This window comes from Pipistrellus kuhlii, unplaced genomic scaffold (assembly GCF_014108245.1).
Source record: "Pipistrellus kuhlii isolate mPipKuh1 unplaced genomic scaffold, mPipKuh1.p scaffold_m20_p_2, whole genome shotgun sequence".
Taxonomy (NCBI): domain Eukaryota; kingdom Metazoa; phylum Chordata; class Mammalia; order Chiroptera; family Vespertilionidae; genus Pipistrellus; species Pipistrellus kuhlii.
The window spans coordinates 78,811,925-78,956,103 of record NW_023425515.1 but is presented as its reverse complement, the minus strand read 5'-3'; the positions used below and the strand labels follow the sequence as shown (position 1 = coordinate 78,956,103).

At 37.1% G+C, this 144,179-nt stretch overlaps 1 pseudogene; it reads right to left on the bottom strand.

Moving 5' to 3' along the window:
- Nucleotides 1-99,960: 99,960 nt before the first annotated feature.
- Nucleotides 99,961-100,506, bottom strand: LOC118722985 (annotated as a pseudogene).
- Between the last annotated feature and the right edge of the window lie 43,673 nt (nt 100,507-144,179).

Genomic DNA, 144,179 nt, shown 5'->3' with positions numbered 1-144,179 from the left:
CTTCACCCTGGTAAGATTTAATGGGTAAGCTTGTTCTCTCTGTGGAATGTTTTAAAAACATCTATGCAATAATGTATTTATTTTTTGTATATTTTTATTGATTTCGGAGAGAAAGGGAGAAGAAGAAAGATAGAAACATCAATGATAAGAGAAAATCATTGATATGCTGCCTTCTGCATGCCCCACACTGGGAATCAAACCCACCAGTTGGGCATGTGCCCTGACCAGGAATTGAAACATGATTTCCTGGTTTAAAGGTCAACACTTAACCACTGAGTCATGCTAGCTAGGCACAATAATTTCTTGAGTAGTGCTTCTGTTAGAGATATTATTTGTATTCTGGTGTTACTTTTTTTCTTGAAAAAATTTATCATCTGACATATTTACTCATCTTGCAACTATTTTAGATTAGATGATGCAGTGCTAGTTAAAAGCTGAAGACCTTATTTACATACTTTGAATATGAGGTTTTATTTATTTACTAGAGACCCAGTACACAAATTTGTACACAGATAGGGTCCCTCCAGGTGGGGATTGGGCCCCAGGTCCTGTCTCCAGACTCACAGCCCCAGCACCGCCCCCTCACCTACTCCACCATCCTGCCTGCAGGGCGATTGATCTGGGCTGGGCCCCCTGCCAGGCTCCCTTAGGACCTGGGAGCCAGGCAATGGCCCCGCCCCCCAATGCTACTGCTGATCATCATCTGTGGGGTGGTTGGTGGGACAATCGGACCCCCACTCACATCTCATTGAGGCCTACTGGGGGCAGTAGCACCCCCACTGCCACTCACTGCCAGGGCCATGTCACCCCCTGATGGTCACCACACGAGTGGTTGAACTCCTGGTCAAACTCCCAGTTGAGGGAACAATTTGCATATTAGGCTTTTATTATATAGGATAATTAATAATGAGGCTGCTTTTAATCCTCACATTGGTTTGTTCAATGAAAACTGAGATTATAGCTATCCACAGTGGACCCAGGGGAGACATACAGCAAATAGCAGCCCCTGCTTTACAAATTTGCCAGGACCCTGTCTCAGTACCTCTATGCACCACTAAGCGTGTATTCCTGAGACAGCATGCTCTCAGAAGAGCTTACTTTTTTAGTTAGTAATTTTGGTTGCATCAAAGGACTTCATAGTACTCCTCACCTAATATATTTTATCGAAATTTAATAATAGGAGCATCCAAGTTGGGAAAATAAGATGAAAAGATGTCAAGGCACTTCTTAGCCTGTATTGAAAAAAAATCAGCAGAGTATGTATTTACCCACAAAAGACGATTATATGTCCTCATGGAAGATAATGACAGACCATTAGTTCAATGTGTACCTTGAATTTGTTGTTTGTTTCTTTGCTAATTTCCCTCTTAGCAATGGGAGATCTGGGCTAATATAACTACATTTTCTCTAAGGTTCTGACAAGTGGAATACATTCACATAAATTCTGGCCTATGCATGGTACAACTCTGTCCATGGAATGGAACAAGGCGAAGTAGGCCAAGGGGGATTAAGCCCTTGAACTTGGCATCATTAGCACTGTGTTCTAACCCACCGGCTAACTAGCCACAGACAAAGACCAACTGGGCTAATAAATCACAACAGCCAGAACAATCTGGTTTGAATCTATTTCTCATTTTTAACATATTAGTTTTATAAATTGATTTAAATATTTTAGGATAAATGAAGCCAAAGCCTTGTGTTGTTGTCATTCAGAAGAAAGAAAGCAGAGAAGAAAAGGCATCCCACTAACTTCCCCAACAACTAGGCACAAAGTGACATGAAGGATGTTCTCTCACTTCCTACAGAAGGTGTCAACCTGGAAGGCTGAGAATAAATCACAAATTTTACAAGTAATTTATGTATTTTAATAAGCACAAAGCTTTGTTTTTATGAAAAACTTTTTGGACCACTTTAAAGACTAATAATTTTATTTCAAAAAAAAAAAAAAAAGAAAGAAAAAAATCACTGCTAGTTTGTTCTTTGTTTTTGACAGATTTTCATGCATTTTTTTAATCCAAAAAATGAGGTACATATGTATCTTTAAAGTCTCAAAGTAATTTAGTTGCATCTCGACTGCCACTTCATTCCTATTGTGTAAATAGGTCACTGGAGAGGATGTCTTAACATTATTGTCCCTGTGGCTTTAGATGCCTAGAATATATTCAAAATGCCACCTACTTCCAAGGCCCATTACAAGTAGCATCTCTTCTGGTGAACATACCTTAACTTTTGAAAATTGACTTCCTTCATACCACCACCATTTTTATTGCCCACACCTTATATTTGGTTACTTGTTTGTATGCAATTACATATGCTCCTTGACTTACAATGGCGTTATGTCCAGATAAACCCATTTTAAATTGAAAGTATTGTAAGTAAAAAAATCAATTCAATAAACTTAACCTATCAAACAAACAACATAGCTTAGCCCAGCCTACCTTAATCATGCTTAGAACACTTTATAACCTAGAGTTGGGCAAAATCATTAGGATGCTGCCCAGCATCACAAGAGTATAGTACAGGAGTTAGTAGCCCAGGAGAAGATCAAAATTCCAAATTTGAAGTACAGTTTCTACTGAATCATATTGCTTTCACAACATCATAAAGTCAAAATATCATAAATTGAAACTTCATGAACCATTTGGATTATTATTATTGTTCTGTATGTGGCTCCAATTATTTCATCATCATCATTGCCTCCCTTATGAAAAAGTAAAAACATAAATTCCATGAGGAAAAAAGTGGAGTTGGATATTTATCCAGTGACTAAGCTGCAAAGAGATGTACAGTGTAAACTGGTGGAAGCTAATTTGAATTGAAGAACTCTCTCTGAAATCTGTGGATGTTGTGGGATTGTTAATCTATAAATGTTCTTGCCTTGGTCTCTTTAACACCAAATTGGAAGAACACAGATGTGAACTTTACACAGAATATATTCCTTCGTATTTTTAGCCTACTATTCAGTACCTTAGTGGATGAATAAAGTATGTCTTCAAATACATGTTTCTTTTCATATGATCTTTAGAATAATATCAAAATGTTGGATGTTATGATCAATATCTTTGAAAATACTTTTTTTCATTTACTAAAGATTTTAACAAGATCTTTAGTACAGCTGTAGTACATTGAAAAAAAAGAAAATCCATTGAGATTTCAAAAGATAGATCTCATCTCTAGTAAGTATAATTATAGCAGCTCATCCTTTCTCTGTTAGTGTCTAAAGAGATTGCAAAAGCAAAATCATGATGATATAGTTAGAGATAGACTTTCTAAATTAACTAACCATAACAGATACTTGGTCAGAATAAGGAAACAAAGTAGCAGAAGTAATAGTAGTAAGAATAATAACAACCATAGTTAGCCTTTGTATAGTATAGTGCTTGCTATGTGCCTGGCAGGTCTTAAACACTTCATTTACATATACATACTCATTTAATTCTCACAAGAACCACATGAGGTAAGTGTAAGCTAGTCCCATTATATAGATTCAAAAATCAAGTCATAAGGTGATGAATTGATATGCTCAATATTACCCAAGCAATCTGTTTCCACAGTCCACCTTTTAACCATGTCTTAAAGGGGGAGTTTAAAAAAGTGGATGAGTCGTTTTGACAGTTGTAGATAATTTTATCAGCTCTGTTATAGGAAGCTAAAGTCTCCTGTCTATGAAATTTTCTTAGCAGTGAACAGGCAATGCCATCCCAATGTCTGCAATGATGTTCTGTGCTCTGGATGGCAGTGGGTTTCACCGGAGGGACAGAAGCATGACAGATAACATCTTGCTCTCTACACACACCACCTCCTGGAATCTCAGTGAGCAGACAAAGTAGAATGAAAACAAACCAACTAAAATAAATCAGTACCTCTGCTTCCTTAGTACTTGCCCAGTTTTCTTACTTGTAATAGCCAAATATAAATGCTGTTCATTTAAAAAAGTAAATAACTGAAATAATGGCATACCAGCTGCCAACTTTGTGGGCTTAAATCTCATAAATTCTCAAGGACTGAAGTGTGTATACTGTCTCTGAAAGCACTTTATGTTCTTTATGGAAAATAACAAATATTAAAAAAAAAACTAAAATTAATTTGAGAGCTTTTGATAATCAGGCCATGACATCATCAACTTCAGATATGCCCGAGAATCTGAGGAGCTTTATGTCAACAGAAGGAAAGATAAAGAAATGTGGGGACTATTCTCAGGCAATGTGAAATGCAGTATCAGGTATTAATTGTTCTTGAAGCTCAGAAAATGTGCAAAAATTAGTTAACTAGAACAATGCTCCTCAAAGAGGGTCTACCCTTCAGCAGGAACACTGTCATCTGGGAGCTTGTTAGAAGTGGAAAATCTCAGGCCCCAGTCCAAACCCGCTGACCACGGATCTGAATTTCTATAAGATTTTCCAGTTGATTTCTATACATATTAAAATTTTAGAAGTACTAAACTAAGGTTTCTCTCTACACCCAGTATCAAAATGTAATGTCAAATGACTTACCTCAAATCAAGGCTAATTCTAAGATCACAGACACTTGATAGAAGGAGACTAATGGTAGTTTAATATATCTATAGCAATTTAAATATTACAAAACTGTTTCCCAAGCATTTGCCTCATTTGATATCTTCATTCTGCCCATGAGAAAGTCAGAATATGCGCGTGTTTTTCATGATAAACCTGGGTCAAAGCCATAAAGGAGGTAATCTTCTCAATCCAAATCTAGTCCTTTTTCCATTCACAAGCAAATCATGTGCAGTTGTAAGAATATTTTTAAGTTGTGTCCTTGGAAATGCAAAACAGTTGGGACACAATTTATTCCCTATGATAGAGTTCAGTCCTCCGGAAAGGAGAGAAGCTAAACTTAGTCAAGTGCTAGTAAACTTAGCTACTTCAAGATTTTCTTAACTTTTTCTGGGTACACTCAATAATTTCATATTAAACTGGGCATTTCTACCTTTTCTTCTGTCTGAGATAATATTGAACTATTGGACAGTGCCTGTGTGCCACTATGCCACCGTTGCCTCAGGTTCTTAGTGCTGACACCTCACACAGCCATTTCTACTCCTTTCCCAGGCACTGTTGACATTTTTGAGAGGCTGCTGCACTTTACCCTACTCATGACTGACTTCTGCTGTTCATCCTCTTTTTTCAGGAACTGATTCCAAAGATGAGAGTGAGGAGAGTGAACAGGACACAGGTACATGCTCTCAGATGCTCTGCACCAGTGACTAACTCTCTGGATTCTATAACTCTTCCCTATTTCCTCTAGCCCACAGAGTTCTTATCTCTTCAAAAGCAGGAAAAACTTGATCTTCAAGTATTCTTGTGTGAGTTTGTTTTTTTTAAGCTTAAAAGTCAAGAATTTGATATTTTTGTTCTCCAGTTTCCCTAGTTGCCACTCCCCCCTGAGGCACTGCCTTGCCTGAGTCTGGTGGCCTCAATGAAGGAGCCGTGACAGGGTGAAATGGAATGAGGTATGGCAAGCACCAGTTAATACTGAAAAGATCATCCTTCCTGGTGTCTGATAATTCTTATGAGACAATATGACAGACTAGAGGCATTGGACTGTCCAGAGTTTAAATCATGGGAATTTAGATTCACTCTAATTTGTTGTCCAACAATATCTGTAGTGCTATAATCAGTTCTCAGTGATACTCTTTAAATGTTATTGACAGCCTAAGGGATGGAAATAGAAAAATAATCAAAATGGTAAAGTATCTGAGAATAATTTCAAGTGAGGCCTGATTTAGCCTAGTAGAAACTGTAGACTAAAAAGGGGTTCAACAGAAAGCAATCTCACATAGAGATCTGACCATAAATTCCTTACATGGGAGATCATGGTGGGAAGTCACACCCCAGGCATAGTACTTTTTTCTTAAAAGGTTATCTTTACTTTAAGCAAGCCCTGTTCATTGCTTTGGTGCATCTAGGTGAATACACCTTTGAAATACCTTTTTTACAAAGTAACCACCTTCAAGAGAACACATAATCTTAACTATCTGTAATCTGATCCCAGCCTTGCTCTTTCACTCTCATGTAATCTTCCTTACTTTCCAAATGCATAAAATTTGCATTTGCAACCTGTCATTTTCTGGAAGCATTTGTCTAGGTCTGCTGAGATCTTATTCCCAGGTGTATCTTCAGTTTGGCTCAAACAGAATTTTATGAAAACCTTCTAAGGTTTGGATGTTCTTATATCAACATGACTAAGGGGGAAATAAATGTTGGAGTGTCTGTCATATCATGTGTAAAAGAATAAACTTTAGTTGTTGTCTTTGTCATTTGTGGTGTTTGGCTTAAAAACAATTTGAATAAATGAGTTAAGTTTAAGGAATCAAATTTTAATTCAAATTAAGTATGGTAGAAATAACAAAGCCATTTTTGTTTTATTCCTGGAAAGAGCTACATTACAGAACAGCCCCAGTTCCTTAGCCATCACTTAAAAGAGAAAGCCACTAGGAAGGTGAGTTTCCTAACTCCTACGTAATGATAACGTGAGAGAAAAATAAACTTTGTCACGTAATGACATTCACTAATATTTTGTGATTTGTATGTTACCACAGCATATTCTCTGTTAGCGTGACATTCAGTAAGAGAGAACTTCCAACAAAAGCAGTTAAGCAATGCACTAGATTGTTTATGCAGAAGTAGCTACTATCAACATAAGAAACATCCATACCTATAGAGAATTTTTCTAAGCATTTATTCGAGCCAAACTGATGACCTATGCCAGGGAGCATAACCTCAAATGCTCTGAAAAAATAATAGTTTTGCAGCTTCTTTCTATGCACTTGAAATTAAGGAGGAGAGGTAGGGAGGTTGGAGAAAGAGAAAGCAAGGCAGGGGTTGAATTACAGGATAATTAACAGGATTATGTGCTCTACTGAGTGTTAATAAATCCTTGGAGGAGTATTATTTCTGGTATTTCAAAGGTGTATTAACCTAGAGGTACAAAGATAATGGACAGGGCTGGATTAACATCTTTCACTAACAAAGTTATAAGCCTGAGGCATGGCTAGCCACTATGACTAGCCCAGTTAGGAATTTATGATCAGATCAATCTGTGAAGTTACTTGACATAGAACTCTTGTTTTGTTTTGTTTTCATCCACACTACCCTATTATGGAAATTGTCCAGCAGTAAAGATAATAAATTTATTAGTAAATGTATTCATAAATTGTTTATATATTCATTAAACTATGTGTTCAATGAGTATATACTGTGTGTCAGTTTTTCTATTATGTATTGGAGAAAAAGTTCTGAGTAAGATCAGCATGACCTCTCAGCACTAACCAATAGTTTTGATTAGATGATTCTCATGATTGCTTCCAATTCTAAGGTTTCTAGTGTCAAATCAATAGATTAATGGAAGATTGTTACCACCACAATCTACTGGATAATACTCGTGACATTTAGCCATCCTCATTTTTATACACATAAGAATATGTGTGTACATATATACATGTTTGCATTTATACAGACATGTTTTATATTTCTGATCATTTACATAATGATTGCCAGTAATTGTGAAGTGTCTGAGAGTTTATTCAACTTGGAAGTTAACAAGTTATCTTGAATGCTAGCAGAAGGCAAAAGACACCTGGACCAGAGACAGAGCACGGTTTATTATTCACAGCAAAAGTTGTAGCCAAAATATCAGCATTTGCACTGAGACCCAGTTTCTACAGAAAAGAAGAATGAGGTCCAGCTGACCCAAGCACACGCAATGCATTGCACTACAGAAAAGAAATCTCGGGTTTAGGAAATATCAGCCTTTCAGCCTGCCCACACTTTGTCACAGAGAGAGGCATTAATTTTCTATAACAGCCAATAAATCTGCTCTCCGCTCTGGAGGGAGATACTATCCCTATCTCTGTTTTCCAACATTGTTCTGTATCAAACATCCCTGAGAAGACAATCTGAACAAAGGCTGCCAGTGCTGAAACACTAGAGATTCATAGAGAACTGTCTTGCAATAATGATAACCATTAGATCATAAACCATAAACCAGAATTAGATCTTTTTCATCACCATATCTTCAATTCCTAGTGATGCCTAGGCCACAAGAACTGGATCTCACATTTATTGACATCTTATATGTCAAGACTTTTCAAGCCCTGCATGCATTAACTTACTGAATCCCAGCAAGCACTATAAGATAGTTACAAATAGCCCTGCTGATATGGCTCAGTGGTTAAGCATTGGCCCATGAATCAAGAAGTCACAGTTTGATCCCCAGTAGAGGGCATGCAGGAGGCAGCCAATGGATGATTCTCATCTCTGATGTTTCTATCTCTCTCTCCTTTTCCCTTCCTCTCCCTGAAATCAATAAAAAGATTTAAAAAAAAAAAAGATAGTTGCAAATATTATCTATACTTTACACATAAGGAAACTAAAGCCAAAATATTTTGGAAACTCATCCAAGATCATACAACAAATAAGTCGTGGAACTTAAGCAAGCATGCATTTCTTGAAGAAGTGAATTGAGTGAATGGATGGATGAATAACTTTGAAACAGAAAAGAAGCATCTGCAGTTATATGCATCAAGCTATGTACCAGGTTGCAATTTTGAGTTTGATCACAAGGCAGTTCTGTCCCAGACCTTACATACTATTAAAACCAGACAAAAATCAGAGGCTAATGCAGATTGTTATTTTATCTGTTTATTTCTGCAAGTGCAATATGCTCAGGGACTCTTCATTAAGTCTATGCTATAACACTTCTAATTGAAGCTTTACTGCCTACATTTAATTTGCTTGACTTTGCCAAACTTCATGGTAAAAAACAAATTCTCTTTGAAAAAAAATATGAGAATGTATTTCATACTTATTGTTCTTAGTAGTATGTTCATTGGCAGGACATTAAAAACAAGTAGAATTGCTCAGTTTTATTAGCTGTGGAATAAATGTACAATGGAAAAATTAGCTCATGACTGAAACAGAGAGAAGTCATTTCTGTGCTATGTGCTGTCCCTAGATGGAGACAGGACTGGAGCTGCACAAATACATACCACACTGTCTTAGTTTTTTAAAAAATGCAATCTGTGTGTTTGGTTTTAATCCCCTTTCTCATAGAATTAACCCATTTGCTCCAGTTTCAAACATAAATAAGTATGTACTTACATAGAAAGACACTGAGAAATATGCATTTCCACATTATCAATAGAAGATATATGAAGGTGGAGGAAGGGAAAGAAATCTCAGAAAAAAACAAGAAAAATAACATAGAGCCATTATCACATTAATTTGTATACTTTCTTCCAATATTTACTTTAATTGAGTCATCTATAAACTCACACAACACATTTATTGAGCACTTAACTATATCCCAGGTACCTTAAGATGCTGGGGACATAGGGTGTACAAATGAAACAAACAGGTATTTCTGTTGTGCACTCTAGAGATGGCTTTTTAGAAATTATATGCCAAATTTTGAAAACTGCATTTTTAACATGTTATAAACACTTTCACATCTTACTCTTTGATTTTTATATCCATAATTTTAAAGGTCTGAATTAAATTATCTTACCTGAATAGCTAATGCCTTAAATTACTTTTCTGTAGTTTCTATATTTCATTTTTTTAAATAAATAATCCCACAATGAACATATTGACAGATCAATTTCTTCTTATTATTTTCTATTAATATGTCTTACAGCTCATTTGTGCATATAGTCTTCGGGCACTCTGCTTCTCTTGATCTGTACAAGAGGCACATTTAAGACATTGAATTTTCTGCCAGCAGAACTGTCATTGGATTACTTCAGAGGCACCTAAGAATGATGCTCCTGAAATCTCAGCTTTCATAGATGGTAGTTGAAATTTCAAGGATAACATTCCATCTCTGTTCTCTTTTAAAATGCCTGTACCATGCCCTGCCTGGTTTGGCTCAGTGGGTAGAGGGTCGGCCTATGGACTAAAGGGTCCCAAGTTTGATTCTGGTTAAGGGCACATGCCTGGATTGTGGGTTTGATCCCCAGTAGGGGTGTGCAGGAGGCAGCCGATCATTGATTCTCTCTCATCACTGATGTTTCTCTCTCTCTCTCTCACTTCCTTTCTGAAATCAATAAAAATATATTTAAAAAACAAAATGTCTGTACCACTGCAATGCTAGTATATGGCATATCTACAATTGTCCATATTACTATAGAGGATGGGCTTTATAAGGTATAAAAAAGCAAAAGGCTGGTGGTGCTCATCATACACTGTACATACAGAGCAGGAAGCACATTTTTGTGTATAGTAATGAGGGTGTGTTTTTTTTTCTTTCTCATCATTACTGTGAAATACCTAGTATGGGATTATCTGACATGAAAGAATTCTGTCCAAGTTTAAGCATGCGTATAGTTGGCTGGGAGCAGGTGTGAATCTCATTAGTGCAAATAGTTTAGTTGTCTGGAGTCAATAATTAGGAGTGATTTTTATGCATTGCCAGGCTGTTATAATACTTAAGTGGAAGAAAAAGCTGTGGATAGAATAGGTTCATAGATTGTTATAACTGTAAGATCTAGTATAGTTATTTCACTTTCAGGTAAAGGAGCTGAGGACATTTAAATATACCTCAATATTCACTTTTTGTTAAAGATGATCTTTTATTGCTATCGATTTTTCTAGAGTATAGATGAATACCTGTATAAAGGATTTGCGATGAATAAATTATCAACTCTTCTGGTTTTCAAAGGGTTTGTGATTTAGGAAGCAAAAGAGAGAAAGTGCTACAGTGTCCTTGTAATGCACACACTATTAAGCATAAAGCAGTTGGCAATGCTCCTTATTGAAGTTGCCTAGGGAATGTTTAATGGCTAGACAGGGGGTCATAATAGAGCACCAAAAGAAAATCTATTTTAAATTCAAACAGAGCAATATTCTTCCCACCAAAATCCTACATAAAATATGAAATCAAGACAGGGAAGCCAGAATATAAAATGCAACCTCTCTGACTTTCTACAATCCTTAGAAATCAAGAAATCCTGTAGTATTATTCTGCAATCTCAGAGTCCACAAAGAGAGACTATGAATTTGGTTATCAATAATATTTTTATGTAAAAATATTCAGAGTGAATCAGACCACACGAGAATGTCTATTACAAGTGTCTAATGCATACTAGTAATAGTTCTTGATACATTTAATCCTCCATTTCCCTCCCCAAAAATACCAAAATAGGCAATTGATGTGATTTGTTCTTGTTCTGTATTAAAATACTTAGTTAAGAACCTGGGTTTTTATTTCAATTCACCAGTTATTTAATGGAATTATGTAAATAATTAAGATACTTGAGAAAGAAACAAATGTTTTAACCATATTTTGCCTATACTATCATAGCTTATGTTTTATTGTTTAGTGGGATATAAGTAGAAATAACAAAGTGATGCTTTCTCTTTTTTCCTATACTTACTATGTTATCTTGAAGTGAGAAAGAGAAAGAGAGCAAGAGAGAGAGAGAGAGAGAGAGAGAGAAGAGAGAGAGAGAGAGAGAGAGAGAAAGACTAAACTTCATTATTTTTTCTCCACTCATCTTTCTGAGCAATTATTTGTTCCTGAATAATGCATGTCAATTGAATTTGCACATGTTCACATAATTTATAAACTGTCAGAACAGTTTTATGCAACTACCAAATTAAAATATTATGCTCATTAAAATGTAGCATTCCTTATTTATATTATGCAATATTTGTTAGGGAATGTGAATGACTCAAAAGCATTTTTTAATTATTTAGTGAGGCCCACTTCTCATATAAAACACATAGGCCATAAAATCCATGATAGGCATTACATTCTGAGAGTTATTTCTTTAAAAGAAAAATAAATATTAAATTTTTAATTGTACCTATGGCCCCTCTCACAAAAAATTATTAATGTAAAGTTTAATATTTAAATTAGAGTTATAAAAAGCTAGAACTATCCATGGCCAGTGTGGCTTAATTGTTGGGTGTCATTCTGGGCAACAAAAGGTTGCTGGTTCAATTCCCGCTCAGGGCACATGCCCAGGTTGCAGGCCAGGTCTCCCAATGGAGGATGTACAGGGGGCAGACAATCAATGCTTCATTCATATATTCATGTTGATGTCCCCCTCTCTCCTTCTTACCTTCTCTCTTAAAAAAAATTATAATGATAGAATTTTAAAAAACTAGAGCTAAATTACTCACCTTCCCCAATAAAAACCTAAAACTATACATAAATGAATACTTTTTTTTTTTTTACAGAGAGGAAGGGAGAGAGATAGAGAGCTAGAAACATCGATGAGAGAGAAACATCGACCAGCTGCCTCCTGCACCCCCCCCACCAATGTACATGCCCCCAACCAAAATCAAACCCGGGACCTTTCAGTTTGCAGACCGACGCTCTACCACTGAGCCAAATACTTTGATTTGCCTCTATGTGTTTGGTTACATATTTTTAATTATCTGTTAGTTTTTAAAGGGTAATTCAATTATGAAGTGATAACTTATTAAAATAAATATGATATTCTATTAACTCATATATTGAAGCACAATTTCCCTCAATAAATTTATCAATTTAGTGTTATAGTTGTACTCAGAGGCCTGGTGCATGAAAATTCATGCACTAGAGGGAGGGTCTCTCAGCCCAGCCTCCCCCTCTCACGGTCTGGGAGCCTTTAGGGGTGGGAGGCAACATGATGATCAGGGGAAGGCAATGCCCCATCACAGCACTGCTGCTGTCACTTCCAGCAGCTCAAACCTCAGCTGGCCCTAGTTACCAGAGCTTCGGGCAACGCTGGGCATCTGGGGCTTGCCTGCACCTCAGGCCAGCCCTGTGCAGCTGGGGGACTGAGGGGACTGAAGGACTCTGGAGGCAGGTGCATGGAGCAGCCAAGCCTACCTGGGAGTCTTGCTGCATGCCTACTATCCCAGCAGGGCTGGGGGGACTGGGTGTCCCATCTTGTGGCTGTGGGCACCGCCATCTTTTAGGGTGTGACACTCAATTAGCGTATTCCCTTCTTATTGGCTGTGGATGCCACCATCTTTGAAGGTGTTGCCATCAATTAGCATGTTCCTTCTTTATTATATAGGATTATTATGTAGGATGCCTTTTGATGGACACAAAATTCCCTATTCCTACTTGTGGTCCATGCCCTCCCTCATCACCAACTTCTGGCAACCACTGTCTGTTTTCTTTTTCTACAGTCTAATCCTCTCCACAAAGTCATATAAATAAAATAATATGGTACGTAACCATTTAAATCTGGCCTCTTTCTCTTAGCATAATGTATTTGATATGCATCTGTCTGTTACATGTATTAATAGTAGGCTGCTGCTTTTTTATTACTGAGTATTATTTTGTTGTTTGGATGTGCCACAATTTGTTTTTCCAAAACAAAGTTGATACGCATCCTAATTTCTTTCAATTTTGATGATTGTGAATAAAGATGCACATTAGCATACATATTTTGTGTAGCTCTATATCTTCATTTCTTTTAAATAAATTGCTAGAAATGGGATTGCTGAGTCATAATGATAATCAATGTTTAATTTCATGTCAACATTTATTTACTGCCCCTTCCAGTTAGAAGATTATACTCTTCTCCCTTTGATATCAGAGTTCTTCTCATAATTTGCTTCATCCAGATGAAACGTGATCAAAAGCACCTGTGCAGATTCTGAGGAAAAGCTTTCAGGAACAATACATGATTTTTCCTCATGCTTTTCCCTCAGCCACAAAAACGGCATGTCCTCAATGTGGCTACTGCTGCATCCTGGATGTAAGAAAGAAGACAGGGAGTAGGATACAGGCAGCCCGCAGCCCTTATGTGACCTCAGTGAAAAATAAACATTTGCTGCTGTGTGAGATGGAGGTTTTGAGTTTGTTACCTCAGCGTAAGCTAGCAAAAGCTGGTGGATAAACCTTAAAAACTGCTTCTTTCTACCCTACTTAATTTCGTGTAGCAATTAAAATCTACTTCTTTTAACTTCTTTCTTTATTCCTTTGAACTTGCTATAAAACTGCTCTTCTTTCCCAAACTTTTCTTTGCTGCTTCATTACTATTTTCATTGGGTCCTTCTCCCGCTGCCATTCTTTCTACACCTAAGTCTTTAAATCACACCTTCATCTCCTCACACTAATTATACTAAGTAGATGTTTAAGCGGTCTTGCAGTTTTAAATTTATAACCCCTTTGTCTAAATTATGTATTTCTGACACAATATAAAAGTATTAAGAAAACAAACACACTTTCTGCTGCAGCCACTATGGAGAACAGTATGGAGTTTCCTCAAAATTAAAAAAAAAAAAAAAAAAAAAAAAAGGAACTACCATTTGACCCAGAATCTCACTTTAGGAATATATTCTAAGAATCCGGAAGTACCAATAAGAAAGTATGCATGCATCCCTATGTTCACAGCAGCACTATTTACAATAGCTAAGATCTGGAAACAGTCCAAGTGCCCATCAGCAGGTGAGTGGACAAAAAAGCTGTGGTACATTTACACAGTTGGATACTACACTTCTGTAAAAAAGAAGGCTCTCTTATCCTTTGAGACAGCATGGAGGGACCTGGGGAGTATTATGCTAAGTGAAATAATCCAGTCAGGGAAAGACAAGCATTCTAAGATCTCACTTACATTATTTGTCTATCAGTTAACTTTGTTCATTAGATTCCACTAATGCCTCCATTAGTGGAATCTAATGAACAAAGTTAACTGATAGACAAATAGTTCCAGAAACGTGGGGGCATGGGGTGGGGAATAGAAAGAGATTACAAGAGAATGTATTGCATATAGGCATAACCATAGACAGAGACAATAGTGTGGTGAAGGCCTGGGGAGGAGGAGGGAGTGGAGTGGGAGTGGGTCAAGGGGGAAAAGGGAGAACATTTGTAATCCTTTCAACCATAAAGATAAAAATACATAAAATAAAACCAATGGAACAAGAAAAAACCCACTATTATTATATGATTTCTACTAAAACCTTCAGCAACTACTCATTGTTTATGGGGCTAATCTCACTCTTGTTTATGAAGTACTTTCAATGCCTCCTGTTCCACTTCCCCCATTACTAATGTCTTCTGTTACTCATTTCAGTGAAACTCTTCCCAATCACACAGGCACACTCTTTGTTTCAGGATTTGCCACAGATATTTCAGTTTCTCATAACCCTGTTTTTCCTCATTGTTTTACTTCCTCCAGAGCATATCTGACATTTCACTCCTTTAGGAGAACCTTCTTAGTGATTCCATTCATTAACCATGGGTTCCTCTAAGTTAGGGGTGTCGAACTCAATCAGAGAAGGGGCCAAAATCTAAAATCCAGCCTAAATCTCGGGCCGAATGGTTTACTGAACAGTCATAAACTGTCATTGTGATGGAAACGCAGCGGAGTGCAGTGATGACAGCGCGGTGCGGGCCACATTGCAAGGCCTGGCGGGATGGATTTGACCCGCGGGCCTTGTGTTTGACACATGTGCTCTAAGTCATTCTCCATAAAGCAGCCAAAATTACTTTTAAAAACACATGTCCATCATCCCTTCTCTCTCCCTTGTATCTGTTATTTCACTGGGCACTTAGGATAGGGGCTAAAATCTTGAGGCCTATATGAGTTGGCGTTTGCAGCCTCTTCCTCTCATCATTCTGGCCTTGGGGGTCTTCTTTTTGTTCCATTCAACACGATGCTCCCACCCACCATGGGGCCTTTGTGCTTGCTGTTCTCTCTGCCTAGAATGGGATTTCTTTAGCTCTCTTTTCCTAGTTAACTCCTGCTTATCCTTCAGATCTTAACTTGCATTACTTCCTCAGAGAACCCTCCCCTGTCTTCTCTGAGCAGATTCAAACTTAATACATGTCTTTATAGCACCATTTACCTACCCTTCTTTCAATGTACTTATCACAGGTGTAATTTTACATTTATTTGTGTGATTTTCACATCATCTATCTGTTTGGGCTTCAGCATTATAGACCTATGTCATCCATGGAACAAAACAATATCTGGCACATTAATTGCTGGATGCTTCTCTCTGTATCTGTACCATACTGATTTGTAGTGTATTCACAATCTAGATTTCTATTACTCTGTACTGGCATTTATTCTTATTTGTCTATCTCATCACTACTAGTATACCAGCAAACATAGGCATCTAATAGGTTCTATTAGTTGAATAAATGAGTGATTTCTAGTTATTCTCAAATGTGAATACTTTTGGATTGAAGGCTAGTCACAGAGCAAAATTAATATTAAATGTATCAATATGCATTTACTCAAAATATTTCAATCTATAGTTTCCTTTACATATTCAAACAAAACTGATTAAATGAAACTAGTGAATGCCTGCTATCATCAGCACTATGATTAAAGTTGCCAAACAAAATTTTAGTCATGAATAATTTTTAGTGTATATTCTCAATATTGCATAAATATTGATTTATCTGAAATTTAAGATTATCTGGGGATACCCTCATTTTTATTTCCTGTGTCTGACAAATCTAACCATGATGCCTTTTGAAGCAATCATGACTGCTCTCCATCGAGCGCTCTCTACTGATGATTTTATTTCATCCTCCAACCAAATGAGTAGGTCTTATAAACATTCACTTTGAACACATGGGGAACTAAGGCACAGAATAAATAATTTTATTGGGGTCACATGACTAGTGAGTGACAAGTCTGATACATGTCTTGAGGTATATAAGCCTGCATTCTTGACCACTGTAATATCCCACTTCATCTGATAGTGTCTACGCTGTTGAGCATAATTAGGTGACAGAGAGACTTTTGTCCTCAAAGGCTCTGAATGTCTTGTAACTGTGGTAATCCAGAAACTCCAATGTAAAACCAGCATTGGATCTGTGAAATAGCAAACGGATTTCTAATACTCCCTAAAGAATTTTAGAGCTTCAGCCACTTAATGGCTTCTGAATTTACATGAATGTGCTACAGTATCACCAGCAGTGTAAGTTACAACATTGGGTCTCTCATTACCTATGAATTAACTGTTTAAGAACTTTCTATGGCATAGAAAAAAACTAGATACAGCTTAATGTCCTCAGATCAATGTAATTGATACCTCCCCTGGTGACAAAAACATCTCCAAGATCAAGTTCTCTTTGAGGATTTATAACGATTTGCACTATATTCATCATTTTATTTCAGTGCTAACCTTCAATATTAACAGACCACCCAGTGCTTTCCACTGTGACCATGAAAATATCATATGAATGGGTGCATTTTTTGAAATGTTACTACTTTTGAATATATTTTGTAAGTATTAATTCTAATTTCTCACTCTTTAAATTGAATTGTTAGATGACTTAAAATAGTTCCTGAATTCTATCCAAAAGGCAGCTTAGGCACAGTGATGGATTAAGTGATTCTTGTGCAGAGATTACATATCAACTTCAAAGATGGTAAGAAAGAAATTTTAAGGTGTATCATATGTCAAGAATGTTGGGCCTCCAAGGTGTTGTGCATTCAATCATTCTTTAACAACTTATTTCCAGGAAAATGAGACTCCTCAGGTTTCATGCAAAGTAAACCTCTGCTCCTTCATCATGAGATAAATTTCACCAAGCAGTGGGTCTTGGACACAGCTTTAATATATCCCAGGCTGAACCCATACATTTCTCTCCCTGGTTCATTGACCTTAGCTCCCTCCCTCTTTTTTAAAAAAAATATATATTTTTATTGGTTTTTCACAGAGAGGAAGGGAGAGAGATAGAGAGCTAGAAACGTCGATGAGAGAGAAACACCGACCAGCTGCCTCTTGCACACCCCCTACCGCGGATGTGCCCACAACTAACATACATGCCCCTGACAGGAATCGAACCTGGGACCTTTAAGTCCGCAGACTGACACTCTACCACTGAGCCAAACCGGTTTCAGCACTTCCTCCCTCTTAATCTTCCTCCTTACACTCCTCTTCTGAGATCTTGTCACTGAGCCCACCAGAGATAAGCTGGCCCCATTCTTGAAGATGGCTGCAAAATACAAAGTCAACAGTGCAGTTTCTTGAGTCAGACCAACTTGAATTCAAATCCTAGACCTATTTATTAGTTGTCTGACCCAGGGCTGAGTATTTAACCATTCTCTCCTTCAATTTATTAACTTGAAAATTCATAATAATAGCACCAACTTCTTAGAATTGTTATGAATATTAAGTGGAAAATGCATCAGGGTTATAGATAGATATTAAAGCAGTCAAAACGTTAACTAATAATTATTATCATTTCAGGTCAGAAAAAATGGCAGTAAGGCTATTAAATGTGATAATTTCACATTCCTCAAATGATACTACTCATTTTTTTAGGATATTTTTTTTTCTTTATTGATTAAGGTATTACATATAAGTCTTTATTCCCCCATTACCTTCCCACCCCTCCACTCATGCCCTCACCACCCTGGTGTCTGCATCCATTGCTAGGTTTATATGTATACATACAAGTCCTTTGGTTGATCTCTCCCCCTTACCCCTACCCCATTCCTACCTTCCCTCTGAAGTTTGATGGTCTGATCAATGTTTCTCTGTTTCTGGATCTGTTTTTTATGCATCAGTTTATATTGTTCATTATATTCCACAGATGAGTGATATTTATTTTTCTCTGACTGGCTTATTTCACTTAGCACAATGGTCTTCAGTTCCATCCATGTTGTTGCAAATGGTAAGAAACCCTTCTTCTTTTTTACTGCAACATAGTATTCCATTGTATAGATGTACCACTGTTTTTTAATCCACTCATCTGCTGATGAGCACTTAGGCTGTTTCCAAATCTTATCTATGGTAAATTGTGCTGCTATGAACATATGGGTGCATGTATCCTTTCTGACTGGTGTTTCTATATTCTTGGGATATATTCCTAGAAATGGGATTACTGGGTCAAATGGGAGATCCATTTTTAGTTTTTTTGAGGAAATTCCATACCATTCTCCACAGTGGCTGCACCAGTCTGCATCTCTACTAGCAGTTTAAGAGGGTCCCTTTTTCTCCACATCCTCACTAGCACTGATTCTACTCTTTAACTTCTAGACTGGATTTGCACTTGAGCAAGGCCTCCAAATGTATTCATTTGCATAAATCATCACACATATACTATTCTTCCAGAATAAAATCTGTCCCTGATATAGAAGAGAAAATTACAGCAAATATTTTTTTATTCTGTTAAAAGCATTATCACTGGGTTTTGCCAAGCATGTAGAATCTCAGATCTCTCCAATAAGGAATTATTTTATTTCTTCTCTCTAATAAGAAAAGTTCTTTAATGATCTTTCTTTAGTTTTAAATACCACTCTACCAGCCCTGATATATATATATTAAAACTGATGGAAATATATTCATCTATGCCTCAGTAGAAACTCCACCAGGTCTGGGATATAATCATTTAGATCAAAACGGTCTCTCTCTCTCTCCCTCCCTCCCATCTTCCCACCCCATCACTCCCCATTCCCCACACCTTCTCTTGCTCTCTATCTTTTGCTTCACACAAAAACCTATTTTCTCTTCCTAGTATTATTGTGGGTATAGGGTTATTATTTTTCATACTTAGGACATCCGTATATACCTCAAACAAAGAGACTTATAAAGGTCCATATTTTCATATGTATTAGGTAGAATTTCATGTGTCTGTTTCTTAAAAACTGTGTCAGGATTTAAATAGCAGATATTTTTCCACAAAATAATCTTTGGAAATAGTTTTGGTCTGTAAAACCAATTTTAGATCCACAAGTAGCTGCTTATGGTGATTGCAACAATATATCTATGTTGACCCAGTCTTTACTACCAACCAAAGTTGTTCTTAACAAATAATAAGTATTTGAAATATGTGTGTGTGGGTATGTGTAAACAGTATTTGAGATAGTGGCACTGCTACTGTTAAATTATATCATTTTTATCAAAATATGTAGCTTTGAGCCCTTTTATGCTAAAAATAAAATTGTACTGAATATTTGAAAAAATAGAAAAAAATAGTATGTGTATTAAGCATGCAATTCTTATATTAACTAGTGGCCCAGTGAATAAAATTCATGCATGAGGGAGGGTTCCCTCAGCCCAGCCTGCACCCTCTTCAGTTGGGGACCTCTTGGAAGTTGTCCGACCATCAGTTTAAACAGTTGTCCCCTGCTGGCCTGATCTTGCCCCCAACTGCCTCTGACTGCCTGATCACCCCTAACTGCCCTCCCCTGCTGACCTTATCTCAACCTCAACTTCCCTCTCCTGATGGCCCTATCTTGCCCCCATCTCCCCTTCCCCAATGGCCTGATCTCACCCCCATCTGCCCTTCCCTGCCAGCCTGATTGTCCCTAATTGCCTCTGCCTCAGTACCTCCCACCATGGCTTTGTCTGGAAGTAAGTCAGATGTTTGGAAGATGGCTGATCAAGCCAGTCTAATTAGCATATTATCCTTTTAGTAGTATAGATAGATTATATAGGATAAGATTGCTTAAATGTGTTGGGGGGGAGGGCTTTTCCATCAGGAGGAGATTGGCAGACAAAAATACATAATTCCTATATCTGGACTGATAGCCAGCCATATGCACTATACTGCCAAACTGGTCATTAAAAAATTTAACTGCTTTTTTACACCTTACACCAAACAGCTATTGCCCTTAAAATCCTTCCTCAGCCCCCATCTTAGGTTCTGCCTTCATAGTACACCCAGATTAGGTTCTGATTGGTTGGTTTCTATGCCAGTTAGCATAAAAAGTTTTGCCTTCTAGGTAGCCATTCGCTCCTCACATTTCACCCAGATTTGGTTCTCATTGGTTGGTTTCTATGACAGTTAGCACGTTCAAGCCTATCAACAGGCCTGATCAGAGAGGTGGAGCTGATCAGCTTCCCCAGCAGAGGCAAGAGAGATAAATAGGCCAGCTGCTGGCCAGGCCCTGAGCAAAAGAGAGAGGAAAGTGCTTATCAATAGCTTCTGTGAAGGCTATGGATCTGACCCTACTTCTCTCTCCTTAGTTCTCTCTTTGGGCCTAATCTGCAGCCCCACAGCCAAGGCAGTCAGTGCTGGGTCGCCAAGGCAACCCATAACTGACTTCAGGTTGGTTGAGCCTCCAGTCATTGTAGATATTATGGACCTTGGGTTTTTATATATTAGGATTCCTTCAATAAATATTCCTTAAGAGACTACTATGTTTCTTAAGCACTATCCTAGCATTAAGTATAGAATGTTGAATAACAAACCATACCCAAGTTCCTATTCTTATGTAGATTACATTCTAAATAGGATACATAACAAGTCAATGCCTAATCTTTTTATTTATACAGCTCTATGAAGTAGTCTTGACTGGTTCTGTAAGAGTGTCTAATGGATCTAGTGGGGAATGGGGGTGAATCAGGGAAATCTGAAGACCTAGAATGCTCACTTCAAATAAAATAAGAACTACCAGATAATCATATAGTCTGTTATTCTTTTAAATAAAAAGTAAATTCATTATGTGTGCTTATGAAGTATAAATTATACATATATAGTATATATGTAATAATATGTAATTGGAGTTATTTATATTCTATCTACAGTAAGCCAGAAAGCTCCTTGAAGAAAAAAGCTATATTCTAAAGTCTGATTGTTTTCATCAGTTTTGGGATAAGCAACTCTTTCAGGAGAATCATAGCCCCAAAACTTAAATATAAGTAAATGAACAGACAGAATTTTATATAGTGACTAGAAGCCCTTAAAGATTCATGCAACAATGGGCCTTCCTTTCTCTGGCTGCCAGCACTGCCTTTGTTCTGGCTGGAGTCCCCTTTCCAGTCTGGCCTGGAGGCACCTTTCCACTTTCCCACCCTGCCCAGAGGCCCGGAGCTGCTGGGATGGTGTGGAAAACCTGTGTCCTGCCCTGCCCCCAGCTGCTTGGCACCTATGTATGCAAATAAACCCACCATCTTTGTAATTTGCATACTCACTTCTGATTGACTGGTGGGCATCGTGAAGCTACAGTCAATTAGTATCTTACTCTTTTATTAGGACGATACTGTGTTAAATTGCACGCAATGAAGTTGTAACTATTGACTATAACATTATTTATATCAGAAAGTCAAATGTGTAATGGAAAAGGACAGTGAATCATAAGTTAGCAAAATTTATTAAGCTCCTCCTTTGAGCCAGATTCAGACTCTGGTGTTTTGTAATAATAACTATCTTTTTCTGAAGGAAATCAGAAAGGCTCTTCAGATGAAGAGGGGAGATGAGCATTCCAGGATTATGGAGGAGTTGGACTGATCCAGGGAGTTTTGAAGGATGTTGCCTGTTCAGAGGATAGTGAAAATAGAATGGATGATTGAAAGTAATAATGGCATTTTTATGCCATGCTAACAAATTCAAGTTTTAGTGTGTGTGTGTTTATCCTCACCCAAGGAGATTTATTCCATTGATTTTTAGAGACTGGAAGAGAGAAAGGAAGGAGGAAGAGAGAAAGGAGAGAGAGAGAGTGAGAGAGAGAGAGAGAGAGATTGGCTGCCTCCCGCATATGCCCTGACTTAGGCAGTTGATCAAACCTGCAACTGAAGTATGTGCCCTTGATCAGGAATTGAACCCACAACCATTCAGTCCAAGGGCCTACGCTCTAACATTTGAGCCAAACCAATGATGAAACAGCTATTTCCAAGTAGCAGAATGACAAGATAAGATTTGTTTTTTAGAAGTGTTTTCTCTGCTGACACATATGACACATCAAAGTGATCTGAGCATATGACACATAAAAGTGACACAGACAGAGGACTACAGTGATAACCTGCTAAGAGATGATTTATAACTTCACTAAATACACTCCATAATCTGGAACCACTACATCTGTGATAGAGTTATGCCTAATGTGAAACCATAGGGAAGTTTAATATGTATGGGAGTGTGAAATTATGTTTCAGATAAACAAAACATATTTAAGCATAGCATCAACTTGACTACTGAAAGTTAGCATCAGGGTGAACAGTTTCTAATCAGAGGCAGAAAACCATAGCACATGGGGAATAACCCTCACAAGCAACATGCATTCTGATCTCATGCATAATGAGAGTCAGGGCTTCAGATTTCATACAGTTCCTTAAATGTAAAGCAAAAGCAAGAATGCTTAGACCTACATATGTTCCTTTACAGATGACTTGCATTTCCATGTTTCTTAAGGCTGTGGTCACCAATGTCAATTTCTTCATGAGCTGGCTAGATCTAACATTGTTGGGCAAACTCTCTGCTTTGGGTTTCTAAGCAACATGCTCTGCATGTGGTTAGAGTTAAAGTTTGTTGTAGTCTAGAGGGTTTGGGCTAAACACACACACACACACACACACACACACACACACACACACAACCTGTTTGTTTTTTGTATTTTATTTGTGTGTGGTTGTTTTTTGTTTTTTTTTAAATTCCAATCATGCTTATTAGCAGTGTATCATCAAATGCCTAAAAATGCTTGTCATAACGAAAGTTACAGGTCTTAAAGAAAATGAAGTTATGAGCAATACTTTTCTGAATATGGATTTCTACAGAGAGTCAGATTCATTAAGCCTATTCTCTGAACCAATGTTCCTGCTTCTCTGACTTTGACATTTTTCTGTGTACTTATCTCTCCTGTTTGTCAGAAAATCAATGCTATTGTCCCAGGCATGAGAGTTGGGTGGAATACAAGGTGAGATGAAAGAGTGTCTTTTTCATGTGCTTCTAAATTATTTAAGCAAACAAGAAGGAGTTTGGTATGAGGGAAATCCTAAGCAGTTTGAACGTATGCGGTGATCCAATCCTGTGGAGAAGGTTCTTCTGACTTCCAATCTCACATTATTTCAAAACTCCATTTCAATATCAAATAAAGAATGGTTATAAACTAGATGATCTGGAAGATCCTTTCTGTGGTAGTCATTATAGTCATTGGACTCTTCATACATATCCTCTTTCTCCACGTATCAGGCCCACATTAGGCTTTAGATGCTGCTGAGGAAAACAAGCCCTGCTCCCCTTAAATTACCCAACACTGACCGTACTTGGGAGAAGAAACCTCATAAGCACATGTGAAGTGCACGCTAGGCTTTCCTCTGGAATGCAGTAGGGCCTGCTAAGCATGTAGAATAATCTCCGGGGTGTCCATCCCCACTCTGCTGAATCCTGCTTAAGGACTGCAAATCTGGATTTGTTCTTGTTGGCCTAAATCACTTCGTAAATTCTTCCAGGCTGTGAAACACTAGAAAATCTAGCCATGGAAGATGGGATTCAGCCCCAACTTTCTTGTCTCAAAGACATGCAAATGAGCACAGAACACAGTTCCTGAAACAGCCTTCTCCCTGGGGAAGAACTAGGTCATTAACTTACATTCTTTATTTGGCATGAAAATGGAGTTTTGAAATAGTGTGGGATTGGAAGTCAGAAGAGCCTCCTCCCCACCATTGGATCATGCATACATTCTAACTCCTTAGTGTTTCCCTCTCACTAAGCTCCTTCTTATTTTCTGGTGGGGCAGACTCTCATTTATACTTTATGATCCATCCATACTCACTTTTTTTTTTTTTTTTTTTTTTTTTTTTTTTTTTTGTCATTTCATGCCTCTCTTCTGATTCTCTTATGTCCACCTCACGGTTCTTTTCCTCTCTTGTCTTTCTCCTGAATCTTCACTTTTCCTCTATGATGTTATTGCAAAGCCACCTCTTCTGTGAGAATTGTTTTAGTAATTCACTCTCATTCTCTTTCAGTCCCAAGACCCTAGATCAGAGCTGGCACATAGAAACTTTTTAATATATAATTTTAGAATAGTTAAAAGAAACCCTTGGTTATAACCATTGTTTTTAATTAGGCTATTATTTCAAGCAAATTTCTTAAATTTTGCTAGTTTTCACATCTGTAAAAATGGTTATAAACTAGATGATCTGATTCTTTCTATGTTAGTCATTATGTTCATTAGGACTATTCATAAGTATCCTCTTTCTTCGTGTATTAGGCCCACATTAGGCTGAACTGTGGCATGATCCAGTGACTTTAGTGGAAATGACACAATGGAAGACACTGTAGTGCCCACTTCCCCCTACTCCCTCCCTCCCTAATAATGGCTGGAAGCAGGGGTTGAAATGGAACAGAGCACTGTGACTGCTTCTTTTGGCCAATAGTAAGCACTACTATTTTTTCACAGATTTGGAATTTGTTATCATAGTTTAGCATAGGCTTTCCTGACTAACTTTTACTCTTGGATTTTGTTATTATATTTTTTATTGGAGGAAATATACACTTTGATTACAAATATAATGTCAGGCCATAAAAGCCATGGTTTCCAGAAATCTATTATGGTAATATATTACCAAATAAGGGTTATTTAAAATTATTAACAACACTTGAAGCATTAGAATGTACTTCTTTTTAATATCAGCAAGCAATTACAAGATAAAAATGATTCAAAATTAGTTGTATATAAACCATAAAGAGAAATGGGGTAGAATAGAAACAATTTTCCTCTTCTGCATTTAATTTATATACAGAAAAGATGGTTAAGTTTCTATATTTTGGAAAACAGTGTTGCACATGGACTCAATTTTACTAAAAATTGTTTGTTTACATGATTTTCTAAGTCATTATTTTCTCCATGAAAAATGGCTAATTTTTTCCTTTTCTACAATGATACATTTTCATAATTTCATGAGTTATATGGTTATGTTTTTCAATATTAGAGAAATTTTGAAAATGTATTTTCTCCAACTTTAAAGCTATAACCAGAAAGTTAGACCCATGTTAAAACAATCCAAATAAATATTTTTAAAATCAGATATCATATTTTTCTAATTTTTAAGAGTGGTCATTAAATAATTAAAAAGATGACTAATATTTTTCAAATTTATTCAGAATGTCTTACAATATTGAATTTGTTTACAATTTATTTTCAATTTTATTTTAAGACTATACTTTTCTAAGGGAAAATATTTTAGTGGTTCATCAATAAATCACATTCTTACTTGTTGTAAAACTTTTGCTTTTGCTGATTAGACTCTATGTAGCCAGAGAATGAAGTTACTATTAGTCCAATCCTCTTTCAGAAATACTTCAGGTCTCCACTTTTATTCATGCTAGCTAATAATGAAGCAGTCCTAGTCTCACAGTGGAATCTGAATCACACTGCTTCTTTAAACACTAAAGCAAGCATGAGGATCCCTGAGGCCTGAGAACAGACTTATGAGTTGACAAACTGAGTTCAAACTCCTGGAACTCAGCAAAGCAGCTGGGTACCCTTGAAAAATTACTTACTTTCTTAAAGCCTCCTGTCCCATGTTGACGAATGTAGGTGTTGACAATTATCTGTCTCATACATTGCTTTGAGGTGTAAATGGGATATGACATGTAATTCCAGAACTGCAAGTTCCACACAGGTGTTTTGTTTTGCTCATTCTGTAGCCTTAATGCTCACCATGCCATACAAAGAGGAGTCTTCTATATTTGTTGAGTCAATACTTTTTAATTCTATTAATTTTTATCCTTAAAATAACCCCAAAATTTTATGATCTCACTCTTATAAAAATATTATGATCAATTTTTATAATTTTGATAACTCAAATTGCTACAGTCTAAAATCCTTGACTAATATAAAGAAAATCCTTAAGACTTACACAGCAGCCCAGGGATTCACGACCAAGTGTGTGAACAGGCAAGACTTACCCAGCAGCCCCAGGCTCTGTGAAGAAGCGTGTGAAGAGCCAAGCCTTACGCAGCATTCCTGGATGCCACAACCACTACAGCACCTGTTTAAGAAGCCGTTGCCCATGACCTCATGAAGAGCAGCCACTGCTCACCACTGCGTGAAGAGCATACACCCAACAACCAGGTGAGGAGCACCCACCTCCATGACCACATGAGGAGCAATCCCCATGATTGGACAATGAGCAGCCAGCCCACAAGCAGCCACTGCCCCTCAACCACATGAGGAGTGGCTGGCTATACATGAGGATCAACTACCATCTGCAGCTGCCCAGGGAGCAGCTGCCACTAACAACCACTTGAAGAGCAGCCACTGCCTATGACCATGGGACCAGCCACCAAGCCCACCACTGCAGCCACAGGCCCCATGTGACTCAACATCTAGATCTTTTGGTGAGAGCAAAAATGGGGAGACAGGAAAACAATCCCCAAAGGTGAGGGGGGGTGGGGGGTGGGGGGAGAAAGCACCAGGAAAGGGAATTAAATGAAATAGAAGCATGCAATATGTCAGAAAAAAGAATTCATCATAAGGGTCATACAGTTCATAAACTGGATAGAAGGATAGATGAGAAAATCAACAACCTATGTAAGAATCAGGAGGAAATAAAGAGTGATATATCTATAATAATAATCAATATGGAAGCTTTCAACAGTAGACTAGGAGAAGCAGAAGACCAAATTAGCGAATTAGAAGATGGGAAGCAAAACACCCCAGTGTGAACTACAATTGGAGAAAAAAATCAAAAGATAGGTGGAGAGCCAAGGGACCTTTGGAAAAACCTGAAATAAAGCAATATATGTATAATACAATAGGTGTGCAAAAACAACAAGAAAGGGAGCAAGGATTAGAAAAACTATTGGAAGAAATAATGACAGAAAAGGTCCCTGATTTGAGAAAGAAAAAAGTCACACAAGCACAGAGAGTTCCAAACAAGATGAACCCCAAAAGACCCACAGCAAGACAAGTCATAATTTCAATGGCAAATGTTAATGACAAAGAGAGAATTTTAAAGGCTACAAGAAAGAGACAGAAAGTTACCTACAAGGAATCTCCCATTAGATTATCAAATGATTTCTCAACAGAAACACATTAGGCCAGAAAGGAATGGAAGGAAATATACAAAATGATGCAAAAAAAAAAAAAAAAAAAAAAAAAAAGGAAATTAATACAAGAATATTCTACCCAGCAAGCTATCATTCAAAATTTAAGGGGAAATAAGAGCTTCACAGACAAAAAGAAAAAAAAGAAAGAAAAGAAAAAAGAAAAAAAAAAAAACTAAGGAAATTTATACTACCAAGTCAGCAATGCAAGAAATGCTAAAGGTATTATTGTAAAAAGAAATAAGTAGAAAGGGAAGAAGAAACACAGACATCAGAAATAAAAATGGCTACAAAAGTACCTATCAATAATAACTTTAAATATAAATGCTCCATTCAAAAGATATCAAGTAGCTGAATAGATAAGAAAAGACAACCCAGGCCAAAACTGGTTTGGCTCAGTGGAGAGAGTGTTGGCCTGTGGACTCAAGGGTCCCAGGTGCGATTCCAATCAAGGCCATGTACCTTGGTTGGGGCCACATCCCCAGTAGGAAGTGTCCAGAAGGCAGCTGATCAATGTTTCTCTCTCATCGATGATGTTTCTAACTCTCTATCCCTCTTCTTTCTTCTCTGTAAAATAAATAAATAAATAAATACATAAATAAATACATAAATAAATGAATAAAATATATTTTAAAAAGAAAAGATGACTCATATATATGCTGTCTACAAGAGACTCACCTCAGAACTAGAGAATCACACAGAATGAAAGTGAAGGGATAGAAAAGTATCTTTCAGGCAAATGGAAAAGGAAAAAAATCTGGCATAGCAATACAAAAATCTGAAGGGAAAAAAAAATAGAACACACAGTGAAGGCCATAACAAAAAATAAGGAAGACTACTTCATAATAGTAAAGGGATAGATACAAGAGACTATAACTCTGGTAAACATATATGCACCCAATGTGGGAACACCCACACCCTCATCTGTGTTCGTTGATTTTGTTCATCTGCTTGCATACATGTCCTTTGGTTGATATCTTACCCAATCACTCACACACACACACACACACACACACACACACACACACACATTTTTCCCCTCACAGTCTCTCGGATGCTTCTATTTTGATTACTCAGTTTATGTTGTTCATTATATTGCACAGATGAGTGTGATCATCTGATATTTATCTTTCTCTGATTGGCTTATTTCACTTAGCATTGTGCTCTCCACTCCATCACAAAAGATGGCAGCTCCCACAGTGGAGGCAGGGTTTCCTTAACACAGGATGGCTGTGGATGGCTGTGGAGGCTGAGTTCATATGACATGCCTTAATAAGCAATTAGCAGGGAACTGAGGCTGCGCCTCCACTGCCTCCATGGGGTTTTTCAAGGCACCTCAGGCCACGCCCCCCACCCTGCAGGGCTTGATGGTAGACCTCCAGGTGTGCCCCCTACACCATGCTGGTCCAGGGGGCCTCAAGCTGCTTCCCCTGCCCTGGCACCAGCCCGGGGGACCTTAGGGTGCTTTCCCCACCCAGGCACCAGCCCGGGGGACCTCAGGCCATGCTCTCCGCCTGGCGGGGCTTGATGGGGGACCTGATATTGCACCTACCTTCTGTCACTGGGCTAGGGGACCTGAGGCTGCTCCCTTCCTGGTGGGGCTTGACAGGCGACCTCAAGGTGCGACCCCACCCAGTGGGACTTGATGGGGGACCTCAGGCCACATCCCCCAGCCAGCAGAACTTGATGGGAGATCTCAAGGTATGTCCCTCACCCCAGTCAAGGCTGGGGAATCTCAGGCCATGCCCCTTGCCCCAGTGCCAGGCCAGAAGACCTGAGGCTGCTCCCCCGACCCAGCAGGGCTTGACAAGGTGGACCAGCCAGGTCTGGATCTAGCCCAATGGGGGTTGGGTCAGCAGGGTTGGGTCTCACATGATTTTGAGGTGCATGTTGGTGGGCAGAGGCTTAATTCTGGGTCCCATGACGCACCTCCGACTCTGACGGGAGGAAGCTTTTCATATATATTTTACTAATTTTCTTTCATCTCTGACATTTCTATTATAGAGAAAGGACAAAGTAATCTACACTAATGAAAGAGAAAAATGCTAATTGACCATACCTCTGTTATGCCCACAGCCAATCAGGAGTGATATTCAAATTAAGCCAACAAATATGGAAGATAAATTTGCATATACAGGAGGGGCAGGCAACACCTGATGCTGCCCAAAGGGGTCCAGGCAGCCACCGGGGAACAGGCAGGCCTGGCGGGCTGTGCCTGATGCTACCCATGGGGTCCAGGCTGCTTTTGGGGACCTGGGTACGCTGGAGTGGCAAGGGTCTCTGGGATCACTGTCTGCCTTGGGCCTCCTGTGGACACTGGTGGAGCAGGCCGAGGTTGAACATTTTAATGAAGATGGGATGCCTATGTCCCAGCCCACAGCGCTGGTCCCTGGCGAGGAGAGGGCAATGGGCAGTTAGCAGGTACCAGGGCTTGGAAGGGACTGGGAGCAACCTTTCAGGCATGCTACCAGGAAGAGGTGCTGAACCATGATGACACAGAGGGCTGGCTGATGGAGGTGCACAAAGGTGCAGACTAGGCAGCTCTCGCTGGTGCTGAGCTTGAAAAGCGCATCGACAGCCTGATGGACTAAATCGCCTTTCTGTAGAAGGTGCATGAAGAGATCCTGAGCTGCAGGCGCAGATCCAGTACGCTCAGATCTCTGTGGAGTTGGACATGTTCTCCAAGTCTGACCTCTTGCTGCACACAAGGACATCGGCACCCAGTAGGAGAAGCTGGCTGCCAAGGACATGCAGAATGCAGAAGAATGGTACAAGAGCTGCTCACCGTGCTGAACAAGAGCAATGCCAAGGACACCTATGGGGTGCACATGGCCAATGAGGAGGTATCCGAAAGCAGTTGCCTGCTTAAGACCAAGACCCTGGAGATCAAAGCATGCTGGGGCATGAACTAAGCTTTGGGAATGCAGCTGCAAGAGCTGGAGGATAAGCAGAACTCCAATGTTAATGCTATGCAGGACTCAGTAAACGAATTAGAAAATGAGTTGAGAACTACAAAGAATGAAATGGCATGATACTTAAAAGAATACCAGGACCTCCTCAATGTGGCTTTGGACATTGACATTGCAGCTTATAGGAAACTTAGAAGGTGAGGAGACCCGGCTCAGTTTCACCAGCATGGGAAGCATAGCCAGTGGCTACTTCCAGAGTTCCCAGATCTTTGGTCAATTTGCCTAAGGTTGTTAACAGACTAGGTCCTACTTGATGCCCCCTCGCTCCTTTCCTTCTTATTACAACAGCCAAGTCCAGGAGGAGCAGATCGAGGTGGAGGAGACCATTGAGGCTGCAAAAGCCGAGGAAGCTAAAAATGACCCCCCCCCCCTCTGAAGAAGAAGCTGAGGCAGAGGAGAGGAAAAAGGAAGTGGTTGACAAAGAAGAAGAAGAGGAAGAGGAAGAGGAAGAAGGTGCCAAGGAAGAATTTAAGGATGCAAAGGAGGAAGAAGAAGGAGGTGAAGGTGAAGGTGAAGGAGAAGATGCCCAAGAAGCTGAGTATGAGAAGAAAGATGAAGGTGCTGGGGAGGAGCAAGCAACCAAGAAAGGACTGAGCTCCCCTTTCCTTAATTATTTCAGGAATAATCCTCCTGAAACCAGGTCAACCCCATCATCAACTAAGCAGCTGAGTTTCTGATACTATATGAATTAAGAAGTCAATATATGTAACATTGTGAGGTGACTCGGGTTGGACATTAAATGTTGTGCTATGACTTTTCTCCTTATGCAGAGTATCTGTTTGCTTGCAGAGTAGTTTCCTGGCTTGCTGCCAGCCTGTGCATGGTCCATGCTTATGAGTTCAGGATCTATGGAATGTAAATAATTCAGATATTTACAATAAAAACACATGAATACATGAATTAACTGATGTTAATATTAAACTTCATGAAAAAAATAGTCTTTTGAATTTTTGGTGGTTAGAAATTAAAGACCTCAAATCATGTGCAATAAACAGTAAATAAAGTTACACTGAATGACAAAAAAAAAAAAAAAATACATTAGGGTCCAAGAAACATTCAAAGAACTGGGGAACCATTCCCAAATCAGGAAGGTAAGTCACAGGGTGTATATTATTGCTATGAATACAGTATTTCCTACTATTTACAATATATACAATGCAATGTATTACATGCCTTCCTATCGCATGAAGTATGCACTCTCATAAAGAAATACTGGTACATATGTTTTAGTTATGGCAGTATGTTATTAATAAAAGGATAATATGCTAATTAGATCATGAGACTTTCCAGAAATCCTTCTGGACAAAGCCATGGTGGCGGGGCCCAGGCAGAGATGGTTAGAGGAGTTCAGGCCAGGAGGTGAAGGCAGTTGGGGTTATCAGGCCAGGAGGAGAGGGCAGTTTGGAGTGATCCAGCTGGTGGCAGGGGGGGCAGTTGGAGGTGAAAAGGCCAGCAGGGAAGTGCAGTTGGAGCAAACAGGCTAGCATGCAGAGTGGTTAGGGGTGATCAAGCATGCAGGCAGGTGCTAGCAGTTCTGGGTTGTGAGGGGATTTTCCAACTGCCAGTTTAGGCATGATCCCACAAGGGTCTCAGATTGGAGAGGATGCAGGCCGGGCTGAGATACTCACCCCCCCCCCCTCCACCATGCACAAATTTCATGCACTGGGCCACTAGTATTTAAATATTTCCTCTAATTATTCCCCTTTTAATGTGCACAAATTTCATGAGTGAGATCATGTGATATTTATCTTTGACTGTCTTGCTTATTGCACTTAGCATAATGCTCTCCAGTTCATCCAAGCTAAGTGCCAGCTAAGCATGCCCTGACCTCTTTGAAATTAGTTCCATGAAAGGACTTTTCCAAGGCATGTGAAGAAACACATGTTCTTTCTTTGTAAATAAACTAGCAAACAAAAACAACAATATTCTGTAGAAATGCAGATAAGGAGAATGAAGAATCTGAATACATTCTAGTCTAGAATTTATTTACGGAAAATGTATAAATTGTTTCAACATGTCTATACTTTTAAATTATTGCAGATTTCATTGTTCTTGCTTACCTGGCCCAGAAGCAATAAAGTAACTCTTCAGAATAGAAACAGTGGCTAGAGTTTGCTCCCTGAATGTGGAGAGCAGAGATGCTACACACCACATGTTTCCTCAAGTTCCCATCTCATGAATTCTACAAAAGCATATTAATACAAACTGATTTTTATAATAAATGAGAGGAGCTCTTTGTTTTTGGCCCATTAGTAGTTCTCTGCTCCCCACTGAAATGTTTGGTGCATAATAGTTGCTTAATGAATATTTGTAGAATAAATGACATCCTCTGATACATTGATTAACAGGACTTTTGTATATACAGATTCATTTTTTTTTCAACAAATAATTTGTTGGCAACATTAGACCACATCAGTTTTAACCTTTTCATTTTAATGATGAGGCATTTGGTGACCATAGATTTGCAGTGCCAGCCACTTATTCTCAAAGAGACAGGCATCCATGTGGTCCCATGGCTTGGGAACGTTCTTCCAGAGAGAATGATCTACACGCAGAACTGTAAAAAGTAAGAATCAGACACAGTAGTGGTGAAGAATTTTAGTCCAGTTTGCATCACAGAAAATCTCAGATTTGTTAAAACCTAGTTCTCTTGATGCTCATGTCGTTATCTTCTTTTAGTAGCAATGTGGTCCAGTTTTCTACAGAAATTCCTCTTCTAAGGAAAAAATACCATATATATGTGTCTCACAACTCTCTCCTGTTCATCCTCCCACTCCATAAATCTGGAATCAGTCTGAGGTTTCCTTCTGCTCAAAGCCACATATTTTCCAATAGCTCCCTATGGTTCCTCACCGCCCTCCCCCAAGCCTTTTCCAGACCACTATTTCAGTGCCAGTTCCTACTCCAGCTTGCAACTCAGTCTACAAGCATTTAATGAGAATCTGGTTACATGTGCACCAGTTTGAAGTGCCCACAGTCCTCCCTGTTCACACATCTGAGTTATGGCAAGTTCGGTGAGGAAGTCTGTCAAAGGCCAGGAGCTCTTAGGCCACCCTTTCAGCTAAAACAAACAGGCTGTTTTACTAGGACTGGCTTTTTTACCTCTTGGAAGAAGAGACAGAACTTGAAACTCATTTCTCCCAATCATAGTAATGAATTTGCCTTATTCTCTCCATTCAGACCTTAAACTGTTAATTACTGTTCAAAAGAAAATAATGTAAAAGATAGTGTGTGTGTGTGTGTGTGTGTGTGTGTGTGTGTGTGTGTGTGTGTTTAAACCCAATTTAAACTACACCTTTAAAGCTAAGCAGTTTGGTAAAAAGAGAAAAGATGTTTTCTTATTTCCCAAGTGTTTTACAGCAACCAAAAGTTCGGAGAGTTGTTCTTTTATAGTAAGTAAAAGTAATTGGCAAATTGGTACAATTCCATGTTATTTTAAGTCCTCTCCCTAGAATCTCCTTATCTATTTTAAAATAGTTAGAAAATTATTCTTTAGTAAATACTAGAGGCCCGGTGCATGAAATTTGTGAATCAGGGGGGTGAGGGGGGTGCTCCCTTAAGGGGATGTATAGCTGCTAGTTTAGGCCCAATCCTACAGAGATCATGCCTAAAGCAGCAGTCGGTCATCCCTCTGACAATCCAGAACTGCTGACTCCACCCACTCACCTGACTACCTGATTGGCCCTAACCACTCTACCTGCCAACCTGAAAGCCCCTTAAATGCTCCCCTGCTGGCCTGATTGACACCTAACTGCTCCCCTGCTTACATGATCATCCCCAATTGCCCTCCCCCTGCCAGCCTGATAGCCCCTAACTGACTTCCCCTGTGGAGCTGAGGGGTCTGGGTAACAGGCTGGATTAGGCTGGATGCTGTGGTGACTGAGTGAGGCGGGGCTGAGGGGACTGGGAGACTGAGGCTGGATGAGGCAGGACTGAGGAGCCTGGGTGCTGCCATCTTGTGGCTGTGGATACAGTCATCTTATGAGGATATGGCAGCCAATTAGCATATTCCCTCTTTGTTGGCTGTGGGGGCCGCCAACTTGTGAGAGCATGATGGTCAATTAACATATTCCCTCTTTATTAGATAGGATAAGTATTACGTGTTTTACTCAAGATAATGAAAAACTGGCTGTACCACAATAATACAAAAATTTTAAGTTTGATATTTTGTTTTTTCAAGTATGTTGGAAATGAATATGTACAAGAATTATCAATGCATAAAAAAGAATAATTTTCTAACTATTTTAAAATAGATAAGGAGATTCTAGGGAGAGGACTTAAAATAACATGGAATTGTACCAATTTGCCAATTTAATAGATATAAACAAAATAAGCTTATTTACAAAACCTTCTTATTTTATTCAAACAGCACAGAAAACAAAAAAGAAAAAAAAAAGGTCATTTCTACTTGTTTGTGGAGACTACAGCTAATATGTATGTGGGAGAAATGAAAATCCTACAGACTCATCAAAGACAAGCTCAGGACTAAAGAGCATTCAGAGCCAGCCATAACCCAAGACTATCTCCAACAAGAGCAATGACTCAAAGGTAGATTTGCCCTCTTTATGTGAAAAAAGATCAAAAGTATTAGCACTTAAATTGTCCCAAAATAGAGGCAAATTTTAAACAGTGGTTTTTAAGATATCTGGGTTTCACTCATGTTATTTAAATATATATGTACATATGGGAATTTAATAAGACCAGAACTTGTTAAAGCAAATGGCTTAGTCTGTCTACACCAATAAAAGAGAAACATGCAAACTGACCATACACCCTCCAGCCAGTCAGGAGTGAGTATGCAAATTAACCCAAAAAGATGGCGGCACCCACAGCTACAAGATGGTAGTGCCCAGTCCCTTCACCTGTGCTGGAGTCCCTGGTCCTGTCAGCACCGCGGGGAGGAGAGGAGTGGCAGGCAAGCAGCAGAGCATGGAGCTTCCTTAGTGCAGACAGAGCAAACAGCAGGGCATGGGGGCTTTGTTTGCATGGCAACAACAGTGAAACCCTCAGGGAACCACAGGGAATGGGCCTGAGCCATCAGTAGGACATCCCCTGATGGCTCCTGGATTGGAGAGGGTGCATGTTGGACTGAGGAACACCCCCCATACACAAATTTCACTTACCAGGCCTCTAATTATAAAATAAAGGACAAAGAATCCAGATCTCGTTTTCCTGTCAACAACTCTCCCACCAGAGACTATAATTTCATGCCACCTGAAAGAATTACCAGGTGATCCTGTTGCAGGAAGATTCCTGCAATAGGGCTTCCTGTGGCAGTCTTGGTATCCCACCTGCTTCCCTCCCTTCTCTGCAACCCCTCCTGCTTCCCTCCTTTCTCCCAGGCTGCCTGCTTCCCTCCACTCTCCGCCACCCTGCTTGTTTCTCTGCAGCTTCACTTTCTTCTACAGCATTTGGCTTCCTTCTATGCTGTCTTCAGTCTTCCCTCTGCACCTAGATATGCAAATTAACAGCCATCTTGGTTGCGTTCATTTGCATATTTGCTCCTGATTGGCTGGTGGGCATGGTGGAAATAAGGTCAATTTGCATGTTTCTTTTTTATTAGATAGGATAATCTTTGATTCAAGCATAGGGATTCTGAAAAGAAGCAAAGACAAATATAAACCATTACATATTTGGCATCTTCCTACATGTTTGGTGAGAGTATATTAGCACTGAAAGAATTGAAAATTATAGCCCTAGACAGTTTGAATCAATGGATAGAGTACCCCAGGTTCAATTCCACTCAAGCGCAAGTACCTTAGTTGCAGGCTTATTCCTTTGCTAGGCCCCCATCAGAGCATGTGCAAGATGTGACCAATCAATGTTTCTCATTGTATGTTTCTCTCCATCACTTACACTCTCTCAAAAAAATCAATGAAAAAAAATATCCTTCGGCCGAAACCAGTTTGACTCAGTGGATAGAGCGTTGGCCTGTGGACTGAAGAGTCCCGGGTTTGACTCAGGTCAAGGGCATGTACCTTGGTTTCGGGCACATCCCCAGTAGGGGGTATGCAAGAGGCAGCTGATTGATGATTCTCTTTCATGGATGTTTCTAACTATCCCTCTCTCTTCCTCTTTGTAAAACATCAATAAAATATGTTAAAAAATATATATCCTTGGGTGAGGAGTAACAACAAAAACAAAAGAATTAAAAATTATGTTAATTGTGCTTCATGGGAATTTTTCACTTTAAATTTTGTGAAAAACAAAGTTGTGTGAGATAAATAAATAAACCAAAGCATCTCCCAGGGCTTTAGTATGTTAAACACCTATAGATGAATAATTAAATAAGTTGTTCTTCCAAATGTTTTCAGATTAAGTTTTCTAATGCTCACTCAGTGTTTAGGCAGGAGTATAGATCTTGGCCTTCATGATTTCATCCATATGTTGTTTCATGTGCTTATGCGAATTTTCATTTCCACATTTAAAAATTATGTTGTATGAGTGGACAAGTGTGTGTTTGTATCTATGAGGGAAGGAATGTTATTTTTAGATTAAATCACTCCATGAAAGTATAAGGCTAATATTGAGGTCTCCCAGGAAGATGATAATCCTCTCAGTTTGTGGAAATATTGAGAATGGCTCTCAGATTGGAGAGGGGTCCTCTGAGGCCTGGCTGATATGGCTCAGTGGTTGAGAACCAGCTTATAAACCAGTTTAATTCTTGGTTAGGGAATAAGTCCAGGTTGTGGGCTCAATCTCCAGAAGGCAGGTGATCAATGATTTTCTCTCATTATTGATTTTTCTATCTCTCTTGCCCTCTCCCTTCCTCTCTGCAATCAATCCTATCTAATAAAAGGGTATATGCAAATTAATTGTCACTCCATCACAAGATGGCAGTGCCCATAGCCACAAATTGGTGGTGCCCAGTCCCCTTAGCCCCGCTAGAGTCCCCCAGTCCTGGAGGGTGACTGCTGAATGTGGGCTGAGTGAGCAGCCTCACAGAATGCTTGCTTGATCAATGTGGCAACAAGGCAAGCATTCCACCCCAGCCACAGAGGGCCTCTGGGCCATGGGCGCAAAGCAGCCAGGCCCTGCAGAGAGCAGAGAACCACAGAGAGTGAACCTAAGCTGTCACGGCTCTCGGATTGGAGAGGGGTCCTCTGAGGGCTTCCAGATTGGAGAGGGTTCAGGTCATGCTGAGGACCCCCCCACACCCCTCATTCACAAATTTGTGAACTGGGTCTCTAGTAAAATTATATTAAAAAAAAAAAAAAAAGAATGGTATGACAGACAAAACAGTGTTATCACAAATATGTCCACATTCTAATCCAAAAAAAAACACATGAATATGTGGCCTTAAGTGGCAAAGAAGACATTGCAGACATGAGCAAATTAAAGATCTCTAGGTAGAGAGATTATCCTGGGTTACCTGAGTGTCACAAATATCCTTATATGACGATAGAAGCAGAGTTAGAAAGAGGTTTCAAACATGAAGGAAAGGGCTTCAAGACAAAGAATGCAGGTGGCCTCTAGACACTGGAAAAGGAATGGGGCGGATTCTTCTTTAGGGGATTCAGAAAGAGTGCAGTGCTTGATTCCAATTACTAAGACTCTTTTGGACTACTGACCTCCAGAAATGGAAGTTACTAAATGTGTGCTCTTTTAAGCCATTAGGTTTGTCATATAATTTGTTACAGCAACAATAGGAAACTAATATACATGGGTATTCTATGCTGAATGAGAGTGAAGTCTCTGGAGCTACACTTTTGTGGGTTTGAATTGACATTTTTGTGTGAAAAGCCATTTAATTTTTTTGTATCTCAGTTTCTTCATTTGTAAATTGGAATAATAATACTTTATAGGGTTAATGCAAGGGAATAAATAAATTAATATAAAGGAACTTAAAATATGAGCCTGGAATAAAGATATCCGTTAATATAAATATTGGAGCAATTGATATATCTGGAAGTTCATTGATTCTATGTAGCTGCCAGTGAGTGAATGCCATTGGCAAGGTGATTTTCTGTCAACAGAAACAAATGGAAATATGTTTCCTCCTGCTCTATTATTTTCCTGCTTTCTTAGAATGGTTCATGACCAGGACAAGGTCATTTCATAACATTCTGAGGCAAGAAGATTTTGTTCAAGATCCCAAAATTAAATCAATAGAGAGAGAATGCAATAAAAGGCAAATTTGAATTAGATATAATGTTAGAGCTCTAGAAACTTTGGCTCAATGGATAGAGCACCTGCCTATAGACTGAAAGGTTCAATTCTCGTAAAAGACATATGCCTAGGTTGTGAACTTGATCCCCACTAGGTGGAATGCAGGAGGTAGCCAATCAATGATTCTTTCTCATTATTGATTTTTTTTTCTCTCTCTCACTCTATCCCTTCCTCTCTGAAATCAATAAAAATATATTTAAAAAATATAAAAATAAAGAGTCAAAGGTGAGAGATGTCAACATTGAAAATACCAATGTTGTTGCCAGATTCAAGTTTGAAGAAGGAAGGTGACAGAGAAGTGGGAAGACATAGTAAAGATTAAAAATATTGAAAGTCTATACAAATTTACCCAAACCATGTTTTGTGGTCATGGAATTTCCCTAATCTGCTTTTAGTCCAGAAATCTTACAGAGATCCAAGAATCTCTTTCCAATGGCCAACTAGCCATCTCGACATATCTTTTCACCATATCCCTTATCTTGCTTGATTAATTACACTAACATTCCATTCAGAACTGGGAGCTATCATCAACCACTCCCTCATAAATAATGTCTAATTTGCCAAGTCCCATAAATTCTACATGCCAAGTAAATCTCCACTCTCAGGGTTTTAACCGTAATAATTCCCCATTATCTTCCTAAATGGTCTGTCTGCCTCTAGTCTCACCACCTTTCAAAGAACCCTACACATTCTGCCTGTTATATTTATACAAATTTTATTTTTTCATGCCCCTTCTCAGTTAAAAAATATTTTTACAGATCCTTATCAACTCTGGGAGTAAACCAACACTTCTTAGCAAGGACTTTAATGTTTTGGTTCTGTCCACTTTTCCACCTTCACATCTGTCAGTTAGCTAATTCCTAGGTTAACATACTCAGTAAGTTACCTCTTGATCTTACTGGAACACACAATTCTCTCTCATCTGTTTATAGTTTTACCTTTATACTCACTTTCTTTAAATGCTCTTCATCCAGTATCCATCAGGAACATTGTTATTCATCTTTGCAACTTTGCTCAAATGTTGCCACCTTTGCTATTAGTGCAAATCTCTCCCTTATTGCAAAATGTTTGCTTTTGTCTGTGTCGTAACAGTAAGTACAAGAACTCAGTGTGCAAAAAAACATAACTCTTTGTAATACAAGTTAATTTTATTTTCAACACTCATTTTGTCAATATAGCAGAAAATTGTTATAAATCAATTTAGGCTTTCTGCTCCTTCCCCTGGGATTGGGTTTAAGCTTTGGTAAAGTCAATTAATTCCAAGTGCTTATGGGGTGAGGAAACTACATCTTTAACTCTGCCATCCATGCATTGCTGCCTGTGGTCCTTAGTCATCAGACCATTCAGCCCAGCACCGAAGTCTCTATTCTGTTGCACCTTCAAGAACACAGGTGTTATATGCTATTATTATGATATTTCTATGACATGTTAGAATTGCAGAAATTGCTGCAATGATTTTAATGGTTTCAGGACATAGAAGTTAACCTGCCAGGACTCTAGCCATAGACATGAAGTGCAAGATGAATCTTTGTGTCCAATCCTCATGTCTCTCCCAACCTTTGTCCTTATAACGTCTTCTTTTCTCGCTTTCTTCTTGTTGGGAAAGTGGATGGGAAATTGTTCATTTATTTTCATCTCTATCTCAGTTCCTCTTCATTTCCTCAAGGCATTAAGTATCTGAAAACCAAACCTATGAAGAAGCTCAAACATTTTTCCTCTTTGATGTTGATTCCATTTTGGTTGTTGTGGTGGTCATTGTGTTTCTGCTTTGACACTTCTATCCTGGAAATGATGAACGGAGAAAAGTCTATGTTTGAGTCAGGAGGAAAGGAAACAATAAATGCAGGTGGGAAAAGGCAATATCACTAGTATTTTTACAGTATTATTCTGACCCATATCACAACTAACACAGAGAAAACTGGCAGGGTCCAAAACTACCAATACCTTCTAAGGTTGCTGCAGGTAAAAATGTGAAGTGGAAAAAAATTGGTCTTCAGACACCACATCTCTCCTATCATTCTCTTATCTTACTTTGCCCATTTCATCCTGAATCCACTAAAATGTGCTTTCAGAAAAGGCTCATTTATGAGTTATTTACCATTAAATGTAAAAACTTTAATAATAGTAAATTTGCAACAGTTGATTTTTGCACATTAATCCATTTGCATTACAGAGAGTTGTAGTCATAGGCTAGCATTGGGTAGAGGCAGGGAGATATTTAAGAACAAATATATACTCTTATTCTAAAGGAAAAAAAAAGAAAGAAAACCTTTTGTTTTGTTCCTTCAAAGGGGAGGTCCAAAAACCTAGCTAAGAAAACAGACATGCATCAGACTACACCAACCACGGATTTTGTTTTCTGTTTGTAAGCAATCAGAAGATATAATTTTTAGTAATTATTTGACTAACTTATTAGCCAGTAGTGCTAGGGGTTGCTTTGGGTCCAGTTACTCTTCATAATTTGCAGTAATTCTGTGGGTCTTTTCTAGCTGCCAACAACTGCCAAATTTCATTTACATAGTTACAAAGGATAATATTTTTATTATTATTATCATCTGAGTGTTTATGCATAAAGATAGTTTTTTATACTATCTTGGTCCAATGAAATAGGTTTAATATATCAAAATAATAATTTTGAACTACATGGGAAATATTAAATTGAAAATTATCAACTTTCAGGTAAAATAATGTGCCCAAACATATGATTATAGATAATATCCAGGCTTAGGAAAAAAATTACTTTCATAGAAAAGAAACCAAGTATTATTAATATTCATATATATATATATATATTTCTAGATATATATTAAAGTTTCTCAATATTAAATATATTTTAATATATTTTATTGATTTTTTACAGAGAGGAAGAGAGAGGGATAGAGAGCTAGAAACATAGATGTAAGAGAAACATCGACCAGCTGCCTCCTGCACACCTCCTACCGAGGTTGTGCTCACAATCAATGTACATGCCCTTGATTGGAATCAAACCTGGGACTTTTCAGACCGCAGACTGACGTTCTATCCATTGAGCCAAACCGGTTTCAGCTCAATATTAAATATTTTTAAATGGACAAAGTCTATATATATTGTACACCAATAACACACATGTATTCGAAAGTTCCAAATCATCATTCCCAAATATAGAAGCCAAGGGCAATGTTTTGGCTCATGCATAAGGCCAAGAACAAAACCTTGAAATACACCCAAACCATTTTAAATCTCCTTGTTTCTCCAGCTGTGCATTTTAGAAGAGCCTACAGATAACTAACAGCTTAAATTTTACAGATTTCCTGAAAGAAATATTTTTCATGACAGATAACTATTTTTGGTAAATATAAATGTAAATGAAACTAAAAGGTACACAGCAGTGTTTAGTTGAAAGGGAAATTTTATCTATTTACAAAATTCATTTTTATTCTCATTTGATTTTGAGTTGAATGGCTTCCAATTCAATTTACCTCCTATGTTTATGCTTCATGGTTTCCTTCCCTTAGCCCATTGTTAAGGTAGCATGTCTATTAAAAAGTCTCAGAATGCTGTGTCTCAGAATTAATTATTTTCTCCCTATGTTTAATCACTTGTCTATCTTAGAAGGTGCTCAATTCAAAAGAAGAATATATATAATTGATTTTTTTATAGAGAGGAAGGGAGAGGGTTAGAAAGCTAGAAACATCGATGACAGAAACATGGAGCAGCTGCCTCCTGCACACCCCCTACCGGGGATGTGCCCACAACTAAGGTACAGCCCTTGACCAGAATCGAACCTGGGACCTTTCAGTCTGCAGGCCGATGCTCTATCCATTGAGCCAAACTGGTTTAGGCTCCATCGATTTTTAAACAGAGTGGGAAGGAGGGATCAGGCTTGGGATCAAACCTGCAACCGAGGTACATGCACTTGATCTGGAGTAAAACCTGATACTTTCTGGTCTTTTGCTGACAATCTAACTAATGAGCAAAATCGGCCAAGGCAGGACACATATTCTTGCTCTTATACAGCTTTCACACTTAAGAAAAGTATTAACTTGATCTACTTGCCACCTTTAACAGAGGAATTAAAATGATTTCATGAGACAAATTAGGAGTAGATTCTATTTCATTCAAAAGATTAGTTATCTAAAATAAAAGCAGTTTTAATTGTTCCTGAAAGTTTTCTTTCATTTTTTTTGACACTAGCCAGCAGAGATTATAGTTGCTACACAGTGATGCAAAGTTATGAGAATGTATGTAAAATGCCAAGGCCCTTACTCAGTGAACTTTCCAAAATTGTGAAAGTCCATTACTTGGAAGACACTAAGAATAAACATAGATAAGTAAATTCTGGTTCTAAATTTTCTTGAGTCAAGATTAGTGTTTTCAAAACAATCTTTAGAGTTTTCTGAATGTGTACTTGGTTTCATAATATAGTTAATATTGGATTATAAAACTGGCTGTTACAATTTTTATTTCAGGAGAAAATTCAAGAAAAAACTGTCTGATTGACTTACACTTTAAATTGTATGTATATGTAGCTATTTACTTACATATGCAGTCAGAAAAGTAGAGCATTTAGCTATTGTGTGATACAATATTTTGTCCACTAGATGGATCTCACTTTCATATTTTTCAAACAAGAGACCCATTTTTCTATATTCATTCTGGTTAACCTCACAGAGCTACGTTCTGGAGTTAAAAACATTACTTAACCAATAAGTACTCTTCAAATTACCAAGGTCACAAATGAACTAAAAAAGAAAACAAACAAACCAAAACAAGTTTAGGAAAGTGTCCTAACTATAGGATAAATTAAATACTATTATGCAATGCGGGGAGCCTGTGTCCAATCCTGGAACAGAAATAAAGAAATTAGTGAAACTATTGGTGACATTTGAATACCTGGATTTTAGTTACTAGTGTTATATGAATATTAATCTTCTGATTTTGATAATTGTATCATAGTTATGTAAAGCTTTATCGTTAATGAAAGCACAATGAAGAATATGAAAAAAACTATTATTTTTACAAATTGTTTTAATAAATTTACAACTTTTTAAAAGTAAGATGTTTTTAAAAGTCAATGTTACAGAGTTGAAGTGAATAATAAATTAGGAAAAATAATTATCAGGAGTACTACAAATGTGTTAACAAAACGTAGAAAAGGCTTAATAAATGAGAAGCTAGAAAATGTGTAAGAGTGTGTGTGTGTTTTTTTAAAATCCTGAAAAACATAACGATATTTATTTTAGGGGTAACCTAGTAAATATCAAGAACTGTTTGTCTGGTTCACCAAAACACAAGCAATTAATTTATGAAAATAAAGTAAAATGTTTTCTCATATAATTTTCTGATTTTTTTTCTCTTTTTAAATTGAATTATTGCTCAGTTAGTATAGACATCTATTTTTTTTTCCAGAAAATACATATTAGTAGTATATTTTCTGAACTTTTGGTTACCTGAAAATTAATTATTCTTGCATTTATAAGTAAATGGCTAAATCGATTTATAATTATCAAGCTATGACATATCCTCCTAAAATTTACAAGGTTCTCTTGTAGTGCCTATTTTATTTTTTCTTCTTTTAGAAACAGAGTTCTATCTTTGTCATAAAGATTAAAAATATTACAAGAGTATATTAGGTATATGTCTTTTATTACTGTTATCATTCCTTGGTACATATTAATAATGGACAGTTTAATCTCTATTACATGCTTTTATTCAACACAGGGGAGTATCATTCCATACAGTACTTCAGTTGCTAATGTTTTGCTCTGGTTTATTCTTTGAAAACAATTATTTATATGTTGGAACCACATTCTCTATCCTTCACATCTAGTAATATATGATCCCTTCCTTTCTTCCTTCATTTCTTCCTACCTTCTCTCCCTCCCACATCCCTCCTTCCCTCTTTCCCTCTGTGTGTGTGTGTGTTGGTATTCTTCTTCCTAAGTTCTGCATTATTTTACAATTTTTCTCTATTTTATTACTGATTTTGATTTTTTGTTTATTTTACTACATTAGATTCAGATTTTGATTTGGCTATTGCATTTTTAACTAGGCATTGTATTAGGGGTATCACAATTGTCCCTAAAGAAGACTATATTATCTAAGATGGCCAAAGTTCTCTGTTTCTTAGCTTGCTTTAAACTTCATTGGTAATATTTTCTAGATTATTTTAAAAATTGAAACTACCTGTATGTAACAAAACTGGGGATAGATATAGATACTTTAATTAGAATATCAATAAATTGCAAAAATATTAGATGTTAGAAAGGTGGATAGAAGTTTCAAACTATCCCACATGAGAATTAAAGAGATTTAATAATAAAAGAGAAATCTGTTTAGTATCTTGACTGTGGTGCTACATACATAGATATGCACAAGTCACAAAATATACATGAAACATGCACACAAATAAGTACAAATAAAATGGAGGAAGTCTAAATAAGACCAATGCATGGTATTACTGTCAATATTTTGACTGTTTTTCAAAATGTCACTATTGGGGAAAACTGGAAAAAATATACAAGGGATCTCTCATATTACTTCATACAATTGAATGCAAATTTATAATTATTTCAATTAAGAAAAATGTGAAGGCAAAATGAAGATATTTTTGAATTGTAAAAGATAGAAACAAAGATAGTATAAAATATCTATTGTTCTGTCAGAGGAAAAGATAATACATTCACTTGTGTGGTTCCTGAGGTATCAGCACCCTTTTTCTGTAAAGGGCCAGACAGGAAGCATGTCAGGCTTTGTGGGCCATGACATCTCTGCTGCCACTGCTCACCACAGCCATGGTAGCATGAAAAAAAGCAGCCACAATGAATAAACAAACATGAGCATGTCTGTGCCCCAATAAACACTTATTTATAAACATTTACACGTGAATTTTGTATAATTGTCATGTGTCTTTAAATGTTATTCTTCCTTTGCTTTTTCTCAACCATTTACAAAATGTAACATCCATTCTTAGCTTGCAGGTCAGATGCAAACAGCAGCAGGGCAGAATTTGACCCGAGGGATTAGTCTGCTGACTCTATGATATAGTGAGATAGAATTGGCTGAAAACAAAATGCTTACAGTAAAACGGAAGCTGGATGGTCCTTCTGTCAGGGCGACAGGAGGATCTTCCCAAAACAGATGAGAGACTGAAATCCGTGATCCAAAATGTTGTCCAACTGGAAGGTTCTATGATTCTTTAGACATATATCCTGAAATGTAATATAAGGGGTATAAAGAGATTTTGTTACTTATTTAAATACAATTATTTGTAAATTTGGCTAAAATATTACCTATTATTTGCAATATCTCTAAAAAGAAATCTGTACCCTTGTGTTTTTGAATCCTAAAGTTTTCTCAAACTAGGATTCTTTTTTACCTTCTAATTCATCCCTGATGTTGCAAGAAATTCCTTCAATTAGTTTATTTCAATTGTGTAGTGGAAGTCACAGTTTAACAAAGGTTCTGGCATTGAAGAAGTAATAAATAATAGCTAACTATGTTTGCAGTTATTGGTGTTTTTTGCCAATTTTGCACAAATATAATAATATTAGGCCCAGTGCATGAATTTGTACATGGATAGGGTCTAGTTAGCCCACTCCAATTGGGGCAGCTCCAGCTGGGCCAGCCAGGGGGAGGGGCTGTGGGCTGGTCAAGGAGACAATTTGCATATTAGCCTTTAATTATATAGGATAGCTACCCATGACACAAAGAAGAGAGAACAACTCAAAGGACCCCCATGTAAATTCAGTTCACTGAGATATTAACGTAAAAACAAAACAAAACAAAAAAAAAACACACGGAAATATTTTGTTTTAAACCTTGGAAAGGATTTAGTTTTTCATGGCCTTATACCTGAAATTCAATTGTGACAACTTCATCTCTTTAGTTTCAGGCTTTGGCCTCTGTGTAAATGCCAGATCCTTGGAAAATCTGCCAGTCTAAACTGCATGAGTGGGAGCGAATTCAGGTCTGTGAGACCTGAAATTATCTTTAAAAATAAGACACAATTATGAATAAAAATTAAATACAAGAATTGGGAAGGGGTCTGTGCAACAGAAGGGATCTTATGAGTTTGACAGTAAATTAACTTTAGAAATCAAAAATGAATGTCTCTGATACTTTTTGAATATTTTTGAAACAAAAGAAGAAACGCCCCAAGGCTCAGGAAAATTGAATTTCTGTGAGCAATAAGATTTTCAGCATATGTTGAGCAGAAAACATTGGAAACTGGGGAGGGGACCATGCTTTCGGAAACAAATTGCACCAGTATTACAGTTTTATTTTTACTCCTTTCCATTCATGGTCTCTTCATTATTGGTGTCCACTGTCAACTTAATGTCCCCTGCCCCAATAATGAAATAGTAAGCTAAAACCGAACAACCCAATGAATATGTCTTGAAAATAAGTAAATGTGGATTTTTAATAAAGAAAATTATACAAGATAGGAAATAGAAATTCAGTTAATGAGAACATCTTTTGGAAAGGTACTATCTTTTAAAAATGATCAAAGATTCAAGACTTAGGAAAGTGTAGATTTTTGAACCAATAGCCTGGTATTCTCTGGGGCTGTTCAGGCTCTCATTCCACTTGTCATTAAGCACACACACCAAAGCATGTAATTATGGCAGCATGCTGAGAATTGAACTGCTGCTACATGAGCATATGTCTTCCTAGATGTGCTCTGAGCGATAGCTGATCAATGAGCATATCTTTGCAGTTGGTGCCAGCATTTTTGACTTAGGTCAATCAGATGTTACTGAATCATTTAAGTCTTAGCTGACTATTAGAATTTTATCTATGAAGTCAGTAAGAGTCATACCTATAGTGTGCTTAACAGAATTTCACCAAATTCATAGAAGTTGTAAGCATTTGGGATGCAATCTGGCCCAGGTCCCATGCATCTGAATGTGTGGATACTTGCAACATCAAACGCAAACCTATTATCTATAGTCCTTTTCAAGTGGACTATAAGCTATTGCCAGATAGATTTTGAGTCACATTTCAAAAATTGGAAAGTATAAATTGTATGATTACCTCTTAAAAATTATAGTAGATTCAAGAGTAGCTACAAAGCACATCTGTTTAGCCCTAGCTGGTTTTGGCTCAGTGATTAGAGCATTGGCATGCAGACTGAAGGGTCCCAAGTTCAATACTGGTCAAGGGCACATGCCCAGGTTGTGGGCTCTATCCCTAGTAGGGGGCATGCAGGAGGCAGCCAATTATTGATGTTTCTATCTCTCCCTCCCTCTTCCTTCCTCTCTGAAACCAATAAAATATATTAAAATATAAATCTGTTTCATATGCTGCATTATTAGACTTTTTTAGCCTGAGGGGCGGTACTATAGCCACTGAACCAAAGTTGTGCATCACTCACAATATTGGTGACATCTTTAAATAGCTGTTTTCATTAATGACATAATCTATTAACTGCTTTCATAATGACTCACCTGAAACGACTATGGCACTACTTGATATGTGTAACACTTCACAGCATATACAGACAGGAATCTCATCCACTGAGCCTATCACAGTGCAGAAAGTTATGCCTCCTTGGCACCTGCAAATCCTTAAATGCATCAGGAATTGCCTCGAGATGGAATCAGCTTTGTCTCATATACATATCTCACACATACACTTACCATATTTTAGTATACAAATGCTGCCATGATTTAAAATCGTTTTTTAAGAGTCTCTGAATTTATGACAGATGTTTAGCTTTATGTGTTTTTATAATTCATGGATACTAGTAATACAATAACTACCACATGAAGGTGTGATATATTTTGAAATTTTAAAAAAAAATGAGGTAATTGAAATTTACTGAACATCTCCAAAGCTGGAGCTGTTAAATAGTCAGTGTCTCCCTCCCCAGAACTCTTTCTTTGCATGAGCTCTCAGGACTCTGGAATTGAACTTTGTGATACACATGCACATGGTAGAAGTGATGGGACCTGCATCTTGCTCCAGATAGCGTATTGTCCCCCTTTTGTACATGTAGAATCATTCTGCTATACATTTGCTAATGGAATTTCCCCCAATATGATTTATGAACCAAATCTTTGCCTGAAAAAAATTATGAGTGTATCTACCCTAACACTGACTGCATAAAATAGCCTTTTTTAAAGTATATATATTTTTTATTGATTTCAGAAAAGATGGGAGAAGGAGGGTGAGATAGAAACATCAATGATGAGAAAGAATTATTGGTCAGCTGCTTCCTGCATACCCACACTGGGAATCAAGCCCGTAACCTGGGCTTGTGCCCTGATCAGGAATTGAACAGTGACCTCCTGCTTCATAGGTCGATGTTCAACCACTGAACCACGTTGGCCCAGCAAAGTAGCCCCTTTAAACCTTAATAATCCCTCAGTGGCAACTAGCTCTTTTTAACATTCTTTGATTAAAAACAATTGTGATTTATAGAGTGGAGGTAATAGCTCCACTTAAGATCCTACTGTTATTAACAGCACAGCAGGAGACCTCTCAAGACAACAGCTTTTCAGCCAAGAATGTTCCGGAGTAACTGTAGCATGCTTTAATGGCTGCAGCCTAGCCCCTTTTAAAGCGCCCAAAGGAAGAATGTTGCTCTAAAATGTAGGCTGTACACATACATATATGAATGATTTCATAATCCAATTCCATGCATCTTGTTAATTTAGACTGTTTTTAGAAAGTCTCATTATACAAATTTTTGCTGCAGCACTACTTGAAAAGATTTATTATGTAAGCCACTATGTCTTACATAGCATTAGCATATTGCAAATGAGAAATCCATCCATTTTGTGTTTCCTAAAATGTTTTCCTTTGCTTCCCATAGATACGTAATACAATTTAAAAAACATTTTTTTTTTTACTTAATCATTTATCTGCTGTTTAATCTTAAAACACTGGTGACATCATGCCCCTACCCTAAAACTTTAATGCTTTAAAAAGAAACATCTTTCTTTACTCTCTACTATTACAATGTAATGATAGTTGATAGAAAAGTAAGTGACACTTGGGAAAGGAAGTTAAATATCCTTTACCTTTTAAACACACTAGATATGAATTTGAAGTAATTGAAACTATTATATTCTGGAAGTTAAAACAAATCATCCTACCTTATTGTTTATCTGTGCTAACATTCAATAAAGCAATATTGAGGTTAAGAGTTGTATTAAAACACCATGGAGAGCTATTTTTAAAAACATATCCTTTAGGTTGACATCAGTGAGTTATTGAAATTATTATGAGTAATATTCTCACCAGACAGATATTGAGAGCTCACCTTTAACATTTGTCCAGAGGGTTGGAATGAATATTTGAATATAAGCACTGAATAGATCCCCTGGGGTCATTTAGTAGAATGTTCTCATTTTACTGATTATGAAAACTCAGACCGGAGAAGTGATTTGCCCAAAGTCAACCAAAGGTCTTGGCTAATCTGGCCTTTCATTATCACTTTGATGCTTCTGCTATTCTACTACTGTTCCTTTCCTTAGCAAATGTTTAAATATTTAGAGGCTTCTGGGAAACAGTTTTAGGGGATTTCACTCTGTTACAACTTTTTTTTTCTTCCAATTATACTTTAAGTAAAATTTACCCACTCTTCAATTTTTTAGTGAGTCAAAATTTTTTCAGTGTTTCTCTTCTTTATACAAAGTCTTTTTGTTTATTATATGCTATAGTAGTAAAGCTCCAATTGGCACTGGTCAAATGAGAATCCTAAATAAAGGATTGTCTCTCTGATTCCCCTGAATCAGCTAAAAGGACTGGGTAGAAACATCTCCAGGAATGCTTCAAATACAATAGGATGCCAGGCCCTTTCAGACCATTGAGAAGGGTACATCATACAGGGATGACTGGATGCGCTTATCTTTGCTCCAGGAATCTACCAGTAGGTAGATATTGCAAAAGAAAGTGAGGTAGGGAAAAGAGAGAAGGAAGGGATATACCAGGGAGACATATGTTGGTCTTATTCTCAATGCAAAGCTGTAAAGTCAACCTTTTCAAGACCCAAGTTGTTTGAATTGATATTCACCAAAAGTAAACCAAGAGTTTCAGAAATATTACAACCACAAGGTTGCTAAGCATCCCTCTAATGTACACAGAGGAAGACTAAAGACTTTTACCACAGGCCAAGACTATTCAAATAGAAGGATCTCAAATAATTCTGAAAGCAACGTGACCCGAATGCTCCCAGACCCTAATAAGAGTGGCTCTTGCCATCAATGGTTTACAAAACAAACTTTTATGCAACAATATTTCCTAATTTAAAAACAATTTCACTTGATGTCACTCTAATTCTGTTCCTCATTAAGTTTCATTTTGTATTTATAGATAAATAAAGTTACATAATTGAAGGTAAAAGATCTTGCATAACTTAGAAGTCTAGTAAATAATTTATAACATTTTTTATTCACTTATATGTTAGGGCCACATATCTAAGTGAACATTTCATTAGCAAAATATAAACAAAGCAAACTTAGTTGGTCACATATATGAAAATGCAGCTTTTTGTCTATTTTTAGTTCATTCATATATTGGCCATCATATTTCCAGATATGAATGTGTGTATATTTCAAATAAAGGTGCAATATAAGCTATGTATTTTCAATTTTAAAAGGGAAAATAGATCCTCAAATGAAATGGTTTTATTGCTTCTAATTTTAAAGCAAATATTTACCATGGCCCTTGGATATGCTAAGCTTTCACTAATTATTATTTAAGACTTTAAAATATCTAAAGAGAGATTGAAAAGTCAGAGTTTCCATCCAAACAACTCTTAAGTCTCATCAATGTTTCTATCATTCCACTGAATTTACACTAGAAAATCATCAGTTAATCACAATTTTGTCAAATCTAATGGACCTTCTCAGTGACTGACTTTCAATACAACTTCTCATCAAGTGAAAAGCTTTACACAGAGATTCAGTCTAAGATGGTGAAGTCAGAGGAAGCTGGATTTACCACCCCCTATGGCCACATCAAAATTACAACTAAATTATAAAGAAATCAACCTGGATAACTATCTAAAGATTAGCTCAACAGAAGTCTTATAACTGAGGATACACAAAAGAAGCCACATGGAAACTGATAGGAAGGATGGAGATGGGCTGGCTCACCCCCACATGTGGTGGCTGATAAGCTGGAGGGATATCAAGGCTGCAGATGTCCATCCTGAGGAGCAGTGATTTCCCAGCCCAGGACACCAGTGCCAGGAAGAGGATCCACTAAATATCTGGATGTGAAAATCAGCATCCTGGTGAGACAGAAAGCTGCTGGAAACCCGAGCTTTCTTTAAAGGCCCCACACACAAACTCTCACCTGTAGGCATTCACCTTGGATTCTGTCAGAGGGACAGTGGCTCAGAGGGTGCCAAAGTCATAGAGGGAGAGACTGAGTTGTGTGGCTTCGGTGAGAGGGCTATACCACTAAGGACGGCATCTTTCCTGGTTGGAGGGTTTCCCCCTTCATAGCATTAGCTTGGCGAGTTTCACTAGCCCCACCCAGACACCTCCCTGAGGCGCCACTCTACTGTACTGAGCTGAGCTGTAACACTGCCAGAAGTAACCAGCCTTGGCCTGTTTTGCCATTTTTCTAAAAAATCCCTTGAGGTATTCCAGGCAAGCTTGAAGGTATCAGAGACTCAAAGGAAGAAACAGTTGTGAGACTTTAGGACAAGGGCCATCTTCCTAAAGCTCCATAGACACTATCTTTCTGGTGTCAAGCCCTCTCACCACTGGCCAAATCTTAATCTGTTTTAGCCTGATGAGCTCTACAACTTTTTTCCCACCACAAAGATCTCCAGGCCCCATGCAGATACAGGCTGGCCTCTGTGAACCTTGAAACATTTGCTGAGAGGCCTCAGAGCTAGCACTGGTGACAAGCTTGAATCTGTATTAACTTGGTGAACACAACTTGCCCTTACCTGGTAGCCTGCCTCATGCAACTCATGAGGCCTTTTCAGTGGCTGAGCTTAATTGGCAGCCAGCAGGCACAGTGGGCATGGGGTGCATTAGACTTTTTGCTGACCTGTCCCAGGTCCAGTAGTGATGGCAGTCAGCCTTCATGTGCAGCTTGGCTGCTCTCACATGCACCCAAGCCTAGCATTAGTAGCTACTAATCAGATATCACTTTATAGCTATTAACAAGTGGCCTATGGGCCAGACACAGGCACTATTTGACACTAACCTGCTCTAGAGTCTCTCCCAAGAGACCCCAAAAGCAACATATGGCTTATTCTTTCTGTCATATAGTTATGGGCAACTCCCAAAAGGCTGTTAAAGGTTTTCAAAGGATGAATTACTCCCTTGGAGATTTATTACTGGGGGTGATTCACAATGGAAAAAAATAATCACATCCTACTTTCCTGTTATTATCTGCAAATCTCCACTGGTCCTGATATCTATTCCTTGGATACATAGCTTCCAAACAATAACACTTTATTTCCACATATGTATTCTTCACTATCAAAGTGGAGAGAGAGAGAGAGAGAGAGAGAGAGAGAGAGAGAGAGAGAGAGAGGAAGAGAGAGAGGGAGAGAGAGAGGGAGAGAGAGAGAGAAAGACTCTACTAATTTGAATTTATGAATTGGCTAATATCTGATAATATGTTGATTATTAATGAGAAGAGAGGGGTATATTTTTAAAAAATTTAATGGAAGTAACACTTGAATTTCTGTATTTAGTAAAATACTGGGTTTAGGGTTAAGATTATATAAATTATGCATGTTAAAGTTAAATATCAATTATTTTTTAAAAAGCTACAACCTGAACACCAGGCTGCCCCAAAATGATCAATAGTAGCACTTTGTCACATCTAATCTCAAATTTAATATACAATACATATTGTATGTCATTACCTATATTATGAACTTTTTTATGGAAAAGATCATTTCATGTTATTAACTAGCTTGCATAATTCTATCCAACCACAAATTCATTGTTGTACAATAATAGCTAATATTGGTTGAGTATTTAATAGGCACTGTTGTAAGTTCATTAGATAAATCAATAGATAGATAAATAGAAATTAATAAATTGATTTTAAGATATAACTCATTTGAATATCATATCAACTTATAAAATAAAGGTTAATTTATTTCCATTTTGTAGAGGAGGAGGAAACTGAGCTAGAGAGAGGATAAATAATTTGTACAAAGTTGCAGATTTGATAAGAGGAAAACTTTATATTTAAACCCAAATACTACTGATTCAGAGCCATATTGAAGAAGATAATCATATCCTATACTGTCACAAGCTTCCTTTTTTTTTTATTAATGTATTATATGAGTTCATACCTTACCAATCCCCACCTCCCCACTTCCACAAGCTTCCTTTTAATTACTCTTCTTTCCAACTTCTCTCATAATCCATTTTTTTTTATCAGTCAGACCAGTTGAATAACAATTTTTCTTGTTTGCTTCACCATCTGCCCCCAAAAATACCTCAAGTCCTGCCCCCCCCCAAAATACACACATAAACGTGTCCCTTTATTTCAAGCCTACCTCCACAAGTATCAATGATTCTACCATTTGTGGATATTGAACAATAGCTTCTATGGACACCATATTAGTCCTGAAATAAATATAGACTGACAAGAAAATCGAATCTATACAAATAATAGAAGGATATGAAAATTGTCTGGGGCACTATCATGTAACTACCAATCAGGATGGGGTGTGGCTGTGGCAGAGAGCTCTCAACACACCTGTGCTGGGGGTCTGAAGAGTTGAAGAACTTCAAAAAGATATTATGGAAAAATAGGATGAGAAAAAAACTGAAGAAGTAGTGAACAAGAAGCATGGTGAGGAAGAAACTAAAGATAAAAAAAAAAAATCCAATAGTGTGTAAGCATTTCCTTGAAGCTATTGAAAACAATAAATACAACTGATTTGGGGTATGAAAACATTAAGCCCATTTAGCATGAATTGAAATTGACTGGATTAATTGTTTTCTACCTAGAATGCTTCAACAAGATGTTATTTCAAAAAAGGACTATTCTCCCCCCATCTTGTCTTCTGATTTGGGTTATATCCTCATAGGAGGTGCTGAGTAGTAAACTGAAAGTATCCATTTCAGAGAGTGATTGATGGTTGTAACTGTTTCTGCTCACGTAGGAAGTGTCACTGCTTGCCAGCTTTTGATTTTCATTGGGCATGTGTTGCTACAAGAACAACATAAATTTAAAATACCCTTTATTTAATGCAGTTTTTAGTGGGTGATTTTATTTCTCTTGTATTTCCATGTTTAAAAGACTGCCTAAAACATGAGTGCTGCACTTCATAAAGGAAACTGCATATGCAGATTCAATGTTGTATATTTTTGGATAATTAGATGGACCTTTAAAATGAAACTCCTTTAATCTGACAGGATCAGCTGCAATGCCCTGTGATAAACTGTTTTAAACTTACCCCTCTTCTTTTGTGCCAATAAAGTTGTAAATAAAGACCATCGTGCCGAAACCGGTTTGGCTCAGTGATAGAGCGTCGGTCTGCGGACTGAAAGGTCCCAGGTTCGATTCCTGTCAAGGGCATGTACACTGGTTGTGGGCACATCCCCTGTAGAGGGTGTGCAAGAGGCAGCTAGTCCATGTTTCTCTCTCATCGACCTTTCTAGCTCTCTAACCCTCTCTCCTCCTCTCTGTAAAAAATCAATAAAATATATATTTTTTAAAAAAGACCATCTTACATTAAAATCCCCCCCAAAAAAGAAGAATAAATAACTTCTATTCTTTCTAAATAGCACGAATGGGCAAAACTCTTCTGACTTCCTCAGCACACACCCCCCCACACCCCATTTTGATAAGTTGTGCTCTTGACAAGATGGCTTTGGCCACTAACTAACCATGGCTGTATCTCCGTTTTTCTCTAGGTCAGACATTCTAAACTTTGGTGACACATTGTTATCATGTAGGAAAGTTTTTAAAACTATTGATGCATAGGTTCCACCCCCAGAGATTCTGATTTAATAGGTCTGATTGGGGCCTAAGCTCTGGGATATTTAAAAAGATTCCCAGGTAATTATAATGAGCATCCAATATTGAGAATTATTCTGAGTTATGAACATGTGTTGAAGGAATCCAAACTCTGGATCTCTAAAAATGCTGTGCTCACCTTTCGATATCATTCTCTCTGTCGTGTGTGTGTGTGTGTGTGTGTGTGTGTGTGTGTGTGTGTGTTACATACCTTTGAGTCAGCTCCCGCTTCTGATGACCCTATGCATGAGTTATGTCCGCAATATTCTGTCCTCAACAGCCCTGCCCTGTTCTGCAAACACATGCTATAGCTTCTTTTATGGAGTCAGTCCATTTCATATTTGGTCTTTCTCTTTTCCTGCTGCCTTCTCCACCCCTACCCCCATGCGTAGCATTATTGTCTTTTTCAAAGAACCCTGCCTTCTCAGGAAGTACCCAATGTAGGACAGCTTCAGTTTTGCCTCCAATGAGGTTTGAAGTGAATACACCACAAAGTCCAGGCAAGATTCTTGATACTTTCATCCTGTATTGAGAATAAGAGCTTAATATCTATCCTTACTTAAAGAAACTTCCAATTTTTAGATCACAGATATGACTTCCACGTACCTTGTAAAAAAGTCTTGCAGGTGTGACTTCCATATACCATGTAAAAAGTTCTGCAGGTGTCCCAATGGCTTTTGATTCAAAATATAGTTGTTTCCTGTTTTTGTGAGATAGAACTCCTATCAAAAGAAGAAAATAACTCATAAATTGTTCAACATTAGTACAATTACAGAATGCTAAATAGTTTATAAGTCTGTAGCAAGGAATATTTTATTGAATTACATGTTTAGATGAGATATTTTTTCTTTAAGACTTTAAGATAAAATATACTTAAATTCTCATTAACGGCCAATCTTACTATATTCAGGGAATATTCTTGGAGATAGGCTGGCATTTATTTATTATTAGAGAGCTTTTTTCTTATAAAAATTCTGGTATAAATTTTAGTCCAGCAGCTCCAAAAGTATATAAAACACAAAAATAAGTATAATATTTTTTATAAAAAGTACATAGTCAGTCTATGTAAGAATCATCTTGGTGGCTTATTAAAACTACAAATGCTAGAGTCCCACCTGCAATAGTGTAAAAGAGAGAAGCCAAATCTTTCTTTTTAGAAAAAAACATGAAAGAATCAGATTTGAGAAATACCGGGTTGTATGATAGACCCCTCCAACAAGTTCTGGTGAGAAACACCAGGAAGCTATCCTTGGTGAGAGAGAACTATAGGCAATGAGGCAAAGAGAGGCAGTTTTCAAGATCAGAAATACAGGCATGAGTCAGATATAAATGGCTTTGTAGGCCATGGCAAGGGTTTGGATTTTATTCCAATTGCAAAATAAGGAGAAAGGTGGGGTTCTGGCTGCCTTTTGGAAATGAGTTATGGGTGGTCAAGATAAATTTTGCTAAGAAGCTACAGCAGGAATATAAGAAAGAGTTGACAGTGCTTAGGATTGAGCACATATTGGTTATTATATTTGGTGCTCAGTGTTATCTCATTTCCTTCTATCATTTTCCCTTTATTGTGGGTACTGCATACTGGGAACTATATTTTCCCAAGCCCCTCACCAACAAGCTTCTGGTTTAGACTCTGTCTATTATATGCACTCACACAAGATTCAGAAGAAGGAAAAGAGAACTCATTCTTCCTCCAGTATGATGCTGGCATCAGAGACTAATGGAGTGGTGACAATGGTTTCATGTAGCTTCTAAAAATCTGAAGTCCACTACGAGTGTACTGCTTTAGGGGTGCATCTTCAGCATCAGCTTCTCTTAGTTTTCTAATTTCTAGACAGCCTCCCCAGCTTGTGTTTATTTCTCTATCTTCTCCAATAATACTGCAGGCAGTTGGTCTTGTATGAAACATTTCTGTTTGAAATACATAGGTTGATTTCTGTTTTCATGACTGAACTCTGACTGATAGAGTAGTTTTCTTTGCCCAGGAGTAGTTCCAAGAAATAGTCCCTCAAATATGGGAATCTGGGAATAATTATCTGTTCTGATTCTGTTTGAAGGTAGTGATGACCTCATCTCCAGGAGAAATTGGGATATTGGTCATACAGATCATTTGGACAAAGTGGCCATTAGAGTATGGTAAGTGATGATTGCAAGTGCTCTGTGGATGAGTTACTTCTGGCTACATTGAAAGGATAACATAAAGAAAATGATGAGTTAGGGCTTTAATTCTCTGTTCAAGTTATAAGCAAAAAACTAGAGCATTTCAATGACTAACCTAAAATAATCTCTTATTTATAAGAGATACAATGACCTGTAAAGGCAAAACCAAGGTTTGGAATTTTAATTCTGTGGGTTTGAAAATTTATAATGTAAACTGAATCAAAGCATTAGTAGAACTTTAATTTGAAAATTTTAGTACTTAAAAAAAACCAATCAGAATAAAAGTATTGGATAAGGAAAAATGTTATTAACTTAGAGAAATCTTAGAAACTGAGGCTCTAAGTCCCACTGTGCTTCCTGAAGGAAGCAGATTCTTCTTCATTGACTGGGGGGACAAATCCTTTCTTATCTCATCTGAAACAGTTGTCCTACAAAGTGTGACCAATCTCTTCAAGATCCACATATTGCCTCTTATTTTCTCCAGAATCATAATTAGTTCATGCCTTGGGATTAAACATACCTGGTCTCCCATAAGGAAACACATTATACTCTAAAATAACTACAAAATGTTGCTAATTTTTGTTAACAAAACCATATACTTAGAAATGGCTAGTGAAGAAAAAATATATATCACTGGGCTAAGTTTAAAGATATAGTTTCCCTGGATATATTGAATTAACTCAAGGAGTAGAAGTTCCAACAATTATTCAGGTGAAATCTCAACTCAAGTGTCCTACATAATAATTAAGTTGTCAGGGAATGTATTATCGATAGTATATGTAAGGGAAAGGATCTTGAGGTTTTGGGATAAGGGAATGTTGGAGTGGATATATTCTAAATCTATGGTTTCTAGCAATGGCCAGACTGCTTTCACCAATACGTTGCAAGATAAAAGCACTAATACAGTGAACCTAGGGAAACTTCTGTATTTGCTGTGCTTAGTTGGTCCGAAGGTTGTGGGTTATTGTTAAGCTGTATTTGCTGTGCTTTTTGGATGTCTAGAACTGTGAGATGTGTGAGATAATGCTATTAGAATGGGCACTCTAAATTTACTAAGAATGTGGACCAAGAGTGGCAACATCTAAATGCCTGAAACTAGGTTGGCTATACTGCCAAATGGACCCTTGGATTGACATGGTAATCGAAATGTTTTCATCTACAAGGATCTTTGAGAGTGGTCAACTCATCATGACAAAATCTACTTAAGAATTAAATGAAAAAGCTCCGTCTTGTAAATAGGGACCTGATCTCAGTTATTAAAATGGAAGATCTCAACCTCTCACTAAGATCTTAGATCTCAGGCAATTCACACACCTGAAGCTTCTTGAATGAAAGATTCTGAAAATATGTCGAAAATGTTTATTATAAAGCAGCCTTGTAACCTTTACCAAAGGGACCTGTAGACATTTGCCAGGGTCACTAAGCACAGAATAAGAGGAAAATACCCAAGTGTTGTGTTGTTTATAAGACATTGAATCTTGGCTAACACCATTTCTGTTTCTTGGGAATTCAAATGCCTCTATGGTCCAAAAGTATTTACAGAAGTGATGTAATAAATATTTAGCTCCAATCCACCAGCTGACCCAGTTGAGCTGTCAATCTGTCTCCTCCAAGTCTTTAAAAGTATCAGTAATCTGTGTTTTGTTCATATATGTGGTACTATATTTATTTTTATAATTTTGATATAAATAATTTCAGAGCCATGTTCTTGGTCTTATCTTCCACAACAGTCCTCATTTTATTGCTTTTAGACTGGGAAAATATCAGATCATTGAGAGAAACATCCTTATATACTTGACTCTTTAGTGTGTAAAAATAATGAGGTCATAAAAAATAGCAGTAAACTACTTTAAGTTAAAATAGATAAAGACATTAATCACAACAGATGTTCCAATTGTGATCTCTTTGCTAACGCACATTTACATATCTATTGTATTTTCATGAAGTTTGCAGTTTGATCTGGCACGTGCCTCCTCACCCTGATTGTAGTGATTAAACATCATCTGGCAAAGGCAATGGTAAAACTTTATTCTTTTACTCTAGGAGTATTTCAAGTTCCTAATTAGCTGCCATAATCTATTACTCAGGGCAGCTGATCACAGCATCATCTCACAGGACATTATACTGGCCCATGACATTTATGACTTCATCCTGATCAGACCTGATGAGCAGCAAGCCACAAATACTCTAAATGTGTTGACAAGACATATGCATGCCAGAAAGAAGAGATACACCTTATAAAAATTTAGAAACCTGTCCTCTTTAAGAGGTTTTGGAAGTTGAGTGGAACTAAGGAATGGCCATGTATTTACTCCAAAATGGAAGATAAGTCCCTTTGCTTTGTATCTGCATAACTCAGAATGAGATGATGTTCCTGAGGGTTTTGTAGGGAGTGTGCACTACATAAAGTATGCTGCTTTTAAAGCATTTCACAAGCAATTTTGGTGTTAGGCACAGTAATGGCCCTTTATAAATCACAGAATCCTCTGGAACCTGTGTGTATATTACATTACAGGGCAAATGGACTTTGGTCATATGATTAAGTTAAGGGTCTTAAGTGGGGGAGATTATTCTGGATAGTGCAGATGGACCCAAGATAATCACATGGGTTCTTCAAAGCAGAGAGCCTTTCCCAGGTGTTGTAAGAGAGGAAGATGTGAATACGGAAAAATAAGGAGATGCAGCATTATTGGTTTTTGAAGATGGAGGAATGGGGTCACAGAACAAAGAATGTGGGTGGCCTCTAGTAGCTAAAAAAATGTAATAAAATAGATCTTCTCCTAAAACCATCACACAAAAATGCAGCTCTGCCAATTGATATTGGATTTCTGACTTACAGAACAATAAGAATGAACTTTTGTTTTAGGCCACTAAGTTTGTGGTAATTTGTTACCACAATAAAATACAAAAATAATACCAAACTAGAGAAAGAAAAAGTTCTGAAATTCATAGTTATGGTGTAAGCTGCTTTCATGGTTGGGATTTAATGGTGCTCTAATTCAGACAGGAACACTGGGAAATCCCTTATAAGAGAATCATGATGCAGACTCCTAGATTTTTGAATTGCAACAATCTGTTATTACACACACAAAAACTTGGTGCCACTTTGCAAAAGAGCACTTGACCCCTGCTAGTAGGCTGCACTCCATTTTCAAGTGGAGTTAGATAAGTCTTGCAGTGTCTGAGTGCTTGCCTTACAGAATATCAGAAGCCCGTTGAACACTCAGTTATGGGACCAGTTGGGAGAACACTTGTGAATTTGAAGTGCTGTTCTACAGGATGTAAAATATGCTTTGGACATGATTTTGATCCTATAAAGAAAAATATAGCTCTATCTTTCAAAGCCAAATTAATGAATCTGGAAACCAAGGAATGGAAGAGGATGTGGGTGATTTCTATTACTATTGCCTCTAATAAATCATTCAAACAAAATTTGTTCTTTATCATCAGAACTTTGGATGAAAAAACCTTGATGCAGTTAATTACCAAGAAAATAATACTTTCATCAAGAAATATGGCAGTGTCATAATTGGGGGCAGGGAGTGGTGCTCTTTTTGGTTAGAACGCTTCTTTTTAGCTCTTCTGCCTAGCTTTCCCTTCTTTTTGCCCATATTTCAGACTATATCTACACTTCTAATCTATCTATCTATCTATCTATCTATATATATATATATATATATATATAAGCCAAGAGACCAGAACAACTGGAATGACCGGTTGCTATGACTCGCACTTGTGGCTGGCCAACAGGCCCAATCAGGGGGTGGACCAGATGGCCAACCTCCCACATCTCCATCTCCTCCCCTTGGCTGGCCCAGATTCAATAACCCTGATTGAGGCGGGAGGTCCAGACCCCATCCATGCACAAATTCATGCACCCAGACTCTAGTAATATATATAATAGTATTAGTGACACATAAATACTAAATTTCTTTCTCTCTGTTTCTATTGCAAAAATTTTGGAAAGTGTGTTTGAATGTGCCTGTTGGGCGCAGATTCTAACACCAATCTTATTAGCAGATACCAGGGAGCTGGTGATCAAGGCTAGAGGCCTAAGGAAAAATAAAAGGGTCCATCACTGTTTACGTAAACCTTCCAAAATGAACCTCAAAGTCCAGGAGGTCATGTTAATTATCTCTTTAAATCTTTACATCAAATGAAATTTATATGACAACTGAGGACTTCCTGTCCTTTGAGTTATAAGTACAGTTGACTTTACTCCCAACTACATGTTCTGTGGAGATTCAATTTTTTTCATAAGATGTCAGTAAATTCCCAAGAGGCTTATGTGCACCATCTCCAGGGTCCTACTTTAATACTCCCCTCTAACCCAAATATAAAGTTCAATCATTTCATTTCCACTAAAACAACACAAAAACAAAAACTATTCACATATATCATGTGATACTAAGAGTTTAGAATGATAAAAAACATAACATCAAAATGTCAACAAATCCCCCTATAGTCTATCTTATGAGAGCTTTAATAATATCAACATTGGTCATTGAATTCATGCATCTCTGGCTTCTCTCTGATCAATTTCCACTCTAAGACCAAAAAAACCTAAACAAAATCATCAAATTTTCTAATGTTGTACAAGTAATTCTCTCTTAGTTATATTGCTAGAAATAGCATCTCAAATTCAATATGTAAGTCAAGTTTTTATCTTCTCCCCAAACAGAAAAAATCTCCTTTAAAAAATATATTGAGTATTAAATGAGTAGTTATATAAATTTATCAAATTATAATTTTATTAAAATGATCAATTTTTATATTTTTAATTGACTATTATATTTTTAATTCCCATAGCTATGGGAATGATTATCTCTGTATTAAAGAGGAGTAATATGAGATCAAGCAATGATAAATAAAATGCCATAAAGGAAGAGATGGAGCTTTAATCCAAGTGTGTTTTATTTCAAATTCATGCTGTTTATATTGCAACAGACTTCTTTCCAGATGTTTCTGATGCCTTGCTATGTACCAAAGTCTTCATATTATACTTCACTTATTCTTTATAGCAAGCTTGTAAAGTCAGCAGTCAGGATATTTTTAATTTTGGCATCTAGTCAAAATATGATCTCACTAGCTGTGATAACTTTTTGAACCTCTGTTTCTCCACTTAAAAAATTTGTACTTAATTATCAGGTGGCCACTTTTGTTCCCATTCTTAGGAAACTATTTTATGTTTCTGTCATTCTTCTTCACTCAGACAGTAGTAACTTTATTCTGTCTTGATAAAAAACTATAAACATTTGTCATATATATTAGATTTAATTTTTATATATATGCCTGCTAGCTCTATTCTGGTATATTTATTTTTATGTTCCTAATAAGGGCTTAATGAATATTTGTTGATTAACAAATTAATGACTACATATGATTTAACTATATAATCTAGGGCTTATATGAAAAAATGGTTCATATTTATTGACAGGCTAAAGGGAAAGGATGCATTAATGGTCAGTACAATTCAAGTGAAAAATGTTTTCCTTCAGCTAGAGTGCTACTATTTCAACAAGTGAAGCACACACACACACACAGACACACACACACACAAATTCCATATATACAAAGGTGAAAGTGAGTTCGTTTGTGAGTTGGGACTGTATTCTTTGTTTTTTGTTTTGTTGGTGGTGGATTGAATTGTTTTTGTTTATATTGAAACTAGTGACCCAGTGCACGGATTCATGCACATTGACAGGAAATTAATTTGAAGGTGGCCAGCGGGGTGGGACTGGGTGAGATTGGGTGGACATGCCCTGGAGACAACCTCCCACAGTCCTTCCCATGTATCTGTGGAATGAGCCAGGTCTCTCTGGTCAGTGAGGTTCCTCAGCCTAGTCTGCAGGGATTGGGCCAAAGCTGACTCTCTGACATCACCTGAGGAATCCTGGAGTTCAAGAGGACACTCTGAAAAGTTGCTGTCGTACAGGGTGTGGAACACAAATGTAAGTGTGAAATAAACCAGAATCAGGGTCGACAGTCCCCCAGCAACAACATAACCCACAGCCAAAGGTGAAATCAAGAGGCCCCGTGAGGAATAGGGCTCCCTCCTCTTTGGTTTCTGTGTGTGTCACCTGAGAACTGCCACTGCCAAGTCACTGAAGCTCAGCAGCTCCTGCTTTGAGCATCTTCCCCCTGGTTGTCAGTGCACATCATAGTGACTGTTTGGACAGTAGGAGGGATTCTTAGCATATGAGCTTTTTATATATATAGACTAGAGGCCTGGTGCACAAAACTTGTGTATAGGGGGATGTCCCTCAGTCCAGCGTGCACCCTCTCCAATCTGGGACCCCTCAAGGGATGTCTGACTACCCATTTAGGCCTGATCTCACAATTCAGGGCTGCTGATTTCCAACTGCTCACCTGCCTGCCTGGCTGATTGCCCCTAACTGCTTCTTCCTGCCAATCTGATCACCCCCTAAATATTTCCCTGCCAGCCTGATCAATGCCTAACTGATCCCCTGCTGGCCTGATTGCTTCTACTGCCCTCCCTTGCCAACCTGATCACCTTAACTGCCTTCCTCTGCTGGCTCGGTCACCCCTAACTGTCCTCCCCTGCAGGCCTGGTCACCCCCAACTGCCTTCCCCTGCAGGCCTGGTCACCCCTAACTGCCCTCCTCTGCTGCCTGGTCCCCCATGACTGCTGGCCTGATTGCCCCCAATTGCCCTCCCTGCTGACCATCTTGTGGTGGCCATCTTGTGTCCACATGGTGGTGACCATCTTTGACCACATGGGACAGCCATCTTGTGTGTTGGAATGACGGTCAACTTGCATATTAGGCTTTTATTATATAATATTATATAAGATATGAGTATGAAAATGTATTTACTTGGCCTTTCATGTGTTTAATTTGTATTTCATCCCATAATGCATTTATACATGTGTCCCAGGTATTTTTGTATATATAAGGTAGAGAAGTTTAATTCTGTTTTGGCTGGAAAAAGAGAATTTGACATCTGTGAACATAACAACAGGACTGCCTACAATGAAGTTTTTGAAAAAAATACACCATTTTGTCTTTCCTGTTACTTACCTGTATAATGTATTTATATTTGTATATATATATATATTTGATCACCTTCTGTGTGGTGAAAGAAGATAACTTTTCATTTATGGAATTTAGAGGGAAAGTTCAACTAAGATTTTAATTATACATTTTCTTTGTTTTGCCCTATTCTGTTGTCCAAGCATCTTGTGAGCACAGGTTCTAAGAATAGTGCTGTGCCAGGCTAGAATGCTGCCCCTGTTTTAGAGTCTGCTCAGCTGTCTTTCCAAAGGTGGGCAATTGGTTTTCCCCACATGTGCATGAAAGCATAGATACATTAGCATTTCCTGTTACCAGAAATGAATAAATAAATGAAATGAATTAAAAAGTAAAATAAAACAAAAAAAATCAGTGTTTTTCTTGTTAATTGTTAAGCATTTAAGCTGTTTTTTAATAAAATGCTTTAGATGTGTTATTGGCAATTAGATTTGCTTATTAGTATTCCTTTTTTCTTCAGTCAGAAGCATTATCCTATAGATAACATTATTGCACAGAGCTAACTGGAAATAAGAAGCAAAGAAACAATTTTACCAGCCAGTGTGATTAGTAGAGATGCATAATTACCTGCCCATTTACTTGAAGCTGTCTTTAATGAAGTGGTTCTAACTAAAACTCTAATGGGGAAAATTCTTAATCCCTTTTTAATATTTTCCTATGTCTGGGAATGTAATTTAAAGTAAATTTAAATGTTGATTGCTAAATTATATTTTTACCATCAACACATTGAGCTGTTTCTGTGTTTGTAGGCATCAAAACAGATAATTTAAGCTGCTATACCAAAATAAACAGCTAATTATTATGAGATCATCATAACAAGTCCAACCAAAATAGCACTGCTTACTCAGCTAACGCAGCAATCTTTCCTTTTTCGTCCAATATTCTTAATATATTTATCCCCTAAAAGTTATCAAGACTCATATGTTTCCTGCGTTATATGTTATTTTTAAATTATATTTAAACAAATGCTTCATTATAGAATCAAATGGAATCTTGTCCATAGAAATGATACAATTGACACATTTAAATTTCCCCATTAAACATATCTATTCTGTATTACAAAAGGCCGACAAGTATATGACTTTTTTAAAATAAAGTGTTCTTAAAATAACAAAATTGTAGAAATGGAGCTCAGACCAGTAGTTGCCAAGGGTTAGGGACAGTGAGAGGGAAGAGGGAAGATGTGACTATAAAGCAGTAACCACAAGGGAGCTCCCTATGCTGATGGACTAGATCTGTATCTTGGTTGCTATGGTGGTTACATTAATGTACATGTAATAAAATGGCACAGAAACTAATAGATGCACTGAACTAAGGTCAGTACTCTGGATTCAATATACTTTACATAAGATGCATCTATTAGGAAAAAATGGAAGTGAATATGTATATTCACTATATTCTATATAGTATATACTATACACTCTGTAGTATATTTATAGCTTCCTGTGAGTCTACTTATTTCTAAACTTGAGTCCCGATGCACAAAATTCGTGCAACAGTCCCTCCCTTACAGCCGAGGCAGCTGTCTCGTCTAGAAGGCCATCTGGAATGTCTTCCAGAAGGAAGTCTGGATGGTCATTTGGTCTATTTGCATATTGTGCTTTTATTGTAGTCAAAGTTCATAAGCTCTAAAAATAGATTGTCTTAATTGAAATCCTGGCTTTACCTCTTACCTGCTGGTTTTATCTCTTATCAGCGGTAAGACCTTAAATCAATCTAGGAAACTTGACTGCAGTTATCCTTCTCAGATGTAGAAAATAATGTTCCCCACCTCATATATAAGTAACTTAATACATGGCCTGGTCCTTTGGAAATGCTATTAAGTGATTTCTATCATCATTATCATTATCAATAACAAGAACAAGACTATGGATTCCATGATTCAAGGAATCATTGAGAAATCATGGAAACACCAGTGTGTCCATAACAGTCACTGTTTTGGACTGCTGTCCAAAACTAATTAGCAACCTCTTTTATTTTAAATGTATTCTTTCAGGCCTATAAAAAATTTAAGCACCTTATTTGAAAGTCTGTTACAATTGGATCTAGTGAATGTTGATGCTCCATACCCCAATCCATATTGCCTTAACCCTCGCTAAAAATAGTCAGCAATAAAAAAATACAATAGCTCATGGCAGTCCATTCAATTTTTAGGCATTGATAATTGTCAGAAAGTTTTTTATTTGATTGAGCTTAAATGTGATCCCATAAGATGACTCCTCAATTTCCATGATCTCAATCTGTCTTCTGGTGTTATACAAATAAGACTAATTCCTCTTTCATGCTACATCTTTCATATCTCTGAGGCTTTTTATATTCATCAGACTCTCAATCCTGCCTCTTCACTTTTCCCCCTTAGCTTTAATATTTACCATTCTATCTACCATTTCTATCAAGCAAATGTCTTACATTCTCACTGCTTTCCCCTGGATTCATTACAGTTAACCAATGTTTCTTCTAAAGTGTGGTGTCTGAAACTAATGCCCACCCAATAGTGGGACTATTGTCAGCCTTATTTAAAATTTAAGGTTGTTTATTAATGCAGTTTAATATTGCATCTGCTTCATTGGTAGTCATGACACAATGTGTAGATGCTTGTGTAATTAATATTAGGACTTAGACACTATTACTTTCTTGGCATGTTCCATAATAATACATTTCAACAATTTTCCTGATGTAAATGCTTTGACTGTAGGCAGTCAGGTTATAAAATTCAAAAGTATATAGATTAACCAAAAGTGGTTTGGCTCAGTGGATAGAGTCTCGACCTGTGGACTGAAAGGTTCGATTCTGGTCAAGGGCATGTACATTGGTTGCGGGCACATCCCTGGTAGCAGGTGTGCAGGATGCAGCTGATCGATGTTTCTCTCTCATCGATGTTTCTAGCTCTCTATCACTCTCCCTTCCTCTCTATAAAAAATCAATAAAATATATTTTTAAAAAGTATATAGATTAATATATATTAATAAATGATACATTAAATGTATAATTTAGTAATTAATATAAATTAGTCCATTGTTAATTAATAAATTATATATAAATTATATTATCAATGTATAAGTAAATTACATGAATGTTACAATTCTAATAATAGTCATACATTATACATATATGCAGATCTATGTAATATACCTGAGAAAATAATCTAAAGTTACATAATATTTTACCATGTTTATTGAAGTATAAATAATGGAAATATAGTACATGTAACTTTGGTTCATAGACAAAAAATATGTTTTCAAAGAAAATGACTCTAAGCTTCTATCCTGAAAATAATAGCAGGTGTATTTGGAAAACATGATGCTAATGAATGTCATATTCCCATTGTATATAGTAACAACAAAAACAATTTTTATTGAACCTGGTTAGTCAATCGCAATGTAACCAGGTTCTACTACTTACAATTCATACAATCACCATCTAGTCATAAAACATCCCAATGTTAGCTATGTTTTATTGGTACTAGCCTATAACAGACTCTGTATAGATGTTTTTGTCATTTCTTCACATTAAGATATGTCTGAGAGCTACATAAGAGTGTCTGAGATTGAATATTTAAATTATCCCTGAGAAAATTTACATAGCAACTCATTGTTTTCATTGCCTGCAAAGGAAAAAATATATTACCTTGGTCCCTTTGACTTAATGAGTATGTGTGTGTGTGTGTGTGTGTGTGTGTGTGTGTGTGTGTGTGTTAAAAAATAGGTCATAATCCTATGTCTCTTAAAACATTTTAGTAATATATTTACATGTGAGTTTGGTATAGTCTTTTAAATTTATAACTATATAGAGTTGTATTTAGAAATCACCTTCTTAGCATTGAAAAAAGTGAATAAACCATGCAAAAGGCATGGCGAGCATGATTTCTTACAAATGAAGAAGCAGAGATTTTAGGAAACAAAAGGCAATACTTGAGTCTCATTCTTGCTCTGTTACTAGTTATATAAGCCAAGGAAGTTTTTAAATTACTGAGCAGTGGTAAACTCTAAGGAATATTGGAGATAATGAGATGGAAAATTTAAAACACTTTGATTATTATAAAAAATACAAGATTCTTGTGAGATGACCAGGTAATTCAAAATGAGACATTGAAACATTGGAGAAAGAACTGACAGGTAAGTTATCCAAAATTCAAGATATAGAGATTCTGTTAAACTCTAGAAAAGTAATTTAATCACTCTGGAATTTGGGTCTCTGGACACAATAAAGAAGTTTAATCAAGAAATAAATAAATAAGGCTATTTTCAAATTCAAGGTTTGCTAAATCAAAGATAATTTGGGACAAATATGCAGAGAATGAGGCTTCAAATTTTGTGAGTATAATTATCAGAAGAAATAAGAGAAGAAGGTTATAATAAAAACACTGAAGAGAAAGGAAGACCATCCAATACAGAAGGAAGAATGGTTAGATTAGTAAGAGGAGAAGCAAAACATACAGTATTAACAAGTATGAAAGAAAGATAAAAATGTACTATTCTGAACCTTGTTTCTACCAGGCATGTAAAAGATCTTTTATATGCTACATATGATTTCACTCTCACAATCAAACTCAGCAGTGCATTTTTACCATTGCATCCCATATATGAAGTAACTTTTATCTAAAAAAAGGGTGGAATTGCAATCAAAGTCCAGGTCCACTTTCTATATTATGTTACCCTTCACTTACAAAGAAATAAGTGGAAACCAAATTGTAAGTCATTAAAGAGGAAATGTGCGGTGGGGTTTTCCTTCTTCCACATCCCGCACGGAAGGGGAGAAGGACAGGTTTCTGAGTGGAGGAGCTGGGAATTGAGAAAAAAGAAAGAAAGAGACAAGAGACAGAAATAGGTTCAAGCTGGGTGCCGGGTGGAGGCTGTCACTCTGATGAAGGGACAGCCACCCCCACCACAGACACCACAGCACATTTATTGATTTCCAGAGGGAGCGTTAAGGTCACAAGGAGTTTCGGGTGTGCCCAGGTCCTATTCATTGAGACCTGGGTAAGTTCCTCATTTTTTGGTACAAGGATGAGATTTAGCATATCTAGTCCTGGGTAAGTCAAAGTCCTATTTGTTCCTCATTCCAAGCACATGGATAAAGATAAGAAAGTCTGCGACTTTTTGGGAGGCTGTTTTCAGAAGAAGGCCATGCAATCACCCCGGACTCAACTGACATTAATCTCCTGCTATTGAGCATTTAAAGGTCATCCATGTGCATTTCCAAGGTTGATAGTAAAACAGATTCTAAAAAGTTTTGGGAAAATAAAACAATAGGATAAGAATTTAGGTAAATAAAGCAATAGGACTAGAATGAGGAAAAGAAACAAGATGCTTGAGTTCAATAGACAAATCTGGCAAGTATCAATTTGGAAAATAAACTAGGACTAAGTAGAGATAAATTAAAATTGTTGAAGACATTGAGAACAGAGGTATAATTGCAGAATAGAAAATTCTAGTGGGTACATTTGGAAGGTTATATGAATAGGCTCTGACAATATTTCTCATTTAAAGGATAGAAATACAGGGTGGCAGCAATCAAAACTTTGTGTTTTCAAGATGTTTCAGGAAAAATAATCAACGGGGATATAGGTAAGAATGGGCAGCAATAAAGTGGACCTGGGTAGGAATCAAGTAAGTGTGTGATAAACTAAGAGCTAAAGAAATGCTAAATTTATTTCTGATCCAAAATATTTTACATTGTTTTTGCTTCAGCAACACAACCACAGACACAAATTATTTGATACTTTCTACAGGTAGATCCAACTAATTTTTTCCCCACAGATTTCCATATAACTTATTAGTATTCAGAATATAAAGATATATAACATGTTATATTGACCTACCAGGGATTAAATCCTTATTTTGCAAGCTCAACCAACAACAAAAGCACTTAGTAAAAATGGAAAAATTATGAGCTCTGTTTTTGTCCTTATTAACCATTGAGTTAAGTAAAGTAAAAAAAAAAAAAAAAATCTAAAAAGGTCTCCTTGTTCTCTTTTCCTATCTTACAAAAATGATAAGATATATTTTCTTAAGAAAATTTATTATGTGTCTTCCTACAAGGCCCTTAACAAAAGTGTAGGGGAATAACTTTATAACTAATTTTAAAATGTTAACTGCTTTTCTTTAATTAAAGTATTTTAATTTAAATTGTCTCCTAATGCTACTACCAGAACTAGACTTTTTATTTTCCGCACCTGATGTAGAAATGTGCTCACTTCTCCACCAGTGTCTAACTCTCCCAATCTTCCCTTCTCACTGGCTAGCTGATAAATGAATACTGTTTCTTTCCCAGCAAACTTAAAGGACACAATTCTGGTTTTGTTTTGTTTTTTAAAGTATACCAATTTTATTGAATTAGTACATGTACATGGTAGTATTCACAAGAGAATGAACACTGCAGTATACCATTCTTTGAAGCCAAACACTCATCAACAGTCATCCCATGAGGAACAAACCACTCTTTAATGTGCCAAAGGAGATGGGTGTTTTGGTGTCAGTCCTTAAGAGAACAGGGCTGGGCTGAGCAAAGCTGCCTTCAAACCCTGGCTCTGGTGTGAGCTGTGCCATCTCAGGAAAGTCATTGCTATCTCTGGGTCTCTATTTATTTATGATATATATCATTATTATAGACTAGTAACCCAGTGCACGAATTTGTGCACATTGAAAGGAAATTAATTAGAAGAAATATTTTAATATAGCTATTCACCCTTTCTCTATAATATAAGTGCCAAAAAATTTACAATCGACAATGACAGATCAAAGCACACATGTGTGATAAGCACCAGTGAGCATATATATATATATATATATATATATATATATATATAACATATATATTTATATATATGATATAAATATATACTTATATATTATATATATTATATACTTATATATTATGTGTATATATATGTATGTATGTATATATATATATATATATATATATATATACACACACACACACACACACACACACACACACACATTAGAGGCCCAGTGCACAAAAATTTATGCACTCGGTGGAGGGGGAGGTTCCTCAGTCGGCCTGCACCCTCTCACAATTCAGGACCCCTTGGGTAGAGTTTCTAGGCCTGGTCTGAGATCAGGGCCTATTGGGGTTTTCCTTCCTCAGGCTGCAGGCAGCTGGCCCCACCCCTGCCGTTGCCACTGCTTGCCATCTGTGCAGTGCTGTCCTCCCTCCCCTGACACTGGTGGCCTTTCTCTGCAAGTAACAGGCTGGGGTGCAATGGCTTGGCTGGCCTGGGCCTCCCTCTTTCTTTGCTGGGGGAGGGGCCAGCCTTGCAAGGGGCCTTCTGCCTACCTGATCACCCCTAACCACTCTTCCTACCTGTCTGATTGCCCCTTACCACTTGCTTGGGGGCAAGGCCAGCACTGACTTCCAGTTTGTCAATCTCTGGTCATTACTGGTAGTTATGACCCAGAGTTTTTATATATTAGGATAGAATAAACTTGCTTAGTTAGACCTGCTTTCTGATTTAGCTAGTTTTTTTTTTTTCAGCCCAGTGAAGCAACTCAACTTCTTTTTTAGGTAGTTGTCAGGAACACAGCAGTAAATATCAACATGAAGCAGATTATTATTGTAGATCATGCAGAGAGAACAAAGGGGAAAATATTTGACTGTAGCAGTGTTTGACTATATTCTGCTCAGTGAGAAAACCTGAAGTCATTTTCAAGATTCACCATTTCTTACTTCTTTTCAGTTGGGTCAAATTTCGATGCTTTATAAATCTCCCTTTTCTAGCTAATAAAAAGAAAGTAAGTATATTCCTCCAGTTGTTTATATCTTCTATTTCTTTATTCAATGTCCTATAGTTTTCTGAGTACAAATCTTTTACCTCCTTTGTTAAGTTTATTCCTAAGAATCTTAATTTTTTTGTTGCAATAATAAATGAGATTGTTGTTTTAGTTTCTCTTTGTGAGAATTCATTATTGGTGTATAAAAATGTCATTGATTTCTCTGTGTTAATTTTGTATTCTGCTACATTTCTGAATTTCTTTATTAACTCTAATACTTTTTTGGTGGAGTCTTTAGTGTTTTTTAGGTACAATCATGTCATCTATGAATAATGAGAGTTTCGCTTCCTCCTTTCAAATTTGGATGCCTTGTGTTTCTTCTTCTTGTCTGATTGATGTGGCTAGGACTTCCGGTACTATGTTGAATAAGAGTGGTGAAAGTGACAGCCCTGTTTTGTTCCTATTCTTAAGGGAAATAGTTTTAGTTTTTGCCTATTGAGTATGATGTTGGTTGTAGGTTTGTCATATATGGCCTTTATCATGTTGAGATATGGTCTTTATCATGTTGAAATATGATCCCTCTATTCCATTTTGCTGTCAATTAAATCCATGAGATCCAGTGTGTCATTTAGAGTCACTGTTTTCATGTTAAATGTTTTTGTGTCTGGAATAGCTATCCAGTGACATTAGTGAAATGTTAAAACCTTCTACTATGACTGTATTGCTGTTTATCTCTCCCTTCAAGTTCTCTAGAAGAATATATATATTAGTGCTCCTACATTGGGTGCACATATGTTTAACAAGGGTATATCCTCTTGTTGGATCAATCCCTTTAGTATTATGTAGTGACCTTTATTGTCTCTTGTGATGGTCTTCATTTTGAAATCTATTTTTGTCAGACATGAGTATTTCCACCTTCTTTTTGTTGTATTCATTTCCATTTGCATGGAAAGTTTGTTGTTGATTCCCCCCCCCCCCCCATTCCTTCAATCTAATCCTGTGTGAGTCTTCGTTTTGAAGTGGATCTCTTATAGACAGCATATAATTGGTTCATATTTTTGCATTCAACTACCCTATGTCTTCTGATTGGAACATTTAATCTATTTATACTTAAGTTTATTATAAACAGATAGTTATTTATTGCCATTTTAATTATTTATGCCTATATTTCCCTATATATATATATTTTTCTTCTCATTATAGCAGTCCCTTCAGTATTTCTTACAGTGCTAGTTTGGTATTTATAAACTCCTTTTACCCTTTTTTTTTTTTTTTTGCCTAGGAAGCTCTTTATTTCACCATCTATTTTGAATGACAGCCTTGCTGGATACAGTCATCTTGGTATCAGACCCTTGCTTTTCATTACATTGAATACTTCATGCCATTCCATTCTGGACTGTAGATTTTCTGATGAAAAATCAGCTGATAGCCTTTTCAGAGCTCCTTTGTGGGTAACAAAGTGGTTTTCTCTTCCTGCCTTTAGGATTCTCTCTTTGACTTTAATTTTTGGCATTTTTAACACATTTCAGGCTAGTAGTTTTATTACTAGTTTTACCCGGGAACCAGATAAGTTTTTATTGAATGAGAACAAAAAAATGTTATACATAAATGTTAAAGTCAAGCTTTAAAAGTAAATACCTATTGCATTTTGAAGTTATTTATTATATGTTCTTACAAGCTAATATTTTTTTTAAGTATGATACTTCGTAAAACACTGTGTAATATGAAGAGAGAACTTTCACGATCTGTCTGCATTGTGTTAATTAAATGTGCCTGCTCATGAGCCTATTTAGGTTTTTCTAGTTTGAGTCTCTCTGTGCCTCCTGAACTTGTGTGACTTTTTCCTTCACCAGGCTAGAGAAGTTTTCTGCCATAGTTTCTTCAAACACATTCTCCATTGCTTAATCTCTTCCCTTTCTGGCACACCCATCATGTGAATATTGTTATATTCCATGCTGTCCCATAACCCCCTGAAGCTATCCTCCTGCTTTTTAATTGTTTTTTCTCTGATTCTCTGATTGAATGATTTTTTTTTCTTTTTCTTTTCTTCTAATTCACATATCTGATTCTGGTCTTCTCCTAATCTGCGGTGTATTCCTTCCACTGTGTTCTTTATTAGTGCTATGTCTTTCTTCATAGTTATTCTATTTTTCTCCTGCTATTGAGCATCTTTGCCATTATTATTTTAAACTCTGTCTGATAAACTGCATAGCTCCATTTCACTTAACTCTTCTGATTAATTCTCTTGTTTTTTTGTTGTTTTTTTTTTCATTTGGGGCTTATTTATTTATTTAGTCTCCCTATTTTGACTGCCTGTGTGTGTTTATTATGTAGATCTTCTATAACTTCCAATCTCTAGTGCAGGGCAATGTTAGATGCTGTTTGTGACTGGACCTGGGTACCATTTAGAACAATCAGCAACACACAGCTCTGTCCCCTGGATTAGATCAGGCAAAGATTAAAGTTCTCCAAAAATCCTCCTCTGTCTGCAACCTGATTGTTATCAGCCTTGATTAGCCTCAGGGTGGAGTGAGAGGTCTTCCAACAGGATATGCCAAGTGTCTGCAACCTGCGGCTCTGGAGCCGCATGAGGCTCTTTTGAAGCATTGCTATGGCTCCCAACAGCAGGGCCAATAGCAGGGGCGGGCAGGGAGGGGAGCTGTATCACTTACCTCCACTTACCTCCGCCCCCTCCTGTGCTCCCAGTGCTCTGTGTGGCAGGTTGCCAGCGATTTAGCGTCACTAGGCAACCACAGAGTCTCTGTCCTGGCCCAGCCTCCTCCCTCACATCACAGCGTGTGATGTCACTGAGGGCAGGCTGAACGTGCACCTCTGAGCTGGGGAGGAGGAGACTGCTGCGAGGGGAAAGAGAGGTGCTGACAGAGGGGACACTGAAAAATAATAATAATAAAAAAGCAATAAAGAGAAAAAAGGGAGAAGGAAAAAGAAGACAGAGAGGACAGAGAGGACTGGAGAAAGAGAGAGGGCTTGCAGTGTGACTGTCACTGGGAGTCGGGCCTGTACAGTGAGTGGAAAGCATATATTCTGACCTCCTGCTCCACAACAAGGTCCGGTGGCTGTCCAGAGGCGAGGTGCTAAAACGCTTTGTTGCATCTTTGGAAGAAGTAAAAACTTTCCTGTCCAGCAAAGAGCTCACCTTTGCTGAGCTGGAACAACCAGAGTGGCTGGAAAAATTACATTTTATGTAAGACATGACAGCACATCTAAACACACTAAATACAACCCTTCAGGGGTAAGGAGGCACAGCCCTGCACATGCTGGAGGAGGTTTTGGCATTCGAGCACAAGTTGACAGTGTTTGTCAAAGATTTACAGAGAGGTACACTGTCTCACTTTCCTTCTTTGAGAGAGTTCAAACAAAGTCATGATACGATAAATTTGGAATATTTGAAGTCTGCAATCACCACAATGCAAAGTTTGTTTGTGAAGCAATTCTGTGAGTTCAGAGAGGAAAAAACCACATTATCCTTTCCTGACACTCCCCTGGCGATCGATCCATTCCTATTGAATATGACTGCATTTGCAGGTGTAAGTCAACCTGATCTTGAGATGGAACTGTCCGATATAGCCAACAAAGATATATGGGTGTCCAAGTTCAAATGCTTGACCACTACTCTTGAGGATGTTGCCTGTCAGAAGGCCATTCTGGCTCAGAATCATAAATGGAGTGATATTTAAAACCTTCCCAAACAGGACAAACTTGTATTCGAAACATGGAATGCCATCCCCAACACTAATATAAACATGAAAAAGTATGCATTTGGAGTCTTGTCGATCTTCGGCTCCACATATGTATGTGAGCAGGTCTTCTCCAACATGAACTATATTAAAAACAAACATCGGTCATGCCTCACAGATGATAACTTGCAAGCCTGTGTGAAAATGAAGGTAACGTCTTACAGCTCTGATGTGCAGACACTGTGCCCTGAGGTTCAGGAGCAAAAATCCCATTAACCAGGTAAATTAAATATTTTAAATAGCTATTAATTTGCAAAAATATATTTTACATGGTTAAGTGAAAAAGTCTTTTTTTTCTTCAGATTGACAGCTAACTGCATGATCCGGTCTATAGCATTAAGGTAAGAAACAATATATGCAGTGTTATATTTGTTTTAAATGTCGCAATGGTTTTGCGGCTCCCAGGTTTTTTTTTTCTTCGGAAACAGGTCCAAGTGGCTCTTTATGTCTTAAAGGTTGCAGACCCCTGGGATAGGCCAACTGCCTTCTCCCCAGGCAAAAACTCCCAGGAAAACAAATGTCCTCAGAATAAAGATCTCCTCTGCATCCTGAGGGAATTACTCAGCATAGCAGAGCAGTGGCTGCTCTTGCATCTCCAACCCGAGAGCCCCCAACCCTGGACTCTCCTCACACAGCTTCAGTCCACTCTGCTCTTCCTCTGTCAGAGCTCAAAATGAGTAGCATTGGCCCTCAGGAGGATACCTGCATTTTCAGCTGTCTCTCCCCTGGCAGACAGCACCTCTGGTAATTTTTACAGCCAGATGTTATGTGGGCACCTTTCTCAGTTATAGTACTCTGGGTGGGGAGCCAAGCTTGAGGTGTAGACTTCTGAATTCTCGGTGGTATCCTCCCACATCTGAGCTATTTCTCTGAAACTTTAGCTGCTGTCTGTGGGATACCGACAAGCTCTCTCGCACCTCTGCACTTCCTACCTGTCTCTACTTTCCAGGGTTCTTTCTAGCTAATCCTCTGTTGATTTCTCAGGGTGATTTTTTGGTATTTTAGTTGTATTCCCAGTTTGGTCTTGGAAGTATGTCACTGTAGCTTCCACTCACTCTACCACCATTTTGTAATCTCACTCTCTAGATCCTGTAGACAGAGATGTGGGAGTGTGCTGAATTGGTAAGAACACTTACCTCTGCCAACCTGTGTCAGATGCCCCAGAATCCATTCATCTGCAACAACTGTGTTGTTTTATCAATAATATGTCATGTTAACTTCTTTGAAGTGTGCATGGTTGTAAGGGAAATGTATGCAAGTAAAGCCAGCACAGAGAAACACAATCGAAACATGAACACAACCTCTGTAGGAGGTGGACAGCTAAAAGAGGAAAAGCTTTCTGTAGAGGACGCTTTTTTTTTTTTTTTAAAGAGCATATGAGTTGTGCTCTAAAAGGTTAATGGAGCTCACATGGTGGAGAGAGTTGCTAGATAAAATGGGAGAAACCAGTCAACTTTGAATTTAGAATAAACAATGAATGATTTTATAGATACACCCAAAATATTGCAGGGGAAATTAATATTTTTATTTGCTAAATCAAGCAATCCTAATGGTAGAAGAAGGGAAGACATGAATGTCAACCATCTTTTCTTCTTTGTCATGAATATTATCAACATCAGCATCACTTGACATTTATTGAACATGGCAGATAAGGTACATGCTTTAGAGAAGGCCCTATCAAATACTCCTGCTACCTCAAACACCCAGACATGTCTATTTCTTCAATAATGGATCCCTTGAGATCCTGGGCTCTACCTTATTCCTTCTTCTTCAAGACCTAGCCTAGTGACTGGCACAAGATTATGTATTAAAGCTAAACTTTAATGAAGTATAGTTTCCTCCATATCTTAAGATTCTTTATTTCTTTTGATAAAACTGAAGGGAGGAGAGTCTAATAAATAATAAATTTCTGTACCTGACACTCAATGAAAAAGCGATAGTAGTATTTGCAACACTGGTTCATGAATTATTTTGTATTTTATAGAAACTTCATAGTCATTGGTTAATATACAAAGTTTAGGTTATTTAATTTATGGTACAGAAAATGTCTCCTGATTCTAGGCACCAATAGATTTTTATTATTATTCTTATTTTATTTTATTTTATTTTATTTTATTTTTTTTACTTTGAGCACTTTTGAATTCAAGAGGTTAAGACTGACCTCTGGTGGCAATGATATTTCTCATTCACCTTTACTCCAAAACTGACTTCTGTGATTTCTCCACATTATAAGAATGACAGAGTTGTTTTTTTGTTTGTTTGTTTTGTTTTGTTTTAATATATTTTATTGATTTTTTACAGAGAGGAAGGGAGAGAGATAGAGAGCTAGAAACATCGATGAGAGAGAAACATCGACCAGCTGCCCCCTACACCCCCCCCACCGGGGATGTGCCCTCAACCAATGTACATGCCCTTGACCAGAATCGAATCCGGGACCTTTCAGTCCTTAGACCAACGCTCTACCACTGAGCCAAACCGGTTTCGGCAAGAATGACAGAGTTTATGGCTGAAGAAGATAGATTATAATCAGTCGTGAGCAAATTAAAAAAACAACTTTCCAGGACAGTAGGGCGTTGGAAGATAAAAACAACTTTCATCCCTAGTGTTTGTCTGTTTCTTTGGTGTAAATGCCAACCATAACCTGTTTCAAGCCATCAGTGAGACATTGCTAACACAAAGTTGGGAAAAGATACTTACAATAAGCTCTAAGCAGTTGATGGGTTTTGGCTGCAGCACAGAACTGGTTGACCCTCTTTGTTGGCCCCTCCATAACTTCCTTGCCAATACACAATCAAGGTTGGCCGAATACAAAACAAGGAGCGGCACTGAGAGCAGTGAGTTTTCTGTGGACAGAGTGATGCCTCCAGGACAAAGGGTTCCAGATAAACACAGGATGCCCAGTTTAAATCTGAACTGCAGATAAGCAACAAATAATTTTAAATTATGAATATATATATATATATGTGTGTGTGTGTGTGTGTGTGTGTGTGTGTGTGTACTATTACATGGGACATATTTACACTAAAATAATATCAATAGTTTATAAAATGCAAATTTAACTAAACACTCTATAATTTTTATTTACCAAATTTGGCTAACTTCAAAGGGCCATAGAACAAAAATATTATTTAAGAGATAAAATATTGGCAAGAGTTGAAAACTTTCAAATTCTCCCAACCAGTGCTGGAGCGCCCCAACCATTGCTTGTGAATGGCTTACACATGATACAAGACATAGATTCCCAGTGTAGGGATGTAGCCAGAGTCCCAGAGCATCCCTCTGGGGGTCTACTCTATATCTTCTGGAGTGTTGTGATATTATCTCTGTCCATATCACCATGTTAAAAAGATTGAAAGGTTCTCTTCTACTGTCCTTACCTCTTCTTCCCAAAAAACACCAAGTTCTGGCAGTTGTTGGGCCTAGTATGGTTTCAGGTAGAATATCCAGAGTTCTCTGGCCTGACAATATGATGGGGCTCATCTGTGGCTTCTGGTACCATGGGAGGGAGTCAGGTAATGGCTATGTACTCTGCACCAATATGATTCTGATGAGACTGAGGTAGACAGTGGCATTGCTGACAAGAGGCCTCAGACCAGACCCAGATCTTTGCAGATTGTTATGGGAGAGGGTGGTAGCTTTAGTAATGCTAGGATTCTGTCATTATTAGAACCCTAATTTACATAATTAGAGATAAATAACTGACCATTGGAGAGTCTGCCCTTCTGGAAGCAACAGAGCTCATCTTTGAGATGCTTAACTTCATAAAGAAGAAATTACAGGAATTGAATAAACTTTAATGGCAGGCAGACATTAACAGAGCACTTTAATAGAAATACAAAAGCTGGAGGCCATTAATAAAGACCTGGAATCTCCAACTCTTTAATTGGGCTTATGAAAAGAGACTCAGAAAAATACTGAAAGAAAAGTAATGTAAATGTTTAGAACAAGTTGGGCTGATGATAAATATAACAACAAAGAGCCAGTCTTCCAATGGTGAATGGTGCATCAAGATATTTAAAATTTCAAGTAGCTGCAATAAAAATCTCCTTCATTATACATCAGAAAAATGAAGTACAACCATAGACAACATTAAAAATGCTTTTAAAGGAAATTTCAATAAAAGCATAAAGCTGCTTTGGCAAGTAGAGAGATGGGAAAAAAAAGTGAACATTAAACAAAATGTAATGCTACAAAACTCTAACATGGTGTGGAATAAGTTTTAAAAGTAAGGAATGATATTTCTGGGTGAACATTTGCTAATTCTGAGTGATCTTGTTCTTAGAGAAGACAACATGGATTATGGATTATGGAATCTTGGAATCTCATAAAACAAATATATCAGAAAATGGAGACCCCTTCATAGACATTTAGAAGAAACAGATGGATGTGGCTGAATAAAACTTTCTGTGGTAGGTTAAATAATATTCTGCTAAACAAGTCCATGTCCTAATACCCAGAACCTTATGTAGCAAAAAAGACCTAGTTGATTTGATTAACTTAAGAATCTTGAAATGAAGAGAGTGCCCAGAGTTATTTGAGTGGGCACAATGAATAACAAAGATCTTTGTAAGGAGGAGCCTTGAAGGTCAGAGTCAGAAAAGGAAATGATATGATAGAAACAGACACTGAGGGTCGTGGTCATGAGCCAAGGAATGTAGGTAACCTATAAAAGCTATAAAAGACAAAGAATAGATTCTCCCCTAAAGCCTCAAGGAAGCACAGCCTGCTGGCATCTCAAATTTAACCCCATGAACCTGATTTCACAATGCTGATGTCCAGACTCCAGCATAATAATTTTATGTTGTTTTAAGCCATGAAAATGATATTTTGTTATATAAGCTCTAGGAAAGTAATTCACTTCCTTAAAAACTCTTGAAGAAAAAGAAAACCAATTTTAATTAAAGATTTTTTTTAAATCAATTTACTTAAAGATCATATTAAAAGTTGCCAAACTGTGAAATTTTGGCAAAAAACCAAACACACAAAAACCTACAGTTAAAAGTAAAAAGCAGAAGCTTCACCAGAAACTTTGTCCTTCCTAAACAGCATCAAGGTAAAAAGGGGGGTTGGGAGTGTTTTCATGAAGTATTCAATTTAAAGTGAATTTATCACTAAAAAAAAAAAAAATGAAAAAAGAAAAAAGAATAATCTTTCCAAAGCAATTGAAAAAATCAGCCATGCATGTGAAAAGCTGGACACATATAAAATAGAAGCCAAACTCTTTCAGAAAAGTTGGAAATAATCACTGTCAAGGATCAATGTCAGAGTATTTCTCATGAGAGAAAAGCTCATGAAAACAGGTGGGGAATAGTAATGGTCAAGAGTAACTTTGATGACATAAGGAAGAAAAAATGGAAATTTCAGACAATTTTTTTTAGTTAGAATTTAATTAAAACATTATGAAATATATGTTTGTGTCCCTGGTGTTCTAAATTGTACATTTGGCCGAGGCCCTAGAACCACCAGGGAATTATTTGGATGAGTAAATCCCAAGGAAGGGGGTCCGTGAGGCAACAATGGGCAGGAATCCAAAGTTCTGTGGCTTGCTGGGACCAGATGCCACACCCAAAGGATCAGGAACCAGGGAAAGGGAATGTGGCATCTCCTCCTCCACAAGACAAGACAGCTTGTTCTAGGGCCCTTGCATGATAGATGTTAAGGACCTTCCTTTGGTTTAACCCTCTCTTTTGAATCAAGAACCTGGTTCTCCACCTCAGCTTCCCATCAGAGGCAACATGTTACAGGAACCCCCAAGGGGAAATTGCTAAGAGGATTACTGGCCTGCTCCCTCTTCTAGAAGGCAAGGAAAAAGCCTCCCCTGAAACCCCCTCCTCCCTCCATTGTCCATCATTGTTTTATATGGAGCACTGCATTCAGTCTTTTTTCTACTCAACCTGAAACTGAAGTGTTTCAGTTTCTGGGTTGATTTTACCTTCCAATATGTTTACTTCTAAAGATCCAGAACCACCATAGACACTCTTCTCTCTCTTCTAAAGTCATTTTGATTTTTCCCCCTCTTAGCTTTATTGCTGTTGAAAGGAGTTTTTAGGGGTAAAATAGAAAGGTTTAGGAAATTTTAGGAATTAAGGGGTCCATGGAAATCACAGGGACATATGACAACTAGAATTTACTTTTTAATTACACTTCTTTCAATCAGCTCTGTTCTGGGCTTGGCTGGACTTAGGTTCCAAGTCTCTCCATTTAGTCAGGTTTGTTTCTCACTCAGAGGCCTAGGATAAACAAGTTCCATCAGCATCTTCTTCTCATGGGGCACAGCCCACATGAATGGAGCAAGAGAGTCAATTCTGCCCTTAGTGAAAACCCCAAATGCAGATCACATTTCCTTAGGGGGCTGATAGTAAAACTCTTCTCCCCCTGTCCCACCTCTATAAAGAAGCTTATTGGTATGGTGGGTGGCAGATGGTGAAGGCTACATAAGAATAAATTTGACAAATTGTCCTCCAGAACAGTTTTAACAAAGTACACAATGTTTGTGATGCTAATAGTGATGTTAGCATCAGAGTAAGTACATTTTAATATTAATCTAATCTACACAAACTAGTGGCCCGGTGCACAAAAAACATGAACATTAAAAGGGAATTAATTAGAGGAAATGTTTTGATATTGCTATTTGCCCTTTTTTTATAATAGGCTTCTTTTGACTTCAGAGGTACATTGTGACAATAGTTGGTCTTCAGACATATTCTGTCATCAACCAAGGCCTGGGGAGGGACGGTTGGACTCAAGCTTCCTCCTCCCTACTGTCAGGGTCAGGAGTCGATGGATGGTGGAGGAAGGGCAACTGGGGGCAGGGATGGTATTGGAAGGAGCCTATTGGGGTTTTCCTTCCCACAGCTGCCAGAAGCTGGCCCCACCCCGGAGGAGGCTGCCATTGCTTGCTATCTGTGCAGCACCACCCCCACTCTGCTACTGGTTGCTTCCCTCTGTGGGAAAAAGGCATAAGGTGCCATCACTTGGCTGGCCTGGGCTTCCCTCTGTGGGGAGATAGATAGCAGTCCTGTCCACCTGCCGAAGTGTTGCTGGCCAGTGGCCTGGGCCTCTCTCTGTGGGGCAGTGGGTCAGGGGGTCCCCAGATCAATGCCTCATAGAGGGAGCTCTTCCCAGCTGCCTGCTCCACCATTGATCCCTGCTCACACAGAGGCCCTGCCCACCCTTTGGGGCTCTGGGATCAATGGCAGAGCAGAGGCAGGTGTTTCCCACCTGGCTGTGCTCTGAGATCAATCCCTGATAACAGGGAGGCCCTGCCTTCCCTGCCCAACCTGCCAGGGCTCTGTGACCAATGCTACACAGAGGGAAGTCCTGTCCACCTGGCTGGGGCTCTGCCATGGGCCCTCCCAGGTTTGGAGGCTTGTTTCATCCTTCTCAGCCATGGCTTTATCCAGAAGCATGTCCAGAAGGTCATCTGGAAGGTGTCCCAGTCTAATTAGCACATTACCCTTTTATTAGTATAGATAAGCACCTCATTTAGTGATTTTTTTTTTGACAGAGTGGGTGGGGTTTTCTTATGCATATTGAAATTTCTTTTGAGAATTTTCTATTAACCTTTGACAATAATTATATGGTTTATTATTTAATTTTGTTTTTATCTTGTTTTTTTCATGTATTCTTTGTGTTTAGATATTCTAATATAATTTTGATATTTTATTTCATTTTTCCATCACCATTTATTCCCTCTATGCCCTCTTCCACTATACCCCCCCAACTCTTCCACTCTTCTACCCCCCAATCACCACGCTGTGTCCCTGTACATGAATTCTATTTTTTTTTTCTTCTTTTTTACTCAGTCTCTCTACCCCAGCCCCCTCCTGGAGCTGTCTGCCTGCTCTCTAGGAGTCTGTCCCTATTTTGTTATAAATTCACATATAAGTGAAAACATGAACAGTAAATATTGCTTCTTTTTCTTTAAAATCTGTGATACTCTTGCCACATATAAATTAACCTTTTACAAGCTTGCTTTTTAAATATTTATTCAATAATTATTTTGACATGCAGCTTTTTTTTTAATATAGTTTTTAGCTCTCATCCTTTTCTTTGTTGGCATGATGAGTTCTACATTTTTCTTGACAACTTACCTCCCATACAACAAGTATATCATAGTTTGTTTAACTAGTTCCTTGTTGAGCTTAACTTCATCTTTTTCTTTTATAAATAATATTGTGATGAAGAACTTTGTAGCTCATGAGGATTTCATATAAACTTTTTGGGAATCATCCTAGAAAAGGATGAATCAGGTCCAAGAGTATTTTTAAATGTCTACATATTTTGACAATTACTATCCAAAGCCCTTTTTCCTGGTCCTCGCCACTTTATTCGCTAGAGCCTGCATGAGCCATCCCACTTATTTGACCTAAATATTAACATTAAAGCTATTTTGGATTAATTTAATGGTGAATATATGTCACCTCATTTTAATGTCATAGAAGGATACATAATGAACTCTGAAATGTGATGAGATTCCTTTATAAGAGAAACATTTCAAGGATGTTTGGAAACAGAAGGACTAGGTGTGAGAGGTGGCCTGCTTTGCCGAGAAACTGAAGGAAAAGGTTTGGGATCCCGAGTGAAGAGGAAGGAAAAGGTAATGGCACCTCAGATCAAGAAAGGGAAGCCACAATGCAAGGTGCTGCAGACCTCCCACTCCACCCCTCTCAAAGCAGCCGCAGGTCTAGACCCACTCAGGTCCCTGCGTGTTCCAGGCCACTGGGCCCCTTTGGGAAAATGGAGCAGACAGATTTCAAGTTATTGTCCCGTTGGATGGGTGAAAGGGAGGTTTGGAGAGCTGCTGGGCCCAAGCAGCTTGGGGAGCTTCTATGAGCCCGGCACCCAGTGTCCCACAGCCTCCTGGATCATCTCTGCGGGGTGCTGGTGCTGTTCCTTCCTCCCAGCCTGGCTGGTGCATATGGGCTGCAGCTACTTCATGTGGAAAAACCTTCCCCATGTGTTTCAGCTCAGGAACGCTAAGCAGCAGAAAAAGGGATTCGCTCCCTGAGTCAGGCAGACAGGTCGCCCAAAACCTGTGCCCCCCAGAAGCAAAGGGAGGGTACAGGTGGGGGAGCCAAGTGTCTGCAAAGGGTTCTGACCTTTGCTTCTATCCTCTAGCCCTCCTAGCTCACTCAGCCCCTCAGAGCACCGGGTCTGCCAGGGACTCCCAGGGTCAAAAGTGGGATTGGGACCCGAGCTTGACATTCAGTCTCTCTTAGGGCAGGACATGACCAAGATGACAACCATTCTCCGGGAGGAGAAAGACATTTTCCACCAAGGCCCTCAGGACTGGGTTTCAGGAAGCCCCATAGCACCCTCAGACCCTGCAGTACGCCCCTCTCATTTTCTGAAGGTTTGAATTCTCAGTTGTCAATTTCTGTAGGCTGATACTTATGGAGAGCCCACTGCTCGCCATACATTGTCCTATTAAAACAGTGACTTAGATGAGGGCCAGCTTTGTGAAGGCTCTTCCCTTCATGGATCCCCATTCTTCACTCTACTTCTGTGCTCATTTGGATAATAATTTTCAAATATTACTCGTGTATGCGAGACTTATCCACAATGTAATGACTACAGACCCAACACACATTTACATTTAATCCACATTATTAGCCATTATTCCAGAATGTCTCAAGTCTAGTCAATCCACAAAACTACAATTTAAGTCCTGATTTGTTAATAGCCATCATAGTCCATTTTAATGTGAACAAGGCCTAGTTATTGAAAGCAGCCATGGAAAGAAATTCACAGTTGCATATCTTGACATGTTGTTTCTGTTATTGGACAGCCCCCTCAAGTCTGAGGAACAGGGCTGTCCCTCCTCTGCCCTGGCCCTTATCAATCTCCTCAGAAAGATTTCAGATGAGTGACTAATAATGTTGTAGCAACGCAAGAAAATCAATTAAGAAAGCAAGGTAAGCAAATTTGTTAAAAATACACTTGGCATATAGCACAAGCAGGCACCCAGCTAGTCTGAGCATTCCTCAGGGGGGAAGAAGGGGAAGGGGGGGTGCGGTTCAAGTGTTTTATACCTTTCTCTCTATAGGTTTCAAAACTTCCTTGCTGGATATTTTGGGTAGCAGACTAGGTTTCAAAGTTCCCCTTTTACTTTGTAGCAGCTTTTCTTAGAATGTTTGTACATACATCCCGTGATTTTATTTTGGCAAGTTCCAAGATTGCTGACTTCTTTGTTCAGAGGTGAGAAAAACTCCCCTTTCTTTTCCTCTCCCTCCCTTTTCCCCTCTTATTATTAGCAATTACGCCATGAATGTAAGTCTCTATTAACAAATCTTCAATTAGCAGTTCTAGGGTGACTTAAACTATGAATTCTCTGGCTACGGAAGAGAAATATTAATCATTTTCTTTGAAGTTTCCTTATTTGAGTGAGGTTAGGTCTTGCAGTTCACAAACTGGCTGCAAGCTGCCCAAACTATTTGGCTTTGTTTAATTTTGTGTCGGTTTCCCCTTCCTAGAATTTTCCTAGAATATTTCTTTCCTGCCACATTCCCATCATAAAGATACAATATAATTAACCTCAAGAACATAGATAATAGCAAAATGGAGTATGCTAATTAGGAATAGATGAATTTCAATATTATTTTTCCAGTAAAATGTATTTAATATCAATATATGTAATTTAATCTTTGGTTCTAAAATTTCAGCAGTTTTAATAATTGACACTAGATAGTTGGTATAAATATATCTAGCACATAATCCTATCTCCAAGAACAGAGATTTCTTTTTTTCTTTTATTGAGTTCAGAAAGGAAGGGAGAGAGATAGAAATATCAATGATGATAGAGAATCATTTGTTGGCTGCCTCTTGCATGCCCCCAACTGGGGATCAAGTCCGCAACCCAGGCATGTGCTCTTGACCAGAATCAAACCCAGGACCCTTCAGTCAAGAGGCTGGTGCTCTATTCATTGAGCCAAACTGGATAGGGCTCATTATTAATATATCTATTTGTATTTACTGTATATTTACTGGAACTCAAAAATAACCAAGAAAAACAGAATAAAAGGAAAACAACATGCACTGATTAACATGCACTGATAATGTGTGTGTGTGTGTGTGTGTGTGTATATATATATATACTTTTAATTAACAGTCATTTATCCAGATCCCACTCAGTACTAAAACCTGTACATCATTTAGAATCATTAGCATCTAGTACAAATATCCACAATTTCAGCCAATAGTACAAAGCTAGCTTGCCACCCGTTTTTATACCTCCAGAAAGCTAGGTATGGCTATTACACATTTACAGTATAAAGACAATTATCCTTCCCATAAGAACAATTGATTGAAGGGTGAGATCAATAATTAACTAAAGAACAAGGTGAATGGTTTCCAATGTTTTGTTTGAATTGACAGGTATTATAATAAAGCTCAGTTATTTATGTGAGGAGGCAAAGCAGAGTTTTAAGTGACTGAAGAATTCTTATTTGTGAACAGTCTGCTGGAACAACTATAAGAGAATATGATATTTTTAAGTTGAGAAAACACTAATTCAGCAAAACCTGAAGTAGAATTTTGCTAAGATGCATTACAACTGATGCTGAGGGAAGTATGTGTGAAGCAGAAAAAAAGACAAATTTTGATAAAGTCCTACAGCATATGTTGTTATTCATTGGCAAGTACTTCCCACCAAATATTTATTGATATATCGATTACATTATTAAACCAGCAGTCTCGTATGAATTTAATTTAACTTGATGCATATTTCTGTGATTTATTTGTCAGAAATAGAAGCTGAATATTCTACTTGTCCCATCACAGGTTAGAATGATGGGTTAGCATTGGTAATATTATATTGTAATTTTCCAGCTTAAGGATGAGACTGATTTTTTTTCTGAATGAAAAGAATTGCCCTTGGCAAATATTAATAACCACTATATAATTTTGAAAATTAGCTTTTGCTGTAGATTTGAAAATGTTTCTTAATGATTACAACCTACAATTACAAGACAAAACCATGCTTATATATGGATATATACTATAAATAATTTCATCAACTAATGTTATTTCATGAGTCATTAGGAATTTCAAGTCACTCTATTTATTTCTTGTGTTGTCAAATGTAAAAACAAGATCTTCATTCCACACATATTTGGAGCAGGTATATTTTCCAAAATCAAACTGCAGCTTCATCAGCATTTTTTACATCTTAGGCAATTCCCTTTATTAAAACCCATTTAATTTCTCAATTGAGATGCTGCCACATCATTTCAATTGAAAATGATGACTTTGCAAAGAAGAGACACAATAAAAGACAAATACCAAGGAAAGAATCCAATATAATGCTAACCACCTTCTAAGAAATAATATATGCAACTAAAATCATATGCTAGTGGACTGATATCAGTATTTGGCAGTACTTCTACAGGTAAAACGCCATTTTTAAGAATGAAATCTGTAAAATATCATTTTAGATAATCATTAACAGATGTACATTTGCAAACACTTTTATGATGTGCAAAGCTAACTTTGGTCAATTAAATGAATTATTATTAACATAACTATATTGGTACTGTTAGCGGAGAATCAAACTTCCCTGTTGCTTGTGGGAGCAAGGCAGAGGTTCTCGGGGCACCACAGAAATAAGCATTTTCAGAAGCCCCCAAGGGAGGATGGGATGTGAAAGGCTTTGTTTGGGTGGAGTTATATTTTCCTGGGTTCCCAAGTCCCTGCTGCTTAAGCCAATCCCGAGAGAGGAGCAACTGGAGTTCCATCAGAGCCAGAAACAAGGCCAGTGTCCAGAGTTCCTGTTCCACGTTGCAGCCCAGTGTGGCTCAGCATCCAAGCTAAGTAAGTCCATTAGTCCATGTGCCATGTGGGGGCAGGGCAGTGCATCTGGCCACAGGAGAGCCTGGTGCCCAGAATGAACGCTAGAGAGAAAGAAATATTTGACAAATATTTCAGTCAAATATTTGTTTTTCTCTTATTACGAGAGAGAGAGAGAGAGAGAGAGAGAGAGAGAGAGAGAGAGAGAGAGAGAGAGAGAGAGAGAGAGAGAATCAGAGAGAGAGAGAATCAGAGAGAGAGAGAGAATCAGAGAGAGAGAGAGAGAGAGAGAGAGAGAGAGGAGAGAGAGAGAAGAGAGGGGAGGAGAATGAGAGAGAGAGAGAATCAGAGAGAGAGAAGAATAAGAGATAGAGAGAGAGAAAGAGAGAGAGAGAGAGAGATAGAGACATCGAGAGAGAGCGATATCAGAGAGCTAGAGATAGAGAATATGAGAAGATAGACGAATAGAGAGAGATATACGCTCATTGCTAGTACGATCGGCGATCAGAGGAGATATCTAGGCTATAGAGAAACCTTCCTTTGCTTTGAATTTCCCTATTCAGTTCTCCTCTTTGCATATCCTCTGCCTATTCTGGCCACTGACTGCCTTTCAGGTGTGATTGAGGTTCCCACATCCTCAGACCTTACTGGGCATGCATCTATTTCATCTTCCCTTTCCTTCTTTTTTGTTAAATAATAACCAGGTTATTACAATGGCATCAGAACTAGATTTTTTAAATGTATAAGAAATAACAAATATTTTTTTCTCTTATTACATAAGTGCCTTAATAATATCCTCAATTTTGCCTCTTTGCCAGCAAAACTTAAAATACGTATTACATGTTCTCTTGCAGAAAAAGCTTGCTGACCCCAGATTTAACTGAAAAAAGAAAAAGAGTGAGTCTTTTGAATTATCCATGGAAGCACTTTGTTTACTTAATTGTTTCAAGTAATCATGAGTAAAATGTTTCATAAATTTTATAAAATACCTATTAGAGTAGTAATACATGCTATAGCTTTTTCAGTCAATATTTTAAATATTTAACATTAGATATATAGCCCGCTTAAGATAAAATAAGATAAATAAGCAATTTTTCTTAATATTGATATATATATTACAGTATGCTTCTGTGCCATATAGAAATAATCTGTAAAGTGATCTCTATTTTTTTAGCTAACTGTCTTCCAATTACAGTTTAATATACATTACTATGCAGTCCAGATCACTGCATTGAGAACAGTTGCCTTCCTGTTATCTATAAAATTGTCTTCAAGATACATTCCTATAACAAAGCTGCTTTGGAAAGGTAACTCCTACCCAGGATAAAATTACTGATGTTTTCTTATGAAAAAAATCTTTTCTTTTGCATCGAAAGCAATTGATAATAAAGGGATTGATAAGATGATCTATCTAATTGTTGTTTTAGCAAACCAACCTATATATCCTGGGGATTAGCATATACATACTTGTTACAATAAATATTTCCTTTGGCAATCATTCACTTCTTTTCATACTCAAGACAACAGGATATTTTTCTTCCCTGCAATAGTGTGCTTCTTTTGTCTCCATTTGATGTTGGAGGTCATCATGTGGCCAAATTTTCTAAAACAAAATTCTGAATTTTCAATTTTGCAATGTATATAGTTTCTTACAGAGCTTACTGAACAGAGACATAAAATCTCCTACAGTGATAGGCAAACTGAGGCTCATGAGCCATATGCGGCTCTTTGGCCCCTTAAGTGTGGCTCTTCACAAAATACCACGTGCGGGTATGCATGTACAGTGTGACTGAAACTTCGTGGCCCATGCGCAGAAGTTGATTTTCGGCTTTCAAAAAAAATTCAATCATTGTGCTGTTGATATTTGGCTCTATTGACTAATGAGTTTGCCAACCACTGTCCTACCACATGAAGTGCATCATGGACTGATAATTCCCTAAATGTAAGTAACAGAGATAAATTACTTCCCTACTTTGTCTACTCCACACTTAAAAATTGCTGTTATTTTTCTTATTAGTAGATGCATCTACATGCTCATTTTAAATCTTTAAACTCTGAAAATCAATTTTAAATCTCAAGTTATTTATCTAACACACAGAGATAAGCATTGTAAGACAAATGAGGAAACTCAATAACTCAACTGCCTTTATATTTATTAATTTATTAAGCATATATTTACTGAATACCTAACAAGTGCCCAGCACTGCACAACATGCTTAATTCAGTCAATTAGTTGCTATTGTACCACCTCATTATATTCAATAATGTACTAATTTTTTAGGTTTCATAAAATGGAACTACATGGGTTACCATTCTTTTAATGAATACTTTAAATATAATGTATTTAAAATATTTTAATACTATTTTCCCTAATATAGAATAAATGTGCTATAAGAAAATGACATTATTTATCTTTCTTCACTGAGTTTTATTTCTAGTCGTCTTTCAAAATGAGCACATAAAGTCAAATTTTATTTTAAAGCTAATATTTGAACTGGCCTTTGCTTTAGCTTTGATTTTGCACTGTTTTTTTTTTATTTCAGGAAGATGAATATGTTTAATATGCTTTAAATTACATCATATTTTATGAGCTCTCAAGAGATGCATTGTTATATGAGCCAAACATTATTGCATAATTATTGCTTCTGAAATCTCTAAAAATGATGACTAATTAAAATGCTTAAACACATTTATCAGTGAAAATTTTTCAGCGACTCAATTTCCATTCCTTCCTGAAAGACCCTGTATCTTCTGCAGAAGAAGAACTTTTAAGAAAGAGCAAGCACTACAGCAATTTAAAGCATGCTGTATGCAGCATTAATATTTCATAGTGCAATTGGGGTACATGGTTAATTGGAGAAATACCAATATCCTCCCATCCTCTGAGTGAGTGTGACTCTTGATTTCACTAAAAAGATGAAGTATAAAGACCCATGGAATATGGTCTGTCTTTGCCTGCATACCTATTTATGGTAAAATTTTATTTTTTTATTAATTTAGAACAGTGTCATAAAGAAGCCCACTTTACAACAAAAGAATAAAACCCCATCACTCATTTCCTCATTGGAGCCACAAACTATACAACAAATTATACTAAATTCTAGTTCATTAGATTTTCATGGGCTTAATTTTTAAAATGAATCAGAAATCTTAAGCATTTGGCCACTCTATCAAGGAAAAATTCCCAATGTTATCCTGGAACTGTGATCTGAAATGATGTTTTCATCAGCTTATAGTTAGTTATATTCTACTGGAAAACAAAAACAAACAAATAAATAAGAATAGGCAAAGAGCCGAAACTGGTTTGGCTCAGTGGTAGAGCGTCAGTCTGCGGACTGAAAGGTCCCAGGTTCGATCCAGCCAAGGGCATGTACTTTGGGTGCAGGTACATCCCCAGTAGGGGGTGTGCAAGAGGCAGCTGGTCGATGTTTCTCTCTCATCGACGTTTCTAGCTCTCTATCTCTCTCCCTTCCTTGCTGTAAAAAATCAATAAAATATATTTTTTTTAAAAAAAGAATAGGCAAAGAGAAAACATACATCATTTACATGAGAGATACTATGCTAGTTGATCATTAATACTGTATCTTATTAAAGATTTTCCCTAGTTACATTTTTGTATTAACATGTCATTTCTTTTTAGGAACAATAGTATTAATTTTAGATATGACAGTGATAGCAATTAATTTATTTAAAATACTTATTTTGGTTAAATCAGTTATCACATGTGCACATCCTCTTTTTTTTTGTTTTTGTTTTGTTTTGTTTTCCGCTTTGCTACTTACTCATCTTTGAAATACAAAGGGCCAAGAACTGTAGCTGTGGGAGAGGCAAACCACTGTCCCTCACAATCTTTTAACAAAGAGTCCCAAGCAGGATGCATCTTGCATCCTCTCCTAACCAAGAATCAGTTTAGCATCCAAAGCAGGCTGGGATAAGATTTCCATAGATGATGACATTGTGATGTTCCCGTAGCTTTGTGGTATTTGAAAGGCACTGTTATTTTTCTTCCACATGTTCCTGCAGGGATGCATGTAGCAATGACTTTCTTTAAATTCTAATACGAAGGAATTTATACAGTAATCTCATGTAAAACAAAGCCTGTGATTATGTGTGTTTAAAGGCATTAAAAATCTTTGAGTTCCTCTCTAAAATTTTGAATGGTTCAAACTCCTGGAATTGGGCTCCTTTTCAATATAATATTTTCATAAATTTATATAAGTCAAGGCCTATTACCAAAGCTTTATAGCTTATTGATGCCTACAATTTAAAAATAATTTCCTATCTTTTCCAGACAATTGCCCACAAATGACAAGTCATTCTGGAAGGAAAATAGCAAATAGAGTAACAACAGAAATCCCTTAAACACAGTAATACAGTTAATAGTTTTCAGAATTCCTTGATTTTTATTTTTTCATAAGGTCAGGGAAGTCCCTTCTGTCACCTTATGCAAGTTACATTTCTATATTTCTCCTGTATGTTTTTTTCCCCTCCACTTTAAAGAAATGACAAGAAAATCCGAGTCCAGCTATTATTGAAAGAATTAAGTATATTGATTTGTTAGGCACTTCCTAAGAACCCATACAGGGCTGGAAATGATATTAGGGTGTTTGTTGAATCAAAAAACTGTTAAAAACTAATAAAATATTTTGCTGTAAGAAATTAAAAATTGTTATATGCATGTGAACAATCAAATCACATATGCTAAAATAGCTTTTATTCTTTTTTTAGCAGGATTACATCTTCTCCCTCCAATGGTAGTCATTACCCTCAGAGTTCTAGAGATACCAGAATTTGCCCAAAAGCAATATTGGAATAGCATTGAACACTTTAAGCCCTACTCTGAGAGATCCTTTGACACCTTGTGAAAGATAGCACCTACCCATAATAAGTTAGGAAACATTATATCCAAATAATCTGGGCATTGCTAGCATCCTGGTACAAACGTAGGCTTGGATCTTTACATCTTCCTCCCCAGTATTGCTAGCAAAAGTGAAGGCCAAAAACAAAAACTTTACAAATCCTAAACATCAAAAGGGAAAAGAAAGAAACAAACATTTTAAGTATTAGAGTATGCTGCTTATTACCAGATGGCCTACCTTCGTATAAAGAAATGCAGTATGTTAGAGAATATTCAACAGTACCATTGAAATAACTTTCTAGGCCCAAGATGGAGTTTCTCCTGATGAAGTGCCATGTCAGCAGTCAGAAACTTAGATGACTTTTGTGTTGCTGTGAATACTCTGCTTGACAACATGAGGTATATCCAGTCAGCCAATCCCCAAACACCAAGCCAGCTCTGGGTTCTATACTTATTTTCTTGTTCCTTCTTATCTCAAATTGTGTGTACCCAGCCAATCAGATATTTGATTGTGTGTCCCCAGCCAATCAGATATTTGTATTTTTTTATTATTTATTCTATAAAGGCTCCTTCCCTTCGATCCCATTTTGCAATTCTCAAATTGAAGACTGTCCACGTCACTAAGTTTTCAAAAAAGTTTCTTTGTATCACCCAGATTGTCTTCTTTAATTATTTTTAAGAGGACTCAAATTAGAGACATTAAAAAAAAAGTATGGACTGTTTTGCTATGCAGTGTGTCTCCTGACCAGTAGTCTCAGTATTACTGAGGAGCCTGTTAGAAATGTGGGATTCAGGCCCCATCTTAAATGTGTTGAATTACTATCTGTCTATCATTTAACAAGATTCCCATAGGGGTTATGGATCAAACATGTGTATCCTCCTAAGAGTCTTATGTTAAAATCCTGCTCTCAGTGTGAGGCTGTCAGGAGGTGGGGCCTATGGAGGTGTTCAGGTCCTGACAATGGAGCTCCATGGAACTAATGTCCCCACCCAGGTGACTCCAGGAAGCTCCTTCCTCTCTTGTGCCATGTGAGGGTATAGGAACCAGAGGTCAGTGAACCTGGAAGTGATCAACACAACCTATTGTACCTTGATCCCGACCTCCATAACTCTGATAAATACATGTTTGTTGTTTAAGCCATCCAGGTTACAATATATTTGTTATAGCTGCCCAAATGGACCAAGATACTATTATATTATAGATGATTAGTATAAACATTAAATTTGAAGAAGGAAAAGGTAGAAGACTATAAAAGTTTTGACCTGAGCCTCCTCCTTTCTAGGTGAAATTATTTGTTCACTGAGTAAAAATTAATGTCACCCTCTTGAGTTTCTTTTATGTAAAGGAGCTAATAAATTCTTAGAAAAATTCATATTTTACTTTAACTTAAATGTGTAGACATAGATAAAGTCATATTATATTCTATCCAATGAATGTGATAATGAAATCCATTGGCTTTATCTACTCTGTATCATTTGAATGTTTTGCAAGTATGCATAAAATTAATTAAATAAAAATACATTGACATTTAAAGATCAAATTATATTCAATTGTGCAAATCTTGAAACCAACATTAAAAATTATTAATTTACAACTTAAATCTTTTAATATCACTTAGAGATGTCACCCTATATCATAAGGATCCCTGGTCACTTTTAAAAAACAACCAAATGTATTCAACCAAATGCACAAATTTTAAAATAAATTTATGCCAGATAACAGTTTAAGGAAGAAAAAATATTGCAACCCTCCTGCCCTCACTCCCATATGCACACAGAGATTGGTTGAAATAACTGTTCCACCTTTAGTAGATGCAGAAAAATAAGAACATTGATCAATTTTCTTCTGTATAGTTAAGTATATAATAAAAAATATTACTAAGAACATTATTATAATTACCCATAAACATATTATTTTTTAGGTATAATTATTTTAATGGGTTTCTTTTGTATGATTTAGTTTTTTGCTATTTCTAAAATAGGTGGTCCAAAAAAGAGCTATTTCAGTTAAATTTGATTAATAGTTCTTGCTTCTTTAAAAACCAGAATTATAAGAGCATAAATGGATACTCAACAATAAAAGTAAACAAAGACAAACATGGTTTATACAAGATACTCTCAACTGAATTAGTTAGCCAAGAGAGACTAAGAAAGAAAACAGGCAAAATGAAAGTCATTTAGTGTATATTGTGGTACAGAGGCTAAACCAATAATACCTTAAGACATTACTGCAAATTGTTTTGTAGAATAACATGAAGAAGAGACATTAAGCAAAATCTTCGGAACTGAACTATATGTGCACATTTGTGTAATAAATTGTTATAAATAACTTATTTGTAAGAAATAAAATATAACAAAGCAGAACATTTTGTCTTATCTTTCTGTTACTTGGCATTTGAAATCATGGTTGAACTTCATGGTTCTTTATCTGTACAAGTAGTTCATAGGGTGGAACTCCCATTGACTTAGTTAAACTCTACAAATCTTACTTGTGTAGCAAAGACACAGAGAGATTACTTATCCAAGTTAAGAAAAAGGTACATACACATCATCTGCTCTAAGTTCAGACACTCTCAATCAAAAGAAAGAGAGAGAAAAAATGATGTCCAAAGAGCCACAGATTTATTTTATAGGTTGCCAGTGTTGATACTGAATGTTAATTCACATTCAATTAATTTTGTTTTAAAAAATTTATTTTTAAATTAGAGAAATATGGGGAAAGAATATTTAGATTACCTATTAATTGTTTTCTATGTTTCAGAAATAATATTTACAGAATTTTCTTGGCTTAACTACTATTTTTATCTCCATTTCACAAATCAGAACACTGAAAAATTGTATTAGTAAACTTAATTTTCATACTTCAATATAGAACAAGTTAATTAAAATGAAACAAGATACTATAAATACAAATGCTTTTCACATATAAATACTCCCAGTTAAATTATATGTGGATGCTAAATTTTGAGCATTTCTGCATTTTATCCACATAGATTTTTCTATAAAAATTCTTGTTTCCCCATAAAGAATAACAAATATTTTCAAAAATGTTACACTTTATCCTTGTTTTGTGTCTACAACAACTGATTTGATATTTTCATTATCTGGAGAAAAGTGGTAGATAAAAATGTCATGTGTTGCAGAGAGTTAAATAAAATAAACACAAAGAGGCTGTTATAGAGAAAGCAGATGGCCATTGATAATTATTCTAAGATTACTTTCAGGACAACAATGAAAACAGAATCTGGGTTGCATAAATGAGGCAGAAGAAGACAGAAAATGCAGAAACATTTTTAAAGAAGCATAGCAGTGATGGGAAGCAGGGAGGTAGTGATTTAGGCAAGAGTAAAAAAGTAGTTTCCTTTTAAAAACTAGATATAGATACTTTAACATTAAAAGCAAGAATGGATCATACAGAAGGATATTTTGAAAATATGGAAGGTGGGAGGGACAAAGAAAGAGAATTAAAGGAGCATGATAGATGTAGAACAAGGAAAAGAACAAAGATGGAGAACATCAGTACAGTTGGTTTTAGACTTGGCAAGTAGGAAGGATATTTCTGTTGATCCTGGAATTTAAAAGGAAAAAAATAATAATAATGGGAGAAAATATCAGAATCACTGTTATATGGAGATCAATTTACAGAAAATGCTGTAGATGGTCCAAATTCTAACCTATACATAACCAAAAAAATTATTACAAAAGCAAACACCCAATTTAAAAAATAGGCAAATGGTTTGAACAGAAACTTCAAAGAGGAGGTAAAGATTGGTAACAAGCACATGAAACAATGTTCCATATCATTACCTATGAGGGAAATACAAATTATGATGACATGCCCCTACATAACTATTAGAATGGCTAAAAAAAATTCTGACAATACTAATTGACTTTGAAGATGCAGAGCAACTGCTGATAAAAATGCAAAAATAGTACAGCATCTTTGTAAAACAATTCAGCAGGTTGCTTTTGTTTGGTTTTTAAGTTAAACATGCACTTCTCAGATGACCTAGAAGTGCCACTACTAGATATTTACCTTAGAGAAATAAAGACTTATCCTAGTTAATAAAAGGGTAATATGCAAATTGACCAACACTCCAACATACAAGATGGTCTCCTCCATGTGATCAAAGATGGCTGCCCCCATGTGGACACAAGATGACCAGCAGGGAAGGGCAGTTGTGGGCAATCAGGCCTGCAGGAGAGGGCAGTTAGGGATGATCAGGCTAGGAGAGGAGGGCAGATGTGGGCAACCAGACCTTCAGGGGAGGGAAGTTAGAGGTGACCAGGCTGGCAGAGGAGGGCAGTTGGGGGTGACCAAGCCTGTAGAGGGGGGGGGGGAGTTGTGGGGGACCAGGCCTGCAGGGGAGGAAAGTTAGGGGTGACTAGGCTGGCAAGGGACGACAATTAGGGGTGACAGGGCCTGCAGGGGAGGGCAGTTGGGGGCATCCTGGTCTGCAGGAGAGGGCAGTTAGGGAAACCAGGTCCACAGGAAAGGGCAGTTAGGGGTGACCAGGTTGGCATGGGAAGGTAGTTAGGGGCAATCGGGGCAGCAGGGGAGTAGTTAAGCATCAATCAAGCAGGCAGGGGAACAGCTGGGAGCCAACAGTCCTAGATTGTGAGAGGAATATCTGACTGCCCATTTAAATCCAATCCCACAGGCCTAAATGGGCAGTCAGGCAGCTCTTGAGGAGTCCCAAACTGGAGACGATGCAATCTGGGATAAGGGACACACACATCCCCATACATGAATTTTGTGCACCAAGCCTCTAGTGTTTATATAAAAACCTCTACACAAAAGTTTATAACAGTTGTCTTTATAATCACCTAAATGGAAAACAAATGCCCTTCAGCACATGAACTGATAAATAAACTGTAATATATCTATACAATAATATATTATTCAACAATAAAAAGACTCAAACTATTGCTATATGCAGATAAAAGACAACAGAGAAGTATGCTGGAGTCTGAAACGTTCTGTGATGTGAACAGCACAACCCTTTGATTTTATTTCAGATTTAAGAGAAACAGGCAGTGATATGCAGAATTCTGTTATTATTATCCTGGCAAATATACGACTTTCACAAACCATGTTGCCTCTTACTTTACTTTTATATGCCTATTTTGATACTATATATTTTGTTCAATCCTACCCCTATTTATTTTTGTTTGAAAAGCAATCCTTGCTCTCCTGTAGAATAATCTTAGTAATCAGAGCTTGCTAAGTAATCTCTTGCTATATTACTTTTCTAGCGTGGTCATAACACAACACCACAAAATAGGTGAATTAAATAACAACAAATAATTTCCTCACAGGTTTGGAGGTCAGAAGTGTCACCAGGGATGGTTTCTGGTGAGAGCTCCCTTCCTGGCTCCTCCTCCATATATCCTCTCCTTGCTCTTGTGGGAAGGCCCTCAGTCCTATGGATCAGAGTCCTACCCTTAAGACCTCATTTAACCTTAATTACCTCCCCACACTGGACCTGTCCAAATGCAGCCTCATTGATGGTATAGGGCTTCAACAAATGAATTTTAAGGGGGACATATTCTTTCTATAACACCTGCTTTTGGTGTAATCTTTTCCCCTCCTGGAGCTTCATTTTCCATCAACCTTGTTTTCATTTTCTGTGAAGAAACAGCTTATGACTACTCATTGGTCATCCCTACCCTTTCAGTGGTCTGAGCAATGGGAGCTGCAGATCAGTCTTCAGGGAACTGCTGAATAGACAGAGACAACACCTGCACGCCTTCAGGCTAGCCTGTGACCTCAGGGTTGCTTTCCTTCTCAGCCTCCTCAGTGCATCTGCAGAAATAGAGGTCAGTTGCGACCTTCTGCAGCTGCTCTCAGATGGTGCCACCTGGGCACAGAAATTCCAGAGCCAGCACCCACATCAGACCCGCTGTGTGAGCTCCTTTTTGTTGCAGGGGTTGGTCATGTCCACATAGCACAGGGAGTCTGTGTTACATAGAGCGAGGGTAAGCACGTTCACATAAGAAGCCTTTGTGAGAGGCTGGTAATCAGCCCTGGGAGCAGTAACTACCAGGAGTCGTGGCTCCCAGAAGGCTGCGGGGATCTGGTTGGTGAAGGTTCTAGGAGTGAAGAGACAGGCAATGGGAGCAGCTCCAGGGGCAGCAGCAAACTTCAGCACAGCCCACAAGCCAGTATTCCTGGAGGATAAGACAAGGACACCACCCTGCTTACTATCAGTGTGTCCCAGGCTACCAGAAGCTTCTCTTCAGATTTATGATGTAGAGGCTATCACTCTTCCTTCTGTAGATGCACTGTTCCATTTGCAAGTCAAGGTTGGTGCCTGCTGCGTGGGTTCCTGCTGCAAGAACTTTGAGGAAACACTATTCCTTTGCTTGTAGGACATCAAGGGCTCTGGACATTGTGAATGTTTTTTTTAAGTTACGACAGGAAGCCAGACAATGCCAACTGGACCCCTCTTGGGTTAGCAAGGAAACCTCCCCCCTCACCTTTTTAAATGTTTCACTCCATGATTTTAGGGTGAAATTTTTCAACAGGACAGAAATATACTTTCTAAAGTTTTACTTGTTCCTCTAATTGACATTTTATTTTACTGAAAAAATGTCCCTGTATTTAGTACAGTAAAACTAGTTCCTGAATTGAATCGTGTTGCTCTTTAATGTCTCTGGTTTATTTTTTTTTTCTCTATCACCATTTGTCACCCCTATGTCCTCTTCTACCTCCACCCACCCCGCTTCTCCCACAGTTACCACACTTGTCCTGTCCATGAGTTCCTTCTCTTTTTTTCCTTTTTGCTCAGTCTCTCAGTCCCCTCAACACCCTCCCACCAGAGCTGACCGCCTGCTCTCTAACTATGCATCTGTCTCTATTGCTTGTTAGTCCAGTTTGTTCATTGAATTTTACATTTGAGTGAAATCATATGGTACTTGTCTTTTACTGTTTTACTCTCTTATACACTTAGAATTATACTCTCCAGGTCCATCCATGCTGTCCCAAAAGGTAGGATTATCTTCCTTTTTATGGGCGAGTAGTATTCCATGGTGTTAATGTACCATAGTGGTTTAATTCACTCATCTACTGATTGGCACTTGGGCTGCTTCAAAATCTTGGCTAATACAAATAACACTGCAACGAATACAGGGAGGAAATCTTCTTTCAAATTAGTGTTTTGTATTTCTTTGGATATATTCTCAGAAGTGGAATCACTGGGTTATAAAGCAGTTCCACTTTTATTATTTCTTGAGGTAAGTCCATACTGCTTTTCAGCCTGGTGCACTAATCTGCATTCTCACCAACAGTGCACAAAGGTTCCCTTTCTCCACATCCTCACCAACACTTTTTATTTATTTATTGATGAAAACCATTCTGTCAGGTGAGAGACGATAGCTCATGTGGTTTTAATTTGCAACTCTCTGGTGATCAGTGACAATGAGTATCTTTTTATATGACTATTTGCCCTCTGTGTGCCCTCTTTTTAGTAGTGTCTATTCAGGTCCTGTGCCCATTGGATTGTTTTGAGCTTTTTTATTTTGAGTTTTATACGTTTTTTTTTAAATAAATTTTAGTTATTAAGCCCTTATCAGATGTGTCTATTGGTGAACATGTTCTCCCATTTTGTAAATTGTTGATGGTTTTCTTTGCTGTGATAATATGTATTAACAGGCCTAAAAAATAACACTTCCATATGAGGGAGAATTACATGCCCAGTGAGTTCCACTAGTCATGAAACAAAAGTCAGCATCAAGGCACTCTGCTAAAAAGGTGATGCAGAAGTACATGTTTTTTAAATATTTTGTTATTAAATGAAATCAGATAACCATGAGAGCTTGTCAATCTGAGAAATGCAGGAGCAGGAGAAGGAAGAGGAGGGGAAGGAGGAACAAGAATAAGAGTATAAAGAGAGAAAAGGAGCTGAAAGGTTCCAGGTTCAATTCCGGTCAAGGGCATGTACCTTTGTTGCATTCCAGTGGGGAATGTGCAGGAGGCAGCTTATCGATGCTTCTCTCTCATCAGTGTTTCTGGCTTTCTCTTCCTCTCTGTAAAAATATATCTTAAAATATTTTTTTTTAAAAGAGAGAGAGAGAAGAGGAGGAAGATAAGCAACTTTTATAATGAAAAATATTTATAGTAGAATGAAATATATTTTCTGAATGTATTATTATAGGAGGTAATAAAAACATTAATGTGGTAAAAGAAATATATGAAGAGTGATATGAGAAACGATATATCTAGTAATGTTATTTGAGCATTTTTAAGCTCAAAAAACACTGAGATATTCACACCATAGAGAAAAGGAAACCATACATGTATGTGGGGGGGGGGGCGCGGAGAGGAAGGCAAGAAAGAAATCTCAATGTATGGGTTAACTAATTAGTTGAAAATACTGTAACAGCTCATTGGGCAATTTTGTAATCAGATGAGCCCAAGGGATGAATATGATCAAGTTTAAAACAGTTCATTTTCTTTGAATGCAGCTGTATACAATGCCCCAGGAGATTCTAGAAGCAATGAAACTACAGCGACTCTTTTGATTAATAACATATTCAATCCCTGAAATCCATGAAAAGAAATGAATGTTGTTATGCCTTGAAGGGTATCCATAGACACTATGAAGCCCCTTGTGGAGAGAGAGTTAAAGTAGCCGGAAACCTGTGAATACCCATCTTAATGGTATAGCCTTCTTAAAGATGGTCTTTTAAAGTTTTTCATTTTTTCTCTGTATCTAAGTTCATAGGGTTAAACTACGCTGTGATTGCCATAATTGTTATTTCTCCCCCAGTGATTTTATAGCCAAAAAGAGAACATTAGCACCCCCTGATTCCTTGTGGAAAATAATCTATTCAAAGATAGTTGCTTCAATGGATTTTTTTTTAATGCTTCACTCCATTATTTTATTATGGAGAAACCTGCACCAAGACAAACTGGAGCTTCCAAATAATTCACTTATCTCCCTATTAATTCTTCCCTGGAAGTCAGAAGCCTCTGTTGATAGCAAAAAAAAATTATGATTAAAAACATAATGAGAATTCAGAGAGCTGAAGGATATCTACAAATATCAAGGACTCTTGCTAAGGGCCTAAGCCAATACTCATTACATGACTTATTTCTTAGGGTTGTCTATCTCTCAGTAATTACTGGGTTATTAAATACATACATTTAGCCAACCTTTTTTTTTTTGGTTTTTTTTTTGTTTTGTTTTTTTTGTAGCACATATAGCCAGATTCAGCTGTTTGAACATTATTTAATATATTTGGGTTAATCCTAGAAACATCTGACATCTAACAATTTCCCTCAGAGTGAAGGAAATTTACATAAAAAGAATGTGGTAAACAAATGGAGTAAGTAATATGATTTTGTTCAGCAGTATCTGGCATGTACAGAAAATGCAAACCTCTTCTTCCCTTCTTCTTCCTCAAGTCAAATGTATGTCACTTAGGGAGGGGCGAAAAACCTTTGGTCACTACAATATAAGGAATTCTTGAAAAGTAAACTAGTCTTGCTCCCTTCATTATTTTTGAAAGGAAATAAAAGGTATCTAAAATAAATTCAGAATTTAAAGCATAATATATACCTCAGAGAATGTCATTCTTCAGGGCCTAGGCAATATTGTTTTATAGTGTTTTCATTGTGTGAAAGTTGAGGATAATTGTATCTCATTGATGTCAGGTGGTCTCAATCGATAAAACAACTTTTGTTTAGAGAATCTTGGGAAGAATGATAACTAAAGAACAAAACAAGGAATTGAGACCAATGGTGGCTAAAAATCCAATTAGTAGATGATTGTAAAATAAAATTTTGTGCAGAGAGCAAGCAAGGATAGACAAAAAAAAGAGGAAAGGACAAAGACAGTGGCATGATAATGGCTCAGGGGAAGACTTTTCGCTTCCATAAATACTGTAGCGACTAAGTAACTTTTCAAGGCCAGAAGCACTTAATGTAAAAATCTAATTCAGAGCAGCACTGGTTTATTAGCGAAGCATTGGACATCTACAGGGTCATTTATTGTAAGTGGAGTATAAAATCACATATATATTCTGTCTTAGGAAAAATTAAATGTGCACATAACCAAGAATAAGTAAAGTGCTTGGTTAGTATTTCAAACATCCAAGTGAGCTAAAAAGTTATATCTGGGTTCAGAAGAAGAATAATCTCTCTCTCTCTCTCTCTCTCTCTCTCTCTCTCTCTCTCTCTCTATATATATATATATATATATATATATATATATATATATATATATATATGCAGGGACTAAATGATTAAATAAAAAAAATCACTTAGTAACAGGTGAACAGTACATAAACCAAGTCTTAAGGAGAGTAAAGAAAATGGGGAAGAGTATTCCAGCAACAACATTTTAAAGGAGAGAAGTAAGTATGGAAAAGCAAAGGAATTGCCAAAGAATCAAGGCTACACTACACAGAATGAAGAGCTGTCACACACAGGCTGGAAAGGAAAAGTGGGAGCCAGGACACATACAATACAGGGGATTTCTTGATTTCTTTGCTTTTCTTCCCCCTCCCCCCCCCCTTTCTTTCTTTTTTTTTCCAATTTGGAGTTATTCCACTCACAATTTATATATAACAAATAAATCCAAACTTCAGTGATGGCTTAAAAGAACCATTTTGCTGTGCTTATAGATCTTGTAGCTCAGACATTCGGGCAGAGCTCAGAGAGAGTGAGAATGGCTTATTCTTGCTCCATAACATTGGAGCCTTAGCTGAGAGGCTGGGATGGCTTCCATGATAGGGCTGGAGTCATCTGGAGGCATGTGCACTTGTGCCTGGTGCCTGGACTGGAATAACTTGAAGAAGAAAGCTGTGACTGAGTGACTACGTGAAGCATCTCTATGTAGCTTGGCTTCCTCACAGATTGGTGGCCTCTGGGTTGTTAGATATTTTACATGAGAGCTCAGAGCTACAGAAGCAAGTGTTCGAGCAAATACGTAAGTTGGAAGCTACATGGCCTTTTATGATCCAGCCCCCAAAACCATATGATATCATTTCCACTCTATTGGCCAAAGCAATTCCATACCTGCCCAGATTTAGAGGACACAGATACCTCGTCTCTTCATGGCAGGGTTAGCAATAAATATGGAGGCACTGTTTTTTTTTGTTGTTGTTGTTGTTTTCTTGGGGGGAAGGGATCAATACTCAATAAGTGTTGAATGAATTATTTGCAGATAAAATCTATATCCCAGAATTATACACTGATACCAGGATAAAGGTTTGTTAGACATTGGGAGAGAATTAAATTTCAGTGTTTTACAAGTTCCTCTCTAAGTTAAAAATATGCACTATACTAAGTATTTATATTTCTAGTTAGGATGAGGTAAATATATATGGTGAGTTTTACTCTTTCTAGTCTATTGATGAGGAACTAGAAATTCAAGAAATTAATTGACTTGCTGAAAGTCTTACAACAAAAAAAAAAAAATAACAGAAACCAGATTGCAAGTCAAGTCTGAGTTTTGTTAAAGCATTTTTTATTAATATTCATATTGAATATGAAAAAGATGGTTTTATTTTAAGACTTGATGAGGTTAGAATTGATAGGATTTTGCCAATCAATGGATAGGATGTGTAGGTGGTCAAGAAGAGGTGAAGTTAAATATGAATCTCTGTTACCAACATTATATAATGAGGTAGTTATTGTTTGCATCCTTCAAAATAGAGTAGATAGAAAGAACAGATTTGTATTGTTGGCAGGAAGAGAATAAGAAGCAGAACTGGCAACATAATTCTTGAGGCCTATTTAAAAATAAAATTTTATTAAGAATTTCATGACAGTGTTAGCAGAGCAGTAAACCAAGGTCTGAAGCCAGTGGCCAGCACAAATCACACTCCCGTGAAGGCAGCCCTGAAAAAAAGTTTAGTTTGGGGCATGTTCTATTTTAGTTGCTGGAGATATAGTGAAGGTGAACTTACATAAACAAGATAGGAACAATTATAAGGTCCTTTATAAATCAGAAAAAAAAGATTAGAAAAATATATCAGCTTAAGGGACCTTTAACTCTCAAGGGCAAATTCTTTTTCAGGACAGAGTGAAAACTTGTTACTGATAGACTGTTAATTTAACTGTCCATCAGGCATGATTATTTAGAACAATCACTGTATCCCAACCTATAAAAAGAAAGAAAATTCATTTGCTTCAGAGAGCCAGTATTTATACAGGGATGGAGAGAGATTCTGGAACCGGCTTTACCACTAATACTAGTATATGGTAGACAATTTCTTTACCAATTATATGGTGGTTTGGACTAGATTATTAATTTTATAAATATTTATTGAGTTCCTATTTTGTTTTAGGCACTAAATTTACCTCTAAATACTGGTGAATAAAACAAAATCCTTGACACTTTATACTCACATAAAAGATAACATTTCTTTGAAACACAAAAAGTAAAACAATGATGTGTCAGAAATAGCACAGTCCAGTCAGAACTAGAGAGAACTCCAAATCTCCCTCCTACTGTATATATTAATTTGGTCAACTTTCTTAACCTTTCTGCTTTTCATTTTTAATTTGTAAATGAAGAATACTGGTGCTAACTGTCATGCTATGTTTGAGATCCTTACACATGCAGGTGCCTAGCTCAGCACCTGGTGCATAATAGTAAATGTTTATGACCTTTTCACTCTCTAACTCTTACTTCTCTCTCTGCATATGCACTTCAGATTTCAGGCATAGATCATCCATCAAAACAAGAATAACTCTCAGATCACCTCATCAGGATAATTCTGTATACTATTTAAAGAGCATCTACAAATAATTTTTTGGCACACATAATTTAAGCTTAGGTCAGTTCTCCCAAGTCTTTTAAAATGTATGGGAAGGGTGGTGTGGGGGTGTTTGGAATTCCTTTTCTCTTGACTTTTTTTTTTTTTTTTTTAATCATGGGTTTCTTTGAGAATGTAATGAAAGTAAAAGTCCCTCCTCAGAGAATATGCACATCACATAAAGCAGTACAATCTGACCATGTTTACAGGCTCTTTGGTCCTCAAAGTCCTTCAGTGTTACCCACATTGAGAACTCTTTAATAATCAAATATATATTTACCAGAGAAGACTCAAATTTTAATTTGAAATTCATGAACTTCAAGTGGCTACAGGCTTTGGCAAATTACTCTTTACCATTGTTAATATCACAAAAGGCAAACTTTGAGTGAATTTCATGTCTCAGCCTTGACACATGGCTTTCCTGCACACCGAGTGACTAGACAATTCAAGGCAAGGCTAATCTACCCTAGTGATACATACTGTCCTACGAACAAGGAACATGGGAAACAGCTGTCTAAAACCACATTCTATATTGATCCTATATGTGTCCAAAAGATTAATTACATAATATTGATACTTCTGCACGAATTGGTAATTCTCTAGTTGCCACCAACTTAAAACTAGAAGTTATTTGAAGTTTCTAAATCTATATCCAAAGGCATAAGATTCTGAAAGCCCCATGATTTTGACTCTTTATAGGTAACTAGAGTCCCTGTGCACAAATTCGTGCACCAGTGAGGTCTCTTGGCCTGGCCTGCAGAATCTGGCTGAAACTGGATCGCCAACACCCCCCAAGGGGTCCTGGATTGAGAGAGAATGCAGTCCAGGCTGAAAGACCCCACTGTGCACGATCAGGGCCAAGGAGGGACACAGGAGTTTGGCTAGCTGGGGAGGGACCATGGGAGGGCTCCAAGGCATGTCTGGCTCATCTCACTCAGTCCTGATCAGCCAGACTCCAGCAGCAAGCTAAGCTACCAGATGAAATATCTGCCCCCTGCTGGTAAGTACATGTCATGGAGAGTGGTTGAGTGGACTTAGCATATCATTAGCATATTACACTTTGATTGGTTGAACAGAAAACCAGATGACCAGACACTTAGCATATTATGCTTTTATTATATAGGATATTTCTTAACTGTTTAGATCAGACTGTTATTTTTATTTTGTGTAAGTGTAAAATACATGAAAAGCCTACTCTACTGAAGCAAAAAAAAAAAGTATTATTTTCTCTGTTTCTAAAATGCATCAGCCCTACCTTCTGTCAGATTTTTATCTCCTTAATGTAATTATGGAATAATATTTTTAGAGTTAGTTCATGTTGAGATTGCCTATGACAAACTGTTCCCACTAGATATAATGCTTAATTGCTTTGTTACATTTTTAGAAGATCTTCCTTTATAGCAGACACCATTACCTGATCCAGGCTGAATATGCTTAAAATAACTAAAAACTCACTAAACTATAAATAAGAAAATATTTTAAAATATGATTCTGTTACATGCTTTGAATACCTTTTAATAATGAATTATTCATCTTCAAATATGTATTGTTTTAGCGATGTTATATTTCAAAACGTTAAAAAGTGACAGGTTAGAGCAATTTTCTGTGATATTTTATTTGATTACTAGTGAATAAAAACAAAACATGAAAGTTTTCTTCTACATCACCCTTTATAGAAATTATTAAAAAACTTTCCTAGGGATGAAAATTTAATTTTAAAAATTAGTTATGTTGAAAAGTTCATGGAATTATCTTTTTTTAATTACAGATTTGGCATTGGTGTTAAATTTAAGGTCCTTGATGTTAGTAGTCTGAATTCCTGCATCTAAAAACATTTCTTTATGTAGCATAGACAAATAATTCAAAGAGTTTGATTTTTTATAAGCATCAGTTTGAAATTTCTAAGCTCAGAAATTTAGAACTGGAATTATTACATTGCACCAAAATGAAGTATATATACTATTGAATTCCAAAGTGGAAAAAAATACATGTTTTTTTTTTTTTAAATGCTTATCCTCTAGTTTATAAATTATTTGACACTTAAAACTTCATTCTGCTTAAAAGGAGATAACTGGTCTGGCCCTGGCTAGATGGCTCATTCTCCTATACCCAAAAGGTTGTAGATTTGATTCTCAGTCAGGGAACATACCTAGGTTTGGGGTTCGATCCTTGGTTGGGGCATGTATGGGAAACAATCTCTCTCTCTCTCTCTCTCTCTCTCTCTCTCTCTCTCTCTCTCTCTCTCTCTCTCTCTGTGTGTGTGTGTGTGTGTTTCTTCTTCCTCTTCTTCTTCTTCTTCTTCTTCTTCTTCTTCTTCTTCTTCTTCTTCTCTCTCTTTTTAACTCTTCCCTTTCTCTCAAATCAATAAACATATTCTAATATAAGGACTTTAAAAAAAGATAACTGATCTGTATTCTCTCTATACACTAGATCTTTGCTTTAAATAAATAACAGTTCGCCAAAACCGGTTTGGTTCCATGGACTGAAAGGCCCCAGGTCTGATTCCAGTCAAGGGCATGTACCTTGGTTGTGGGCACATCCCCAGTAGGGGATGTGCAAGAGGCAGCTGATCGATGATTCTCTCTCATTGATATTTCTAACTCTCTATCCCTCTCTCTTCCTCTCTGTAAAAAATCAATAAAATATATTTTAAAAAAATAAAACAACAGTTCACTAAAAGAATACTATATACTAGCTATTAGCCAGATACATGTATTATCTTATTTAATGTTCAAAATAGTAATATGAACATATTACAGATGAAGGCGAGTTTACAGAAGCTAAGTACCTCACTCTCCTAGCAGAATGGAGATTTGAAGCTCCATCCTCCTGATTCCAAATTCTGAGTTCCTCCGAATTATTCAGTATTAACACCATAGTCTTAAATGTCTTTTTAGTGCAATGCAAACAAGTACAACAATGTTGATGTCTTAGTACACAAAGTCTTCCTACCATTCTAGGGAAAAGTTGGGCTGTAGAACAACTCTGCCTGAATTAGATTGCTGACCCCACCCCAAACCCCACCCAACTCACCGGTGAAAATTACTTAAATTCTGTTCTTCAGTTTCCACGACAACAAAATCAGCATCATCGTAATGTTAATGTCATAGAAATTATGGGAATAAAATGAAATCCATTCAACACTATATGGGAATGACTAAAACGGGTCCTAACAGACAATAAATTTCAATATATGTTAACTGTTCATATAACTACTATTATAGAATTATCTTTGCTTCACATATATCATGTGGCCCTACAAAGAGTGGAAAGTTGTGTCATATAGAAACTATATTTTATATTTGTCATCTCTTCTATAATGCAACTGATTCTTGGTAAGTAAAACTAAATATTTAGATTGCATTCCATCACCCTCCAAGACAACTATTTTTTTCGGGCATGAGCGTTTATTATTGAAAAATATTTCATTCTGTGAAAACGTAGCCAAAGTCTAACATATTAACAAAAAAAAGAAAGTAAAGAAAAGAAAAGAAAATCTGAAGAAAAGAAACAAAAACCCTGGAGTTGGATGTTTACATCACCTCTACCAGTGAAAATAAGAAAGCCTCCATCACAGATTCCCTGCCAACACCTTTTCCTTCATACTGGGCGTACCAAGCTGTTTCCCATATGGGTGGTATTTAGGCATTTCAATTGCCCAAGACTGAACTGAATGGCACCCACACACATACAAATGTCCACACATTTTGTAACTTGAAATATTGAATAATAGTTATTACTATTCCGATGAAAGAACAAATGCTTTACTTTTCATTTAATATTTTAATAACATTTGCAACAAACAGAAAAAACTTCTTATGACTCTTTCTTAAACCACTCACAATCTTTGGTTTCCATTTTACCAGATAGTTTTTAGTTTGCAAAATGCTTAAAAATATTTTCAAACATCATGAGTTCATTTGTGTGGTTTTTTTTTCCTCTTAATGAATGGTGTGATGTTTTAAGTTAATGTTCCGTGCATTGTTAGTGGCGTTATTTAAAAAAATTGCTATAAATGGCTAGCAGAAGTCAATTTCTCAAAGAATAAAATTTTGTTATTTTAATGATATATGATCACACTACTAGGTTATACCCTCCTCTAGAATAGAGAAACCATCTTATCAATATAGGCCTTCAATACATGTTTACTAAACAGAACTCTAAACTTTCAATAAATTAGTTAACAATAGAATGTAAAAAGGTAATGGAGAAAATGTAGTTATTTAAAAAGGATTAACTTTATCTTGAGAGAAATCAGAATGTTTCAAACTCATTTGCTAACATTTTATTTTTAAGGTGTTAAAATGGAACATTTAAATAATATATATTATGGACCCAGACTGGGAAAGGACCTCACAAAGCATATAACTCACTGTCACTCTCAATGCTGGCGTCCTCAAACTTTTTAAAGTGGGGGCCAGATCACGGTCCCTCAGAGAACTGGAGGGCCGGACTATATGAACTACTAATTCCTACTGTAACACCTCGGCTGCGCTCACTGCCCAAAAAACCTGGCGGGCCGGATCAGACTCCTCTGCGGGCCGCATGTGGCCCGCGGGCCGTAGTTTGAAGACGCCTGCTTTAAATTGTCTTTTTACATCCATTGTATTTATCCTACACCTTGTAAGTCTGAGTGAAAAGAACTCTAACCAAAAAGCAGTGGAGATCCTTGTCTGATTTACGTAGATAAAATTATTTTACCTTTTGGCCTTTCTTCTTTTGCACTTCTGTAAAATGAAATAATTGAATTTATAATCTCTGAGTTCCTTCAAATTTTTAGGTTTCTGCCTCTCTACTTCTGATAGTGGAAATATCACTATATTTTTTACAGTCCACTGGAAAACTCAGATTTTGAGAATGTTCTTGACTCCCTATACATTGAATCCATTGGTTCAGTATATCCCAATGACCCAAGGAACACCACGTTTCCTCCCCCAGAGCCTTTTATTTATCTGTAGGACTGAGAGTATGCCATTCTTCTCTTCTCTACGCTAAGTAGAAATACATAAAAATGTAGCACATCTACTTTAATAACAACTATGAAGTGCATTCAGTTGAAGATGGAGTTTTAGATGTTAAAGGTTTTGGCGCATTCATCAAGGTATGTTTTGACACAGAAAAATAAATGACCATTTACTCATTTATTCAAACATCTCATTTTCTTCAAATACATATTCCACAGATTTCTCTCTCTCCAAAACATGCAATTGTCCTTTTTATACTTCTTCAATGGCCTTGGATCAAACCCAAAATGTCTCACATTTTATTGGCGCACTGATGACCCAATGTCAGCTCACTGCTTTTGCTCTGCCCTCCTCACAGGACTTGATTGAGCACAGAATGGCTCTGACTCCTAAATCAGAAGCCATTGTTTCCTACTGCCATTCACTGCTTCAGGCTGCTTCTTCAGCAGACTAATTTACACCCGTTCTTTTAAAAAGCCCCTCACAAAGCCTTCCTCTGGCTTTCTTAATGACCCATCCCTTCTGTGGTTCCATAGTATCCACTGCAAGTCTCTTACCATTAAACTGACCACAGTGATTTACAAATACCACTTCTGGGGATTCTTCTCCAGATTCTGAGATTTGAGAGTAAGGCCGCTGTACATCTCTATACACCCCATGCATAGCACAATGCTTCACACTTTGCAAACTGTCACTAAGAGTATGATGAACACATGAATCAGTAGTCAGCATAAATTAATATTAAATAGGGCAAATTGCCAGATCATGATATTGATCAAGATGTGGGGAAAGCACCATTGATCTGTTCAGAATCTGTAATAAAGGCATCACAACAATAAAAAATAGGCAGCTATTGGTATTGCCAGATAATTTGACACTTAACTTGAAGAAACATGGTGACACATGGCGGATGTTTATCATCATCATGTAGAACATTCCAGTTTCAAAGAGCATCGCAAGCGATGCAACTTGGAAGTGGGAGGAAGGCTACACATCCTTGAAGCCCCCTCCTGGGCTCTGCTTTTGGGAGGGGGTGGAGACGGGAGACACTGTATAGATGGCTGTGCACACTTGCCAGGGGAGCTGTGCGCAGACACTCTCTTGTTCTGCCAAAGTGGAGGTGGTACATGGAGCATGGTCTGCAAAACAGCAGATGAGGTTGGTTTGGTCCCCATGGAAACCAGATCTCCCATTGAGAAGTAAACATATTTGTTACTTTTGTAATCAGCACCCACCAAAAAGTGAAAAACAATCCATTTTTGTTGTACTCATATTGTCTTAAGAGAGTAGCTATTTGGAGTCAGACTCACTGGAGAAAACTTCCATTTCTAACACAGATTTTTATCAAATTATGCCTCACTTTAATCATTGGCATAACCCATTAAATTCCTCCCTTGGCTCTGAGAGAGCTCTCTATAGAAGTCCAGGAAAGTATTCGTGTTCTATAAATTTCTGGGGAAATGGAATACAATAAAATGACCAACAGCCAAAATGTGTGCCTTAGTATATAATTGTTCACGTTAGATCCCTACTTAGAGGAAAGCATATCTTAGTGTCATAAGACTTTTACAGTGAAAATAGTAATAAATGAAACTAAATAGAAAGGGTTTTTGTCATAGATCATGTGACATAATTTCAGCGGATCTTTAAAATGTGTTTATTATACTTTCAAGTATACTACAAAAGTCAGATTTTGATTCAAATATATTGTATAAGCAGTCTTTAAGAAATATTTGGAAAACATTCAATCCTATCTCTTAAAATTTTCAAATCCTGTTACTTGAAATGTTATAAGTGAAAAATTTCTGTACCTTTTCTCATTAAAGTAAGGTAATTTGATTGGTAGAAAAATTAGATATATAGCAATAAATATTTAGAATTTGAAAGTTGTAATTAGCTTCCACCATTGAAATTTTGCACTTCTTAACATACAGAAATAATCTTTATCTATGTTTACTAATTTTTGGAACACTAAAACTTTGCATCAATGATTATGTATTTATTAAGTTAAATAACTGAAATATAAAATAAGAGGTTATTTCCTAATTAAAATTAGGGTCTCAGTGACATTAAACATCTAGATATTTCTCATTAATAGGATGGTTGGCATATTCTAGATAAAGAACAAAGGTAATTATTTCCTTTCTCATTTTAACATACACCTTTTAACATTGTCTCAGTAAAAGGAAAATAAAGACAATAAGTCATCTCTCATAAATATGAATTCACCCTATAAAATATATTTACATGTGAAAACTACAAAAGAGCTATGTCTTAGCAGACTTTTGTAATTCATCCTAGCATGATTACCAATCATATATATGATTGTCCTTTTTACATCATTTATAGAAATTGGCATCCATGTGTTTCTAATATCTCATAAATACTAAGATTTTTTTACTGCTATTTATTAGATTTCGGCAAAATTTTAAAGGAATCTATTCCAATAAGTTGTGCTGTAGTCATGGTTGATGAGGATATCATAGAATATTTCCTAATATTTTTGTTAGAAATGTCAATAGCATTTTGTATCATGCTCCAATATAACATAAAGTTTCAAATTTATTGAAAATATCTTAGCAAACTTACAAAACACACACACACACACACACACACACACACACACACACACAACAAGATTAAAAAAGCAACCATCTCACAGATAAGCACTTCTCATGTGCACATACTGTTCTGGAACACAGTATTTCACATGCAGGCTATGAAACCTGAGACAAGGACAAAGCCTCAGCTGCAGGGGTTTTTGACCTTGGTTACTGCCAGGATGAAAGGGGCCAGGGTTGGGAGGGATTTCTTCCAGCCTATCTGCCCAAGTTCTTCAGTTATTTTCCTAATGCATTGCCCTGCTCTAGTGCCTTACTACCTCCGCAGGCTTCCGTCAGTCACATGTGCCAATGTCCTCTAGCTCAAACTTTACCCCTGTCTTAGTCCGTTCAGGCTGCAATAACAAATTACCATAGGTAATTCTGGAGGCTGAGAAGGCTGAAGTAAAGGTACTGGTAGATTCGGTATCCGGTTAGGACCTGCTTCATGGTTTAAGGTAGCTGTCTTCTTGCTCCGGCCTCACGTGGCAATCGGGATGGGGAGCCCTCTTTTTCAAGGCCGCTAATCCCATTTCTGAGGACTCCACCTTCCTGACCGCATCACCTCCCGAAGGCCTCACCGCCAAATACATCACATCCGGCACTTGGTTTCCACATATGAATTTTGATGCGATATAACATTCAGTCCATTGCACCCCCTTACCTTTCTTTTCCACATTCTAAAAATGTCCATCACAGAAAAAAAAGGCATAATGAAATTAAGACACCAATGCCAACATCATAGAAGCCCAGTATAATAAACTAGCTAACTCACCGAATTTAGTGACCTTTCCAACTGAAGAATGCGCTCATACAGTAGTATCAAATAATAGTTTTTACTAGAGCACTTTTACACTGAGGCATTTGCTTCTTCCTCAGAAGTTCTCTTTATCTTTAGACAGGATTGATTTTTTAAAAGGTCTTTCTTCTAACTTCAACTCATTAGTTCAAGTTTTGCTTTATGGAAAAACGTGAAATAAGCATGTTTACAATATTTTTCCCTCTTATTTCCCTTTTACATATTAGAACATTTAGTGGTTGCTTCTTTGTTTCACCTACAATACGTTGACCATTATGTGGGTGTTTTCTACATTTTGGAAAAAAAAAAAAAGCAGCTTCCAAATTGAGGCCATAACTGAAAGTGGTTTCCCAAATGGTCAAAAACTGAAATTCCATGATTTGAACAGTTTAGAGATTTGCCGTTTAACCATTTTGCAGTCACTATTTGCTATCATTTATTGTATTGGTCAATGTCCCTTTAGGAAACAGAAAGCTCATTACTTATTTTAACAGAGATAATATAATGAATTGTTAGTAGGCATAAAGCTAACAAAGGTATCAGGGCAAAAGTGGAGCAGTAAGTCATTATGAAGTAGCAATTTCAGAGGAAACTATCATCTGCAGGGCTAGAGAAACAGACCAGAGAGAATCATTAAAACTTGGAAGTTCACATGAGGGATTTGTAAGCTGAGCTGATTCTAGTTTTCAGCTCAGGATGGGGCTGGAGTGGGGGGGGAGGGTTGCGCTGGGCAGGGAGGGCTCTGGGTGGGGAGGGGAAGGATTATTTGATTTCAGATTTCTTTTAAAGTATATTTTTATTGATTTCAGAAAAGAAGGGAGAAAAAAAGAAAGATAGAAATATCAATGATGAGAGAGAATAATTGATCAGCTGCCTACTGCATGCCCCTATTGAGGATGCAGCCCACAGCCTGAGCATGTGCCCTGACTGGGAATCGAACAGTAACCTCATAGGTCGACACTCAACCACTGAGCCACACGGCCTGGCTTGATTTCAAACTTCTGAGGACAGGGCACTTGCCTATTGGTTGTGGTGTTTCCAAAGATCTGCGGGAAAAGCCTCTTCTGTAAGTATTGAAAAAAACTCAAACTGGATTCAGCTGCTGATTTTGGAACAAATCATCTATGCAGGATGAAACAGCAAAGTTAGAGAGACACTTAAAGGCAAAGGAAAGCCAATGGGAGCGCATAGGAAACAGCAAATCCCTTTTCTTTTTCTAGCCTTTCAGTCTTCCTTCAGCTTCCCACTCACAGAGCTGAACAGGAGGCCAGCTAAACAGGAATATGGTTCCCAGAGACCCTGCACAAGCAAGCATTGCTAAGAAGCATATGGGGTGGGTGTTGAAACTGAGAGACAATAGATTAATAACTGGCACACTTGTTTTCCTGTGTTTTTAATTACTTGTGTAAAGAACTCTCTCTTTGGTCTAAAAATTACTTCTTGAAAAAAGGCTTAAAATTGCTTCTTAAAAGCAGGAGAGAGCCAAAACCAGTTTGGCTCAGTGATAGAGAATTGGCTTGTAGACTGAAAGGTCCCAGGTTCCATTTAGGTCAAGGGCATGTACCTTGGTTGCAGACACATCCCCAGTAGGGTGTGTGCAGGAGGCAGCTGATTAATCTGCCCTCTATCCCTCTCTCTTCCTCTCTGTAGAAAATCAATAAAATATATTCTTTAAAAAAGGCAGGATATACACTAAGTGGCCAGATTATTATGAATTCAGAGATCATAATAATCTGGCCACTCATTGTATATCCATCCCATTATCTGGCATAATATTTGATGTACAATTACTGTTGAATAGATGTATGGTTAAAGTATAATGACCTCATATTTATCAATGTTAAATATTATTTTATTAAACACATCAGTAGTTCTAGTTTGCAAAGTTTTATCTCCTCCCTCCCCCAAATAATGCTGGGTTTTCATTCCCAGATTTGGGGTCACCTGCAGAGTTGAAAAGCATTACCTAGTATTAAAAGTTGTCAGTGTGAAATAGTCCTTCTCTTACTTCAGAGGACCTAAAGATCACTTGGGGAGCTCTTAAGCATCGGTTCCTGTGTCCTGTCCCAGAGATCGTCACTTAGCAGGCATTGAGTAGGAATTGAAATATCATGTTTCTTGATTTTTTTTCCCTCCATCTAATTTTCTAAATATATCTTTATTGATTTCAGAGAAGAAGGGAGAGGGAGAGAGAGAGATGGAAACACAAGTGAGGAGAGAGAATCATTGATCTGCTACCTCCTGCACGCCATGGAATCGGGCCTAAATCGGCAGTCAGACATCCTCCAAGGGGTCCCGGATTGGAGAGGGTATAGGCCAGGCTGAGGGACCCGCTTCCCTGCACAAATTTCATGCACTGGGCCTCTAGCATAGGATAATTTAGCATGACACCAAGGACTAAAACGATGTAAAAAAAAAACTACCTAGGACACAAAGAGCGAAAATAATTAGAAATCACGGCTTTTTTCTTTAAAATACTACAGTTGTCATTGGGAGGTTAATTAAAATAATGTTTTACTTGTTTTTTTGTTTTTTTCTTCATGGATGGATAATGTGGTAAGAATGTGTTGAGAATATCATATTATATGCATGATCCAGCTTTAAATATTTCTCTTATACTCCAACTCCTCACTTCAGTTATTTGGGAGCTTACCTTTCACCCAGATCTTCTCTATTGTATTCTTCAGGACAGAGTATCTGTTTTTTATAATTCAAAAAAGAACAAAAAACAAAGTTGGGATATACTTCTGAAAAGGAAGCAAAGGAGAAAAGCAAAGGAACTGAAGATTTCTTTCTTTCTTCCTGATTCTGAAATCTGAGAACATTATCATCAGGGCACTTGACACTTCCCGCCATGTGTGTTTATATATCAATGTCTCATAGACACAGACTTTATTAAGTGTAGCCAGAAAGAGGGCCCAGTGAAATGATGAGGATCAAGTAGGTCAAACCAACCCTCTCTTCAGTCAAATATTAGGGGGAAATATCAAATTAATTTTAATTCCATTGGTCCATAGCTTTTGGTCGTTTTACTTTAAATTCAAATTTCAGATCTTTTCATGTTTAGTTGGGTCCTAAATGGGTGATTTAAATGCTCTGTGCCTCCATCCCTAGTGGGGGGTGTGCAGGAGGCAGCTGATCCATGATTCTCTCTCATCAATGTTTCTAACTCTCTATCCCTCTCTCTTCCTCTCTGTTAAAAAATCAATAAAAATATTTTAAATGCTCTGTGCCTCATTTTTCTCACCTGCAAAATGGACATTAAAATGGTATCATTTTCATAGAATTGTTTTGATGATTTATACATTAATTCAGATAAAGCATTAAAACCAAACTGGCAGATACTAAGCACTCAATACATCCCAGGTGTTATATTATCCTATGAATGAATCAATAACATTATTTCCTTTTATAGGGTATAGTTATCCTCGTCATCAAAAAGATTTTTAAGACCAACAATTTGGGAGGAATTGAAAAAAGTTATAATTTAAAAAACATTATAATGTATTATTGAAACACTAGAGGCCTGAGGCAGGAAATTCATGCAAGGGGCTTTGCCCTGAAGCCTCGGCTGGCCCTGCAGCCCTGGCTTCATCCAGAAGGTTATCCGGAAGGGCGTCTGGAAGGTCATTTGGTTGTTAGGTCTAATATATTACCTCTTTATTATATAGAATTATGTTTATTTCCTTTAGAGAAAGGAGAAATAAATACCTGTAAGAATTTTTTAAATAGAGATATATTTGAATAGACATTATTACAGGCTATAAAAATTTAAAAGAACATGAATAATACAGTTTGAGCATTGGTTTTATTTTAGTTTGAAATAATATGTAACGTGCTAACAATTTTTACATTATAGAACAAACATTCAAATTCTTAATTTATGCTTATATTGTATATTTAATCCTTCAGTACTTATTATTTGTTAAAATTCCAAAATGCATTGAATATAATAATGTAAAATCCTCCCACCTGACAATTAGTTGTGACTGAAACACAGTAAAAGTGTCTAGTACTTAGCAACACTAGTTATAGTAATCCTAAGGTAAGTGGACAAGTTATAACCATCTGATTTCAATCCATATCACTCAGACTCTGCATATTTAGTGGCTGTGTTGGCAGAGCTATTCCTTGACCTCTTCACCAAAAAGGAATTATTTCACAAATAATAGTGTCTTGGGACATACTGTCACTATAGATATTATACTCTCTTTCTTACTACATAGTTGCCAAGGGTAACTAAAAATATAAATGTATATGTATGTTTATGCACATGTATGTCTACATATTTCCCATCCCAGTAACCTGATTCTTACGTATATCCAGATACTTTTACACATAAGCATGTTCTCCATTCTCTTCATTCTTGTGGCACGTCACTACAAACTGCAGACATTAACTTCCAGATCTTGTGGTAGAAGGAGAGAGATCCCGGATCTGTTGTGATCCATCTAACTTATTAGTTAACCTTGATTGCACAATGGAATTTCCTGGGGAACAGAAAGGCTCACATTTTTGTTAAATCGTGATTTTCAAATTAAAATACCTAGTTTAAAATTAAAAACTAGGTATTTTGCCTTTCTACTATATTCTTGCCACTTTCCAATCCAATCCATATAACCTGGATTCCTGTCAACCTCTGATTAAGCCATCTATTGAGTTCATCTGTGATGACAAAATAGTTTCCCTTTAACCTGTAACAATGAACATATTTTAAGGATTTCTACTTAATTCAAAGGAATTAGTGTTTGTGCCAATATGTATAAAGCACCATGCTAGCTGCCACTGGAAATACTATGAAGAATTTGATATAGCATTTATTTTTTTACTTTTTAATTCCAGAGAATCAGTTTGTTTATTTTTAATCAATCCAAGTTTATTTTTTATTTTTTTTATTTTTAATTTGTCGTTATTATTTAAAGTATTACAGATGTTTTCTTTTTTCTTCCAAATGGCCCTCTCCACCCTTCTCCTACCTACTCCCCAGGCCTTCACTGCACTGTTATCTGTTCAATCATGGAGCTTAACATTTATGAAAGGAAACAAACATGTGTAGCAGTGCCTCCTTACCTGCAATTTCAGCTACCTGTGGTCAACTGAGATCTCTAAATATTAAGTAGAAAATTCCAGAAGTAAACAATTCATAAGTTTTAACTTGTGCACTGTTTTGAGTAATGTGATGACGTCTCATGGCATCACACTCCTTCTGCCTTGGAAATGAATCATTTCTTTGTCCAGCATATCCCGCAATATACACACCCTACCCATCAGTCACTTAGTAGCTATCTTCGCTTTCAGATTGACTGTTGAGGCATCACCATCTGGGTGGCCAAGCACCTCTTATTTTACTTAATAATGTCCTCATAGTGCCAGAATAGTGATGCTGACAATTTGAATAGGCCAAAAAGAAGCCATAAAATGTTTTCTTTACATGAAAAGCTGAATACAATACAATAAAATATTTTGCTATTTCAAATTCAGATAACTTTTACTACAGTGGATTGTTATAATCATTCTATTCTGTTATTAGTTATTGCTACTCTCATCTGTGACTAATTTATAAATTAAACTTTAGCATAAGTATGTGTATATTGGAAAAAACATAACATACAACCTGTAGGGTTTGGTACTATTCATGGTTTCAGGCACCATCTGAGGTCTGGGGATGTACCCCCAAGGATAAGGTGGAACAACTATACTAAGATTTTTATATCAGAAAGGCTTTGATGCATTTTCTCAACACTGGCTGCATATTTGCATCACCTGGGCAGTTTTTAAAAATACTGATAAGCAGCCCTATCCCCAGAAATGCTGATATTAAATCTGTGCTTTCCCAGGTGAGTGATTCTCCAGCATTAACAGCCATTAAAACAAAAAGTGCTAAGACAATGAGGAAAAGAAAGGTTTTAGGAAGAGTAGCATTTAATAGTAATAGAAATTACTCATCATGAACTTACAATATACTTGAATCTTAACATGAATTAACTCACGTGTTCATCACAATGATTCCCACCAAAGGGGATGATTCTATGATCCCCTTTTTTTTTTCTTACAAATGAGTAAGCTGAGTCACAGAAAAATTAAGTAACTTACCCAAGGCCAAACCAGGGAGCTGATTTTAACTTGTTTCTGAAATACTGAGAACAAAGGGAGCTGATTTTAACTTGTTTCTGAAATACTGAGAACAAAGAATTTAGGGAGTAAATGAATGAAAACACACATGCAGAAAAGCAGTAGGGAGTAGTGTATTCAGACAAGGGCTCAGGAGCCAGCCTTGTGCCTATTTGAATCCTGATCTTCCACTAACTAACCAAGTTATTTAGCTTCTCTGTACTTCAGGATCCTCAAATGTACAACTGGAATAATATGACACTTAGAGTTAGTTGGAGGATGAAATATGCTAGTGCATTCATATTAGCAATCACAATCGTTGTTTTGAAGAAAAGAAAAACAACTAGGGAAGCTGACATGTCTGATTGTGAAATGGAGAGGAATCTAATGTGCTAGATTATGGGAAGTTCAGTGGCCTACGGTATAGTTAGCATAACCATAATTCCATGTTTACAACTCTTGTCCTGCTGTAATATTTGATAGTGCCCGTTTTACTCATAACTGTGTCCTGTTTGGAACATTAAAGGAATCTACCCTAGATATAATATTGTATATCAGGCTGTAACACCCCAAGTGAAGGGTTTAGAGAGATAACCACGCAAATGGACTTTTAGTTGGGAAGTACCAATATCAGAAAAGATAAAGTCTGTGCTTTATAAAGATAACTTAGGCAGCAGTGTGTTGGATGAATTGCAAACTGAAAAATGTGACAATTTCCAAATGCAAGAGTATAAACACGTGCTTTGAGAGATACAGTGGGCATTTGGAGGCATAAATCAAGGGGAGAGGGGTTAAGAATGGGATGTATTCTGGTGAGATTGAATCTTTAATCTTTGAAGTCAGCGATCAAGCCAGGAATTGTTTCATTATTAAGGCCATGTGTGCCTGAAACACTGAAGAAGACCAAGTCTTAATAAATTTGGTCGAATTGCCAGTGCGTTTGGGTTTAGGATTTTTCTTACTGCAGGAAATAATAATGATTCAGTCCTGACTAGAAAACACAGTGTCATATCTCAGCCTTTATGACCCATGGCCCGGGAATGGGGACTAGCTGAGCAGGCTCAACTGTGTGATAACAGGAGGAATGGAGAAAGGAGACCAAAAAGAGGGGTGGTTGCTGTCAGAGCTTATAAAAGGTAACTGCCATTCATCTGAAGGAGCACCAGAGTGCAACTCTTATGAAACACAGTAAGTCTGTCATCATTCCCCTTACCTTGGTGATTTTCATGAGGTTAAGATTTCTCCATCCAAGATTCTTTTAAAAGAACATATCACCTCTCACAAAACATTCCAGAAACATGGCAAATAACAAGTGTGACTGCGAAGTGAACTATGACTGGAAACTGAAGCCAAACTTTCTGCATTCCTTGCAAGTACCCATAGTTCCCTTAATTATATTTGGGCTTGTAAACAGGAAAGTGTTTCACAGATGTAGAAAATCCAAAAGGTAAGCCAAAGAAATAAAATAAATATATGGTCTGGCAAAAACCACACTACATTAAAGCAACATTATTTCTAAGGGAGAGGAATATTTTGAAGAAATAGTAGCAACAATGGAAGTGTATACAAAATGCTACTTCTTTGTGAAAGCTTTGTGACCAAGGAAGAGATTGTCAATTTTGATAAATATAACAAATATGTTTAAAAAATGAGTGGAGTCATATTTAAAGATTGCAACTTCTGGAAAAGAAAAATCTATCTACCTATTACCACAATTTCCTTAGAGAGACAACCTAGAGTCCATTACTTCTGTGGTTATTACTGAAAATATTTTTTACAATTCTCTCCAATCTATTTCAACTGTTAAATACCTAAACTTGTTTTACTAATCCATGTTTGTCTAAATCCATGTTAGTATTGCATTGCTCTTATCCAGATTTCCATCTATGTAACATAGAAATCTCTGATGCCAATATGAATCTCATATAATTGGGTAGTGAATCAGACCAGCAGTTTAAAAGAGAGTTTTCAGTGAAAGTCCAATTGTGTTAAAAAACATCTGTACTTTTGCCCCCTCTCAGCATCTAGAAGGCACACATGAAGTTGATTGAGGCCATTAACATGAAGTATTTTAATCAAAGTTAGTATTTGAAGAGAAGAATTTGTTCCATTTATTAGCAATTATCATGATGCTTATCACTTGATTGTGTAGCACATGTATATGAGTACAACAAACTTGTTATCTAACTTGCTTTCCCAGAATTCCACTCTCCTCTCACTCTCCCTGGCAGGACGTCACTATGGTGACATCTGTTTCTTGTAGAGCTATCAAGAACGATAAGCAGCTTCTTGTGTTGCCTAAGTCATGGATTTCTTCCCTCCTTTCTCCAACAGCTAATGTGCTCCTTTTCTGCCATATGGAAAAGATAAATACCAGAACCTAAAATATCTGAGTAAAGGGGAAACAAGAATAAAACTCTTTGATTACTCACCATGAAGGAAATACTTATGCGGAATGTTCAAAGGTGTTGAACTTTTTGTGTTATTATTACTCAGTGAGTGACCACATCAAAAAGTCCTTTATGTCACTCTATTAAAAAATTCAAATGGACACTAACTGTTAAAAATATATATCATTTCCAGGTATTTATTGCTATAGAACAAAATACCCCAAAACTTAGTGGTTTGAGATTGCATTTTAGTATTAACCTAATGAATCTGTGGCTTGAATGAACTCAGCTTGCTGGTCCCAACTAATGTCCCTCGTGCCCTTGCAGTGAAACACAGACTGGAGGTACAGTCATCTGAAGACTTGATGGGACTAGCCAACTGCAATGGCTCACTCATATGGCTGCAGTTGATGGAGGCTGTTACCTGGAGCTCAGCTGGCACTGTAATCTTTGGCACTGAGACCCACCTGTTCATGATGTTTGGACTTTTCATGTAACTCATTCTCAAGATGATGTGTCCAAATAACACAAAAAATAACATGTTCCATGATACCCAAACAATAAGAAACAACGTTTTTTATGATGCAGAATCAGAAGTAATTTGTAATCAATTATCACATTCTAGTATTGAAAAAGTAGGTCACAGTGTCAACTCTAGTTCAAGAGGAAGAGAAAACACAAGGGCCTGAATACCAAGACATGTCTCAATTTGGGATCAGCTTTGAAGACTCTTTATCAGATGCCAAAATAAAACTATTCATAGAAGAAGAGAGAGAAGTTCTATGTAAAAATTATTTTAATTTAAAGAATTTACAGATTCAGGGAATAGTTTGTTATAGAACATCTAATTTCACTCAGTGTCTATAAGATTACATAACATTGAAATATATAGAATTTGATCCTCATGAGCATATGCTAACAAAACTATGTTTAGTAAATTAGGTTTCACATTATTCCCATTATTGAAATATTTGTATTTTAAGCGTAATTGTCTTGTCTATTTTAATATTGATCATTTCAAATAATGATGTCTAGCATTCTTAATCATTAAAATACTCCAGAAATTATCAATATTATAATAAACCTACAAGAGATATACTAATATTATCTTGATTTTACAAATATGTCAACTGAGGCTCAGAGATTAAGAACTTGCTAAGAATCACATAGCTACCCTGTTTCCCTGAAAATAAGACAGTGTCTTATATTAATGTTTGCTCCCAAAGATGCGCTAGGTCTTATTTTCAGGGGATGTCTGATTTTTCCATGAAGAAGAAAACGGTACACATTTATTGTTAAATGAAAATAAAGGAAATTTATTAACTGTATACGGTACTGTAGTACGGTAGTTGTCAACAAAAACCAGACAAACTGTGAATCCTGAAGTATCAAGAATTTACTCATTTATTCAATGACAATCATGTCATCATCTTCTGGAACATCATCATAACAATCCAATTCCTGAATTTCCTGGTGAATTTCTTGTGACTCCATTTCTTTCAGAATCAGTGAACCAAATCTCTCATGTTTAGCAATAGCATTCTGAGACAGAGCCTAGGGGGAGCCTTATTTTGGGGGGGATGCCTTATATTTCACTCAGAAGGAAACCTGTAAGTAGGTCTTATTTTCGGAGGATGTCTTATTTTCAGGGAAACATGATAGTGACTGGCAGAATTGCAGCTTGACCTTAAGAATATGGATCCAGAGTTTAGACTTTTAAAATATAAGAGCTGCTACAAACTCCTACACTTAGACACAGTGTCCCAATAGCTCATGATGTGATGATGTTATCCTGCAATGGAATCTAGGTCATAGTTTTAATTTTTAAATGAAGTTAAAGGAAGATTTGATATATCAACAGACTGATTTTATATTAATTAGATATATGTTTTAATACTATGGTAAGCTGCTACTTTTACATTAGTTGCTTTTGGCTTTATTTGCTAAAACATTTATATTTAAAGAAAAAACCAGAGATTTTGAACCCAGATATACTAAGAAGTCAACATGATACATGAGATTCATAGGAATTGTATTCCATCTTTTGTTTTTTAATATTTTTTATTGATTTTTGCACAGAGAGGAAGGGAGAGAGATAGAGAGTTAGAAACATCGATGAGAGAGAATCATCGATCAGCTGCCTCTTGCACACCCCCTACTGGGGATATGCCCGCAACCAAGGTACATGCCCTTGACCGGAATCGAACCTGGGACCCTTCAGTCCCCAAGCCAACGCTCTATCCATTGAGCCAAACCGGTCTTGGCTGTATTCCATCTTAATTGTTGGTAATATATTGCAACCAAATACTTTTTTTTTTTTTTTTTCCCACTTGGCATCTTGGCTAATTGAATTAAATGTCTTTAAGCTTCCAGACAGGGTTCAGAAAATCAGATTGAATATTAATTATTCAGCAGTGGCTGGAATTTGACATTCAGGTTAAGGAGCAATACAAAGTACTTTGTTGGATAGAAAGAAGAAAGGAAAAAAAGCTATTTCTAGTTCATAGATTGTCAGGAGTGTCACTTTTCTGACTATATATTCCTTTCTATCCTTCAATACTCCACTTAGTTTTCAATCCTTTGCTAAGGCATGCTCTTAGTGGCCCCTAAAGTCCTGTTCATATCTGTCATTATTTTTGTTTGTTTCCTCCACTCTATTTTAGACACTTCAAGACTGAGGTCATTCATTTTCTTACCTCACTGCCTAACACAACGTCTGCTAATGAGTACTCAAAAATGAATGATTAAATAAATGAATATTAAATTTTACTCTCAGTACATAAATAAATTGGTTTAAAAAGAAATTATTTCTTTGTAATTAACAAAGTTATTGGTAAGTGGTGAATGAAATTGTAACCCAATTTCATGAAATAATACAATAAACAATTTACTTTAAAGATAAAGTGATTTTCTAACTTAAGTATGACCTAATTTATTAATCCTTAATATGAAATTGCATCATCTCTTTTTCTGTACCAAGAAGACAAGATGTTTTCTAAAAAGTATTTTTATTGTTTTGTTTTGGGAATTTGTTTAGAAAATATAAAACAGGTGTGGAACATCTGGCATCATTTTAAAAAGCTTATAAAATAATTTTTGAGTGTATAATTCAGAAAACATACAAAGTTTACTTTGATTTCCAATGCAAATAAAACAAATATGGATATTTATAAGTACCACATTAAAAGTTTTTTAAATTAATGTAATAACTAAAAAATGAACTCTAACATTTAGAGCACTAAGAGAACAAATAAACACAACTGTTAATTCACAGATATTTATCACAGGATATTACTCATTGAATAATGTTGCTATAGATTGATTGCTATGCAGGAAAAATTCACAATGTTTATTTTGAAATCAGATCTTACAAAAATTTTTTTATAAATTCTTAGGTGATAATAATGGGATTTAATTTATTTTGTTGATTTTTCTCATTGTTAAACTTAACTGATATTAAGAAAAAAACAAATACTGCCAACAGTTCAAGTTGCATCAATAGTAATTCCATAAGTTGTAATGCTTACTTGAATAATTTTTACATCTTTTACAACTCTATTAAATGTTGCATGTACAGAAAACCTTGTTAGTCTCCCTAAGTATTGTGATAGAAATATAAGAAAAAGATATCCAAAGAAAAGTGATTTTTTTCTTTATTAAAAGCAAAACTTAGGCCGAGCCCGGTTTGGCTCAATGGATAGAGCGTCTTGGGGACTGAAGGGACCCGGGTTCGATTCCGGTCAAGGCCATGTACCTTGGTTGCGGGCATATCCCTAGTAGGGGCTGTGCAGGAGGCAGCTGATCAATGACTCTCTCGTCGATGTTTCTGGCTTTCTGTCTCTCTCCCTTCCTCTCTGTACAAAATCAATAAAATATATTTTTTAAAAAAAGTTCTTTCTTCTTAAAAAAAAAAAAAAAAAAAAAGCAAAACTTAGAAACTATTCATGCTTTCTGATGTGTGTCTATCATGATTTAATTAATTAATTGAACAAAAGGTAGCTAACTAGGTGAAAAATTTAATTCATAACCAAACTTAGAGAACAGAAGAAATAGTTCAAGTTTTATAAGTAATTTAAATTAATTTGCATAATTACTAGTAACTTAGAGTTTGATAACAATAATTATTAACAAAATTGATATTAAACTACATATGTAATATTAAGGTGAAATTAAAAACTTATGTAATAAACCATAGAATAAATTGAAAATACAATTTTTATATATTCATGGACCCATATTTCTGAAAGGTGAAAAGAAACTCTCAAAATGGAAATTATAAACAAGTATTCTTGATACTGTCTATATAGCTTTTTAGAGTTCCAGTTTTAAAAAATGGGTACTATAGTAAATACTTTTTTTATTTTTTACTATAAACACATTTTTAGTATTAGACATATGAAAAGTCATTTGGAAATATTTTATACCAGTATAAAAATGAAACATTTCACTGTTATCAGATATTTCATAGAATTACCACAAAATGACATCAAACCCTGACAGTTAAAAATAATTTTTCTTACATTAAAGACCATCATTTCATCAAACATTTTTCTTTTTTTTCAAGCACATGAATATTTGAATATATTTATTCTATTTTTAAGAAACATTCTAGAATGTAACCATATAGCAAGTGACAGTCTAAACCCTAAGGCTAATGTACCAAATAGTTATATATGTGACTTATGTTATGTTGTTGATGATTAGTTGATGGATAAAAACTATGACTAACCTCTAGGTCTGAAATATTAATAATTCATTTTTATTAAGTACTTTCTTTATACCAAATACATACTTTATAATAACCACTTAGATTTGGTGAAGTTACAGAACTTGAACAAGGTCACAAAACCAGTAAGCAGCATAATCAGGATTCAAATTCAAGAGGATTGGCCTCTATACCCATACCATGAGCCCTCTAGATCATTTGGTAGTTCTCCGTTTATAATGAGGAAGCTGAGGTCCATTGAGTTAAAATAACTTGTAGAAAAGCCATGCAGAAATCTTTGTTGATGCCAAAACAAAGCCAGATAATTTACTCCGTGTCCCAAACATGTCCCACTGTGACAACGGCTCCCTTCTTCCCCAGAAGCTTCAGCTTCTCTTGTTATCATAGATTTTTACTTACCTTGCCTTACCCACTTCTAAGACTTGTGCCTTTTTCCAGAGTCCAACCTATCTCCTCCATTCATGGGCCAGCCTCATGCAACATTCTACATCTACCTAGACTTTGGTTTAGGTCATGTGGCCAAAATGGAAAGACCCTTATCAAGGCCAAGTAGATAAGAGAGCTGCTGTTTTAGACTGACCAAGGGATCTGACAAAAGATACGTAAATAATTCTGAGAGTGAGAAATCTTGAAAACACGTGATACAAGAGAAGAATGGATGTCTTCATCTGAATAAGAAAGAATCCTTAGAACAAAAAGGAGTTTCTTGTCCTGAATGTTTGGAAGGTGATATGTTTAAAGGTTATCTTCTAGTTCCTCCTCCAGACCCATTCTCCACTGGTATTCTGTGTACTAGGATACTGGCTTCTCTTTCCTCTCACAGTAGGCATACTCAGCAGGCCCCTGGAGGAAAGAAGAAATGCCCTAATTCCCTCTGCTGGTTCACTGTGGCTTGGCTATAAAATTCTCCTAGAGACTCCCATCCAATCAGGCTCTCTTCTCCTTAGGCTGTGTTCCTTGAGTTCCAGCAACCACCTCCTTCCTTGCCCCTTCATGCCTAGCAAGGATGATGGTTCTGTCATGTTGGTTGTCTAAGAGCACTGCATGCCCGGATGGTGTCCCCAGTTCCTGACTGATGTAGAAGGTCTGGAAGATCAGGGAGAATTAGTCAATAAAATCTCATTGGCAATAAAAAATAGAATAAAGAGACATATTTCAATTGAATATTATTAAGTTTTTTTCTGAACCACGTCAATGAAGAATGCAGCAGAGGAAACAGTGATCTTTATCATTTGAAGATAAAAGTCAGGTAGTTATGACTCGTCAGTACAGTGAAGACATCTGAAATGAAGTCACAAGCTCACAAGAGACCAAGTCGCAAGTAAATTTTGGTTGTTGCTGAAAATATATTCTACTAAGTGCTTTAGAGAGCATTGCCATTTTACAGCCACTCATTTAATAAGACAGTGTTATTGTAGTTCCAGTCTTTATACATTATTTTTTTTAAAAAATAAGGGTCCAAATGAAGGAAAAAAGAATATAGGATATTTAATGTACTTATTATATACTAGAAACTGCACTAAATATTATTTTTAATGTCAGGTTTATTGAGGTTTAGTTTATATAGAATAAGAGTTAAAACAGAAATAGTTAAATGTAAGAGTTAAAACAAGTGACAAAATACTTGCCCTCAGATGTATACTGTGGAATCTTCAGCCCCATATAAAGTTAGGTGCCAAATTACTGCACTAAAAATATACCATCTTAGAAGTGCAAAGAAAATTATGGGTTTACAATTTGGCAGCCGATGGTGACTGTAACCAGCCTGGAAGTGGGAACCATACACCACACTCCCTGGTTCTAAATCCAGGTTCTGCTACTTGCTAGGGGGCAACGAGGTTTCAACATTTCTGTAGTCCATAGTTTCTTTACTTCTAAAAATAAAGATTGCCGTTTATGTGGCTTAAATGAGTTGACATGATGTGGCATTTAGGACAGTGTCTGGCACATAGTAAGAGCTCAATAAATGTTAGCTATTAATATGGTCAGGGACATATTGTCAATTCCAGTTCAAATCCCAAGTTAGCTTCTTGCCTGACATTCTTTTAAATTCCGGAAGATTGGTGTCTGTGAATGGATTTATTTTCTTCCTTGTTCTGACTGAGTCTAAGATGACATTTGTTAATATTAGGGAGCCAAAGGTCACCTGAGGAAAAAAATACGGAGATTTGGATTTTCTTTCAACTTTTGAGTTTTATGATTCATCATAAAATACCTCATCTATATTTATTGGCCTCTATGCCTATGTAACTTATCAAGTACCCTATAATAGCATATTTCTCCTTTTGTTGTAGCTTACAAAATAAAAAAGTAAGGTATGGCCAGTTAGGACATGTCAACAGCAAACTTACTGTTAAAGACAAAATCTCTTGATTTTGATAAGGTTCTTTCCTTCTTTTTGCTTGCCAAATCAAATCAACCTCACACACACACACACACACACACACACACACACACACTATTTGCATATATATATGTATAATAATAGATATTACATATGAGTATATAATGTATATATCCATATATGTATATGCAATGTATATTATATATACATATAATAACATACTTATGCATTAAGAAAAAAAGAGATCTGTATTTGAATTACTTTTGTCTTCCAACCTTAAAGTTTGGACTCCTTATAATTTCCATTATGTTACAAAAACAACTGTATTGGATTTTCTTAATCTTTCTGTTGTTATTAATGCATTATCAAGGACTGGAGGGGAAAAAAGGAAATCTCTAAGTTTACTCTAGAAAGATAAAAATTAAAGAGTAAAATTCATGTTTTAAATTTCATATTCTCCCTAATACTTAATTATATCTTTTAGAATACATTTTGTTAATTTTAGATAATCATTCATATCCAGAGTATTCATAGACTGTATGATAAATCCATGTGTCAAGGCATACACAAACAAAATCCCTATTATTTTTAAGAGAAGAATTCAATAAGCCACCTGAATGAAGCATTACAAATGTGAATTATGCATGTGAAATAGACTTAGATTCTTTTCAGTGAACTTCTTATTATTTGGATTCACTTGGTGTTTGAGGCTATATGGTCTTGAAAAAAAAAATCCAGCTTTAGAATGAAGTTTAAAAGGCAGAACAAAGCAGCCAAAATCAAGTGATGAGAACTGTCACTCGATGTACCATGGGATAAAATGGGCAGGTTTTGCTTGGCTATGGTCACAGGTGGAACATAATCTTGATGGCTTCATCTACAAGTCTCTTGAGAATTTTTTCCCACATCATGGAAATGTGGTGGAACTCAGTCTGACTGATGGATTTCGGTTTGTAGGAATGTGGTGACCCTGTAACTCGGGCCTGAAAGAGACAGGGCCACCAGTTTTTCTATAAGGGACATCTGTTGCTTGGTTTTATCTTCCTACCCATGGGCATGCACTCTGCAAACAGTTATATAAGAACTACCCCCTGCAGATAATCCTGTTACACTACTTAAACTTATACGTGGATGAAAAAACCAGATGAGTGAATTACAGTAATAAATTCTGGATTTCTGCAATTGCATTTTAAATCATTTTATGTAATATATACAGTGTGACCTAGCTCCGAAGGTTCACTGTCACTGAGATATAATCAGGTCATGGCTCTGTTCTTCAGGATCAACTAAGAAAACTGATGTTCATGAAAATGTTATTTGAAAGTTACTTTTGATATATGTGAAGTTTTTATTTAGAAATGGAAGTTTATTCAGAATTTGAAACTGGGAATACTCAGTCACAAATATTACATAATGTTATAGTTTTTTGTTTTTTTCCCCCCTTTCCTGTTCCCGCATCTTTCTGTTAATTGTGTTATACCTTCATACATTTGGAAATACAATACATAAAAGGCTGACTAGAGAGATATGATGGCAACCTGGGTAATTATCTTTCAAGAAAGTTTATTTTTAAAACAGATTTGGCTGTATTTTTAATAATGGCATTCTATACGAATACTAGTACATGTGAGTGCAGGGTCCTCACGTTTCTTTCTTTTCTCACCTATATGGCATACATGATTCCACAGGAGAAAAACAAGACTGTGCTTGGCCATTACTGAAGGGCCCTGCAGATGTGTGCTCCCTGATTGGACAATTCTTTCCCCACTTATCCCCAAGGTTTGGTCCCTCTTTGAATTCAAGATTCTGTTCAAAAGTTACTTTCTCAGACTTCCTTTCCACACCCACTCCACTGAATCACTTTCTATCTACAATCTATTTTTTCTTCATAACACATCACCATTGATACATTTATTTTTTGTACTAGAGGCCCAGTGCAAGAATTTGTGCACATTGAAAGGAAATTAATCAGAGGAAATACTTTAATATGACTATTTGCCCTTTCTCTATAATGAATTCATGATTGACAATGACAGATCGAAACACACATGTGCAATTGGCACCAGTGAGAGCTTTATATGTATCACATATGCGCCAGTCAACTTAAACTTTTATATGTATAAAACCCTAAGCAACAGGTCTACTGTTTAACCAGTTGACCATTTGACCAGTCACTATGACACACACTGACCACCAAGGGGCAGACACTCAATGCAGGGGCACCACACACTGGGCTCACAGCTGGCGAGCACAGCTGTGGCAGTACAAGCCTCTCCTGCCTCTGCAGCAGCATTATGGAGCAGCAGTGCCAGCAGGTGTAGCAGGGCTGTATGAGTAGGAGTGGCGTGGCTCCTGGCTCAGGCTTGGGCTCCTCCACACCTGCCTGACACTTCGCTCACTACTACTTTCTAGTGGATGTTGGCCTGTAGGCATTGGGCTGAAACTGGCAGTTCTACATCCCCAAAGGGGTCCAAGATTACAAGAGGGCACAGGCCAGGCCAAGGGACCCTACTGGTGTACCAATCCATGCACTGGGCCTCTAATATATATAGAACAAAGTTGCATAATTAGAATGGCTTTCTGATTTAGTTAAACATTTCCCAGCCCAGTGAAGCACCCCAACTTCTCTTTCAGTTAGTTGTCATCAACACAGCAGTAAATATCAACATGAAGCAGATTATTATTGAAGATCACACAGAGATAACAAAGGGTAAAATATTTAACTACAGCAGTGTTTGACTATATTCTGCATAGTGAGAAAACCTGAAGTCATTTTCAAGGTCCACCATTTCTTACTTCTTTTCAGTCGGGTCAAGTTACTAAACTTCTTAAATCACCATTTTCTGGCTAATGAAAAGAAAATAGATTCCACTGCATCTCCTATCTACCAACTCCAGGGCTTCTGTGAGGATCAAATGAGATAAGGCAGGGGAAAACACTTCACAAGCATTTGATTACAGTATGAAATGTTTGCACCTGGCTATAAAGCAAGTTGCATTCCTGGGCTGAAGAAACTGCAAGCAGGCTAGTTGTCACTAGGGAGAGGAAGCTGAGCATTGCTACGAGATGCCATTACTCAATACCCACAACTACCATTTCCAGGCTGGGCTGAGCTGTGGGCCACATTTTGCACCATAGGGTCTTGGCAGCATTGGTTGCAATTTGTGGGATGTCACTCTGGGGTGGTGGCAGGGCCTGTGTCCCACTTGGGGGAAGTTGAGTGTTGCTTTGTGAGTGCCAGGTCTGCAGTGCTATTTCTCTCTAAATGGCCAGTGTGCATCACAGCAGCTCCTACATTGAGTGTCTGCCCCGTGGTGGTCAGTGTGTGTCACAGCAACCAGTAGGATGGTCAGATACTTAGCATATTAGCTTTAGATATAGATAGATATAGATATATAGATAAATGATATAGATAGATATAGATATAGATATAGATATAGATATAGATATAGATATAGATATAGATGATATAGATACAGATAGATACAGATACAGATACAGATACAGATACAGATACAGATACAGATATAGATATAGATGGAGATGGAGATGGAGATGGAGATGGAGATATAGATATAGATAGACTAGAGGCCCAGTGCATGAAAAGTCCCTCACCTCAGCCTGCCCCCTCTCACAGTCTGGGAGCCCTCAGGGGTGGGAGGCGACCCAGCAATCAGGGTCTGCTGCTGCCACTGCCAGCAGTGCAAGCCTCAGCTGACCCTGGTTACCTGAGTCTTGGGCTGCCCAGAGCAGCTAGGCAGCCAACATCCAAGGCTTGCCTGCACCCTGGGTGGCTGGGGGACTGAGTGGACTGGGGGACTTCAGAGGCAGGCATGCAGAGCAGCTGCACCTGCCTGGGGTGGGCTCGGCTGTGCCACGTGCCTGTTGCATGGGCAGGGCTGAGGGGACTGAGTGCCACCATCTTGTGGCTGTGGGAGCCGCCATCTTTTCAAGCATGGCAGTCAATTAGCATATTCCCTCATTTTTGGCTGTGGGTGCTGCCATATTTGTGAAAGTGTGATGGTCACCTAGCATATTCCCTCTTTATTAGGTAGAATTGTCTACCTCCTATACTGAAATATAAGTTACACCAGATGAAGAACTTCAGCTGTTTCCCCCCACCCTTTTGGTGTACCTACAGAAGTGCCTGGCATACAGTATTTTCTCAATATTTATTGAATTAATAAAGATGAATTGTCCCCAGAGAAAACCAATAAATCAGGTACCCTCTCAGATTTCCTAATATACTCCTCCCCTGTTACTTGTTCTTATTGTCTCTTACCCTATTTTCAATCATACCAAGGAGGGTTGTAACATCTGTCCTGCTTTTAGAGTTTCCTTTAATATTTCTGCCTCTGCTGTTCTTTTTTCTTTTAATATATCTGCCTCTTAGATACAGGAGGATAAACTCAGGGAAGGGTCAGATGAGCTGCTGTATCTATTTCTTGGCTATGCATTTGGGAAGAGATGAGGTTTTACTCATACTCCATGGTTTTGTCTTGGCCTTTTTCCACCCTGGAAAAGCTCTTTGAGAGGTTCCTCTATTAGACCCTCAATTCTATCTCCTGGTAGGTTCTGCCAGGGACTGGAGAGGGTGGAGGCAGGAGAGCGCCTCTTCCTCTTTCCCATGGCGTTGCCTCCCATTTCATGCACTTACAAACCCTCAGAGTCCCAAGCACTTTTTTTAAAAAAATTTCTTTATTGATTAAGTTATTACATATGTGTCCTTAGTCCCCTATTCCCCCATCTCCCCCACTTATGCCCTTTTACCTCATTTTAGTATACAAAGATATCTTAAAATGTGAAACTTACATTCATGCCCAGCTTGTAGACCCTAAATCAAGCCCTATTTATCTGTATTTTTCTATCAGTGATTGTGACTTCATATAAGAAATGAAATGGTTTTTCTCAGTGGATAGAGTATCAGCCTGCAGACTGAAGAGTCCTAGGTTTGATTCCAGTCAAGGGCACATACCTCGGTTGCAGGCCCCTCCCCATCTGGGCCCTGGTTGGGCTCTTGGAGGGGGAAACAGATAGATTTGTTTCTCTCTCATCAATATTTCTCTCTGTCTTTCCCTCTCACTTATAATCTCTCTAAAAAGTCAATGGAAAAATATCCTCGGGTGAGGATTTAAAAAAGAGAGAGAAGAAATTAAATGAAATGGTCTGCATTTATCAGAGTGCAAATCAAAGTTGCTTCCTTAGGCCTTTTAACAAAATTACAACAATTCTATCTCCTGCTTTTTAATGGCCAATCACAAAAGCAGTGTCTCTGTCCCAAAGGAGAGTAAAAGGCATGGGAGAGAAACTTGGATGAAAGATATAAATCTGAGTCTTCTGAAGTCATTGGGACTATTATCTCAAATGTATGTTTGTGATTTATTCAATTCTATCATCCATAGTAAGCAACTAGAAGAATCCCCCCAAAACTGTAGAGTGCTGCCTCCTCAGAGGAAAAGCACTTGAATGTCAGGCACTTTTTGACAGCAAAAGGTTGTGTAGTTAGAAATTAGAAGCTAGAGTGTCAGGGTGAGACCCAAACTGGAGACACATATGTACATGCTTTCTTAGAATCCTAAGGGGATTATATAGGGCACATTTGAAAACATTGGAATTCTGCTTTTTCTTTTCTTTTCTTCTCTTTTCTTTCTTTCTTTTATTTTATTTTTTTAATACTTTGGCAGTCTAATCTTGTTTGGTCCTCAGAGTAATTGTGCTATTAAATCTATTACCACTAAGTAAAACTTTTCTTTCTGCTGAATAATCTATACCTAAACTCATTACTACTAATTTAATTTATAATGGAAAATTTCACTTAATATATTTTACTGCAATATATTATCTTATTTTCCCCCAGTAACCTGTTCTATAAGCTCCAGATTTTTTTTCACTTTCTTCAGTTAAATTCTCATCTCTTTTGTGAATTTAAGTGGCATTGGAAGTATTTAAATATAATGTGAGGAGGGGCAAAGAAGCATTTTTTTCTATAGGTATTTCACCAGCAAATGCTTATGAAATGAAGGAGGCCTCTAATCAGAACACACAAACATTTTGCTTCAGTGAGAAATAAATCTCCAGAAAGCAACAAAATCTGTTCCAAAAATGCAAGTAATATAGTAATCTAACAAGAAAGCCACAGTGATAAGGTGTTAGTGGCGTCCGAGTGACAGCAACAAGGAGCAGCAACAGCAGAAATAAATTGCCATCAGTGAAAACAACTAGAATGCTTGTAGAACTGACCTTTTTCAAATTGCTAACCCTGGCTTTTTTCTGCACCAGGAGGCCTATAAGTAAGATGCGAGGATCTATCTCAAATTCAGTAACCATCTATCAGTATCATCTGTTTCAAACCTTGCTCTGAAAGAATTAGAGCTTCCAACAATGAAAAAATGAGGAAAAACTATATGAAAGAAAAATTATGGTATAAAAAATGAAGCCAGAGGTGAGGTTATTACATGAAATGGAAGCTTTAAGATCTGATCAATTTTCCCTGACCAGTGTGGTTCAATTGATTGAGCATGGTCCCCAGTCAAAGCACATGACTGGGTTATGGCCTTGATCCCTGTAGAGAGCTTGCAGGAAGCAGCCAATTGTGTTTCTCTTACACATCAATATTTCTCTCCCTCTCTCCTTCTCTTTCTCTTCCCCTTCCCCTTCCACTTTCTTTCACAAATAAATAAAAACATATTGTTTAAAAAAGAGATTTGGTGAACTTGAACTAGATGACTACAATTTTGCCTCTAAAAGTTCTCTAGAACGCAAGTGGGAAACAATAAGTTATTTTATTTAATTGTCCACAAGATAAAATCAAACTAGTTGCTCAGTAATTTTCCAGGAACTGAGAAAAATGTTTCACATAAATAAGACTTGTGTAATGTCAAAAATAATGTTCTATCAAAAACAGACTTTATAGTAAATATAAAACATTTTATAGGGATGTTTTCCATGATATACTAATGACGTGATGAGTCATTAAAAGTGAATCGGCAAATAATCCAAACAAGGACCTTCTCTGGGGAATATAATGCCAAGAGCTGAAGATACTAGATAATATATTTTTCCCACTGAACTTTTGGTAATATTGAGCAGCTCTAACTCAACATATATCCCTTAAAATTTTCAGAAATACACATATTCCATACTGCTGGTTATGTGCACACTGATACACCTGAACATTCAGCATCCTGCAGGAAAATGTGACAACTGCATCTTAATGGCAAGAGTATTAATGAGAAAACACCTTATTAGACATATTTTTGTAAAGTACTTACTTTATTTGATCTTGTAAAACAAATAAAAGTTGCTTTAAAGTGACATAATTATATACTAAAGATAAACTATTAACTAACTGACTTTTATTGAATAGTTAAGACAAGTATGACTTTAGCTTTGAATATGAAGCCTACTTCACAATGAGAGTTTATATTACCTAATCATAGATGATTCTATTAACATGTCACTTCAGCTCTTGAGAAACTGTCTTCTACTGAACTGTTTGCTACTGTATCTGCAAATGAGTGCCCAGGGAATTGATGATATATTGTACTTCATTGTCGTTTTGATTTGGATCTTATGGATGATCAGTGACTTTGAGCATGTTTTCATATATCTCTTGGCTTTCTGAATGTCTTCTTTTGGAAAACTATTTTAGGTCCTTTGCCCATTTTTTGAGTAGGTTGTTTATCTTCCTTTTGTTAAGTTGTATGAGTTTTCTGTGAATGTTGGAGATTAAACCCTTATCAGAGATAACTGTGCAAATATGTTCTCCCAGGCAGTGGGCTTGCTTATTGTTTTGTTGATGGTTTCTTTTGCAGTACAGAAGCTTTTTATTTTGATGTAGTCCCATTTGTTTATTTTCTCTTTATTTTCCATTGCCCTAGGAAGCTGTATTGGTAAAGATATTGCTTCAGCATATGTTTGAGATTTCACTGCCTGTGTATTCCTATAAGATTTTTATGGTTTTCCATCTGACAGTAAAGTCCTTTATCCATATTGAGTTTATTTTTGTGTACAGTGTAAGTTGGTGGTCTATTTTTTTTTGCATGTATCTGTCCAATTTCCTAACACCATTTATTGAAGAGACTGTCTTGACTCCATTGTTTGTTCTTAGCTCCTTTGTCAAATATTAATTGAACATAGTGGTTTGGATCAATTTCTAGGTTCTCTATTCTGTTCCATGGTCTAAATGTCTGTTCTTGTGCCAATACCAGGTTGTTTTGAGAACAGTGGCTTTGTAATATAGCTTGATTTCTGGTATTGAGATCCCTGCTACTTCGTACTTCTTTTTCAGTGTTGCTGCAGCGATTTGAGGTCTTTTTTTATTCCAGATAAATTTTTGCAGAATTTGTTCTAGGTCTATAAAATATGCCATTGGTATTCTAATGGGAAGTGCATTGAATCTATAGGTTGCTTTGGGTAGTATGGACTTTTTAGTGGTGTTGATTCTACCAATCCATGAACATGTTATGTTCTTCCATCTGTTTATGTCTTCCTCTATCTCTTTTTTTCCAATGTCCTGTAGCTTTCCCATCTCACACCTGTCAGAATGGCTATCATCAACAAATCAACAAATAACAAGTGCTGAAGATGATGGGGAGAAAAAAGAACCCTTTGCACAGCTGGTGGAATGCATACTGGTGCAGTCACTGTGGAGAACAGTATAGAATTTTCTCAAAAAACTAAAAATGGAATTCCCATTTGACCCAGTGATCCCACTTCTAGGAATGTATCCCAAGAAACCAGAAACACCAGTCAGGAAGGATATATGCATCCCTATGTTCATAACAGCACAACTTACCATAGCTAAGATTTGGAAACAACCTAAGTGCCCATCAGCAGATGAGTGGGTTAGAAAACTATGATATATCTACACAATGAATACTAGGCTTCTGTAAAAAGAAAGGAATTCTTACCATTTGCAATAGCATGAATGGAACTGGAGAGCATTATGCTAAGCAAAATAAGTCAGTCAGAGAAAGAAAAATGTCACATGATTTCACAACATAAACTGATGTACAGAAAGAGATCCAGAATCAGAGAAGCATTGATCAGACTGTCGAACCTCAGACGGAGGGCAGAGGAAGGTAGGGGAAGGGAGACAGATCAGCCAAAGGACTTGATGCATGCATATAAGCATAACCAATGGACACAGATATAAGAAGGGTGAGGGCACGAGTGGGGGTAGCGGGACATTGGGGGGATAAGACACATGTAATACCTTAACCAATAAAGCAAAATAAAGAAGAGAATACACTGTACTTACACAACATCCAGTGATGTTATTACCCGGGTCTTGTAGTTTTGCAGGTGAATCCAGATAAGCTGTCCTTCCTGTATTCATACTTTTGTTGTCTTGCTCTCCTCTTCGCTTTTATAGCCTCTCTGTCTACAGTGCACGTTCAGGCAGTGTGATACATTTCTGCTGAGGCCGCTTCTCTCTTTTGAGCTTCTCTTTCCGCATACTAGTATTTGGTCTCTTTCATCTCCCATGTTTTTTCCTTGCCCTCCTGGTGCCACCTGTCTGCACTCATGCCTATCTCTTTGTGGCCAGCTGTCCCTAAGGGGCAAGCTGAAGAGTATTGTTTCTACTCATCTGCTGATCTTTCCCACACAGGTCTCCACCGCCCATGTTTACCTTTTTTGTGCCTGCAGTGCAGGAGGGCCCAAGCTCAGGAAACAGTGCTCTTGGAAAGAAGCCTCTGAATTCTTAGTGAAAGCCATCAGGAAGACAAGTGCCCTCTCCCTGGGAATCCAAACCCTCTCTAAAGTTGATACTTTCCTTTTTTATTCATTTCAAATGCTCATGTCAGAACTATGATGGGAGGTTAAAGTGGCTTTCTATTCCTAGGGCAGTGGTCGGCAAACCGCGGCTCGCAAGCCACATGTTGCTCTTTGGCACCTTGAGTTTGGTTCTTCCACAAAATACCAAGTGCGGGCACGCACATACAGTGTGATTGAAACTTCGTGGCCCATGCTCAGAAGTCGGCTTTTTGGCTCTCAAAAGAAATTTCCAAAATTGTACTGTTGATATTTGGCTCTGTTGACTAATGAGTTTGCCCACCACTGTCCTAGGGCTATGCAGACATCACAAGAACTTTCATACTCAATAATTGCCTCTCTGTGTGTTACTCATGCATCTTTTTCTTTCAAGACATGAATGCTAAAAAACACACAGAGGGGGGAATACTTTATGAGGAATTTTCTCAAGGCAGCACTTATTTTTCTTCCACTACCCCCAGAGTGAATTAACATCAGCAATTGTTTACTCCTGGTGTCACCCAGAAGTCCCCACCCCCAGTAGTCATGACAACAACATACTCTCAGAAACTTCTCTCTCCAACATACTGGTATATGTTTTTAGTCTTAAAAAGAAGATAGTCTTTGAAGTAAATAGTTTCGTTAAACAACATTTTATAAGGCGAGTTAATATAGTATTCTCTCATATATAGTAAAATATTGCTCTATTTTTATTATTATCATTAATCGCATAGAGTGGTCATCCACTGCACAGAGCATTCTCCTGATATATGCTGTCAGATGGGAATAAAACTTGATCTCTCTCATTATTTCAATTCTGAGCAAAGTTCTCATAAGGGATGCTGCTCTCTGAGAGGTAGTCTGGCATGTTGGATGGTGCATTCATATGTTCAGATCACATGGGTCCTAATTTGTTTACTGACAGCAAAGTCATTCTATGAATGGAACTCTTTTGACTTAGATAATTGCAGCTTCTAAAAGTAATTGGCACCTACTGAGCATCTCACATGCTTGAAAGAGCTGAATCCCATAGTCAGGGTAAAGTCTATAAAACAATCCAGAGACATATAGTACCATTATTCCATCAAACATACAATGCAGGCTAGCTGGTGTGGCTCAGTGGTTGAGTAACATCCTGTGAATCAGGAGGTCACCATTGGATCCCTGATCAGGGCACATGCCCAGGTTGTGGGCTCTATACCAAGAAGGTGGCATGCAGGTGGCAGACAATCAATTATTGTCTCTCATCATTGATGTTTCTATCTCTCTTTCTCTCCCTCTCCTTACCTCTTTGAAATCAATAAAAATATACACTCAAGCCATTATTTTATTTGATAAATGACATCTGTAATTGGTAGATAAGACAAAAAGTACAAGTAAAGAATGAACTTTGTTTTTTAAATACATTTTATTGATTTTTTTTACAGAGAGTTAGAAACATCGATCAGCTGCCTCCTGCACACCTCCTACTGGAGATGTGCCCACAACCAAGGTACAGGTCTTTGACCGGAATCGAACCTGGGACCTTTCAGTCTGCAGACTGCTGTTCTATCCACTGAGCCAAACCAGTAAGGGCAAGGAATTATGATTAACAAAAAGTAGCTCATATGATACTTTTTAAAATAAGTAGTGTACAAATATTAATTTATTATTACAAATTTTCATGAAGTTGATGTATCTTTATTATCCCCATTTTAAAGATGAAGAAAGCAAGGCAGAGAGAGGTTAAATGAATTGTCTAGGAAAATTATTCAAGAATATGCTATTATTGAATGGAAAATCTGGATTTGAACTTGGTGGGTTGAATCCAGAATTTGTGCTTTCAATTACTACACTGTAATTCTTACTTATAAACAGAAAATCAGAAGTACAGACTGATGGCTATAAACTGCATATAATCCTGTACAAACTTGGATTCTAAAGCACATTGATGTTTACAGGTAGTACCAGTCATTCTAATAATAATTCAATTTACTATGGGCTGAACATTTTGCTTACATCATGTCTAACAATGATGCTTCAAATCTGGGTGACCCTGTATACAGTGTGTGTGTGTGTGTGTGTGTGTGTGTGTGTGTGTGTGTGTATATATATATATATATATATATATATATATATATATATATATATAAAACTTACAGAGGTTGAGTCATTTCCTTAAGTTTTTATAGTCAGTAAGTGGAATCACTGGATTTAAAGCCAGCTCTCTCTAGGTTCAGAAATCATATATATTGTATTATATGCTAATTCTTCTCACTTGGGACTATTTGATAAAACAATAATTGTGATTCATAGTCCATCTAAGTCTTAATAGGATGCCACCAATATATATTTGTCAATAGATTTGGAAATAAACATGATGTAACAAGAAGGAAGAGAATAAAAAAGAAATTAAGATTTCAGCTTAAGTAGCATTAATCTTTAGTCAGCATAGATCAGTGAAATGGATAAATAGAAATTGACCCACAATTCCATTTTTACTTAATGCCATATTTCTTTAAGAATAACTTCCAGATGCTGGCTTGGGTGTCCATTTTGCTATTTCTGGCAAAGAAAACTCTTTTACATTTTGCCAGCATAAAAGAAAAAGTTGATTCATCAGTGCCAGCCATAATTAGTTCTTCCAGCATAAAAGCATCAGACTTTTCCTTGGAATGCTTTTCCAAGGAAAAGTTATAAATATATTTTACTCCATTTCTGCCCACGAGAATGCACATTTATATTTCTACCATGAACTGTGTCAGAGTTTAGTGTTAGTCTGTTGATTTAGTGAATTAAGTATCATGAACCAGTAAAGTCCTGGGGCAGTGGTTGGCAAACCAGTGCTAGCGAGCCACATGTGGCTCTTTGGCTCCTTGAGTGTGATTCAAAGTTAAAAACCACTTCTTCAAAATAGACTCATCCAGGCCGAAAACCAACTTCTGCACATGGGCCACAAAGTTTCAGTCATACTGTAAGTGCGCGCCTGCACGTGATATTTTGTGGAAGAGCCACACTCAAGGGGCCAAAGAGCCTCATGTGACTCGCAAGCCACAGTTTGCCTACCACTGGCCTGGGGGAACACAAGTAGTCCTACAGCAATGGCTCTCAAACATCGGTATTTATTAGAATTACCTAGAATGTTAAAAAATAACATAGAGTCTAAGCTCACTGAAGTAACATAGGGCCTGGGTCTTTGCATTTTTATCAAATTGTAGTGATTCTGATATGAAGCAAGGTTTGAGGACATGGTTGGATGGTGTATATCAGCCCTTTTCTGATTCTCAACACTGAGCCAATGTTGCTTCCCAGATTCATGTCTCCTTTCTCTACCTCATTCCTGAACTGAAGCAATAGAGTTTTATAAAAGTTGCCTTTGCAGACCCAAATGGCCTCTAAACCAGCTTGTGAGTCACAACTTCTCCCAGTCCATGCACCCCGATCCCAGCCTGAGCTTAGATTCCAATCTTCTTTGTGCTCCTGGAGTCATCTGGACAAGCGGCCCTTCTGTGCAATACCAGTTCCATGACCAAAGTTACTCCTTGTCTGGCCAGTCCCTCTGCCTGGATCCTGAAATATAGTCACCAAAATCTATTTTTATATAAATATCTCTTTTTTCTTAATTACTT